Raw genomic sequence first — 144179 nt, 5'->3', positions numbered from 1 at the left:
GGAAAAAGGCAGCTATGTTTTTGCAATGCTGGATAACCCCTTTAATTTTTACATGGTTATACTTTTCCACTGTTCTCAGTCCCTGTTCACTATGAATAATATAGTAGAAAATACCCTTTATTATTCAGAAAGCATTGTCATCTGCTGAGGTTCCCTATGGGTAACATAATTGGTTGGGGGCCCACTGAGACTTACTCGCCCCCCCCCTTAGGCTGAACCCTTAGCTACGCCCCTGCCTAGTAGCCATAAAAGAAACAGATCACTGATATCAGGGAGATATTGACTGAAGCGGCCACTTAATCTGGTGGTTTTGGTGGTCTTGTTCATTTTCTAACCCCTTCCCTGGAGGGATATCCGGCTAGTCCCATATTTAGAGACTCGTATCTGAGGGTCCGCAGACCTTTTTGCATATTGATGTGCTATAGCTAGATTGACCTAAGCTTTTCTAATGTATATGTGCAGAATTTTTGAAAATTTTAATACGGAAACCTAAAAAAAATGTTTAGGAAAAAATATTTTTGGGGGGTATGGGGGTGGGGTTAAAATGATAACAAGCCCTGCGTGACCCCCAGACTTCCCTCCCTAACTTACACAACATTTTGGACGAGTATGGGAGGTTATCGGGCTATAAAATCAACAAGACTAAAACGGAAGCCTTGCCAATTAACCTTCCCCCTTCCCTGAATGAGACGTTACAGCACTCCTTCCCGTACAAATGGAAAAACAGTGCCCTTCGGTACCTGGGAACTAACATAACCTCCTCCTTTTCCACCCTGTTCAAAACTAACTTCCCACCACTCCTGCAGGAAGTGACGGCGCTCCTCTCTAAGTGGAACCCTCTCCCCTTATCCCTCCTGGGAAGGATAGCGGCCGTGAAAATGTCCATCCTCCCGAAGCTTCTTTATTTGTATGAAACCCTACCTGTCCCAATCTCCAAAAACTTCATGTCCTCTTTTCAGAAGGTACTCCTGAAGTTCATCTGGAGGAATGGGCGTCATAGAATTTCAGCTCAGATCGTTACAGCAAAAACAGAACATGGGGGTCTGGGAGTCCCAGATGTCCATAGGTATTACTTAGCAACTCACCTCCGCAGAGTCCCAGCGTGGACGTCTCTTTGGGCGTACACGAAATGGACGCAGATTGAAAAGCTGTGGCTGGCGCCCATTCACCCAGGGGTCTTAATCTGGAACCCCCTCCTAGATATCCCAGATAGAGATATGCTAGGCCCCATGCGACTGACTAGACAAATATGGGTGGAAGCTAGAGATAAATTTGCATTACAGTCTCGATTCTCCCCCCTGACCTCCTTCCTGTACACCCCCGCCATCCCTAATAGTATGGTGGCAGACGCAGTCGACCCGTGGCTACGTGCAAAAACCTTCCACTTTGCTGATATCATAGACCCCCTGAAGCGGACTATCTTACCTTTTCCTAAACTTCAGGATAGATATGGCCTACCCCTGAGGGCCCGTCACTTCTATGACGACCTCTGCCAATATGCAACTTCCCTGTGTGGAGACAGGCCTTTCTCTAAGCCTTCCCCCTTTGAGTGGTTGTGCAAACTAAACACGTCTACTAGTGGACTGATCACCAGTATACATAACTTACTAGCTTTCCCTCCTGATGACCCCTCCCGAGGCTGGAGCTACATGTCCAAATGGGAGACGTACCTGGGGAGGAGCATACCTTTCACACTGTGGCAAATTATATGGTCCCAAGCGGCGAAGGCCTCAACATGCGTCAGTTATAAGGAGAACCAATACAAACTCCTCATGCATTGGTATCATACTCCTGACTTACTGAACCGCTTGTTCCCGGCTACGTCTCCCCTATGCTGGAGATGCTCCCAAATGCCAGGCACGCTGATACATATATTCTGGGAATGTCCGCTAATACAACAATACTGGGGAGTAGTTAGAGACTTATTACACTCGGTCCTGCGCACACGACTTCCACTAGAGATCCTGACATACCTACTCAATGTTCCACCTAAACGGCTGAGAAAACCCGAAGCCAGACTCCTCTTGCACATCCTTACAGCGGCCAAATGCGCGATACCTGCTATGTGGAAGAACACGCAAGCCCCATCCCGAGATATGCTTATTCAGAGGATTAGGGATATCAGGCGGATGGAATACTTGACTGCTCTGAACGACAATAGGGTAGAAAAGTTTGAGAAAATATGGGAACCATGGGACACGACTCTGGGCATCCTAGCCTCTTCCTAGTGTTTTTTCCCCTGTCTCCCCCCCTGTCTATTGGTTTGTCTGTTTGTATGTTTGTCTGTATGTATGTCTGGTTCATTTTTTCAGTGTCTCTGTTCTAAAGTATGTAATATAACTACAGAGATCTGCCATGCCATTTCACTTTTAGCGAACAGGTGCTCTCTCCTGAGTACTGAGAGGAGAAGCAGTACTATGTACCCATTTACTAGGCCGCTCTTGTTCGTCCGTTACCTTATTGTCAATATTGAAAATTGGTACTCAATCTACACTGATATGTGCTTTTTGTAGATCTCTATACATTTCTCTGTGATTGATCCTTGTTATGTTGTTTCTTGGTAAGAAAAAATTTAAAAACTTAAATAAACAGTTTAAAAAAAAAAAAATGATAACAAGACGATGTTCTTTCACAAACTGTCTTAGTAATTTCTGCAAGAATATTGGGTGGTTTCTAGTCTTATGAACTTAAAGACCTATTAAGATCATTAATAAAAGTGCTTTGTGTAGTGGGTTTAATTAAAATCCCTAACACACCAGTAATTTATTAAGGGGCTGAAATCCACCTACAAAACCTTCTGCAAAAGAGAGACAATTAACATTCTCCTGCACAATATGATTCTTTAATATTCATTACATCGGGACTACTGTATTTCATAAAACCTGCACAACAAGATAACAAGACGAAAAGATGACAAGGAGCACGAAGGCTGCGGGTGATGACATCAGCCATTGTGGACAAAGTTTCTAGCCTTGTCCATTCTTTATGAAAAAAAGAAAAAATGAAGCACCTACATCCTATTTACATGGAAGACCAGTGCTAACTATTAATGCGGGAGATGTATTAACCTGGTTAGCAATTGTAAAGTATGAATCAATGTTATACAAAGCACATAAAGAAAATAAAATCTAATAAATAACTTGGCAGTGTTAAACATCACCACCTGCTGGCCACAAACACCACTACATTGTACATAATAAAATAATAATAATCAATAAGTCGTATTTTACTATCATGTTGTGCAGTAGTGTAAGGAATTATGTAAAAGAGGTATTCCTATCTGGATAACTGATCATTGGTGGTCTGACCACTAGGACTTCCACTGATTATGAGAAGGTAGGTGAAATAGTGCACCACGCATGCATGGCGGGTGCTCAATCCATTGATATTGGCCAGCACTGAGCTTGGCAATGCTCGGAAACTACACAGAGAATGACGGCAGTGCTGGTTGCACATTCATTGTGACCTCCATTCATTTCAGGTTAAAATTTCTCCCGGTTCGCGTGATTGCTGGAGGTCCTAGCAGTTGAACCCCTATCGATCAGCTTATCCTCTATCCCATAGAAATGGAAATACCACTTTAGCAACAATAAACAAAAAATTATCCAGTTGCCCATATAAGTGTTAGCACTGGATGGTGGCAAGGGCAGTAAGACAGATATACAAAGACAGTGAGCCCTGGCTGTTCCCGCCAACTGTTCCTGCCTACTTGCCACGGACAGCCCTAGATGGCTACGGATGACCATGAAGGCGGTCCCTGCTCTGTAACAGATTAAAACAAAACAACTGAATAATTCAACAGTCAGTCAACAGTCCGGGTCGGCAATGGCGGGCAGCAAAGGTACCAAATCGTCAGGTAAAGGAAAGGTCAAAAGTCGAGCAGAAAGGTCAAGACAGGTCAAAGAACGAGCAAAAGGATCAGGAGAACTACAAGTCACAGCAAGAATATGTTTAGCCTAGCAGGAACACTAATAGCCAGCACTGTCTGCTGGGCTTACACACTATTTATGGAGGATCAGGACATGGGAACATAGCCTCAAACTGTAAAGACTGGGAAGACCTGGAATAAAGGAGGTTGTAGCACCCCATCCCATCAGACCAATAATCATAAGGTATATACACATCGTATACAGTGTGACATCATCACATATATACTGCTGAGTGACATCACTAGTAGTATAGCTTCAGCACAGAGACCCAGAAGCTCTAACTCTATCATTATAAATTATTACCGCTCCTTTCTATATAATGTGTAGTGCCCCCGTCCGCTCGCTGATAACTCCAGACATGTTTAATAAAAGCTTCTTCTGCAGTTTCTTCTAAACACACTGGCTTGTTAAATGAAGCCCATTCTGCAGTGTATAATGTACACTCCGTTCAATCGTAAGGTAATGATGTGGAACAGCTGCTGTACACCGAACACCTCTAAAATACATTAATTCATGGTCCATACATCACATTCAAGCTGCTAGACTATAGATAATACACAAAAATATACACTCGTACACCTATACCGGTATGCAACATTAAATCCACTAAGTGTAATTTAAAAGTGACTCTTGGCAACAACGTATTAAGAATCAGCAGGAAGTCACAGCGAATATAGGAAGAACGGGAGTTCTCTGCAATCTTTAATGATGGTTCCGGATCAAGCTCTCCGATGCAGCAATATGATAATGATCTGGTCTTCTCTTTTCCTCAGCGCTATGTACACCATCTCAGCATCAGGGATTGTTCCCATATCCTATCTGACATAGGGACCTATTACACACATTGATGCACGATGTAAATGAGCACCGATCTGGTAGATTGGCACTCGTTAATGACACCTATTACCGGGTTCAAGCTGCGTGTATGGAAGGCTGCACGATCGATCACTGGATCATTAGTGCAGCCCATCACTTGCATCATGTCTGGCTGCTAAATAGGGATTTTACAGTAAGGTTAAACAAAGCGATCGATGATCGCTAGCGATATGGGTCTGTTCAGCTAATATTTACTCCATGTTGTAGGACCCATGTTGATGGCCTTTCTGAATATCTCTTCCTCGGATACATTATATATTAAATAATGGTAAAGTTAGTAATAAAGTATAAATATAAGAAATAATGGTGCTTGGTGAAGGCACACCCCATGGATAGATCGCTGTAAGAATAATGGGTGGATTTAAAAAAGGAACATAATTAGAGATCTATATGTTGTTTTATAATTCTTTATGAAATGGAGATTCTTGCCTGACGTATGTAAGGATTCCTTAAAAAAAAGGACACTGCTTGGAAATGATCTGTACCGAACAGGAAGTCTCAGCTTAGTTTTAAGCCTAATGGCGAGAATAAAAACTGCAGGATTAATTTATAATACGGATAGCATAATGGAAAATTACTGCTGTTGGTGCATATAAAACAATAAAGATGTTATCCTTACCTGTCTGTGCTCTCCTGGTGTTTTATTGCAGTGCCACTGGTGTCCCCGCTGACTACAAAGCCTCCACTTTCGAGGTAAACTGATCTTGGGATTTGCTGCCCGCTCAGCCAATCACTGGCCACTGCGCTGTTCCGTCTTAGTCAGTGATTGGCTGAGCGGGCTGTCACTCTGTAGTAAGTGAGGGACACCAGCAACACCTCAACAGGACACCAGGGAAGTGCGGAGAGGTAAGCATAGGATGTTTATAGTTTTATATGCACCAGCAGCAATATGTTAAAGGAGAAGTCCGGTGAAAATTTTTGTTAAAGAATTGTATTGTCACCCCAAAGTTATACAAATCCCCAATATACACTTATTTTCGGAAATGCTTATAAAGTGCTTTTTTCCCTGCACTTACTACTGCATCAAGGCCTCACTTCCTGGATAACATGGTGATGTCACGACCCGGTTCCCAGAGCTGTGCGGGCTGTGGCTGCTGGAGAGGATGATGGCAGAGGGATGCTCAGTGTCCCTCCAGTGCCTTGTGTCCCTCAGTGTTCCCTGCCATCATCCTCTCCAGCAGCCACTGCCCGCACAGCTCTGGGAGTCGGGTTGTGACATCACCATGTTATCCAGGAAGTGAAGCCTTGATGCAGTAGTAAGTGCAGGGAAAAAAGCACTTTATAAGCATTTCCTGTAATAAGTGTATATTGGTGATTTGTATAACTTTGGGGTAACAATCCAATACTTTAATAAAATTTTTCACCGGACTTGAATGCCTGACAACCCCTTTAACATAAAAACTTGATTTCAGTCTTAGAAAAACATGGCCACTTTCTCCCAGAAACAAAACGACTCTTGTCTCCAGTTCAGGTGTGGTTTGTAATTAAGCTCCATTCACTTCAATGGAGCTGAGTTGCAAAAGCCCACCCAAACTGGAGACAAGAGTCGTGTTGTCTCTGAAAGAAAGTGGCCATGTTTTTCTAACGCTGGATTACCCCTTTAAGGGGTTCTTATGACATACAAATAATCTCAATCATTTTTATGCTGTGAGATCTTGTGTTATATGTGGTGTTGAAGCCATGTGTGAAGGGAAACAGGGAGTTTAGCATCACCTGGGTCTACCATACCGAAGAATCCTTTGGTAGGCCTAGGAAGAGAACATTAGGTTCTGTGAGTATTGTTGGCCACAGAAAAACAGTATGTGAATTCAGACTCCTATGGACCTCATGGCTCCCCATTTTAGCTAGTTCTCATGGCACTGTTGGAACTTATGCCTACCAATATTTACCTCGCCTAGTTTTAGTGATAGGTCCCTATGTCATCCATGTCTCCAATAATGTCAGGTTACTATATAACTTTCACTCCCCTCTCTCCACTCCAGTACTGCCTTCTGATTCTGGCCACTGGATCGCAACAGAAATCCCACCTATCACCTACACATTTAGTAATATCCTTTGTTTGATATGGATGCTAACCTTTACTTTATTACTGCATTCTGCTTCTATGTCACCCCATGAATTTGTTGCCTGGTACCAGTTTTCCTAATCTTGGTTCTGACTCTTCCCTTTACATCACAGCTCATCCTGGTTTGTTGCATTCCGGCCACTTTCCTGGTGGCAACTCTTGTCTATGTTCCTAACAATGTTATTCAGCCTTCAGCCTACCAGCCAGTGACTATTCTGTGGTCCATGAATTGAGAAAATTCACACCTCTCTGTGGGTAAAGAATGGGAAGACTCCACATCCCAGTCCGACCAATGCCAAACTGATTGTAGATTATAGGGCCAACTTCTCTGGTAGGAGACCTTACATCTAACAGGTCTGGTGAATGGTCAGTCCACTCTGAAATAAGAGCAGAACATATGATAGCGTGTATAAATTATGGGAACTATGGCAGGTAGCTCTTCTTTGGGTACTATTACACGGAACGATAATAGTCCGAATTGGCCCGATTCGGCTGATTATCACTCCGTGTAATAAATGCAACGATCAGCCGATGACAACGATCATCGGCTGATCGTTGAAATACGTTACAACCTACTTTTGTCAGGCGCTGACTGTGCACCGCTGCGTGTAATAGCGGTGCACGGGCGGCGACAAATGATATACATTACCCATCCACGTTCCAGGGCTGCTCCTGCCGTCCGCTTCTCCCGGGGTCCCGCGCACGCTCTAGCTTCACAGCGGCCTGTCAGCTGATAGGCCGCTCAGCCAATCACAGGCCGCGGCGGTCCCGGCCTGTGATTGGCTGAGCGGCCTATCAGCTGACAGCAGGAGCAGCCCTGGAACGTGGATGGGTAATGTATGCCAGTTTAGCAAGGGCTGCAAGGACATCGGTAACGATGTCCTTGCAGCCCTTGTTAAATGATTATCGGGCCGTGTAATAGGCCCAGTAAACGAGCGACGATCTAGCAGATCGGCGCTCGTTTACAGGTATTATCGGGCCCTGCTCGTCCGTGTAATACCACCCTAAGTCTACAGTCCACACTGGAAAAGCAATACAGTGCATGGATGATCCCTCAAATGAATGGTTAGCCGATGGTTTCCCAATATTTCTGTATGTTGGCTATATGGCACAATCACAGTTACATTTACATTACATTTTGTTTGAATTTTATGTTGTTTGTTTTTTTGATACTACAAAATCATAAGTGATACGAAGAGTCCAATTATATGTAGAAGCATAGAGAAAAGCATTACAGGTACCAAGAACTCCCTCTGAGACATCTAATTGAAGTGTGAAGAGGAACAATTGGATTGCTATTTCAGCAGAATGGTCTTAGGTTTGTGATTTAATAGCATGTGGAGAATCACATCCTGCCCAGGGAAACCAGTCACTTTCTTTCCAACGTGTTTTTTTCTTTCTCCTTTTACAATCTCCACAACGGACAAAACGTCAAATGATTTATTGGTTACGCTGTTTGTCCATCTTGATTGTTGAGCCTTTTCTGTTATGACGGGACAGAGATTCTGTTGTCCTGCGTTTTTTTTTAATTTTTAAAACTGAAACAAAGAGGTTCATACACCAAATCGTGAAGGTTAGCCATGCATCGCTTGTTGATAAATGATTCATGGGACATTCATGGAAGCCTTAATTATTATATGCCAAACTTATGTAAAACTCGGCTCGTGATGTGTGCGCTGGATTTGAACAGGTAGGTGCCTGAAGTTGTTCATGCGTCCTATGCAATGCTATGCAAACTCTGCTCCAAGGTCTGGCCCTTCCCGTATCTTTGCTGTGAATGGCATAGACTGGCAAAAGTTTCAACATGACCACATTCACATTTGTAAGCTGTGATGACACTGAAAACTTTGTCCACATGACTTTTGTCAGGGCAAAAGTTGACATGTAACCAATAGAGATGAGCAAACCCGAGCGTACATCATTTGATGACTGGTGGCTGAAGAACTTGCATGCAGCCCTAGGGAGTTCTGGTAAACATGGTTACAGCCTATGGCAGTATCCATGTATTCCAGGCAGCCTTAGAACTGCATCCAACTTTTTAAAAGGGTTATCTGGGTAACAAAAACAATATTCTAAACAATCCCCCTTCCCAATACCACGCTACGTCTAATATACATGTATAACTTATCTTTAACCCTTTCCCTGTTTTGTTCTCATTCTTATTTGCTCTGGACAACTAAAATCTTCTACTCTTGGTCCTCTCTGACCATGCTCAGCAACCTCTTCCCCGCACCCTTTGTAGTCACAAAATATGTGATCTCCTCTCTGGGAGCTGGGTTATAGCAGTCTATTTGGTAACCTTTCCCCCAGGAAACATCATCTGCATCATCTCCTTGCACCTGTTCACTAGTGAAAGTGCTGCTTCCATAGACTTCCATGTGTCCCTGAGCCTAGGTTTCTGTAATATACAACGTTCTAGGTTTATCTCTGCTTGCCGTCAGTGAATGCAGACATATGTATCTGTCTTTGTTTCTCAGCTCTGCATATTGTGTTATAGATGTTCTTAGAGTCTAGAATGTTTTAATTCACAATCAGCGATATAAACGTACACCACCCACCCCCGATAAACAGATGCCCGTAAAGCAGCACATAGCTACACCACGCGCACATCAGCTAGTATGCAATACATGTTGGGGTGATGTGATGCAACATCAGGGAAAAAAACAGTCCTGTGTTTACTGTGCAATAGTAATGACAGCAGTGGGCAGGAAAAAAAGCTAAGGGCGGGAGTACGCACATGGACCAATCAGGGAAATGCATGATGGGAAATGTAGTTTTCTATCTTGGTTATAGATCGGCTTTAAGAAAAACTTGTAACTCAGGAAAGGCATCAGCTAGAAAGACAAGAGACGGCTCAAAATTCTCAGGGAGACTTTGTGAGTAAGAGCAGCTAGCATTTCATTTTTTCACTCTTAGGTGGATAACCTCTTTAAGCCATCAGTAATCAAATGCCGCACGCTCGGGTTTGGATGAACCAAGCAGGTTGGAGGTTTGTTAACCTCTAGAACCCAGTTATCTTAATAGCAAATAACCTACTTGGCATAACAAAGCGAGATGTATTTTGCATAAGAATATCCCAAAATCAACACCTATATTATGATTGTTCTTATCACTGTTATCATTATTTTTTTTTAGGGTTTTCTCATTAAGGCTTTTAAAGCTATGCTTACCTAGTAACCAATTGTTGTTGCGCTACTGCCTCTAAAATACAAGATAAATCAACTCTGCTAATAGTCCTGATTACAAATATGCAGACCTATGTGTCTCTATGGTTACAGACTACAAGCAAACCCTATGTAGTCTGATCCGGCTAATATCTTCCATCTGCCATCGTCCACTACTTTTTATAATTTTTATTAGAAATAGCTTTAGTTGTTTTTGCCTCCTAATAAATTGGAGGGAATGGCTATGTTCACACAACGTCAAAACAGAGAAAAGGCGGACAGTTTTGCTATGTAAGTGACTGCTATGCAATGCATTGAAGTCAATGGAAAGACGGACGTTCAATGCACACAAAGTATTGAATAACGGACGTTTTCGCAGAAGACAGCAAAATAACGATCATGATTATTATTTTCGGACGTCTTTTTCAAACAGCTGACTGCTTAATTACGTCTGTTATTTAAGACTCAAAATGACGGCCATCATTTTAAACTGAGCTGAAAAAAAGCTGTGTGAACATAGCCAATTGCTGAATCTGGAGGAGTGTCGCTTATGAGTGTTTGCACTTACGCTGAATCGTCAGATGAGCAGAAACTTTTATTGCAAAATGAGGTGTGAATGCCCAGCTCAGGGGTGTGAATAGGAGCTTCATAATCACACCCCCTGTATAAAATTCACGCCTCTTCAGCCTTCTTATCACACCCCACAGAGCCTAACATTCACACCCCTACCTCACTTCTAGATAGGGAGCCAACCTGGCTGTATAGTATTGCCCACTGATGAAGCAGCTGCAACTACGTTGACTTTCGCATACCAACTGCAATGTGTGGCCTTCAGTTGTGCCCCGGACCATGAGTGATAAGTGGTTCCAATAACAATGGGGTAAAAAGCTGATATTTAGACATAGTAAAATGGTTATTCCACCCAGATATAGATTAAACATCACTTAAATTCTCTACATCAGAGTCCCATTGAGAAACCTTCTCGGTACCCATGGCACTCAAATCTGAACCAAGGGGTTAATACAATGTATCCCAGGCATCAGCGCACAAACTTCTCAGAGTGTGAAGGGAATAATAACCCCCGAGGCGCTGGAGTTGTTTTCACGGGGTGAGTTCTGCTGTGACAGCAATCACTGCCGACTGAAGTCTTAATTAGTTGCACAGAGAAGAGTTGCGCTCAGATAAGTCTTAAGTTTGCTAATTACCAGGTAGCTGTGTAATTTCCCATCTCCCCCCATGAGGGCTATGGGATTCAGGGCTTTGCATTTAGCTGAGTCTCAAGGATACTACAGAAATATGGCGCTGTGTGAAATGTGGGAATTCTTTTACTGAAAAACTCCAGGCCCTGCCACCTACTGCAACAATCTGCAAGGAAAAACAGGTCCTGTGTGAATTCCCGCTATGACGGGCTCCTCGCAGCAGTGCAAAATAATTACTGTTAAACTTTATATCCGCACTCTGAAAACACCTCTTAACCTCATCTTTTACAATAATTACAAGATGAAAAAAAAATCAATTCTTGACCTCTTGACCCCACAGAGTCATTTTGTTAGTCTGGGAACGAAATTCGCCAATGACAAAGGCATTTACGTCCTTGCCAGCAATGTAGTTACAGAGGGAGCTAAAGCAATGATGACCCCACAGAACAGTATTCCCTGTGGACTGGGATGGTGCTTAACATCAGAGCAATCTGAATTTTCAGGTTAGGCTAGACTTCAGCTTTGAAGGGCCACTTCCATTGCAGACGCTTTGCATCATATCTCCTGGAAATGCAAAAATGTCTGATAGATGTGGGTTCCTTTGGAATCCACACTTATCTCCCAATTGTCCTAATCCTTCCTGAGCAGGGGCATAGCTAATGTCTCCTGGGCCCTGGTGCGAGAGGTCAACTTGGGCCCCCCCCCCTCCTTTTACGACCAAGTGATGCTACAGGTATATATATATATATATATATATATATATATATATATATATATATATATATATACACACACATACATACATACACGAAGACAGATATTACCAATAACACCAGCACATAGGAAGAGAAAATATTATCACCATACTGTTACTGACCAAATCCTGTATACCGAGACCAATAATACCAGTATATAGGAAGGATATATTACTGCTACACCACACCCACTACCATCACCACAATATTGTTACTGACCAAATCCATACTGAGCCCAATAAAACACAGCACCAGATAAAAGTAGCAAATATTACCACCACATACTGATTAATAGCATCACATACTCACTAACACCACTGCCGCTACTAAATAACACCACCACATACTTACACCACCGCTGCTTCTGACTAATACCACCACATACTGACTAACCCCACCGCTGCTACTGAATAATCCACTGTACACAGATCTCTATCACCTCATACAGTCATATAGAGGTAGCCCCAGCTCTACACAGGTTTTATACACTATATACATTACAGTGCAGTTATATCAAGTGACTCACAGGGGACGTCTTCTCTGATCAGAGTTGTTTTCATTTTCTTCTCCAACTCTCCTGGGCCATTATGAGAACTTCTCCACGAATCCACAGAATCTGCCAGACAGACATATTAAGCTCCTCACTCTGGCACCATTTTCATCTACAAACTGCACATCTGCTTCAGCCCCATTATGCCTTCATTTAGTAGATAGGCTGACTCTATGTTATTCCCCCTTAAAGTATATGCCCCCCCCTCTATGTAGCCTCCTTATAGGCCCCCTCTCCCCCTATGTAGTCCCCTTATAGATGGACCCCTCTCTCCCCCCTTTACTTATACCCTCTTATAGATGCCCCCCTTACTTATACCCCCTTATAGATGCCCCCCCTTCCTTATACCCCCTATAAATGCCCCCTTACTTATACCCCCTTCTAGATGGCCCCCTCTCCCTCCCTTATAGATGGCCCCCTCTCTTATAGATGGGCCTCTCCCCCTCCCTTATAGATGGCTTCCCTCTCCCCCCCCCTCCCTTATAAATGGCCCCCTCTCCCCCATCGATCGCTCCCTCCCTTATAGATGGCCCCGTCGATCGCCCCCCTCCCTTATAGATGGCCCCCCTCTCCCCCCATTATAGATGGCCACCCTCTCCCTCTTCTTATAGATTGGCCCCCTCTCCCCCCTTCTTATAGATTGGCCCCTTTCCCACCTTATTATAGATGTCTCCCCTCTCCCCCTTCTTATAGATGTCCCCCCACTCCCCCTTCTTATAGATGTCCCCCACTCCCCCTTCTTATAGATTTCCCCCCCTTTCCCCCCTTATTATAGATGGCCTCCCTCTCCCCCCTTATTATAGATTGCCCCCCTCTCCCCCATTCTTATAGATGGCCCCCCTTATTATAGATGGCTCCCCTCTCCCCCTTATTATAGATGGCCCCCTCTCCCCCATTCTTATAGATGGCCCCCCCTTTCCCCCCTTAATATAGATGGCCCCCCTCTCCCCCATTCTTATAGATGGCCCCCCCTTTGCCCCTTCTTATAGATGGCCCCCTCTTCCCCTCTCCCCTCCAGTGCACAGCAGATAAAAAAAAAAACTCGCCTGCCATCCGCTTCCTCGTCAAACCTCTCGCCTCCTGCTCTTCCTGTCCGCGGCTGATGTGTGGCTGACGGTGGTGTCCCGTCCTATCCCCAGTAGGCTAGAGAAAAAGAGAACAAAGCGCTCCATGTGCAGGACCAGTTGCAATGGGATGGACAGAATTCCAGTACCGGAGTAAAACCGGGTCCCCTCTCACCTGGCTAAGTTGTGCAAGATCGAGGCACAACTCTCCATGCGTATACTCAAGAAGGGAACCAGTGTGCAGCCTTCCTGCAAATCCACGCCAGGGCCGTAACAAGATGCAGACCTCCTCTCCAAATTCCAGCAGGATGAATACGCGCAGCTACTCCCAACAGATGATGTAAAAAAACTACTTTATTAAAATAATAAAAACATGTATAAAAGGCTCAGCATTACGCGTTTCTAGACCGGACTGGTCTCTTCATCAGATGCTTAGTTAATACAGTGGGAAGTAGCCATATTTAAATCCAACAAGAGCATTAACTAAGCATCTGATGAAGAGACCAGTCCGGTCTAGAAACGCGTAATGCTAAGCCTTTTATACATGTTTTTATTATTTTAATAAAGTAGTTTTTTTACATCATCTGTTGGGAGTAGCTGCGCCTATTCATCCTGCTGGAATTTGGAGAGGAGGTCTGCATCCCGTCCCATCCCCGGCAGCGCGTGCATCAGAGAGCTCCCCGTGCGTCAGGGCTGGGACTTCTGGCACAGGAGCGTCTCTGACGTGCTCTTCCTGTGCCGGAAGTCAGGGCCAGAGGCGGCACAGGGAGTTCACTGATGCGCGCGCTACCGGGAATAGGACGGGACACCCCCGGCAGCCGCACATTAGCCGCGGACAGCAAGAGCAGGACTCTTGTGACCGCAAGCAAAACAATGCTTGCGGTCACAAGAGAGTGCAGTGGCGAGAGAGGGCCTTGCGGGCCCCCCCTAATCGCGGGCCGGGTCGCAGCGGCGACCACTGCGACCCTGGTAGCTACACCACTGTTCCTGAGGTATCACTCACATAGAAATGAATTGCAAACAAACAAAAAGTGTAGAACAGTGAGCTAGTCTGTTTCTGAAATCCTGACATCTCTATTCAGTCCTCACCTGGGGAGGACAGGTGTGGATCCCAGATGTGGAACATCTATGAGGCATATGTGTCCATCCTCACCTTCTATAAAAACATAAATAGACTCAGGCCTGAAACCAGACTCCTAAAGTAATACAGACCCCCAGACCCCTATAAAGACTTCTTCCAGCCAAGACTCATCAGTGCAAAATTGATTGGTTGCTAGGGGCAACTGAGCCTGAATCTGATTGGTTGCTAGGGGCAACTGAGCCAGTTTTACTTTACACCATGTTTGCGTCTAAGTTGTTAACATTCACTTCCTTCCATACCCACTACAACTTCTAACCACAGACAATAAAGCATCCATGGTTTTATGGGGTTTACACCAAATCCTTATCCTCCCATCTACATGGTACAACAGCAAGATCCCTTAAACCAGGCAACATAATTGCACTATTCCAGTAACCCATGCCCGCTGTAGCCTGGGTTTTCTGTTCTTGGAAGAAGGGAATGAGGTCCAGTGTGGTGGTCTGCTGCTGAAGTCATCCACTTCAAGGCTCCTTTTCTGAATAACCGTGCTTGAACACAAAGTAATGTGCAGTCCCATGTAAAATGGCATTGTTGTAATTTACACTATATCTCCTGATCTATAGACTGCATGCAAAAACCGACAGACTCATGCACATTATGCTGCGTGACAGACAATGGTTACATTCTGTCTCCCTCAGCTGTATAATGAATGATCTGGCAGAGCACCAGAAATACTGGTGACACTATTGGCACAGCTGGCACAGGACCCAGTTTTAAAACGTGGCATACTCGCTTGTGCGTTTTAACTCTTCTTCTGCAACTCTTGCTTTCCATCCACCTCCCAAGGGGCTGATTTACAATGAACACACAAAAAACACAGAACAATACAACAGCTGACCGCAATGGCAAGATACAGACCCACTACAGATATGAAAATAATTAAAAGCAGCCCCCCCCCCAACTGCTTAAAAAAATTCCCACATAAATAATGGGGCTCGTGGTTACCATTTGTAAACAGTGTAAACCACCCCACCAACAATAAGATGGCCCCATGCCGGGGCAGACCCTACACTGTACTATGGCCTCTCCATGGCATGTAATACGCCTATGCTCTGGGCATGCAAGATCCATCTTATACCGGCACAAGTAATTACACCACCTGGGTGGGATAGGTGGAGTGCACGACCAAGTAGAGGGAGCCGCTCCACCCATCTGGAACACAGAAAAAAAATAAGGTCAGCTCTCCTAGAACACCATTCACACTAGGCAGGAGCATGTTGCTATGGCTGAAGTTGCAAAACACACAATTAACCCTTAGAAATTCAAAAATACAAAGATTTTGTGTAGACTTTGACGAAAAATGTAGAACAGTTACTTACATAAAAATTTGTGAGTTTTGCCCAAAAATTGAAAGCGTATTTCAGGCTGTTGTCTAAACTAGGCTTGGTTATATTGTCTATGAGAAGTACCGCCATGGCGAGCACTGCTACAGTGCCCAGTATCTTATGGAGTCATCATTTCATTGACTGTAACATTGTGCTACTCTGTACAGCAGGGATGGAGAACCTTTGACCCTCTGGCTTTCGCAAAACTACAATTCCCATCATGCCTGGACAGCCAAAGCTAAAGCTTTGGCTGTCCAGGCATGATGGGAATTGTAGTTTTGCAACAGCTAGAAGAAGGTTCCCCATCCCTGCTGTAGAGTATAGTAGCATGCAGGTAGGGAATTATAGTCACAAGAGTGGGGTTGCAAAGTCTTCTATCCAGGGTATAGAGGGAGGACATGTTTATGCCTATAATTATCATGGATCTTCAAAGGAGCATTCCTATCAGAGCATGTGACCCTCTATACACACGTTATAGGGGATAACATGCTGATTAGTGGGGGGCTGACCACTGGGATCACCACTAATCACAAGAATGGGGGAAAATGAATGGTGGACACTCCATGTGCACAGCCAACGCTGCATTCATTCTCTATGGAGCCACCAAACATTTTAAAGCACTGAACTCGGAAGTATTTGGTGATCCCACAGAGGATAGATGGAGCACTTCCCCTCGTTTCTCCAGATCGGTAGGGTTTCAGTGGTTAGACCCCAAACTATCAGCCTGTCATCCCCTCTCCTAAGGAAAAGGGATATAATGGGAATACTGTCGTTTTGCGAAAGCAAGGGGGCCAAAAGGTTCCCTACAGCAGGGATGGGGAACCTTTGGCCCTCCAGCTGTTGCAAAACTGCAATTCCCATTATGCCTGGACAGATTTAGCTTTGGCTTTCCAGGCATGATGAGAATTGCTTAGTGCAGGGGGATGTGCATGACAAAGACTCAGAAAGTACCAAGAGAGAATCCCTAGGTCATGCCCTAACCCTAAGGACCCTGCACTCAGCACAGTCACTTTTCCCTGCAGTGTTCCTCTAATCTACGATTATCTTATAATCAGCTGACATTTGTTAGACATGTATCTCAGGAGCATTATAGGGGATAGCTATATGCAGGTAAACCATTATGGGAGCAGTAGTAGAAATAAAAGTATTGCATGCCTTCACCTGGTGGCACAGTCCTCTACGTCCTAGAGCGAGGAGTACATGATGCACCCGCTAGGACTTGCAGCCAGCAGACCCCAATCTCCCAGAAATCTCATTAGTTTGCTGAGCAATCCTTTACCGTAATGAAAACAATAGCTTGCAGTAAGTACTAAATCAATCCTAATCCCATTCATTTTTTTTGCATAACTCCCGTCTTCAGCTTTATTTCTATGCTGAATAAATTAACCCACTTATTTACAAAAGGGGCTATGGTTCAGTTAACCTCTATCATGCTGGAATCATTCTATACTTTACACGGACGGTAACATTATATGACATGACCGTGTCACAATGATTTTATATTGTGCTGACAAAAAAATAATAGTAAGACGTGTGCGAGAAACAGGTGTCTTCCCAGACATGGCAAACAATCCTTACACCGTAGTAACAGCAACTCCACAACCGCCCAATTTGTGCTCAACACCTGGGCCGTAAGTGCGGTAATTAAGATTAGTAGCACAGTGCGAAGGGCTCCCGATAGTCCACGACTGTCATAAATAATACACTCAGCATAGAGGTCCGGCCGTGGAGCAGGTGTGTGACTGGTTACTGTGAAATGCCTCATAATATCGCCTTCTCCAAAGAACATAGCTCTTCTGTAAAAAGAGATTAACAGTCATGACAGAGAAAAGCTCCGTCCATACAAGTCCCGTGTGTTTCATGTTGACTTTTATTAGTGGTAACAAGAGCAAAGCAGGAAAAGGGGAAAACGGATTTTACTATATAAAACGGTAATGATTAGTTATGGGAAATATAGTCGAATTCAACTTATACAGGTCAAAGATTTGTAACGGAAACTGAACTTTATCACTTACAGCTATATTTGTACAAATTAGAAAAAATGGTCAGAACCTCTGACCTGCTTTACCACCACCTTGTCCACTATTACATGCATTTTAGAAGGCACCCTAGGAGGGTGTTATACTTCTTGTCCAACACAACGAGTGGGAAATGAAAGAAAATTATATGTGGTCTCAGGCCTTATCATTGACAAAAAATAATGTACCCATATAGAAATGTCGGATAGCCGCAAAACTTGGCATGCATGTTATGTCTCGGGTAGATATGTAAAGCATTACAGGTGTGGTCCGATTAGACACTGGGTATTTCCACAACAGGGTGCAAATATGCTTCCAAAGAAAAAAAGGTGTAGATCCAGCACATCCAAAAGAAAAAAAGAGATGTTAAAACATGAGACTTTAATTTATCTTTAGATTAAAAATGAGACCCTCTCTGGAGATTACCACTGCACCCGACACCCCATACAATACTTGTAAATATGATTCGCTGCCCTATAAAAAACATAGGCTCTCAGATGCTACTCTACAGTAGTGTACCTCTTGATAAGAGGTTGTCGCCGATAGGTGTGCCTCTATGATACACTTGAAGACGTTTTGCCCAGCTGATAGACACTAAGAAGGGGAATATCATTACCAAAAATGCCAATTGGCCATTTTCAAAGTTGACACTTCAGGAACACTTTTCCTTCCACCAGGCTCTATAGATTTTTTGTGTGTGTGTAATAGATCCCTTACTATTGTCATTTTTGTTGTTCTGCTCCTATATGGAGAACTGAAATTGTAGATATAAACAAGGCCTTACATCATAAATCAGTCCATGCCGAGTTTACTACAATACAATGTTGCAAAAATGTTGAGCTACATCAGTCTAGATAGGGTTAAAAAGTAAAAAAATGAAGCTCCGTGAAGTCATTACAAGCAAGCACAGAAGACTTGAGACAATGGTGAATCTTCCAAGATGAAAGATGACCCACGTGATAAGATGTCTACAGGAACATATCCATTCAGTTAATATTAGATATCCGGGAAGGCAATAAAATCCTGGATCATCATCCAAATAACTGCAGACGCTAGAACATCAGATAAAGTTAGTGCCATAAAAAAAGAGACCTGGCTAAAAATGGGATTTATGGAAAAGTAGAAAGTGGTAAACTATAGCTATCCAAGAGTAACAATAGAAGTGAATAGCTTTGTTCCTATATGCATTCTGCTCTTCAGGCTCCAGGCTTTAAAAGATAGATCCAGTCCTGGAAACCTTCTTCCAGTTGCCCAGGACTGGTTCCATCTTTTTCCAGCACACGGGGAGGAGTGTCAGGAAGCGGGGCAGAATTCAAAGTCCGCAGTCAGATGAGCAGAATCCAGTTAGGAACAAAGCGATTCAGTTTGTTACTACTGCACCCCCCCCCCATAGTTTATTTTAATTCCCTTTCAGAATGTCACCCTAATGTTTCTAGCATAGAGGTCGCACATTATAAAGGCCAGCTAATAATAATCAGTTCACAGGAGGAAAACATGAGGTGGACATTCTGAGAGGACATTCTGAGAGGACATCAAAAGAACTGCAGGGGGCGACATAGCCAGCATATAACAGCAATACACAGTCACAGGAGCATTTTAAAAATCATTCCAGTTTCAAAATGATGTTCGTATGATTTAGAAATGTAATGTTACAGAAATGTAAAATTTAATCAAACGACCTCTTTAAAATTATGATATGTTACTGCCCTTTGCATCAATCATTGTGACAAACATTCGATATCAGGGACTTCTTTTATATCACTATAGCAGACGTCTGCCAAATGGATAATAAAGAGCTGGCATGTACTTTAGTTCACTTTTGCTGTAAGTGGCTCCAAGTACAGGATAATCTCTTCTTAAGAGCTGTGTAGGTTTCTATTACACCGCTACAGCTATTCTCATCCCCCACTACTGAAAACCATTAAACTGATCATCACCTCTGTGAGCGATGCACCACACATGTGCCCGTCGTCTGCAGTATACAACCTGGCATACGCTCTATTCTATCCAGGCATGTGGAGTATGGAGTGATGAGTGATTTTTTTGTAGAAATCAATAGTCCAGGCGATTTTAAGAAACTTTGTAATTGGGTTTATTAGCCGAAAAATGAATTTTTATCATGAAAAAGCAGTTCTTCATTGTTCTCCTATGGAGAGAGGGAAAAGAGACACCAAAACAGGAAAACAAAGAGTTAATTAAAAGCTACATTACCCTATTGCAGAGAGTCTTGGATTGGGACCGCCAGGCAGGGCAGAAACAATGGGTCCGTCTAGAACAATCGTTCACAAATGTTCCACTTACCTCTCTTCCTTGGATTCACCTTTCGCACCTGGGGAAATTATCGACACACCCCTCCATTGGTCCAACGCTTGTGACATGCCAAAAGGTGTTTCCTAAAGAGGACATCTCCCCCCTCTTCTCGATTCTGGAACGATCTCCGTACCTGCTGCCGGCCGGGGACCTCTCCAAGATGGCGCCGTTCCCGGCTCGGCACTCATTTGTTTTCGGCTGCAGCAGCCGAAAGCAAACGATAGCCGATCTCATTGATCTTTGCTGTATAAGTATACAGCAAAGATCTCAATGAGAGATCAAAGTGTATATACTATAAGTCCCCCAGGGGGGCTTCTAGTATATGTGTAAAAAAAAAAAAAAAAGTATTGTTATAAGTAAAAAGCCCCCTCCCCTAATAAAAGTCTGAATCACCCCCCTTTTCCCAGGTTTTAAATAAAAGTAAATAAACAAATAAACATGTTTGCTATCGCCGCGTGCGTAATCGCCCGAACTATTAATCACATTCCTGATCTCGCACAGTAAATGGCGTCAGCGCAAAAAAATCCCAAAGTGCAAAATAGCGCATTTTTGGTCGCATCAAATACAGAAAAAATTTAATAAAAAGCGATCAAAAAGTCGTATATGCGCAATCAAGGTACCGTTAGAAAGTAAACATCATGGCGCAAAAAATGACACCTCATACAGCCCCATAGACCAAAGGATAAAAGTGCTATAAGCCTGGGAATAGAGTGATTTTAAGGGAACGTATATTTGTTAACAATGGTTTGAATTTTTTACCGGCCATGAGATATAAGAAAAGTTATACATGTTATATATCATTTTAATCGTAACGACTTGAGGAACATGCATAACCAGTCATACCCCTGGGCGAATGGCGTAAAAACACAGTCCCCCCAAATAAAAGAAATGCGTTTTTTTTTTTATTTCAATTTCACCACACTTTGAATTTTTTTCTGGTTTCGCAGTGTACTTTATGCAAAAATTCAGCGTGTCATTGCAAAGTACAATTAGTGACGCAAAAAATAAGGACTCATGTGGGTTTCTAGGTGGAAAAATGCAAGTGCTATGGCCTTTTAAACACAAGGAGGAAAAGCGAAAACGCAAAAACGAAAATTGGCCCCGTCCTTAAAGGGTTAAAGGAATAAAAATGGGTGTTTGTAAATACACTTAGGTCACTGTACTGTTCTGCTCTCCCACGGATTTGAACACTTCCTGGTTCCCTCTCTGAGCTATGGCTGTGCTATTACATTGCCCCACAATGCCCCTTGTTTGCATGCACAGTGGGGAAGAACTAACAATATTTCTGGAACACACCAGGAGCATGTGTTGGCAGACGCCCTAAGGTCAAAGACACCAAGTCATCAATACAAAGTAAAGCACAAGAGGAGTAAGTATATTTCTTTAAAGAAATGCTTGCACATTTGAAATGTTTCATTTCACGTTATGCATCAGTTTATACCTATTTATTTTAATGGAAAAACTCCTTTAAAGTCCATTTTTACATATACTAGTTACCTGTAGTGGTTACCTTGAATTAAAGGGGTCGTTCCACAATCAGACGTTACCCCCTATCGTCAGGATAGGGGACAACTATCTGATCATGGCTGTAATCTCGAGTGTCTCCTCAGAATAGGGAGGCAGGACATGCATGCACATCGCCACTCTATTCTCAATGGGAGCTACAAAAATATCGGAGGTTGTACCTGGCTATCTCCAGTAGCTCTCATAGAGAATAAATGAAATGAAGATACCCATGCATGTTCTGCTGCTCCATTCTGACAGGAGACTTGGGCCCCAGTTCTTGTGATTAGATAGTCGTGCCCTATCCTGAGAATAGGAGACAACTTGTAATCGTAGGACAACCACTTCACGAATGTTTGACCCTGCAACCTTCACTTTAAAGTGACTCTGTACCCACAATCTGCCCTCCCAAACTGCATGTACCGTCTGATAGCTGATTTTAATCCAAAATCTGTCCTGTGGTTCGTTCAGGAGGTGATGCAGTTATTGCCCTAAAAAACTACTTTTAAACTTGCAGCCCTGTGTCAAACTGGCGTAACCTAGAGTGTCTGTGCCCTAGACTTGCAACACCTCTCCATCTCTCCTCCCCGCCCTCCTCCTTATTAGGAAAATCCCCAGGCAGGATTTCTCCAATTTATCACTTGTCTGAACACTGCACATGTGCTGGATTGTTAAGGCACAAGTGCAGTATTTAGACAAGTGATGAATAGGATAAATTCTGCCCAGTGGCATTCCTAATGATAAAGAGGGAGGAAAGGAGGGATGGAGAGGCGTCACAGACCTAGGGCACAGACACTTTAGTCCACGGCAGTTTGACACAGGGCTGCAAGTTTAAAAGTTGTTTTTTCAGACAATAACTGCATCACCTGCTGAGCGGACCCAAGGACAGATCTTAGATTAGAAGCAGCTGTCCAAGTCACTTTAAAAGACTCTCTGATTACAGCAAGTTTACAGCTTCCTCCTAGGTTCTGACTCTTCTCATGTGGATGTGTCCATTGCTGTAATATGTGCTGTATGTGAGCTCTTTGTGTTCAGAAAGTCTACAGCTTTTTCTCTATACCTGTACACAGCCCATGCAATTCTCCCCTGCAGACTGCTTTGAATTAGTTTTCCTCTTTATCTACAGCTAGAGTAAGATGCCCTCCATGTATTCTCTCCTACCTAGTCCCATGCTGAGATACTGTGTATAATTACTCCCTCTACCCTGCTGCCATCTCTCACACTGAGAAGGGAGGGAGGAGTTAAAAACTATAACAGGAAGCAGACATATTTCTGAGATTTTCCTCACATTCAGGAGACAGATAGCCAAGTGATGTGCATACAATCTTCAGAAGCAAAACTGTACAATTTTTTTGAAGGCTCAGCAAGCTGCTTCATTTTGCATTTGCAACCAGAAAGTGAAAATTTTTTAAAAAGTTAAACGAAGTTTAACGAAGTTAAAAGTTAAACTGCCAGTATTATGAAGCTTCAGTTCCTGCTATGTGGTGCTTCCGGGTTTGGGGAGGGGACATCACAAGCCTACTCAGTATACAAGATAGACTGTAGATAGCTGATATAGCCTCGGCGCAGGACTTGCAAGACGTACTCTCCAGTAGTATTCATAAAATTGGTTTAATGAGCAACGCGTTTCGGCGACGTACTGCCGCCTTTATCAAGCTCCTACTCAGCCTACTCAGCCAACCAAGTGGGGACACCAAAAAGCATTCAACTCAAAAGCAGACATTTCTAAAATGGGGATGTGAGACAGACCAGTACGTTCTAACCTTCTTTATTTAAAAAGCTGATCCAAGATAGGAAAATTCACACAGCCCGGTTCTGGTACACTGGACACAAACAACTGCGTGAATGTATCCTTCAAAGGAATTAAACTAATTCCAACATATCCCCTTCTTCTATAACATAAACTAGAGAAGGGGTGCATTCAAATTATGGGATGGCCCGAACACAGTCAATATTTCAGTATGTAAAACAAGGCTACATAGTTGAAAAAGTTAATGAAGTTGCAATAGGTGGAGTCTGTTCACACAGACCTAAAGGCCAAACAAGGGGGAAATGTCTGCAGGTTGGGCAAAAAATTCTCTCTACATAGATTAATGATAACAGATTGGTACTAGTGATAGGTCCTCATAGCCACAATTCATCAGTGTCTCTACAATGAGGATGCAGGAGGCTCTCAGGCCGGCCAGCACTGAGGTTCCATGTGTCCAACTGGTCTTTTCTCCTCATGAACTCTGACCTCCCGTCTATCCCGGCTTCTTCTCCTTCTGAAAGCTGAAGCTTGTTCTCCTGGTCAGTTTTCTCTGTTTCTGAGCAAAATAATCTGCCCGAGCTGTACTGGCCCGGGACTCCAGAATGTAATTAACCTGAGGAAGACAAAAGAAGCAAAGAAAATGTAAAAAGATGCTAATACAATTGACAACTACCCTAACTATGGAATGTTTACACAGTAGGGGACCCTGAACGTTATTTCGTTTTGGAGGCTTTCAAGTACAGGGACCACCTTTAGGGTGTGTGTGTGGTCACCTATTATGGGGACACCACAGATCTTGATATTCGCTCGTGCAATCCTTTTTTTTTTTTTCAGTTTACCAAACTGATAAAAAAGTAGACGAACAATTACAAGCACATTTCTCAGTTTATTTCATTGATTAGTGTTACTTAGCAAATGGATGTTGTTATCTGGGCTCGATATGGTGGTTTTAATTGTACACCGAACAGAACACAGATGTGAACAAAACCTAATGTGTGTGGTAGCCTCCCAAGTCTCCAACAACAGATGACGTGAAGGGATTTCAAGCGACTCTGTACCAAAAAAATCTGCCCCCCCAAACCGCTTGTACCTTTGGATAGCTGCTTTTAATCCAAGATCTGTCCTAGGGACTGTGCGGCAGGTGATGCATTTATTGTCCTAAAAAACTACTTTAAAACTTGCAGCTCTTTGTCAAATTGGCGTGGCCTCCAGTCTCTATGCCCGAGGCCTGCGATGCCTCTTGGTCCCTCCTCTCCGCCCTCCTCATCATTAGGAATGGACCTGGGTAGGATCTCTCCTAATAATCACTTGTCTTAACACTGCAGATCCAGCACATGTGCAGTGTTCAGACAAGTGATGATTAGGAGAAATCCTGCCCAAGGGCGTTCCTAATGATGAGGGTGGGGAGGAGGAACAGAGAGGCAGTGCAGGCCTAGGGCATAGACACTCTAGGCCACGCCAATTTGACACAGGGCTGCAAGAATAAAAGTTGTTTTTAGGACAGTAACTGAACCACCTGCTGTATGGACCCCAGGACAGATCTTGTATTAAAAGCAGGTATCCGAAGGTACAAGCGGTTTTTTTTTTTTTGGGGGGGGGGGGGGGGGGGGGGCAGATTGTGGGTACAGAGTCGCTTTAAGGACAGGTAGTTGAGTTCCAATATGTCCAATCATTTTGCTCACTGGGCAAACAAGCCAACATCAGAGGGGTCTGGCCATAGCTTACTCCCCTCTCCTCATTACAGATTCATGCCCATTTATCCAAGCAGATTGTGTGAGCACATGCGCGTGCCAGGACTGATGGCCGTCAGCTGAATTGGTGTTCATCCAGTAGCTACTGACGTTAACCCTGGTCACGAATACTTAATTACTATGTTTGTGATAAAACAACTAAAGATTATTCAATGCTGTGCATTCATAATAGATACAGTATGGATCATCGGAGGCTTTGTCAATACAGTATCTTAATGCTATCATTCAAATGGCATAGTAAAGAATGCAGTTTAGAGGCCTAAATGTTAGTGTCGTTTCATGGTGTGCACAATAAGAAAGAGAAAACAGACCCGTAACACTACCACACATAATATCATCTATACCCCGTGCACTAAACACTAATTATACATGTGCTTACAAATTGTTGTAATAGTTTTACTAATCGATGTGTTGTGTCTATAGTGGACTGAAACATATTGCTCGGCATCCACATTGCACATGGGAAGTGGTTAAATTAACAAGGTATACTCATTATCGCTATATTCAGATTGAAATGGCAGCACTTAACTACACAGATAATGAAGTCTGCTTTATGCCGGCTATTAATATCTGTTCAGTGCATCTAAAAGCTGCAATTAACCATTCGATTAGATCCATTGCTAATTATGTAGAATTCAGTGTATACACATCATGTGTTTGGCTCACATTACCCGTTACCAGCCCGACACATTACGTATCATAGTCCTGCCGTCTCCCTACACTATGACATGATGTGTGTAATATAAATGCTGGCACAGTACCTACAACAGTGACCATGTCTCTCTACCTTCATCTACTGCATGGGTCTTCAAACTGCGGCCCTCCAGATGTTGCAAAACTACATTTCCCATCATGCCTGGACAGCCAAATCCAAAGCTTTAGCTGTCCAGGCATGATGGGAGTTGTAGTTTCACAACAGCTGGAGGGCCGCAGTTTGGAGACCCATGATCTACTGTGTCAGAAGGGCGTGCTGAAGGCCCACTAGCTGAATGGATACTGGGGTCCCACCTTTTTTTACGATTTACGTAGTTTGCGTACAATGCAAAGTATACGATCTACGGCTGCACAGTTCACACTACGTACGAACTTACGCCCGGATCGTATGCGGCGCCGTAAAAAATGAACCAGACCATTGTTTCGGGACGGAAATGCTGTAACTTACGGCCGTAGTGTAACATGCGGTCCCGTACGGAGTGGTGATTTCTTCTTTTTTGCCACTTTGATTTGCCGATCCAAAAGGATCTGTTGGGTGTCCGGGGCTAGCCGAAGATATCCCAGTAAATACTGCTGTCAGATCGCTCCGTACGTAGCCGGCGGCAACTTGCGTAAATTCCGGCCGGAGTTTTACACGTATATGTCCGGCCGCGAAAAATATGCGGCCGGACATATACGTAGTGTGAACATAGCCTGAATGTGTATCTTCTTCTGGAAGTCTTTGCTGCATGTACACCATGAGGTTGAGCTGCGGTTACAGCACCTGGATTATTAGCACACTGCACCCAAACATGTTGAGGCTTTGCACAGATGTAGCATGGCAACGTGTGGGTATTGCGACTCTGCCAGCCCGGGAGCGAGGACCCTTAGTCCCTTATCCTGGTCATGGTATGATCACACAGGTGCACATTTCAGCGACAGGCTGTGCACCAGTATCAGCATTGTATGGCCAATAAGTACCAGTAAACAAAGACTGCCATTCAATAACTAGAAGAATAAATGGTGCACATAATAAAAAATTGATATACAAAGAATATTAGAAATTGGCTAAATATTTTATTACACAATAAATAGGCAATTTTAATCTCCACCTATGGCTATAGCGATATACTATGCTGTTTCTCATATAACATGTCATTGCGTTTCATCCCATAAAGAAAATATGTGTACTGACACCTCAGCTCTCTAGCACCATTATATAGGCATTTTGCATTGTTGGTATAAACTACCGGACTGGTGTCAGTACATGGACTGTGTTAGCCTGTACTTGTTTTTATGGGTATGTCCATGATTGGCAAGTCATTCCTCTAAATACCTGCAAGTATTGTATGTTTGGTTACTCTGTTGTATTTAACAACCCAGAGCCAGAACTTGGCTAGAGACATGATGAATACAATGTTAGGAGTCTGGACATGAGCACAGATGATAACACCCACCTTTAAGACAATTTCATTAACAGTAGCGGCATCCGATTCAAAGTACAGATGTTTGTAGTCGTGGTTGTTGAGGTAGGTCAGCTTGAACATTGCATGGCCTGCAAAGAGAAGGAGTCATTCATAACCTGTGAGAAGTTACAGCTACCATCTAACCCGCATACAGGTCTAGTGTAACTAAGGCGAGGTTCATATGTTAAAGGAACATAAGATACAGAAAATGAACCAAGAAAAAAATAACAAACTATTCCAACTATTTCCTTTGATTCCTAATTTCCACCAGTATAAAGTATATTGGGGCCTCCCAAGTCTACACCTACAGATGATGTCAAAAATAAGCTGCCATCAGGACAGTCTGCCTGGGGTTTTTCTCCAAACTTCTGCCACCCTGAACCCCACCCCCTTAGAGAACACAGGAACGTCTGACTGTGGTGAACGTTTATGTGTATGGGGAAGCTGACATTTATTGAAGGTGTATAGGCTCCTTTACACAGACTGATTATCATTCCAAGTTCCTCTGGTAGAAATACACAAAGGCAAACTTGTAAAAAAAAGCGATCAATACAATACATACATATGGCTGCCAAATAAATTAAATAAAATTGTACAAAAAAATGGTACGACAATGTTACGTTGTGGTTAAGAGAAGCATCAATGCCTCTTCCACAGTAAATGTCTTTGGGTTTCCTGCAGATTCACTGGATGGATGTGAATTAACTCCTGGGAATCAAAGGTGTCCCTATGGTTCTAATGCAATGTCGGGTTACATCGCCACCGACCTGGAGCAAAAAGAACCAAACCAGCTACATGACGTATTACATATGTCTTTGGTGGTGAAATAGCGTTAAGATACACAGATAGTCAGACAGATATACAGACACAGTATAAATACAAACTTCATAGGGCTTTTTTAAGCACCAGTCACACGTGATCCACATATCCAAGGTAGAGCTCTTTAGAGGGTCATTTTTTTTACACTTAGCAATCTCGGAACGTGGTAGTTTTTATCATGGCGCTGTATAATTAAATATAATTACAAAGCATTCATCTTCCACCGCTTGCTGCCTAATGATTTAAAGAGGGGCACAAATATATAACTTCCTTAAATCATTTCACAAATTAAACTTTGCTTCATATATTCTTAGCTGCCTCCAGCGGAATCATTTGTTTCTGTAATTAGGAGGATGGAAGTGTTTAGAAGGGAGCAGAAATGCTGAATACCAGACTAACTAATATGGAGATTATTCACAGTGTACCTACCATAAATGCAAAGCAGGGTGGAAACGCCTTTCATAGGTGCAGAGGAAATACAGATGAGCAGCAATCAACAGATTTTACCAAACGTCCCCTAGAATTGACAGTCCTATGCACATAGATGTCTCCTTTTATCTCGTACAATTCACGTCATAGATATGATGACAAGCTGTCAGGGCACGCTAGGCTCTGTAGTTTTGCAACAGCTGGAGAGCCAGCAGTTGGATGCCAAAGCTTTACTCTATAGCTTACTATAAGTAACATGGTTCCTTTTCCGGCAGTTCTCAATATAAAGGGTTGTTTCACTAGACTACCGTACCTCTTTTCACATGCAAGCCATCAACAATTACTGTGGGACTGGCTACTGTAACCATATCGCAGGACTCTTCATATTTTCTCTGCGTTGTTTACTAAACGTGACATGTAACATAAAAATGAATGGTCAACCAGGTAATACATGGTAAACACAATCTCATAATTCCACTACCACCTGGGAGTCGGGTCGTGACATCACTATTTTATCCAGGAAGTGACATCACCATGTTATCCAGGAAGTGACATCACCATGTTTATCCAGGAAGTGAAGCCTTGATGCAGTAGTAAGTGCAGGGAAAAAAGCACTTTATAAGCATTTCCCATAATAAGTGTATATTGGTGATTTGTATAACTTTTGGGGGGGCAATACAATACTTTAATAGAAATTTTCTATTCTCCTTTAACAATCCAGCATCAACATAATTTTCGTTGTTCTGTTCTTATGACAGATATTTGAGCCTAAAGGCCCTATTAGGCTTCGTTCACAAGGAGTAAAACTGGCAGAATTCTCAGCCGCAGAAATCTGGCTGATCATTTTCATCCCCGACATAGATATCATCTTTCGAAAGAACCTGCGGTCCCCATACACATCAGATTGTTGGCTGGTTCCACCATATTTGGATGGCCTAATGTGCATGGCCAGTTTTGTTCTGTAACTCCAATTTGTTAAATTAGGGCCTAGTTGAAGTCTATCATGTCACTAAAGCCATTTCCCTCTTAACCTCATTGAATCTACACATCTTAACTGGAGTCCTTTGTTTCGCTGCTTTTCTAGCCATAGTACAATCACTGCCAGTGGATGACAACAGTACCCAATGCACTCCGCTACTCCAGGGTCCTGCAGAGATTAGTCCATCAAATTAAATGGTAGTTATAAAATCACTGCCTATTTTATCAGCAATTGTGACAGAGTGACAGTGGGAGTCACAATACTGTGTATCTCGTGTGTCAGGACTCAAGCCGGCTAACACATCCCATTATTCTAATAGGGACGAGCCGTGTCTTTTCTTGCAGACAATCTGGAAAGTTTACTGCTCACACAGATGATGATGAATAGGTGTAGAATGTATGAGCAGGTGGGAGAACAAGGGAGCAAGAGAAAGAGCAAAGAAGGCGAGTGCAAAACTGCTGCTAGCCTGTGATGGGCTAAAATAAATAGATACATAAAAAACTAAAAAAATAAAATAAAATAAAAAAAAAATTAACTGGTTCTACCAGAGAAGATGTGGAGAGACAAGAGGAAAAGAGAGCTGGATGGGACTTTTTCAAAAATAGGTCAATATAAGCATCATGTCCACATCAGTCTCTGTCTAATGTCACATCCCCTCATGGCTGTCCGCGACGTCCTGTCACTGTTGTCTGTGCCTGTCCCCAGCTGCACCCAAACACAATCATAAAGGCGCATCATTAACCTTCATATAGATAGCCAGGTGTAATGTGCCCCTCCAACTCTATTACGCTACATATTACGTGCTGACAAGATGTCATTAAATGCGACAAATTGTTATTAATATATAGTGTGCTGTGCTTCTCCATTGTGGGTGGGATAGAGTGATGGAGACAGCACGGTGAGATCTGTTAATGGGGCATGGATCGCCTCAACAAATGAAAAGTTGGGTCTGTCACCTAAATGTCAAAATTTTGATTCTTTGCGGAGGTGACTATGTCCTAAAACAAATCACTACTCATTGCCAATGTTGTCAATACTGCGGGTTCTAGGTCCTGGATTATTAGCGACACTACCCTTGACTTATGCTGCAAAATAAAAAATATCAGTGCTGCCTCCTTTGCTCTCAAGCACTATGGACCATATACTATATAAGGCTTACAAAAATAACTAAAAACTTCTGTTCAATCTCCAATACTGTGGTTCAAAGTGATAATGTCCTGTCTTCTGATACAAGAGGCTGGGAAAGTTAAAGGGGTTACCCCATGATTAAAACTCACACCTTCCAAACATAGTTAAAGGTACTGTATCTAGGATCCCTGTTTACAACTCCCACGGCTTGGCACTTTGTCCTAAATGGAGTGCAGTACGGACCTGCTGGAAGCTCCACACTTATGATGCAGTCCATGGAGCTTCCAGCAGGTCTCTACTACACTCGCTTTAGGAGTGCAGAGCCGCGGGAGTTTTGCACAGGGATCCGCCGTGCGCACAAAGTGGTAGGTACCTTTCAAGGTCAACTCTCAGAAATGTTCAGTAGTCCCATAAAGAATGACTAGAGCTTGTGCATATATGCTGCTGCTCTATTCACTGAATTGGCAAAAGACAACTGACCTCCAAGTCTTGTAAATGATGGAGGTCCCTGTGATTAGACCTCCACCGATCAGCTAGATATCCCCTATTCTGTGAATATGGGAAAGTTTTAAGCTTGAAATAACCAAGTGTTATGTCCATAAATACTTAAGATAATCCTGGGGTTGTACAGAAAAAAAGATCACCTTACAGTCCCTTACAGCTGGTCTATTCTGCCTGTTTTTAAGATGAGAGGTCAGAGCAGGACCTGCCGCTCAGCCAATCAAAGGCCATCATGGGATACTTATGCAGCCAGTAACAGGCTGGGTGGGTGAGTCCTGCTTACACCCCTTGTCTCAAATGCAGGCAGAATAGAGGAGCAAAAAGGAACTGGAAGGAGCTGCAGGGGACTGGGGGTAGGTAAGTACTGCTTTTTTTTCTACAGCACCAGAATAACATGAAGTTTTGATGGACAAAACTTAAAGGGGGGGGGGTAAAGATGGCAGAGATGGTTAAATTTTCAACTAGAAAGGTCCCCATACTTTTGTCGGCTGTAACTACCATGTAAAGTGTGTAAGGCTCTTCTGACTGATCACTGACAGATGATATCGTTGGAAATAGGGGTCAGGCATGACCATGTTCTTGGAGATATAAGCCACAGCTGCGCTGAACGCTTCTGTGTATGGGGAGGACGGGGGCCATATGGGAGAAATAACTGATGGCTAAAAGATCATCAGAATTTGAAGGTGTATGGCCACCTTAGGATTCCACTCCTGGGGGAAACCCTAATTCACATATCCAGAGTAGCTCCCAATATCAACATCTTGTATTTTAAATGAGATACTCTGTAGTGTAGTACCAGGAACCAAGAAACCTTATTACTCAGGTACTAGGAATAGGTCTTATAGAAGAGGCAGATTTAAACCATCTGGATCTCAAAAAAGGACAGGGGTACCACAATAAAAATGCAATACGCAGGCCATATCCACTTCAAAGTTTTCTTATCACATATAGTACATCCTCACAGTCTATTACAGCCCTCTTTGTTTCATCTAATAAACAGTGTGTGTTAGATAATCTCTCCTTGTCAGAGGAGGAAAGTGTGACAGAGCATGCTCAAACTCTCCGACAAGCAGAAATGAAGCAAAAGTAACTTCAATGGGCCCCATCACAAGATGTTATATGATTCAGGTAAACATAGGATTCAGGGTGTATTATATAAACTAGGGATCTCTACTTATCTCAGTAAATTCATTAAAAAAAAAGTAATTTAATTAATTTATATTGCACATACACTTCCTATGTTAAATAACCTTGAATATTATATTTTTCATTGCTACCCCCTGTAATGTTAGCAACACACAAAAAGGGTCAAGGATCAAATAGGGTCTCACGCCTTAAAATATATATGGAGGGCCCCTGAGGCGATACAGATGCAGCCGTTCCAAGAACACACGCTATATTTATTATTGCAATATATTTCCAGGCAGTGAATATAACAGCTGTTCGGTTTGATGCAACATGAAAGGATTCCAGTTTGCAAAAGGGCACCTCTTATATTTACACGACAGCAATGTGAGAGAAACATCTCAGTGTTCGGAGCATGGGATACGGCGGAAATGGGTCTGATGGCAGGTACCATGGTGTCACGTCAGTGACAGGGACATGCTGGGAAATCTACTGACCTTTTACATACAGCTAATTAAAAAGAAATTACAGAGTGTTCTCTGTTCACTGGTGAGACACCAGAACAGCGGCTTTTACACATGAATAGCTTGACTCCTTCTAAAGCAGATTTCCCCTTATCATTTTAACTCCATTGATGCCAGAATGCAAGAGTGTACACCGCTGCCCCTCAGTCTCCCCACAGTTAATACCAAGGCAGAACCCAGCGAGAGGTGGAGGGAAGAGATAACAGGAAGGTACAACGATGCTGTAAGATGTGATAAGCAAGAGGGCACCAGAGACAAAGGAAGGAAATTTAGAGAAGGAGATAGAGATACTTGTGAAACTGTGGCGTCTGAGTGACGAGAAGAATGAATGACTGAAAGGTGATCTTGAGAGGAAATGTTCTGTGGTTATAAAGAAGGATATGTCATAAACTACACTACACCATGGCTATTCATCAGCCACAAAGAAGGTGGGCCAGAAGGGCATCTTCACTTGTGAAAGGGTGTCTACATCTTCATTTTGTCTTAAAAATATATAAAGCCTATATAAAACGGATAGGGGGAGATTTATCAAACATGGTGTAAAGTGAAACTGGCCCAGTTGCCCCTAGCAACCAGATTCCATCTTTCATTCCTCACAGACTCTTTGGACAATGAAAGGTGGAATCTGATTGGTTGCTAGGGGCAACTGGGTCAGTTTCACTTTACACCATGTTTGAAAAATCTCTGCCATAGATTCAATTACTGTATTCTATAGATAGATAGATAGATAGATAGATAGATAGATAGAATGACAGAAGATTGCACCGCTATATTCACCCAGGTATACACAAACAATATTACACTACATAGACAAAAGTATTAGTGCCCAACTCTTGGTCATGGAATTCAGGTATTTCATTGTCACAGAGGGATAAAATCCAGCCCCTACCAATGCAGTCCGCCTTTACAAACATCTATGAAAGAATGGGTCGTTCTATAGAGCTCACTAATATCAGCGTGGTGCTGTAAGAGGAGCCACCATGATGTTCAATTCTTCTTAAAGGGATTGTGTGGTCTAGATTTTCTTCTACTGATTAAAGTCAGATACTAAAACTCGTTCTTTTATTCTAATCTTCTTCTTCTTTTTTTTTTTTTTTTTTACTATTTCACTTTTTGTTCATTGTTATAGGGGCTGCCATCTTGCCTGAGTGGTTCTTAACAACATTAATGACATGCTTTACAGCAAGCCTCATGGACATAGACGACAATAGACAGAGCCTGTCCCCTTGAGATGAATGTGAGAAATTACTGAGCACGCCTTTATCCACTGGTGTCACATTCTACTGCAATGCTGTACAGATCACTTTACAGCAGCCTCCTCTCATCACTACAGACACAACAGGAAGTCTCAGCTTAGTTTTAGCCCCAGTGGTGACCATGAAAACGGCAAGATCCCAGGATTATTTTATAATATTGATTAAAAAAAATTTGACAAAAATGCCACCATAAATTCTTTTAAAATATGTTTAACATAACATTTTTTAAACAAGTCATTTTCTGATGACACCTTCCCTTTAAATTTTCCATGATCAGTTCTGAGCAGTATTAAAAAGAGTGTTTATGATATGCAGCACTTCAGCTACAAAGTAGACACCACGTCAAGATACAGAGTGGGATGGCCTAGTGCTGAGTGAGCTACATAGTGGACGAGTCCAGGTTACACAAATGTCTAAAGAACACCTGACGGCATTGTGCTGGTTGTAATGTCTGGTTGAGGAATAATACTATGGGGTTGTAATTCAGGGGTTAGCCCTTAGTTCCAGTGATAGGAAGTATTAATGCTTTAGAATAACAAGACATTTTGGACAAGTGTTGCTTCCAAACAGGTTGGGTTTTGCCTGTTTTCCGTTTGAGCATGACTGTGCCCCAGTGCACAAAGCAAGGGCCATAAAGACATGGCTGAGTGAGTTTCATGTGGTTGAACCTGACTGGTCTGCACAGAGCTCTGACCTCCGCCCCATCCAACACCTTCTGAAGGAGCTAGAATGGACACTATGAGCCAGGCCCTGGTCCAAGATCACTGTGACCTCAGGAATACCAAATATATGTTTGCTTAAATAATGAACTAATGAAAGGAAATCTCACAGCAACTTACAGGCGTACTGTATCGAAAAAATATTTCTTTCAAATCAACTGTTGTCAGAAAGTCCCAGAGATTTGTCATTTACTTCCAGTACTTATCAGCTGCTGTATGTCCTGCAGAAAATGATGTTTTATTTCCGGTCTGACACAGTGCTCTCTGCTGCCACCCCTGTCTGTGACAGGAACTGTCCAGAGCAGTGGCAAATCCCCACAGAAAACCTCTCCTGCTCCTCAGACAGGAAATAATGTACCACTTCCTGCAGGACATATAGCAGCTGATAAGTACTGTAAGACTTGAGATTTTTTAATAGAGTTCATTTGAAAGAAATTTTATTTTGCTGGAGTACACCTTTTAAACTGGCAATATGCTTATGACAGATCTTTGTTTTTTAATAGCTGATCTTTTTAGGTCCCCCCAGACACTGGCATGCTTTGCCAAGAATACATGTTTTCAATTGTGAATAGGCAAATCCCAGATACAGTGGGGAAAAAAAGTATTTAGTCAGTCACCAATAGTGCAAGTTCTCCCACTTAAAAAGATGAGAGGCATCTGTAATTTACATCATAGGTAGACCTCAACTATGAGAGACAAAATGAGAAAACAAATCCCGAAAATCACATTGTCTGATTTTGTAAGAATTTATTTGCAAATTATGGTGGAAAATAAGTATTTGGTCAACTACAAACAATCAAGATTTCTGGCTCTCACAGACCTGTAACTTCTTCTTAAAGAGTCTCCTCTTTCCTCCACTCCTAATGGCACCTGTTTAAACTTGTTATCAGTATAAAAAGACACCTGTGCACACCCTCAAACAGTCAGACTCCAAACTCCACTATGGTGAAGACCAAAGAGCTGTCAAAGGACACCAGAAACAAAATTGTATCCCTGCACCAGGCTGGGAAGACTGAATCTGTAATAGGCAACCAGCTTGGAGTGAAGAAATCAACTGTGGGAGCAAAAATTATAAAATGGAAGACCACTGATAATCTCCCTTGATCTGGGGCTCCACGCAAAATCTCACCCCGTGGGGTCAAAATGATCACAAGAACGGTAAGCAAAAATCCCAGAACCACGCGGGGGGACCTAGTAACTGAACTGCAGAGAGCTGGGACCAATGTAACAAAGCCTACCATCAGTAACACACTACGCCGCCAGGGACTCAGATCCTGCAGTGCCAGACGTGTCCCACTGCTTAAGCCAGTACATCTTCAGGCCCGTCTGAAGTTTGCTAGAGAGCATTTGGATGATCCAGAAGAGTATTGGGAGAATGTCCTATGGTCTGATGAAACCAAAGTGGAACTGTTTGGTAGAAACACAACTTTTCGTGTTTGGAGAAAAAAAGAATACTGAGTTGCATCCATCAAACACCATACCTACTGTAAAGCATGAGGGTGGAAACATCATGCTTTGGGGCTGTTTCTCTGCAAAGGGGCCAGGACGACTGATCCGGGTACATGAAAGAATGAATGGGGCCATGTATCGTGAGATTTTGAGTGCAAACCTCCTTCCATCAGCAAGGGCATTGAAGATGAAACGTGGCTGGGTCTTTCAACATGACAATGATCCAAAGCACACCGCCAGGGCAACGAAGGAGTGGCTTCGTAAGAAGCATTTCAAGGTCCTGGAGTGGCCTAGCCAGTCTCCAAATCTCAACCCTATAGAAAACCTTTGGAGGGAGTTGAAAGTCCGTGTTGCCAAGCGACAGCCCCAAAACATCACTGCTCTAGAGGAGATCTGCATGGAGGAATGGGCCAACATACCAACAACAGTGTGTGCCAACTTTGTGAAAACTAAAAGAAAACGTTTGACCTCTGTCATTGCCAACAAAGGATATATAACAAAGTATTGAGATGAAATTTTGTTACTGACCAAATACTTATTTCCCACCATAATTTGCAAATAAATTCTTACAAAATCAGACAATGTGATTTTCTGGATCTGTTTTCTCATTTGGTCTCCCATAATTGAGGTCTACCTATGGTGACAATTACAGGCCTCTCTCATCTTTTTAAGTGGGAGAACTTGCACTATTGGTGACTGACTGATGGATCCAAACCAGCAAGGCTTTACTGAGGGCCGATCATGTCAGACTAATCTCATTGATTTCTTTGATTATGCCACAAAAGTGCTGGATGAAGGTGGTGCTGTGGATATCTGGACTTCAGCAAAGCTTTTGATACAGTTCCCCATAAAGAGTTGATAGAGAAGTTGGAGAAAATTGGACTAAATCCCTGGATAGTTCAGTGGATTTGTGGTTGGCTGAAGGATAGATATCAGAGGGTTGTTGTTAATGGTGCGTATTCCGAGCAGAGACTGGTCACAAGTGGTGTGCCACAAGGGTCTTTTCTGGGTCCTATTCTTTTTAATATGTTTGTAAGTGACATAGGAGAAGGGTTGGTAGGTAAAGTTTGTCTGTTTGCTGACGACACAAAAGTGTGCAATAGGGTGGATATTCCTGGAGGTGTCAGTAATATGGAAAATGATTTAGCTTTGCTAGATAAGTGGTCCAAACAGTGGAAATTGAAGTTCAACGTTTACAAATGTAAAATAATGCACTTGGGGAGGAGGAATCCTCTATCCGAGTATCACATCGGCAGTACTGTGTTGGAAATGACTTCAGAAGAGAAGGATTTAGGGGTAATGATTTCTGACAGCCTTAAAATGAGTCACCAATGCAACCAGGCGGTGGGGAAAGCAAATCGTATGCTGGGGTGTATAGCTAGAGGTATAACCAGTAGGAAGAGAGAGATTGTGATCCCGCTGTATAGAGCTCTGGTGAGGCCACATCTGGAATACTGTGTCCAGTTCTGGAGACCTCATCTAAAAAAGGACATTGATAAAATAGAATGGGTCCAAAGACGGGATACAAAAATGGTGGAGGGTGTCAGGCATAAACCATATCAGGAAAAACGTAAAGATTTGAATCTGTACCTTTAAGTATGTTAAGGGACTAAATAAGGTTTAAGAGGGGAGTGTTTTTAGTAAAAAACTGAGCTCAAGAACAAGAGGACACAGTGAGAGGTTAGTTGGGGGAAAGATCAGAAGCAATGTAAGAAAATATTATTTTACTGAAAGAGTAGTAGATACCTGGAACAAACTTCCAGCAGAGGTGGTTGGTAAATCTACAATAACAGAATTTAAACACGCCTGGGATAGACATATATCTATCCTAAGATAATAAGAAAGAAAATACTAAAAGGGCAGACTAGATGGACCCAGTGGTCTTTTTCTGCCGACAATCTTCTATGTTTCTATGACTAAATACTTTTTTCCCCCACTGTACCTCTAGAAGGTGGCTTTTCTTTCTTAAAACTACAATCACCTGATCCTCCCATGACATTGTTTATTGGTTCAGGATTCTTTAATAAAGTTTTTTTTGTGTGTCATCATTGTATATATAGGAGCTGTAGAAAGACAACTAAAAGAATATTTCTGATTAAAACCCATTGCAAAGTTGCTATTTTTTGAGGCAATGAAAACAAATTGGTGATGAATGCGGACAAAGCCTTTAAATGCAGCTAAAATCTCATTTTCAAGTTTGCTCCTAGGTTCTATTACAGCTGCATTGGTGGCCATAGCTTTGAAGCTGAATTCACATTTCAGCCCTTGGGTTTTGCTGAAGATTTGGAGCTCTGCTAGTTTCAATTTAGCAATTTGGCTTCCTTGTCCAGGATACCACAACACATTTTCTTTCTTCTCTATCATTATTTATTTGGACGTTCTCCAAGCATGCATGGTTACTCTAACATCGCCATCACATTGTCACCAACTTGGCCACCCCCAGTGTATTAACTGCTTGAACAGTCGCATCCTGAAAACTGATTAGCAAATATGGGGTTAATAGCGCTGATGGTACAGAGACAGAACAGTGCGACCACTCGGCCGCTTTCAATCTGCTGCTTTGTTATTGCTCCCGTAGTTTTGTCAGGGAAGCTATTTTCCGTCTGTGTATGATACACATCTGTGTAGCCATGCATCGCCTTGGTCTCACTGCGCGTTGAAATGTGTACATATATGAGTGTGTGCGTGTGCAATGACTGGCACAGAGACACTTCTGTGGCAAGAGACATCAATCAACCTGTCAAAATCAGTGACAGCTACCAACAGAAGGCCCAGGTTAGAGGTTAAAGAATAGAAGAAGAAATGAAAGGGTCCCTACAGGAAAAAGCTACTGAGCCCCCACCTTTGTGGCACAGACAGAGGCAGGAGCCCCAGAATCCACCATCTTAATCAATCTTCTTGCAACCTCCCTCTGATCAGTCGTGCGGAAATGCAGAGTAGTAAGTGGATTGGATAGGCCATGTAGGCTTCCCTCACCGTCTGTACACTACACAGTGATTGCTGCTTATCAGTAACATCCATTCTTTTTCCTTCACATCAAATAATATAAGACGCTATCCTTGTGAGGTGTGACAACTGTACATAGTATTCTACCCCAATAATAATGATGCAAAGAGGGGGTTGTCATCCAGCTTTCCACAAACCCTGAAGCCGATTCCTAGTTTGCCTGTATCATAGCTGTGAGTAAGGGCTATACATACAGTCTCTCCACTACAGTGCTCTTAACTGTAATACCACACACAGCCTGAAGACAGGGTTGGCGCTGTTTTTGCAAGAAAGTAGCTGTGCTTCTTCTAATCCGGGATAACCTCTTTAATGGCTGAGCAACTACTGAAGAAACAATTAATCGTTACACACAAGCAGCCTTACATGTTTTATTTCATATTCGTTGTTATAGTTGTTTATGCTGGCCATGCGTGATTCCGGGTAAAGAATGAACAATTATTCTGAAAATGTTCTGAGAATATTCTTTTCTGAGAAATAGTTTGTGAAAAAACAATGTTTGGTCAGACAAAATTTCCAACACGACAGACGATAGACTGTCATCCCTTGGCTTGTCAAATTTTAGCCAACAAACTACTGCTTTGGTTGAAATTGTCTACTTTTATCAGCTTTAAAGGGTACCTATCATATAAAGAAACTTCTGACATGTCATAGCGACATGTCAGAGGACTGTATCGATCGGGGTCAGATGCTGAGACCCACGCCGATAGTTAGAATGAAGGGGCAGCAGCACATGCTCTGCATCTCTAAAGAAGCAGTCAATGGAATTATAACGGAGCCCTATGGAACTTCCAGTACACATGAGGAAATTATAATGGAGCCTTATGGAACTTTCGTTTAAAGTCGACAGAATTATAACGGAGCCCTATGGGTCTTCCGGTGCAGGCGACGGAATTATAATGGAGCCCTATGGCACTTCCGTTACAGTGATTACTGGAAGTTCCATTATAATTCTGTCGACTGCTACTTTAGCAGTGAGATGGAGATGAAGAGACAGAGTGTGCGCTGCTGCGCTTATCTGCCCCTTCATTTGAGCGATCAGCACCTGCCCCTTTATTCTAACGACCGGCGGGAGTTTCAGCACCCGGACCCCGACCATTACAAACATGACATGTCAGAAGTTTCTTTAAATGATAGGTACCCTGTAATCTAAGGTGTATTGACACTTGTAAGATAAACATTTTACTAGACGCGTCTCTAAGACAACTAACGTCTGTCGGTGTAGGTGTTAGCAGTATAAACATACCTACATGCCGTACGTCTGGTAGTAGGATATGTTCTATTATAAAATATGTCGCATTTTTATTGGGGGCAATTTTTTTTTTCAATAGTTAACAGTTGTTTTACTTTAACACAATATTTAGCCCCTCAGGGGTCTTTTTGTTTGTGTAATTCATTGCAATGCTTATCTATCAGAAAGGCACTCTACTGGTACAACATACACAGGTTGTATCAGCAAATCAGTCATGGCAATTTCCTATGGACTTTAATGGAGCACATTATTATATTGAAAATATTAAAATTTTACATTGTGTGAACATGGCCTTAAAGGGTTTATCCAGCATTAGAAAAACATTGCCGCGTTCTACAGAGATGGCACCACTCTTGTCTCCAGTTAGGGTGTAAGTTTTGCAACTCTGCTCCATTAAAGTGAATGGAGCTTAATTCCAAACCACACCTGAACTGTAGACAAGAGTCGTGCTGTCTCTGGAAGAAAGTGGCCATGTTTTTCTATCGCTGGATAATCCCTTTAATAGGGTTTTCCCAAGATCACAACTTAAAGGGGTATTCCCCCCAAAATCTTTTTTGCATTAATACGCTGCCCACCCATAGCTTTCCATCTTTCCAATATCAATTTATTATGGATTCTGCACAGTTTTGCTGTTATCTAGATGCATTCACCCCCACCAAACGCAAAATCATGAAATCTCAGTCCAACCTGACACCACTCCCTGTTCCTGGCCCCCACCCTCCGTCATGTGTCATCACACACTGCGCCCCCACACTGTGCCGTGTTACGTTGCCCCCCCTGCAGGTCACCCCCCCCCCCCAATGGACCAATCAGACATAAGCATTGCATGATGGGAGATGTAGTTTTCTGGTCGGCGTCATGTTGGATATACTTCGGCTTTTAAAAAAAACTTGTAACTATGGAATGGAAGCAGCTAGAAAGACGGCTTAAAATTCTCAGGAGGACTTGGTGAGTCAGACCAGCTAAATTTGGAAACATTTTATTTTTTTATTTTTAGCTAGACAGAAACAGGGGGTAAGTGTCTGATTGGGGAGGGTCTAACTGCTGAAATCCCTAGCGATCCCATCAGAGTCCTGAGGGTCCCTCTTTAAATGGTCAGGTGATCGAATATGCACACTGAGTACTGTACTACCGTGGATAGATGATAAATTGTCATTTTGAGAGATCCCTTTTAAGCAGTGTACTGTATATATAAAATCTAAAATATAATAGTTTTGTCATTTTGCCTAAAGAACCCTTGGTACCTCTACAGAGACGGCCTGTCCATGTTACTTGTTGAGTGCACCTTGTCCAGGTACATTTGCTGTATATGTAGACTGTTTGCGGTATGTCTTGTGTCTGTATGATGGCGAGTAGTAGTATAAGTAGTAGAATAGCATTTTTCTATTATAGTTACACCCATGGGAGAGAGACAATGAGGGGCCTTTCATGACAATCATTATCTATAGCTGCAGTATATAGGGGGTTCCTTGGTATCTAATAGAGTATGTGCTAATCACTAATGAATAATACATTATAATGGTATTAAATAGTAATAGCTGGAAATGTATGTTCAGGTTCCTCTATGCACTCGGCTTTTTCCTCCATCTTTACCTGTCTCCAGCAGGGTGACAGTATAAATAGATTTAGGCCAAGATAAAAGCTTTGTCTGATCTGCCACAGAATATATATGGTTCACTTTCAGTCAGGTTTGAAGCCGCATTATATATCTGCATGGCCGCCGCTGCGGTGACGTAATTGAAAGGTCTCAGTAGCTGGGCTGTTAGATAAAACCTTTAACGCTAGGCCATCTTTTTTGGGAAATAAAGTCATTATGTAGCACTTTCAATTCCACTCTATTTCCAAGGCAGATAGCCCTGCCTGTCAGCTTCACAGAGGGAATCACTGAAAATGCTGATTGATTTACTCAGGAGAGAGAAACTCGTAGGGCACATAATAGTGTGAGTTTAGAAGGCTAATGTTTCAACACCAGTCATTCTGGGGTCGGTAGACTGATACAATCACATTATCGCCATATACTCTCAATGACTCCTATCCTCATACTGTCTCCCTGGACTATGACGAGATATAAGCTCTTTGATATTAAGGATGAGTAAATCCAGGAAAAACATGAATATATGCACAGCCCCTATTGTATGTGTATCTAAACACAAACCTTTAGAAGGGAGGATATCAGGACGCCATTCAATAGGATTTGGGCTTGCAAAGTAATATAGACACATTTTTCAAGGTTACAGAAAAATAAAAATACGGTTCAAACACATAATAGGAATGAGGACGTATGTCTGCGAGCGCCAATAACCTTGGGAGAGAAGGTGAGACCGATATGGTCGCCATATGAGCAGAATAGGAAGAAAAGGAAAAAAAAAAAAGTCCGATGAGAGAATGGAGCAGCCATCTCCTTACGGGCTGACACCTTCATTCTGACAGCCATACACTTGACCCTGCTCTGCCTGCGTGCATAGGTACAATTTATAATATCTTCCTGCACTAGATAGGCTGAGCTTGTGTTACCAGAGATAAAACACAGAAAAGAGGATATATTGCACAAGTCTCGGCTCTTATCTATTCGCAATCCTCTACTTCTTCCTCATAATTCATTCAAGGAGGACCCCAGGAATCATTTTTTTGATGTAAGCCATGCAGGGAGACATATATCACAGACTGATAAGAATCGCGCTTAAAACTTGTGGAGACAGTGTCCCCCTCCCCAGTAAGAAGAAACAGGGAGAAGCCAATGAAAGGAATAAGGTTAATGGGGCTTCCTGTAGAGTATGAGGAAAAAAGCCGTTCATGTGACCATGTCTTAAGAAAATTGGATCGATTATTCTAATTTTTAAGCTTTTTAAATACAAAACTTTTTAGTTTATATGTAAATGTTTAGAGGCCTCCTCAATCCTCATGACAACAGATGACAGGAGGAGGGGGATGCAGCTGCAGCTTCTCTCAATCTCTTTGTGTCTGGAAGACTGCATGCTGGGAGAAGAAGGTGTAGCAGAAAGAGAGGAGCCCAACACAGCATTTGCATCACAGCGGAGCCTTTACTACACCTGGGATTGAGCAGAGTAATCTCATGTTATCACAGGTGGAATTCCTGGCATCTGTATTCCATAATTCAGTTTACCAATGGTGGGCAGTGGTTGGCACTGTTGCCTTGCAGCACTGGGTATCTGAGTACAAATCCCACCGAGTCCCCTAAGTTTGTGCTATATAAATAAAGGAATTATTATTATTATTATTTTTTTAAAGGAGAAAACTGGGGATTTTAAAAATTTGTCAGCTGGCAAGGGGAGAACATAACGATTAATTACTACTTACCTCTCTTGTGCCTTTGCAGTGCTTACTCACCACTCCGGGACTCCCACTGGGCTCCGGAATCTCCTTCAGCTGCAAAGTCACGACTCTGATTGGCTACTGAGGCAATCCAGCAGCCGGGTCAGATATTTCCCCCCCCAAGTCGGAACATTGGAACTTGGGAGAAAATGTCTTCCTGAAGCCTGTGACACAGCACTTTGCAGGAACAGGGAGAGGTAAGTAGTGGTTGTTTATTATGTTCCCCCTGCCGATTGACAAGTTTTGACTTTTTTAAATGACCTAGCCAGTTCTCTATGTGTCATGACATGTAATGATGTATTTTTCTGTGATACATACTGACCCCCGATATCAGCCACTTACTTGGACTTTTCTCTTCTGCGAGGTCACATGCACAGAGCAAGTCTGAATCAATGGAGATTGGCTTCTGCTTAATCCAAAATTTTGTGCTGGCCTTCTGATTTGTCACCGGGTCAATCTCAACCTTCTCACCGGAGATCCCTGCAGAGAAAAAGTAAATGCAATTCATTTGTTACCACAGCCGGAGGAATGCGATGTGAAGCTGTGAGTTGACCAAGCCTGGAAGGTTACATAGAATCAGAAACGTTACTGCTCACTGGCTTCACGTATAAACCGCACACCATTCTCCATCAATACATTTCATTATGTCAAATGTCAACGTCTACTCAACGTGACATTCTTCAAAAAGTTACTAAAGGTCAAAAAGTTTACAAGAAATTTTTCTAGGGCTTTTTTTTTTTACTTTTTTTTTTTATTACAGAGCTACAAAACCATAGTCATCATGGCTGCTTGGAGCCATCATTCAATTGACTTTCAAACATTTGGAGGGAACTAAGCAACCTATTTATGGCAGCTAACAGGATTTATTCAGAAATCTGTGATGCTGGAAGATGCTGCAAGTGTAAATTTTGAGAACAAAAAATGTGCAAACGTTATTAAATGAGTACTCCGGCAAGTATTTATTTATTTTTTCTAATGAACTGGTACTAGAAAGTTGTGCAGATTTGTAAATAATTTCTATTTAAAAATCTCAAGCCCTCTGGTACTTATCAGCTGCTGTATGCCCTGCAGGAAGTGGTGTCATTCTTTCCAATCTGGCAGAGTGCTCTCTGTTGCCACCTCTCAGTAGCAAATCCCCATAGAAAACCTCTCCTACTCTGGACAGTTCCTCAGACAGAGGTTTCAGCACTGTGTCAGACTGGAAAGAATACACTTCCTGCAAGGCGTACAGCAGCTGATAAGTACTGGAAGGCTTGAGATTTTGAAATAGAAGTAATTTACAAATCTGTATAACTTTCTGGTACCAGAAAGTTTTGCTGAAGTACCCATGTATAATAAATATGCACCTTTAATAAATATTTCAGCATTCTTTAGCATAAGACTGGCATATAAAACTGTGGCATTATTGAATTACCTCCCGTGTCTTTTGCACACTTGTATGCTATCCTAATGGCAGTATAAATTAAATTTAGAGGATTAAAGTTTATCCTCTAAAGAAAGTTAGCGGGGATGATTTAAATAGGAGTGACATTGTTCAGCATTACAAAAGACTGATGACAGAAAACAATAATGATAATACATATGGGAATTTCATTGAATAGCAATGTAATGCTAACTTGTTCCCCTCTCCTATGAGAATCCATATTCCCCTATGTACACTGTAACATCCCTGGCCCATCAGGGCAGCGTCACTACCTCTAGAGTTGCCAAGAGCCAGTAATGCATGGCTGACCTCTCTGGCAGTGAAGCTGTTAAAGTCTTGTTCACTTGATGGTCTCAGTCAGGTTCCTCCACGGGTAAGAAAATAAGGCAAGATACCAAATTCCTCCAGATGTACAGATGATGCCGGAGGTTTGAACCTAGAGTGATTTTTCGACAGTAGCCGAATATAAACCAGCAGTGACACCTAAAGTGGCCGCTGATTTATAGCCACAGTGAGTTTGGGCCTGCGTCCCCATGAATATTAGCACTACAAATCTGGGCCCATTTAGCAGAGAGAGCCTGGTACATACATCACCGGCTCCTGCTCCTAGCCAAGGTCACCCTCAAAGCCATCAATCTTTCCAGCAAGGGGCAAGTGGGCCAGGCATGGAGTTGTGCAATGGGAGAAAGCAGCCGCTCCAGTCACTCTCATCTGCCTTTTTATCATGTAAAGAGCGTGCAAACCTCTATTATATTTATCTGCCGGATGGGCCCAGCATCGTCCATTTATTACTGCCTGTATCTACATGAGAAAGGACTCACATGTAAACACAGGGCAACACAGGTTCTTTGTCTATTGCACCAAATAGGCATACACTATACTTACACATTTACTATTATAGGATGAAGAATGTAATGCAATGGAAACCTGACTTATACCCTTCATACATGAGCAGAGACTTATCTAACTGCAGCTACTACGGTGAGTCCTGCTAGGTCTCCGTCCCCAAGACATAATAAGTTCATCTATAAATACACTCAGTCCTTCAGTCATCTTCTTTTGTCAGGCCCATTGATGTTCTAGCTATAAATGTGTATGATAGGGATTAGCGACAACCATACCTGTCATTATAGCTTCAACATAGGCTGTCTCCATGCTAGCTTTTTATAACCCAAATCTGCCATACTGGAAGGTAAAATGAGGACCATGGTTGTCACCCGGGATTCTTAAAAAGCACAACTACCATGTTTCTTCAAATATAAGATATGTTTTAATATTTTTCTTCTTCTTCTTAGGACAAAGGGCTAGGTCTTATTTTAAGAGATAACTGTATGCCCCTACACTGTAGCCCGCTCTATTTGGTAGTTAGCCACCATATTTTATGTCCCACTGTTGTTTCCCTATACCGCAAGTTCCTCTGTAGTTAGGCCTCCATACTGTATACTCCCCCCCCCCCCCTTTGTAGTTGTTCCCCTATGCTGTATACATCAACCCTCTGCAGGTAGTCCCCATACTGTACACCCCACCACCACCTCTCTAGTTCTTCTCCCATACTGTATGCATCCGCCATCTGCAGTAAGGCCCCACATACTGTATACCTCCCTCCTCTGTAGTTGCTCCCCCATATTGTATACATGCCCCTCTGCAGGTAGTCCCCCCTACTGTATACCTCCTTTTCTCCCTCTGTAGTTGGCCCCTATACTGTATACCCCCCTCCTCCCTTCTGTACTTGTTACCCCATACTGTATACATCTGCCCTCTGCAGGTATCCCCCATAATGCATACCCCCCTCCTCCCCTCTGTACTTGTTCCCCCATACTGTATACATCCTCCCTCTGCAGTTAGTCCCCCATACAGTATACCTCCCCCCCCCACTCAGTAGTTGGCCCATGTACCATCTGTCTTACCTCTCCTGCCTCCTCTGCAGCTTGTGTTCAGCAAGTGGGGGCGGAGCCTAAAAAGTTTGGCACTGATTGGCTGATGCTCAGCACCCAGTGTCAGGTATTGGTCGGCTGACTTAACTCGGGCTTATTTTAGGAGTAGGGCTTATATTTCAAGCTTACTCCAAATTACCTGCAAAATGAAGCTAGGTCTTATTTTCAGCAAAAACATGGTAATAGGATGGCTATAGCTGTGGTTGGTATTGCAGTTCAGGCCCATTCAAGTTATTGGTGGAGCTTGGACCCCTGGGATCACCACTGAAGGGGCCACATAAATCAACCCTTGAACGTTCACCCTGAAAAGTAGATCATCCTCATCTACCACTGTAACGTGGTAAACATGGAAGAGGTGACTGCTATGGACCCTTTGTCATGACTTGGAGTTTAATGGTGCGTTCACACCTACAGGATCTGCAGCTGATTTTCTGCAGCAGATTTCATTTAAATAACTGAACACAGCATCAAATCTGCTGCAGATCTGCTGCAGATCCTGTAGGTGTGAACGCACCCTAAGGGGGTGATGAAACTAATGATCTACTCTTGGCACAGGCCATTAAAGGGGTTTGTCCATGAAAGACACTCATCCCCTATCTGCAACATAATACATGTGTATCTGATCAATGGGAGTCCAATATCTGGGACCCTCAACAATCATTAAAATGAGGGTCCTGTGACATCCTCATCGAATGGCTGCTGCTCCTTTAAATTCTAGGGGCTGGGCAAAGGGGATGGAAAGTCTTTCTTGGACAAACCTCTTTGATGCTTTAATTCTGGATTACCAATCTGAAGGAACTCACTGTACCGTAAGACTTTACAAAGATTAGTTCTTGCTCTAGAGTCCTCCTGTGTTCATATTCATTATATGATTTCTTAGGGAACGGTGTCAAGACTCATTTTTAGAACTGTACTATCACCGGGAGGGGAGGGATGACTGCACTCCTGCCATATGCTTTGGTGCTCTGCGCTATAACCCATCCGCCATTAGCATTACCAGACAATAATCACAATGTAGAGACAAAACTTCTGGGAATTTCTTTGCACTTGAAATTTATCTTTAAAGTGTCACTGTCGTTTGTTTTTTTGTTTTTTTTTCAAAAATCAATAGTACAGGCGATTTTAAGAAACTTGAGTTTATGAGCCAAAAATGCATTTTTATCATGAAAAAGCAGTTTGAAGCTCTCCCCCTTGTCTTCATGGTTCTCTATGGAGAGGGGAGGGTGGAGGGAGATGAGGCACCAAAACAGAACAACAAAAAGTTAATTTACAGCTACATCACCGGGCTATCTCCGCTGAAGTTAGCACTAACCTCTGAATACCGGCTTTCATACAGCTCCCACTGTGTAATCCTTTGTTCTCTGCTTTTTGCTGGCGACTAATCTCCCTCCTCTCCCTTCCACTCTCCATAGGTTACACAGGGCTCCACTGATGTAAACTAGTTGAGATTTCATAATAATGAGCAGTGAAGGAGAGAGAAGAGGGGGGCTAGGGAAAGTCTTTTTGAATGCAGATAATGGCATATTTGCCTAATGAACCTAATGAAATTACAAAGTTCCTTAAAATCGCCTGTACTATTGATTTCTGTAAAAAAAAAAAAAAAAAATGAATCGGCAGTGACACTTTAACATTGACACATGTATGATGCTGTTTTGGACAACAAACCACTCGGACTGGTTTTAGATTGTGAGGGTGTTTTATACACTGACTTAGCTCACCTCTGTGATAGGACACCATCACCACCTCTGTGATAGGACAATATGGCTTCCTTGTCCAAAAGGTTGTTATGGCTAAAGCAAAGGATTACACAGGTCTGAGAAACTAGTTAAAGGGGGCCTTAGGGGCCATTTACCCAGAGTGATTATCTGACAGATTATCTGCCAAAGATTTGAAGCCAAAGCCAGGAAGGAATGGATTTGAAAAGAGGAGAAATCTCAGGCTTTCCTTTATGACCTGACCTCTGATCTCTTTCTGTGTAAATGGACCCTAAAGAAGAACCCATCATCACTTCCATGTTTCCTGAACCCCAAGTCATCTGGGTAATAATACTACCTCTTACAGTCTCACTTTACAGCAGATGGCAGGCAAAATCTTCTGGCTTCTGTGCTGCCGGCCACAGGTCCGCACATGGTCTCCCTTCTGCAGTGCAGTCCCTGGGAGTCTGTTCATTCTATATATTTTCCCCTTCACTCAACTTGTGCAGAAGAAGTGTGATCAATAAAGCAGCTGGCTGGGAATCAATAGCTCTCGGGTAGTAGATTTCCCAGATATAATTGTCTGCGCCGGGTGACAGACAGCCTATAGCAGCTGATACCTGAAGATATTTACAGCCTAAAGACACTGTTTAGCTAGAAATAGGTTTTCTACATTGTTGCAATTAGTAAGATAGTATCATGTCATCAATATCATGAGAACTGCTGGAAACGGACGGGATTTGTTTTTTCAGTAGATGGCTGTTGTGATTCCTAGCATGTGTTTACTTCGCGTTTACTTTGGCTGTGTTCATACACTGCCATAATGTTTCTGGGTTTGTTGTGATTTTCTGCAACTGTAGTCATTTTGCAAAAAAATATTTGTAAATGTGGTCACTGGAATGCTGTCTTGATGATTAGCTGATCACTACATATAACACTGGTCATACACACTGGGTAAATAGCAGCCAAACCTGCCAGATTTAGTAGAAGTGGCCAACCATCCAATGTGTATGGGGACTTAGGCAGGGCCGTATTACCAGCTGCTGCTTCCCTAGGCACTAAACCTGAAGCCACCCCATTTTCACTCACCAATTAGCATCATGATTTTCTAGTTTCTGAACATCATACTGATATCTGATCAGTCTTAGGCCGCGTTCCCACAGTTACTGTACGTCACCACATGCAGCCGAAACCAAACCCTCATGTGGTAACCAATAGGCCTATAGCCAATAACCTGGTAACAGCACATGACTACTGGGGAAGAAATGGGAGCGTGGTTCAGACCACATGCATGTTTCACGAGTCACATTTTCATCGGTTTTAACTGCTTAACCCCTTAGCGACCCATGACGTATCTGATACCTCATGGTGGCGTGGGGGGTGTTCAGAGCGAGGTCCCGCCGGGACCCCGCTCTGAATGGTGCTGACATGTGCAGCCGGGCATTGCCTCTATTAGCCGGCGCGGCACTTAGAGGCTTTGTACTGCATATCCCTTGTGTCTAGTTGGACGGATCTCCCCCCCCCCCCGCGATGTGATCGTGGGGGGGAGATCCGTTCTTCTGCCCGTGCCGGGCCTCAACTTCGGAATGATGCTGATCCCGGTTTGGCAATAGATTGCTATGGCCTGCAGCAGGCCATAACAATCTATGACCGATCTGATCGATCTTTGCTGTGTATATACACAGCATTGATCTCTATGAGAGATCAGTGCTGTCTATAAACAAGTCCCCCAGGGGGACTTCTAGTTACAGTAAAAATAAAAGTAAAAAAAATCCCCTCCCCTAATAAAAGTCCAAATCACCCCTTTTCCCATTTTATAAATAAACAAATAAATAAACATATTTAGTATCGCCGCGCGCGTAATCGCACGAACTATTAATGAATCACATGTAAATCACGGTAAACAACGCAAGTGCAAAAAAATTCCAAAGTGCAAAATTGCGCATTTTTGGTCGCATCAAATCCAGAAAAAATGTAATAAAAAGCGATCAAAAAGTCGTATATGTGCAATCAAGGTACCAATAGAAAGAAAACATCATGGTGCAAAAAATGACACCTTACACAGCCCCATAGACCAAAGGATAAAAGCGCTATAAGCCTGGGAATGGAACGATTTTAAGGAACATATATTTGTTAACAATGGTTTGAATTTTTTACAAGCCATCAGATAATATAAAAGTAATATCGTTGTAATCGTAACGACTTGAGGAACATGCATAACAAGTCAGTTTTACCATAGGGCGAACCGCGTAAATGCAAAACTCCCCGAAATCAAAACAAATTCCTTTTTTTTTCAATTTGACAGCGCAAATGATTTTTTTCCGGGTTTCGCAGCATATTTAATGGAAAATTAATGTCTGTCATTGCAAAGTATAATTGGTTTCGCAAAAAATAAGGGCTCATGTGGGCTTTGACCTTAAGGGGTTAAAAACAAAGAAATTTCAACAGTGAATCAATGATTAGAGCCGTCTGCATATTGTCTGAGGGGATTCTCACCACAGGATTGGTAGATTGGTTAGGTAATAGCTCCAGGCGTCACATTTACCACCGCCACACCAGACCGGACCAATACCGCCATACTGTGACTGGATAACACCGCCATACCAGACCTGACCAATACCACCATACTGTGACTGAATAACACCGCCACACCAGACCTGACCAACACCACCATACACCCCCCCCCCCCGCTCAAAAATACACTGGATTTACTGGAAAGTTTGAACGGGAGGTGGGAGCTGGCCTCAGTTCTATGCCTGTCACTCAAACACCCTGTATGCACTTTTACTCTTTAAAAGGCCCTATCACACAGAATGATTATCGGTGGATAATCGTTCCGTGTAATAGAGGACAATGACCAGCCGACATGAATGATCGGCTGATCGTTGCAGACGTTTGCAATCTGCTGCCGTCGAACAGTCCAAGAGGAGCGGCGGCAGCAGACCGCTGCTATGTGCTCACCCACATGTAATAGCGGCGTCAGATAGTGGCGAACAAGGAGCAAACGAGTGCTGACAGCACTCGTTTATTCCTCATAGTCGCCCCGTGCAATAGGGGCTTAAAGTGTCACTGTCGTTAAAATTTGTTTTGCAGAAATCAATAGTTCAGGTGATATTAAGAAACTTTGTAATTGGGTTTATTAGCTGAAAATTTTATTTTTATCATAAAAAAGCAGTTTGAAGCTCCCCCCCTGTCTTCATGGTTTCCCTATGGAGAGAGAGAAACAAGGCACAAAAACAGGACAACAAAGAGTTAATTTACAGCAACATCACTGGCTCTCTCCTCTGACAGTCACCACTGACCTCTCTGACATCTAAATTGCACTGTGAATAGCTTCCCCGCTGAGCAATCCTTTGTTCTCAGCACTCAGCTGCCCGCTAATCTCGCTCCTTTCCCCTCCCCCCTCCCCTCTCCATAGCTCAGACAGGATCCCACTGATAAAAAAAACAGTCGAGATTTCCTGATTCTGAGCAGTAGATGACAGAAAGGAGAGGAGGGGGGGGGGACCTGGAAAAAGTCTTTTTAAATGCTGATAATGTCATATTTGCCTAATAAACCCAATTACAAAGTTTCTTAAAATCGCCTGGACTATTGATTTCTGAAAAAACAAACAAAAACAAAACGACAGTGACACTTTCAGACATTGCTGCTAAACATAAGATCAAAAAATAAGACATTAAGAAAAATATATATCAAATAGGCACAAATATACATGCTATAAGCAAAAGACTGCTGTCTTTAGAAATAGAAATAAAGATATATGTGCTGCCTATAACCTGAATACAAAATGGAAATGAATCTATATGTGCAAATAATAGAAGACAACTAACACAAATGAGCAAAACAGCCAAGCTAGCAACATGTCCTATAAAAACAGAAGCCACGAAAAATCAGACTATGATTACTTACATTTCTTTTTTCATACAAAAAAGTAGGAAAAAAAACATTATCCATTGTCATGTAATACTATCCCTTCCTATCAGAGCAGCGAGAGGACAAATATTCTGTACAAATTCTGTACTTTTTCTGTATTTTATTTCATATTCTGTAAGTTGAGAATTTGGATTTTTTTTTATAAATTCCCATTTCCATAAGGTTGTCAGCTAAACTCATCGATTTAGTTGAACTAGTTGACCATCAAATACATATAGGGTCCATTCAACATTCCCCTGATGACAAACGTCAGGGGAGCTATGCTGTTGGGTAGTTGGATTTCAAAGATGTCTGACCATGGCTCGCTCTATTCACCTCATTCACCAAAGGCAGATGAGTTTATTTTCAGTAGTATTTTTAGTATTATATACTTAAAGTGACACTGTCACCCCCTTAGTGCATTCTGACATCTCTACACAGGTGTAAAGGGTAAATTTAGTGTTTTTCATATCTTATTTCATATCATACGTCATGGTGCTTGTTCAAGTAAAAAGTGTCCTTTTATCAACTGCAGATTGTATTAAGTGGGCTTGGCCTCGCGGCACTAGCGCCACATAACCCCGCCCACAACGGCACGGTTGGCCCCGCCCCCTTGACGCCCATTGGTTGTCCAACGTAAAGGGGGTGGAGTCTAGACCTTTCGGCCAGCCTGTTCCAATGGCCGGCGAGGGGGCGGGGCCAATTGTGCCGTTGTGGGCGGGGTTATGTGGCGCTAGTCCCGCGAGGCCACGCCCACTTAATACAATCTGCAGATGATAAAAGGACACTTTTTACTTGAACAAGCACCATGACATATGATATGAAATAAGGTATGAAAAACACTAAATTTACCCTTTACACCTGTGTAGAGATGTCAAAATGAACAAAGGGGGTGACAGTGTCACTTTAAAGAGAAAAAATAGTCATGGCTGTACATCCCAGTGCTTATGACTTTAATCAAGACAACAACCACACCACAGGAAGGAATGGTGGACGCCGCGGCGGGCTGCGCCATTTTGAGGTTAGGGACCCACACTTGATCAGGAACCTTGAGGTGGTGAGTGGGCTTATGCCTTTTGATCAAAATGTAACTAACTCTTGATGTTAGTTGTAGAGAAGCAAATGGTGAGTTATAAGTATTGGGGTGTGCAGCCATGTCTATTTTTTCTCCCCATTTAGCGTTTGTAGTATTGTACTGTATTACAGAATACAAATAAAGCTATAGATAAAGTAGTGCCTGTGCTGCTTACTCTCAGATGACATTTTAGCCCTGATGAATGCCCACATGCTGCATCTCTAATCCTCCATAATATACAGCTACCATGGTTTACACTGAAACTCTTGATACAGGTCTCAAGAGATACAAAGAAGACAGTGACTTCTGGTCTACACCAAAGTAGCTGTAGATTGCAGGGAATCAGAGATGCTGCCATGCGGTCCTCTAGCTGGCCTTACTAACTGGGAGATAACATGATAAATAAGCACCATAGGTTATTGTCAGGCATAAGAAAGAAATTGCCTTTAAAGAGCCCCTCCCGGCAAAAACGACACTATGCCTATGATAGTTATGTGCAGTAACCCTGTGCTCTTAAGTAAGGTCAATTAAAAAAAACTATTCCAAGACTATAGCAAATCTCTGATACCTTCTCTACTGTGCTGGGTTCTGGGTTCTAGGGAGGTACTTTTTCTTGTTCCTTCAGGTGTATATATATTTTTTTTCAATAGAGCATTGCCTGTCAGACTCCATTCACCAACTGGATCTCTTCCAATAAGAAACAGAATCTGCTCAGAGCTGTGTAAAACTCATCTCAAATAGCCAGCAAGTAACTTGCTCTGTATTGATAAATGGAAAAACTCTAACATGACTGTCTACCGCTAAACAACTCTGATATGGATGATATCCCTAGTCATGTTTTTGTCCTTGTAATGACCTAATGTCAATGCACCCACCATGGCATGCCAAAAAGGGCCCACATGGTCACTCAACCGTGCCCTAATATCCCCCTATTATAGGGACTTAAAGCACCTGCACCTGTACAGGCTATGGCAGTAATGACTGAGGTCTTGGAAGACCAAGTGCATAACCTGTTTGTAGGTGGAATTGTCCTTTAACTTAAATTGTCAAGATGGTGCTTAAGTGTTGTACTGGAAAATAAATGTGTCCTTACCTAGTTGGACATCTGTGGTGAATCTCAGCCTATGGATCATGCTGACCTTGAATGACTTGTAGTGATGACTGCTCAGCATATCCTGCACAGTGGCAATGTCAATCTGTGTTTCTTCTTCTTGGGGCTCTTCTCCTCTCGAACCTATATGAAAATGAGAAATCATGTTTTTCTTACTGTAAAGTAGAAACAACATATGTCGCAATATCATTTTTAGATTCTTAATGTGGTATTTCCATCTCAACTACTATAACTAAACTTGAACTTAACGTAAATATTTTTCTAATACAATCATTTAGCAAACGTGATTCCTTCTCCTGATATGCTGCTCTTTTTCTCCCATTGTTGACAGCTTTTTATATATTATTGGGAGCACACCCACACACTGAACGTAGAAGTGTAAAGTAGTAAATAGTTCAACATTTTCAACACAACATAAGCACAAACATATATAAAATTTTCTTGCTAAAGTAATCATTGTTATGAATGCTGTTTTGGATCCCATTACTGGCTTTTAGGAACTGTGTCTATAATATACTTGCACTGTATTGGCTTTAAGTGGGGTTCCCAAGGTCTTCCTATACGACACAGCATCTAACAGCTTTGGAAATACCTCCCACATGGCAAACTATGTCAAATGAACTAAAACCATTGAGGAAAATACTCCCGAAAGACCTGTATCCAATAGTAATAAAAATTCAGCAAGGTCTTTCTGCACCAGAAGGGGTTAATCTCAGTTTCCTCCACTCCCAAATGATTTAGGCACTGTGGGATTTTAACAACTTTTTCCCATAAAGCTGCCACTGGCCCCATTATCGACCTCATATATCGTTCTTTACCAACACCCTGTTTTTTCTTGAAGCTATTAGTTATAATGAAGGTAACCGTTCATTAAGCCAAAACGTCAATTACTTGGAGAATAACACTACAAAACGCCAGACGTTCCCTGCCTTTTTATGATATTTTGGATCACAACCAATTTGAAAATGAAGGTTTCTGACGGATTTTGTTTAAATATAGCCCCCGTAATGCCAGCGTTGGGAGCCGGGAAATAATCAGTCAGATGCTTTTAAATAAAGTGCTGCATAAAATATGGCAGAAACATTGATTTAGCCTCTTTCGGAGACAGCGTGACACCCTGCCTGCTGCACCGGCTAATGCAGGACCTAAAAGCCACAATCTCTGGATTTCCGAGGCAGATTAATGAAGACGTCATTGTTTTCTTTAAATGGAAGTGCTATGAGAGCAAATAAACTTGCCTTTATGTATGGAATTAATATTATTTATTCAGAAAATGCTTCAACGCTGCACCGGTGCCGGACGGGAAAGGATTCATAATTCCCAGCATAATGATTAAGTATAGAGGTAAAAGACAACAAATATTGCAAACGGCAATAATGTGCCTCAGCGTAATAACAAGAAGATTCAATCTGCTTGGGCTCCACAGGTTACAAGCACAAGGGTAAGAGCCGCCTCTATACACTACTGGTTTAATTGTCATAGAAAGCAATGCAATTTGTCCTAGAATGCCATTAACCTAGCACTGCTGAATCCACAGACAATTGGATCTGAACTGAGAAATCTTTTCGAGATACCTTTTAACAAAATTGACTTCTTAAAGGGACTGAATCACACCAATCTGTATCTTATTGGAACACATGTAGATGACAGATTTGGATCCCCCCACTCAAGATCCATTCATCACATGACTGGTCATACATTTCACGGGCCGAAATGTGATCACTAGGCCATCTTCTGTATAACAAGATCTTGTCTTCATGGGACAACCCTTTCAGCAGAGCTTAGGGTATGTGCATACTTTGAAAATTTGACGAAAAGTCTGTTGCGGAAACCACCGCTCGGGCCCGCACGCATCAAAGACTCCATTCTATGCACGAGTGGATTCCGTTGTCCATCCATCGAATGTGCGAGCGCAAATTTTCCGGGAAATTCCCGAAGTGTGCACATACCCTTAGATGGTAAATAGGGGTCTGATCTTTCCCCCTGCAGAGTAATATTCTCTTCATGATCAATACACCGCATGATCTATATACAAATTGGTTTGGATCAGAGATGAGCCAACCTGTGGCTGAAGTACTTGCAAGGTGTCCTGGAAAACATGGATACAGCCTATGGCCTATGGCTGTATCTATGTTGTCCAGTGAGCTGTAGGGCTGCATCCAACTTCTACAGCCACCGTAATCAAATGCAGGGCGTTCCGGTTCAGACAAAACAAAGCGTGCTTGAGGTTCGCTCATCTCAAGTTTGGATCTAACTAGGAAATAATCTTAACTACCCTTACTGCTCCAAAGCAGGCTTTCATGCAGAGGTCCACCTTAGAAAATGTTTTACGGCTTGTATAATGATGTTCGAGGTAACTTTATATATCTTGCAATGATCCTGGGTCAAATCCTATGGTAACCAGAGCTCTCTTGGTTGTCAATGGAACAGTGGACAAATGCTGTTGTCAGACACACCCTCATAAGGTACCCAACATTTCTAGAAAACTAGGACGTCAGAAATTTTAATTGGTGATGATCAGTGCAATGAAGTGGCAGAAGAACTCTGTGCCCTTTCATCTCTAGTGATAGGCCACCTCTCTTTGGACAGGTGGAATTAGCGGAGCATTGACTTGCAGACTTTCTACGAGCTCATAAACCACTCTGCAGCTGGTCATTAACATAGCACTTTTACCTCTTTAGTTTTGTGATCAGCCGGTGTGGCGTAACCTAGTACTCCGATCAAAACATCTATCATACTATCTATACCAGAGTGCGGCTGTTAACATTTTCTATATCAGATTACTGAACGGTACTAGGTTTATGGACAACATTTCTAGAGACATGGGTCTATGAAGACAATACGCCAGCCAAGAATGCTAAAAGATTTTCGTTCATCTTTCCACATTGTGCAAGTATACTGAAGTGATAACACTTGGTTATCTTTTCCTGCGTTCCAAGTAATTGTCAATGGTTTGTAAATGAGCTATTCTGCTCTACGTCCATGGTTTTGACTACTGGCATGTCTAACTATGTATGCTTCATGTCTTTGAACTTGACTACTGAGTGTGAGTACATGAAGCTGGAAAATGACCCTAAGCCTGTTCGTATGTTCAACTGTTAGTTTGTTGTAACCCTGTTGAACACTATATGTCAGGTCATTGCTACTTCTTGATTTATTATATAAGCCCATCATCCTACTCCCATTCTGTGCTGATTAGCGTCCATTCTAGTGACAGTTACCAACAGGTGACTACTCCCATAGCGGACAAATTGAAGATCCCAACAAATAAAGTCATACCAACATCAGAGGGATAAGGGCAGATCTCCTAAGGCCGTATTATTTGGCCCCAGAACCTGGGGGAAGCGAGTGCTGACCTGTCAGCTCAGTGCTCGCTTCCCCCTCATTCCCTGCTCGATGCACTATGTAATTATATGCACAGACAGCGAGCGGGAACCAGCAGGTGGCCATTGAAGTCAGTCGGTGCACAAATCGGACTCTTTCAACATGTTGAAAGACCACAATCCGCCGACATCAGGTATATCAGGTGATCGTGGCCTTATAATATGCGCTATTACACTAAACAATTATCGCCTGAAGGATCGGTAATCAGAAAAGTAGGGATGACAATCATTTAGTGTAATAGGGACTTTATACTATATATATATATATATATATATATATATATATATAGGCATCAAAGCAGTTTTGTTGAAGTCATTATCTCTCTACACAGCACAAGGGATGGTAATTCCAGCTAAATGTATAGAGAGAGGAGCCACAGGATCCTGAAATTGTGGACCTAAGACTATAGTTATTGGCAATCCCTTTGTAAAGAATGTGCTGAATCTAACATTTCAAGAGTCAGATAGCACAAGCTCATGAGTTACGATGGTGATAAATGACCTGGACATTACATGACCTTCCATACCTGAAATATACACTACTGCCTCTGTACTCGACGTATTCCAGATTCCGTAAAGAACAGACATTCTACAGTCAGAAAACATGATGCCTTATTATTTTAATGTACTAGTATTTTGCTTAATGAAAATTCTTAATTGTAATTCAATTAATTACATACACAGTCCCCAGTTAAAGCTTCCAATAAGACATTGGCTTTTCTAACAGGTCTAAAGGCACTTAACCAATTTTAATATATTAAGACCAATTTCCCTTGAATACTAATTAGTTCTTAATGATAAGATGAGGAGGGGAGCATCATAGAACGCAAGCGGCGGGATATAAAATTCAATTAGCCGTGGAAAGGACGCTCGTCTGCACAACTTGTATTTTAGAGGGTGGAAAGGGCCGGATTCTGAGCTTGTAAATCTCCGGCATATTTGGGGGAAGAGGACAGAACCTATATAAAGATGTGGGGGCGGACAATGCAAGCTGCATAATACATAATCTGCTTTGTGCTTAATGATACGGATACACTGTTCTTGCATACACAAAGTGTTATCTTCGCTCCTTCTACTGCTGTACATAGCAGCATGGGAAATACAAGGAAACACAATTAAAAGGGATATACCCATCTTGAAATGTTATGGCATATATCTAGGATACACCCAAATGTTAGTTGGGGGCCATCTTGGGCTCTAAACAGGGCTGTGTTGCAGATGTTGCAGTAGATAGATGGGAAGCTACAGTGCTTGGAAACACTGTGAAGGAGCTGAAGTGCTTAGCTAGCTCCTCTATTCTAAAGGTAGTCAATAGTCCTGTGCTCCTGAGGATAAGCCTGTGGATAAGCTCCTGTGGATTACCTGTGGATAAGCCACAAGTAAACAGCTCTGGCAACGGCTTATTTCGCAGAGAACAAATGAGTCGGACAGTGATTTTCCATCACACTGAAACCCTATCTCCACCAACATCACCTGACAGTGTAGTGTCACTAGAGCTCCACACACTTTATACTGATGGCCAAACCCGTCCAGCCATAAGGAGTCCTAAAAAACATGGATAAAGCTATAGGCTATGTGGCCAAAGCCAGACACTTTTCTGAAGTTTGCTCAACACTAACCACAAGTAGTGGGTACAGCGACAAATGTATTTGTGGGGTATAGGCTGCTAAAGGCTCTTTTGTTGGTGATGGCTTATTTTCAAAAGAACAAAATGATCAGGCACTTGAAATCAAACATGCCAGATCTACACAGTAGATGTTTAGCCTGTCTCAACAATTGCTACTGTGTCAGCAACCTTCTTTTTTTCTATTACTTCACATTGCTCATTAACCTAATATTAAAATTAAAGGCAAAATGAGCTAAATAGGTCAAAACTGTAAAGTGTTAATCCAACTGAATAGCGGATGGGGCCAATAAAACTTGCACTAAAATGTAATGTATTCTGTTTCCATCTGTTCATGACCCCCTCATCAGTTATCTAGAGATTCTCATTTCAGCAGTGCCGGAGTCAGAACCCTCTACGAAGATCCGTCATGAGCACGATAACCAGGACCTTATTCTTATATACAGAGGGAGTCAATCAATCACAGGTTATGGGCAAATTCTCCTAGCAAAAAGATCTGAAAAGCACAAATAAGTAAAGAATCAAGTATGTGAGAGTGGATTGTCTGCTCGGAGGTTGAACGCCAGGGCGCAAATACTTACTGTTCTCTCTGACCAGGCAGAACTCCAGGGAATTCTGACTTTCCAGTGTACTGTCCAGATCCACAGGAACATTAGGCTGGTTCTGCTTCTCTAGTCGATACTGAGGGCCTACAACATAAAAAACATAATTGGAGTTAAAGAAATAAAAGATTTCTAAGGTAATAAATAGATGTAAAGTGTTCCTGGCCCTGTAGGCTGTAGATAGGCTCCCCATAGACATCCCTACCCTGCTTCTCCTACCAACATGGGCAATGTTATTTCTACAGAAGGTAGATAACCCCTGGTGAAGGGGGGGGACAATGTGCCAATGTTCTGGCTGCTTTACTCATAGAAAACAATTGATCAGGTAAAGTAAAAAAAATAATATAAATATATATATATTTTTTTTACTATACAGTACTATGCTCTCCAAGTTCTCCTCGTCTTGGTTCCTAAATTGACACCAATAGTGAAGAACAACATAAGAAACCCGATAGAGATAGCTGGATAACAAAGGTGTTATCCAGGATTATAAAAAACATAGCTGTTTTTTTTTCCAGAAATAGCACCCCCTTGTCCTTAGGTTGTGTTTGGTACTGCAGCTCAGTTTCATTGAAGTGAATGGAGCAGAGTTGCAATACCACACACAACCTGAAGACAGATAACCCCTTTTAAAGAGTTACATTATTATTATATTATATTATATATATTAAAACTATATTAATTTTATTATTTTTTCTTCATCATGTCAGTTTCTGACACAGGTTTCACATCTTATCTCCACCTTAGCCTGGCACAATGAACACATCAGTTTACGGACTTTCCGGAGTTGAGTGCAGGATTTTAAAACAAACTGGTAAATTTGCATTGACAAATCTGATACTTTATCACTGCTGGGTAACAATGACTTGCAGTCACTCATGTGTGCACTGCATCAAAGCCTGAACTATGTCACCTGAATGAAGCAGCAGCATGGCATGTGACAATGTGCCACCTCATGCCGTACCACCTTCACTCATTCAGCTACAGGCCGTATGTATAAAGCTGTGCTTGAATGCCAGACCTGCTCTATCTGTCTCAATTCACTTCACGCCATCTGTTGTATGCATAATATATGACCACAAACCAGATTTTTATTATATATTGTAAACATCATTGGATTTATATGGTTTTTATTAACCACAGTACTTCCAATTTATGTATTGCTGAATGCACTCACTATAGTCGCAGTGACGGAGATGACTACAAGAGGGGAATCATTTATATTTCCCACCACTATATTGGTTCTGTCTGTTCTCTAAGAATTTTTTTTTTATAAATATATGCATATATACACATAACCCTAAAATGTATTAACTAGTTATTGAGCAAGCATTCCCCCTACAATGGGGGAGCTATTTGGTCATGCACTTACATAGCAATTCCTAAACATGAAGTCTCCCAGCAGCTGGGATATCGCAGTGGAAGAATGTTCTCCAAACTGGACAAATGCTCAAATTCTTGACTTACTGTGTAAAGTCCTTAGTTTTTAGTAACCTCTTATAGTTCGGTTTCCAAAAAAGCCGTGAGAAAAGATGTAAGGCCAAACTCTCACTTAGGAAATGAACATTGAAGCAGCCTAGGATCTTAGGCAGCCAGAGCGGAGCATACATGTACCCTGCTTTTCTAGAGATACAAATTTTCCAACAGCACCACCACAGAAAAATTAAAGCATTGCACTATGCTAGGTAAAATGAACAGAATGTCAGGCCATAGCTTCTTCTGGTTAAAGGAGAAGTCCGGCGAAAATTTTGTGTTGCCCCCAAAAGTTATACAAATCCCCAATAAACACTTATTACAGGAAATGCTTATAGTGAACGGGAAGTGCTTTTTTCCCGGCACTTACTACTGCATCAAGGCTTCATTTCCTGCATAAAATGATGATGTCACGACCGACTCCCAGAGCTGTGCGGGCTGTGGCTGCTGGAGAGGATGAGCGCAGGGGGACACAGGGCACTGGAGGGACACTGAGCATCCCTCTGCCATCATCCTCTCCAGCAGCCACAGCCCGCACAGCTCTGGGAGACGGGTCGTGACATCACCATTTTATCCAGGAAGTGAAGCCTTCATGCAGTAGTAAGTGCAGGGAAAAAAAGCACTTTAAAAACATTTCCCGTTTATATTGGTGATTTGTATAACTTTTGAGGGGCAACACAATACTTTCATAAAAAAATCTTGCCGGACTTCTCCTTTAACCGATAGGGGTCCCACATAAGGGACTAAGCCCATCTAACTCCCTAAGGCTGGGTTCACACTACGTATATTTGAGGCTGTATTTTTGAGGCTGTATAGCAACCAAAACCAGGAGTGGATTAAAAACACAGAAAGGATCTGTTCACATAATGTAGAAATTGAGTGGATGGCCGCCATATAATGCCAAATATTTGCTGTTATTTTAAAACAACGGCTGTTATATTGAAATAATGGCAGTTATTTACTGTTATATGGCGGCCATCCACTCAATTTCAACATTGTGTGGACAGATCCTTTCTGTGTTTTCAATCCACTCCTGGTTTTGGTTGCTATGAGGACCTGACTTGCGGACCAAATACTGCCTGAAATGTACGTAATGTGAACATAGCCTAATAGTGTATTTGAAACCTTGACAAATATATATTCATTGGTTATTAAAAACAGAACTTAAATGGGTTGACATTTCCAGGAAATTGTATTGGTTAATTATCCTATCAATATCAGATGACCCCACTAATCAGCTGTTTCCTGACCTATGATTCTGGCTTATGGTGCGTTTACACAGGAAGATTTATCTGACAGATTTTGGAAGCCAAAGCCAGGAATGGATTTAAAAAAAGGAGAAGTCTCAGTCTTTGCTTTATGACCCGGTCCCTGTTTAAGATCTGTTCCTGGCTTTGGCTTCAAAAATCTGTCAGATAAATCTGCCTGTGTAAACACACCATTACACTTACAACAGAGGAGGAATAAGACAGCACTTTACATTGTGTAATGGTCATTTAGGGTTTATGCAGCTCAGTTCTCATTTACCTCAATAGGAACTGATCTGCAGCAATCTGACAATGCCACTACACAATGTACGGTGCTGCCTGATTCCTGCTGTGTTCCAGTGTGTATGTTAGGGCCCTATTATCGTTAGCATAATCGTTAACGATAAACAATCCAAACAACCGCTATTGAGAAAGACCTGAAATCGTTCACCCAATTACATGGAACGATAATGATTGTTCTTGTGGTCGTCTTGTCGTCGTTATTGCGTTCGTCACTACTGCAAACGACGTCTTATTCAATGCGAACAATTTGCGAACGAGCAATGATAAAAACAGGTCCAGGTCTTATTAAACGATCAACGATTTCTCGTTCAGTCGTTAATCGTTAACTGCTATTTAAACAAACAATTATCGTTTAGATTTGAACAATTTAACGATAATCTGAACGATAATCGTCCCGTGGAATAGGGCCCTTAGTGACAGAGTTCTGGGCAGCAGGGATGCTGGGTGTCAGCACCCCACCACTCTGGTATCGATGAGCTATTTTGAGAATTTTGCCCTGAAAACCACTTTAAATTTGAAACAAGACTTTTTACTTTGGCCTTTCCTTTGCATCGCCGGGGGATGTGATCATCAATTCATTCTGACCCTCACATGGTGTCTCTATTGTACAGCCCCTCTTAAAGGCCCTTTTACTGGTCCCAACTCTCAGCAGACAACTGAGAAGGTGGTTGTTAGTTGGTGATCGCATCTTTTGTGTGGCCAATAAAATCCATATTATTGGTCAGACATCGCCCTGGGTAATGATGAGGTTAATAGACGTACAAATAAAAGAAAAAGATATCGTGGTGCAGCCCAGACACTGGATTAATGGAGCCCTGTTAGGGTTCTGTGAATGAGCATCGATCACAGAGATTCGAGTTCATCCCCTTGAGTCCGTCACCTCACTCCATTCATAAGACACGGGTGTTATCTGCTTGTACTGGACATATAAAAACAAGCACTTATAAAGTAAGCCCAGACGGAAGAGGTTAAACGTCTTGCAGCCTCCAGGGAGTTCCTACTTTACAGCATTTATTGCTAGAGCTGAACTGGGGTCTCCCTGTGACATCATGCAGAGGACCGCAGGCCTCCTGTACCCTTTACAGAGACCTTAAAAATGTCAGCGGCCTGAGAGGAAACAAGTTTGTTTATGTGGCAGCGGGAGGCGTTTATGTGAGGCAGTAATACGGCCGTCAGGAGAGAGGCAGGCGCAATGATTGATCTACTGCACAAGCACGCCTTGTTCTGGGTCACAAGCAGATTTAACTATGGGCTAGCACGGTCAAGGTCCGAACTGCTGGCCGGCTATCGTCAAAGAGCACATACTGTACTGCGACCAACAATACTATTAAATTATTGCTCTATAGTCCAGACACATATACAATAGCGGGGCAATTCATCTCCCAATACTACTAAAAAAAAATAAAATTATAATTTTTGCAACTTTAGGCATAAAGTGACACAACTCAGTCTGGAGTACAGTCATGTATACACGAGTTATCTGGAGGCTTCTGGGCCCCTCTGCAGACTCTGAACTGGTCCCCAATCTAGAATGTGCAGTTCATAATACTGCTGTGTAATGTGGCAGAGGGGCTGTAGGACCCCCTGACACTGCTAACTCTGCACCCACTACAGCGATTGTAAAGCCTGAGGTCACTGGCAGCTGTAGAGTTAATGATTGTGCTATGCATCTAATAAGGCCGTTGCCCTGTATTATCATTGCAGAGGTAAGTCAGGAACTTTACTTTGTTTTTAGTTTCATACCATTAATAAATTGCAATGACAGGCTAAATATTTGCATAAAGTACATTGTGAAACCAGAAAAAAATTAAATGTGTGGTGAAATTGAAAAAAAAAAAACCCACTTTTTTTTTAATTTGGGGAGGTTTTGTGTTTACGCCGTTTGCCCTATCGTAAAACTGACTTGTTATATAAGTTTTTACGATTACAACCATATGTAACATGTATAACTTTTATTTTATTTTATGGCTTTTAAAAAATTAAAAACCTTTTTTTAAAAATATATGTTCCTTAAAATCGCTCTATTCCCAGGCTTATAACGCTTTTATCCTTTGGTCTATGGGGCTGTGTGCGGTGTCATTTTTTGCGCCATGATTTGTACTTTCTTTCGGTACCTTGATTGTGCATATATGACTTTTTGATCGCTTTTTATTACAATTTTTCTGGATTTTATGCAACCAAAAATGCGCAATTTTACACTTTGGAATTTTTGGGCGCTTACGCCGTTTACCGTGCGAGATCAGGAATTAAATAAATTAACGACCTCAGGGTGTATATTTACAAATCTGTATAACCTTCTGGCACCAGTTTTTATTTTTCACCTGAGTACCCCTTTAATCCTTTGACTGCTGTGGTCTACTGTGACATGAAGGAAGGAGGCTCCTCCCTTCAAATCAGACCACTGAGTTTCCTGGTGGGACCATACTTGGCTTTATGTTTTGGTGAGTATTTTTTTCTAAATAATTCTGCTCAGGCTGCTGTAGACATAGACCCTAGACCTAGACCCTATACTCACCTTCCCCTCTTCACCACTACTTCTCACCGGGCAGGGTTTACTGCACAACTATCCTGGCTGGTGTCAGTGTCGGCATGAGGAATCTCCCACAGGGATGGCATACTGCTGTAGCCACTGACTTACTGAACTTGAATCTACACCAGGAAGTTCTGCGCAAAAAGACGGACTATGTAAGAACAGTGGAAGATGGGTATAGTGTTTTCTACTTTACAGTAACCTGTGTAGAAAAATACTCCCAGGAATACTCCTTACACAATAGACATGTGTCAGCTGAATCTACTGATTAATACGGGATCGACAGCCAATCTAATCTATATAGCAGCCTCCTGACTTTATAAGTTTAAATGAAATAGTAACCCTTTATACATTGGAACAACAGGAGCTCAAGGAGATCAGCATTGGAGAACTAAAGGAGAACTGCTGAGCTCAATTTGCTGAAAATAAAATCCAAGAAAATCCCTTTTCTGTTAAAACTTATGAGAATAAAGAAATGTAGATACTGCCCTTCATGGGTTATCAGGTTCGCTTTTCTCTTTTGCAAAGAAACAAACCACTGTGTTGAAAGTAGGATTGGCGTATGCAGCGATAAAACAAAAGCGCAGGTTAAAGGAACAATCATGGTCAAAAATAGAAAAAGAAAGGTAAAAAGAAGAAGCCTCCAACCGATGAAAGTGGGGTGTCTGAGCTATAAATACCTGTGGCCGGCTGTCAGGAATCACGCAGGAAAATCCAGGCCGTCACTTCTTGTTTGGAGGAAAAAAGTTATCCTTTCAGTCAAGGATTAAAAAAGGGAAGAAAAGGCCCAGTGTAACTTTTATCTGAGATAGTGATGTCTGTAAACTCTATCTCTCTTTTCTGCTGACAAGCGGCGGCTGAGATAAGATTGGAAGCGAGGCTCCCTTTGCTGGGATAAATAAATAATCAATAGTCATCTAAATGGAAATGAGGAACGGTGCCCCCCCCCCCCTCACACCACCACCTTCTGATAACAGGACCCCTTATCAAGGATCCAATTTTTCAGGCCTGGGCCTTATCAACATCACTCAGCTCTAAGGTAATGTGCTAGAGGGAAGGGGGGAAAAATCCTGCTGCTAAATTGAAGCAATTGAATGAGATCAGTTTAGTGAGGTGTTGGTTACCCGCAGTTCAAATGTTTAGAAATGCAATTTTGCTCCCATTATGTAGCAGTGGAGGTGAGAGATATGCAGGGAAATGCTTGGGGCATTAATGTGACAGCGACTTAACTCTGGCGAGGCCGGGGCAGCGCTCCTGATTTCAGAGGTACAATACCTGGATGATAACTTACAGTGCCTGCTACCCTATGGCCCATAGACACCACAGAGACAAAGCAATGTGGAAAATTATAAGAAAAAGAAGAACTAGTAAAAAAAAATGTTTTATCACTTTTTTTTTCTTGAAACAGCAACTGGTCATCAAAAAACAACAAAAAAGTATCCAGCCCTTTATATAGGAATGATTAACAGTGAAATAGTTTGTCCCCATTTTAAAGCAAAGGTACCATTACTTAAAACTATTTTTTTTTTACATTACCCTGTTAGTGCTGGTGCGGGGATCCCGGTGGCAAGGTCCTTTTTTCAAAACACCACCCGGTTTCCGCGTTTTATTGCTGTGCACCAGCCTGGCTCTATGCACTGGAGGTGGGCCTGGCACCCCCAGTATGACAGTCTTCCCCTTTGCTGATGCAGCTCCATTAAAATAAAGCAGGACCATGTCACCAAGAGGAGGGGATATTGTCATGCTGGGGGCACCGGACCCACCTCCAGTATATACACCCGTGCCAGTGCACAACATGAAAATGGCAAAAAAAAAAAAAAAAAAAAAAGGGAGATCAAGATCAAGGTAGGCAAGTATGCTCTTCTTTTTTATTTTGAAGAAAAAAAAAAAAAAAAAAAAAAAAAAATATATATATATATATATATATATATATGTGTGTGTATATATATATATACATACATATATATATATATATATATACACACACACACATATATACATATATATACATATATATATTATTTTTTTCTCTCTCTTAAAAGGCTATATTAAAGGACAAGTGCCATGAAAAACTTTTTCCCAGAAATTGAAGCACATTACAAAGTTATATAACTCTGTAATATGCTTCAATCACCTATCTGCCTCCCTTCCCTGTCTTTTCCCCCCTCCACCACCCACCAGGAAGTGTCCTGACTCACACAGACCTGATTATTATCGTCACCGTCACCAGGCAGCTCCTTCTTGTGAGGATGAGTCATCAGCAGAAGGGATGGTCTAGGTCCTGTTACACCAGCCTCCCCTCCCCAGTCCAAGTGATGGCTTGCAGTTGTTCAGCCATTGGGAGCTGAGCAAGCTGAGTCACCTGACAAGGCAGGGGAGGGGGGGGGGGCTGCTGTAACAGGAGAAGGAGCTGAGAGAGGAGCTTGGTGACGGTGACGACAGTAATTAGGTCTGTGTGAGTTTCTTACACTTCCTGGTGGGGGGTGGAGGGGGGAAAAGACAGGGAAGGGAGGCAGATAGGTGATTGAAGCATATTACAGAGTTATATAACTTTGTAATGTGCTTCAATTACTGAGAAAAGGTTTTTCATGGCACTTGTCCTTTAATCTTTGTCCATTACACTTGTGCCACTGGAATATTTACACTTTAGTGTTTATTTAAATTTTTTTACCATGACAGGTGGTTATATCTACACCAGCACACTGGCTGGTCAGAATACACCATTTATGTGATATTACAGAATTATGGCGAGTCCAACTGTAAGAGATTCTATGATTTTTAATATATGCAAAGTGACAACAGTGATATTTACTATATGAACCCTGCTGCGATCCGTTTCTTTTAGTCCCCTGAGGAAGTTAGTGGTGGACTAACAATACACATGAGGCAGGAAGGGTGCGGGTCTCTATCCTCACATCTACCATAAAATTTTTCATTTGCATCTTTCCACTTATTTGATTCACTGCATCATTTGAGAAAATGTTTTTTTTATTATTATTATTTGTAGGTATCTTATAGGGCTTCTATATTTTAACAGATTAACCTTATCGCTGTTTTTAATAGTGTGTCCACTGTAAGGCTAGTTCCGTTTAAAATGACAGCCGTTATTTTGAGTCTAAAATAACGGACGTTTTTCGAAGCCTGGCATCCCCTTATTGCACTTATTGACGGGTGTTTGCACATTATCTAAGTTTGGGTTACTAATTGCCGTTTGGTTGTGGCTTAAAGGACACCTGTCAACCCCCGTGCCGGGGTGACAGGCTCCCGACCCCCTGTTAGATCCCCCTATTAGATCCCCCTATACTTACGTGATCCCACCGGGTCCCGCATCCTGAGCCGGTCGGGTCACGGAGATATCAGCGCCCGAAGCTTGGCGCACGCTGACAGCAGTCAGATGCCCATAGAGAATGAATGGGGAGTCCGACGCTCTGTCATTCTCTATGGTCATCGGACTCATCTCTCAGCGCGCATGCCGGGCTTTGGGCGCTGATATCTCCGTGACCCTACCGGCTCAGGAAGCGGGACCACGTGAGTATAGAGGGATCTAACAGGGGGTCGGGAGCCTGTCACCCCGGAACGGGGGGTGACAGGTCCTCTTTAATTGAAAAATCCATTGAATTTAATAGTAAAAACGGTGACAATAGAAGAACTGTGTGTGAAAAACTATTACAAAACGTCCGCTATTTGCAAAAAATGTCTGAAAATCTGTCTGTTCATTATTTTGACGTCTGCGGCAAAACGTCTGTTTTTCAATGCATTGTGTGCATAGGACGTCCGTCTTCGCATTGACTTCAATGCAATTGCATTGAAGTCAATTAAATTGCTGCAAAAACTGACGTTTTTTTAAACAGCGAAATCGGATGTTTTCTCTCCATTTTTGACATTGTGTGAACATAGCCTATGGCTATGTTCCCACGGCGTATCAGACCGGCCGTTCCGTGACCCCAGCTGGGTCGCTGAACGGCCGGTCTGTGCCCGGATCATCGCGGCCGGTACTTAAGTACGGGGCCGCGGAGCTCTGATGCAGGCGCATCAGCACGCGCCCGCATCAGAGCTTCCCATAGCACGCAGTGAAGCAAGTGGCCGGAGCTGCTCGCTTCACTGTGTGAACTGAGAGGTCTTTCAGTGAATTCCGGCCACAGAAAACTGACCTGTCAGTTTTTTCCGGCGCTGTATGGGATCCCGGCCGGAGCGCATACAATGTGTGTACGCTCTGGCCGGGATCCCATTGCATATAAGGCTTTGTTACACACCGCAAAACTACGGCCGTAGTTCTGCGGCAAGAACTAGGGCTGTAATTTTACGCAGTGTGAACATAGCCTAAAAGTGCAATACTATTTTTTTTTTTTTTTTATCCTCAGGCTTTTTTTTTTTTTTTTTTATAGATTTCTCATGTTTTGCCCAGGGTAGGCTTTACACTCTTAATGACTGATTACATTATTTCAGTGCCTGCCTACTGGTTTTAATATGTTTACATCTGCGTCAGTGGCTTAGATGGAGTCCGCCATAACCAAAATACGAGACATAAAATGGTCAAACAATAGACACCAGATGATGTTGGGCACTCTTTAAGTGTGTTAACAAAAGGCCTTCTCTCCCTCTGTATCAGGTCTGTCATGTACTATGTTTTAGGTCTGTATTTTTAACCCCTTATCAGATGATGAAAAAATTAATTATAATTAATGATAAAGTAATCCATTCTCCATCAGCTTCACAAAGTTTAAAGGAGCAGCAGTGAGCATGCCCGACCACCTCTCCATTCAAACATAGGACACACCTTGTTCTAGTGATCAGTGGGGGTCCAGTGGTCAGATACTCATCACCTAATCTGAGTATTGTTGGTGGGAAGACCCCTTTAACACTCCCAAGTAAAAACGTCTTAGCGCTTTTAAAGGCTGTGACATGTCTTAGAAAGTTTCTTCATATTGCAAATTATTAAAAAAATGTTATTTCCTTTTCTATTCTTAGAGCCAAAGCTAAAGATTCGGCCTTTCCAGCTGGATGTTTATAAAGATAGAATACCTAACATCAATCAATAGAAACATGCAGACATACAGTGAATGCTTACAAAAGGCTGGGACATGTCCGTAACATATGAAATCCTTTAAAAAGCACACATTCTCCTCAGAATTTTATAGTTTGAATACAGGATGCATCAAATATAAAAAATCATTTGTTACCAAAAGGGAGAAAATACAAATAAAGAAAAAAAAATACTTCAAGTGTAGAATGAGAACAATAGAGACATAAGTATGGAACTAAATACAGACAAAACAATCTATATCTATAACTAGACCCACAAGAGGATTTGCATATTCATTTGAGAAAATATACTTTATATATATATATATTTTTTTTCAGGATATGGAAACCCGTGTGTGTCCATGAGAAGCACCTATTTCTGCCCATTATATCACTTGTATATTACTTTTTTTTTTTACTTGTACCACCCTCCATAAGCTCTCTAATTTTCAGTTGTCCCTGAGCTAGTGGGCATAGAATGGATTCTACAATGTCTCCCATACACTGCACACACTAAGTAGGGGAGACTCTGCTCTACTATATCTCTACAGCACACCATCAGAAGCAGTAGCAGCATAGAGGACATAGAGAAGTGCAGCTGAGATCTAACCCTAACTAGAATTCCCTGTGCCTCAGTCTACAGCTGTTCCCTTGCCTTCCCACTCTGACCAAATCCACCTCAAGAAAGATTTTTGCAATTTACTAATGGATGATGAATCTGGGAGGAAGGGGCAGAAAAGGAGTCTGGTGAGTAGAGAAAGGCAGGTTTCTCTGATAAGATACATTACAGTTTCTAAGGGCCCTATTCCACGGGACGATTATTGTTCGAAAAATCATTAGGTCGTCCGTAATTGAACAATAAACATTTTGTGTAATAGCAGACAACGATTAAACATTCAATGAGAAACTGTTGGTCTCTTGATAGAATTTAGACCTATTTTTATCGATGATTATTTGCAAATCTTTCAGTGTAGTTGTTTGGTTGTTTGCAGTAGCGATGACAGGACGACTGCAAGAGCAATCATAAGTAATGATCATCATTCCGTGTAATTGGGTGAACGATTTCAGGTTGTTCGCCATAGCAATCGCATGAGATCGTTTATCGCTAATCATCGAAAAATCACTTTGTAGAATAGGACCCTTAGTCTTAGAAGGAGAAGAAAAATACATTGAATGTCACCAGGAAAATACAGAAGACTTTTAAAAGAAATTTAGAAGACTTAGATGATATTCCAACATTTATCTCAAATATTCACTGGATAGGTGATAAATGTTGGATATTCCTCCCCATCGCCATAGAACGTGCTCTCTAGAACTCTATAAAAGACACAGAAACAAAGGGTGCTCATTCACATCGATGTAACATTTATTATCTCCTATCTGTGAAGGAATTATCGACTTGACTACTGCTTTAAATATAAGACCATCTTCATAAGAGGGGCTACAACTCCCAATAGCCCTTTCAATCAACTATCTTAGCGATGAAGATATAGAGAGTCAGAGACCTATTCACTATACAGCTAGTCAGCCAATATATATATATATATATATACGGTATATATTTCAGTTAGTGCTACCTCATTTAGCTGTTCCTTTATATGTATATATTCCTGGAATCCTTTCCTTAGTTGGAAACTACATCTGCCTCTGTGCTCTTAATGGGGTCACTTCCTGTATAATGCTGCTTGATGGGGTCACTTCCTGTATGATGCTGCTTGATGGGGTCACTTCCTGTATGATGCTGCTTAGTGGGGTCACTTCCTGTATGATGCTGCTTGATGGGGTCACTTCCTGTATGATGCTGCTTGATGGGGTCACTTCCTGTATGATGCTGCTTGATGGGGTCACTTCCTGTATGATGCTGCTTGATGGGGTCACTTCCTGTATGATGCTGCTTGATGGGGTCACTTCCTGTATGACGCTGCTTGATGGGGTCACTTCCTGTATGACGCTGCTTGATGGGGTCACTTCCTGTATGATGCTGCTACATATCTTGTTACAAGCAGCAACTGCTATTACAGCTACTAAGGATGAGTATACATTGTCAGTATCATACACTTGTCTACATTGTCCTTCCAGCAGACAGAGAGGCATCGGCTTTAGCTGACCATCTATTCTGGACCGATGCATCAAGGGATTGAAAGCAAATATGAAGGGGACAATTTGTATAATTATAGAGCCCCAAATGAATGTTTAAAGGGGTTGTCTTTTTCTTTTAAATCAACTGGTATCACAAAGTTATATAGATTTGTAATTTACGTCTATAAAAAAATCTCATGTCTTCCCATACTTATTAGCTACTGTATGTCCTGCAGGAAATGTTGTTTTATTTTCAGTCTGACACAGTCCTCTCTGCTGACATCTCTGGCCGAGACAGGAACTCTGTCTCGGTTTTCTATGAATCCCCATAAAAAAACAACTTCTGTTCTGGACAGTTCTAGAGATGAGCCAACCGGGTTCGGGTTCGAGTCGATCCGAACTCGAACGTTCGGTATTTGATTAGCGGTGGCTGCTGAACTTGGATAAAGCTCTAAGGTTGTCTGGAAAACATGGATACAGCCAATGACTATATCCATGTTTTCCACATAGCCTTAGGGCATTATCCAACTTCAGCAGCCACCGCTAATCAAATGCATGCTTGAGGTTCGCTCATCTCTAGACAGTTCCTGCCTCGGCCAGAGATGTCAGCAGAGAGCACTGTGTCAGACTGAAAATAAAACAACATTTCCTGCAGGACATACAGCAGCAAGTATGAGAAAATTTTTTAATGGAAGTAAATTACAAATCTATATAACTTTCTGATACCAATTGATTTGAAAGAAAAAGATTTTCGCTGGACAACCCCTTTAAGTTTTGAATGCTATATATAAAGAGCTATGCTAATAATCTTATAGAGGTAAACTCTTCAGACTTTGCAGATCTCAAGTGTATGTTTGACATGAACATTGCAGTCAAGTGGCTGATTCTACATGACAAGCCAGATGGAAGGGGAGAGATTTTCCTTAAAATATGAATTGGTAAATGGTTTGATAAGTATATCTGTGGCCTACAGGGGCATAAAGATGGACAGTGACATCAGGGATGACTTCTGATATAGAGGAAAGCATGAGGAAGAGACTTAGAAAAAAATCTGTTAAGTGCATTATAGGTGTCAATTACATATCGTCTATCGAGAACCTGCTGATGTGTCATTTTGTTAAGTGCATGAGGTTCAATGATTGAGGGATTACTTGTTGCCATTTCAGGATGAAGAGATTACATAAAGGGGATACAGGATAAGTAGACATAGAAACGATTACACTGTACAGATGGCAGTGTCAGCAGTGGAGAATGACAAGTATAGGAATGCCTCCAGCAATGATGTCAGGCTGTGTAAATCAGGGGGTGCAACACCTTTGTGGTCCGAGATCCACACTGTCAAAGTGTTCTACTTTAAGAGGTCACAATAAAACTCAAGCTGACTAAAATGCTGACTTGTGGCTTTACTGCAGGATGACGCAGATCTGTCAAAATGTATTTTGATATGGTAATAATGTCCCCTGCTGAGGCCCCCATACAGTAATAATGTCCCCTGCTGTTCCCCCATACAGTAATAATGTCCCCAGCTGTGCCCAATACAGTAATAATGTCCCCTGCTGTGCCACCTGTATAGTAATAATGTCCCCTGCTGTGCTCCCCATATAGTAATAATGTCCCCTCCTGTGCCCTCAATATAGTAATAATGTCCCCTGCTGTGCCCTCCATATAGTAATAATGTCCCCTGCAGTGCCCCCCATACAGTGATAACAAACCCATGCTGTGCCCCCATATTTTCCAGAACTCCCTGGGGCTGCATCCAATTTTGTCAGCCACCGGTATTCAAATACTGAACCTTGAGCATGCTCATCTATAGTGGTCACCAACCTCTGACTTGTGAGCTCCTATGAAACTACAACAAAGGCAAACTACATTTCCCGTCCGAATGTTTTTTTGTTTTTTATACATAAGCCCTTATATGCAACAAAATCACAGACTACAGCTGTGAAACAGTTAAAGCCAATTTTATTAATTCAGAAGCATTTGTGCTCCAGACGCCGGCCATCTGATCTCTGGTATCACCGACTCTCCCATTTCCTGCCTCGCTGAGATAATATGCTTACTCAACGGTGCAGACAATTTTTTGGCTATTTTGTGTCACTTTAGACAATTTAAGATGCAAAGTCTGACAGCTGTGACACGACTTATAAACAGATGTTTTCATTTATGCTGAAAGGTATTAGGCGTTCGACGGCTGCGTCTTAATAACTCGTCTTGACCTGTGGAAAATTCAGGTCACCCCGGAGAAATGTTGGCAAGGGAACTTGTGTAACAATTAAACCCGGAGAGCAGTTTGTACTTAAAAGGATTAAGTATTCCTGGGCCAGTGAGTCTACAGATTGTGGCCGCCTCGAGATGTGAAATAAGGTGCTGGTTCTATGAGATACTTACGGTATACTTCCCATAGCAAATTGTATGGGACTGGGTGCAGCTCGAACAACTGATATCTGACGGTAATCTACAAGAAAGTTCAGAGGTACCAGAATTCTGGTGAAGTGTTGTAAATATATTGTGTTATAATTATAATGTACGTAGACAGAGTTATAATCTGCATTGCATATGGGGCTGCATTCAGCAATTCTGCAAGTTTCACAGCAGAAATCCTACAGGACTCCTTAGCTGGATTAAGCATGATGTAGTCATTTGCTTTCTGGGCAAGTACAGTAATTTGGTTTAAAACTACAATATAGTTATAATAGCTCAATTAAAAGTGCCCATATAGATTGGACTAAGGGCCCTATTACATGGAGCGATAATCTGCCAAATGTGGCTTTAAAATAATCGACCGCCGACCGTGCGTCGCTGCGTGTAGAGGTACACGGCCGACAGCTGATCACACTAACACACACACACACCTAGCTGCATGATAATCAAGCCATGTATGGGCTCAGTAAGCAAGTGCATATCTAGCAGATCAGCGTTTGCTTACGGTGTCGGGACATGTAATACGACTAACCAAAGCAGTGGATAAAAATTTTCTTAAATGACTATTTGAAAAAGAGCTGAATTGTGAATGCAGCTCTGGAACATGAAAGTCTGTTAAAAGGTTATAGGTCATGTTCACAAAACATCTTTTGGCAAAATAACAGCTGTTGTTTCATAATGACGGCCGTAAATAATAATCGTGAACATTATTGATGGCTGTCATTGAAGAATAATGGATGTTATTTTACATAAAAAGACGTTGTGTGAACATAGAAGTTGTATCCACATTTTCCATACATTATGCCAATATTTTAAAAGGAATCTACCCTGAAAGCAGCCAGAACCCACCCTACCCTGGGATACAGCGTGGGATAGTTACCCCCTGCCTGGTAGTCCCTCTAGGAGAGGGTAATTATCACCATGCTATATCCCAGGGTAGGGTGGGTTCTGACCACTTTCAGGTCTCCTTTAACCATAAAAATGGACCTCTAGGGTTACATAGTACACATTGAAATCAAGTCTGCAAGAGCCTATTAATGTGAGTCCCCAAGAACAAAGGATGCTCTCCATAACACCTAACAAACAGAGCGCCTTGAATGGTGACCTTACGTATCCTCAGTAACGTCCACTGCCCTATACAAGGAAATGGAAAAACCTATCAATCTAAAAAGAAAGATCTTTTTTAGAAGCTCATTTCCTCCTCCATGTATATGGTCATTTATCTGCAATCAGTAACCGGCAGGGAAAACTTCTCTATTCGTTTTGCCAAGTATAATATACGGTTACCTAAAACTTTTTTTTTTAAGAAACTTGTAAGCAAAGAAAAACTATGTAAGAAAAGTAATTCTTTGTGACATAATGACCAGGCATTGTAACAACGCTCCAAGGAAAACACACAAGCCATAGACGGATGCAGTGGGGATGGTGATGACGGGTACCAGTGTTTATACAGTATCACATAGGTACTTATCTGGTGGGAACTGGCGTATAAGGAATACTTCATAATATAAGTATTATGAAGAAAACGGAATTATATTGTTGGCAAGCGTCAGTGTTATACAGGAAGTCATTTCTAATTACTTAGTTTCTGTTCACAATAGTGTCATGGCTTCCGTCTATATTAGAGCTATGATACATTGGATACAATGAAGTACTGACTGAAGTACAGCCCCTACTCACTTACAATGGGGTCCAGGATTCTAGTATTTTTGGTGGCACAAATAGCGTTGCAGACTATAATATCCTTACCATAAAAACTGCAGTATTCCAAATGGACTGGCAGTAACACCGGTGTAAGCAAAGTCTAAGAAGATCCGGCATATTATGAACAGACTTGTTGATGGATCATTTGGATGTGGCTCATGTGGATCATTTACCTATTTACACCAAGATTCTGCAACCATTTTTACTCTCATGAATACAACAACCATGGTCCATTTATTTAATATTAGCATTTATGAAAGATATAGCAGGGAACTGAAACTCAGGACCCCCCTGAATAAGCCAGAACAAGGAGTTATCCAGTAAAAGAGGCTCAAGGCATTGTACAGATGACCATTCAGATGAATGACTGCCGTGTAAGTTCTCTTTTACAGGGGCAATGTATGACAAGGAGCAACGCCAAAGGGTTAAAGAAGTTGAACCAGTAGCGATCAACCGTTTCCACTTCATAAGATAAGCACTTCAATTAACCCTTTGAGGAACAAGACCATTTTTGTTTTTGCACTTTCGTTTTTTTTCCTCCTTGCATCCACATGAGTCCTTGTTTGTTGCAACACCAATTGTGCTTTGCAAAGACACACTTAATTTTTCCATAAACTATGCTGTAAAGGCGAACTAAATTATTTGCATATTGTGAAAAAAAATATTATAATTTTTTTTTTATCCATTTTGGGGGGGGAGGGGGGTGTCTGTGTTTATGCCCTTCACCCTGTGGTAAAACTGGCATGTTGTTTATGTTCCTCAAGTCAGTACTATAAAAACGATATGCAACTTGTATAACTCGTTGTATAACGATATGCAACTATTTTATTTGATGGCTTTTAAAGAATTAAAACATTTTTGTTTTGTTTGTTTTTTTAAACTAAATGTTCTTAAAATTGCTCTATTCTGATCCTTACAACGCTTTTATTTTTGGTCTATGGGGCTGTTTTTTTGGTGTCATTATTTGTGCCATGATCTGTTCTTTCTATCGGTACCTTGCTTGCATATATGCGACTTTTTGATCACTTTTTATTACAATTTTTCTGCATTTGATGTGACTAAAAGTCAGCAATTTTGCCCTTTCGCTTTTTTTGTGTTTACACTGTTTACCATGTGAGATCAGGAATTTTTTTAATGACACTTTTTTGTTGTTTTTTTTTTTACACACTGTTATTTGAAGTCCCCCTGTGGGATTTCTATGATAATTGTACTAATATCTTTAAGATTAATGCAATATATACATACTGCATTGATCTATGAGATCAGTGCTCCATTACTATGGGCTGCTGGAGCCCATAGGAATTGAGCCAGACATTCATTTGGCTGACATCTGTATCCTTTGATTTCTCTATGAACACATGCACATGCACGCTTAACGGAAAGTCAAGAGGCACCGTATATATATTAGATAGCAGTGAAATTGGTGGGTTTGACTGAAAAATGTCTAATGCGTATAAAAGGCCAAAAAAGCAGTAACATAGTAGAATAGCCCCTACAATGATTGGCTGCACAGCTATAAAACTCCCCTGACTCACACTGCCAGTCTCTACTATGTGCTGTGTGAAAATTCATTATGTGTCCTACGAGATGCAGTTTTACGCAGATGTCCCCACTTCCTGTTTGTAAAAGTTAACAGGGATCAAATTATCACAAGGAGAAAGGTGGAAGCTAAATGTTATAGAAATACACAGATATGTGATTTAGGGTCACTGATTTATCACTTGCTGCACTTAGGACTCAACAGATGTTAGAAAGTTACATAGACTTGTATATGACTTCTATTTAAAAATTTCAAGTCTTCCAATACTTCAGCTGCTGTATGCCCTACAGAAAGTGGTCTATTTTTCCCATTCTGACACAGTGCTCTCTGCTGCCATCTCTGTCTATGTAAGGAACTGTCCACAGCAGGGGAGGTTTTCTATGGGATTTTCTTACTGCTATGAAAAGTCCCTGACATTAAGAGAGCACCATGTCAGACTGAACAGAAAACTCCACTTCCTGCCGGGCATACAGCAGCTGATACATACTGGAAGACTTGAGATTGTAATTTACAAATCTGTATAACCTTTTGAAACTAGTTGTTTAAAAAAAAATTTTTTTTCCTTCAAAGTACCCCTTTAATAATAGCATATATAGGCAAGAAAAATATTCTGAGAGTGTTTCATAACTCCCAGAAGAGAGTGTTTCATAACTATACAATCTCTATTAAAGGATTATCAGTAGTATGCCCTAACATAGGCAATAATGTACAGTAATACATAGGTATTCCTCTAATAACTGAGAGCAACCACTTTGTGCAGTGAATGCTCTGCGGGATGAACCTGCAGCTATACACTTCCATTACAATCACAGGATTCCATAAATGTCTTGTCTTCCCATGTCACCCTGGTGCTCTTTACATTAGCAATAAGTGGACACCAGCAGCAGGACTGGCCTTGTATTTATGCAGCTGGCCTCTGAAGTAGTTAGAACTCGCCTCGACCTTGAGAAAGACTCAAGAACGAGGCAGCGGGTTCCTGGGCGGTGATTAATTGACCTGGTCTCACTTTCCTGCGAGCAGCAGCAGAGAGAGATAATTCACAGATACACCAGATAAAGGCTAAGCCTAAAAAAAAAAAAAAAGAGTGTGCACAAAAGACAAGACAGAGAAAAGGCAAAAAGAAGGAGAAGAAATCGGGGAGAAGCGGCCCAGCAGACCATTTGCGGCAGCTAACGACTTGTTCATTATGAGTGATGATGGATAAAGACTTCTCACGCTGCGATGGGATGGAGATTTATATGCATAGTTCTGTCTCCCAACTTGGGAGAGAGATCATCATCATTTAATTCTATCTCAGCGGTCAGAGATGGGCGTCCAGAGGAGCCGGGTTCCACGGCGTGCTGTCAGCTGGCACAATCTGAGCGCGTGCAGCTGGAACATCTGGAGCAGGCTGCCCACAGCCTGGGTTGAACAATAGACTCTGGAGCGCAGCCAAATTGCTTGCAGACGTTGGCAGCAGAATGAGGCTCCTGTCCCCTCTCCATCTCGCTCTCTCTTTATGAGGATCTGATCTCTCCCAGGCTCTCTTATCTCTCCCTGGGAATACGGCCTTGAGATTGCTCTCCCGTGTCCTTCACCACCTTATCTCTCACCACTTTTATTAAAAACTTGCTCCCCCTTTACTCTCGCCTGTCGATAGCTTGTTAAATCTTGTGATGGATGGGACACTGGTTGTTGGGAAAGGACCAGGGTTTGGGAACAATTTCAACTTTAATATATTCATGGACCGGCTAAAGAATGCGTCCATTTTGGAGACGGTGAGCAGGTGAAAAAGGATGAATCAAGGCAGAGTGCTAATATTAACCCTCTATGGGTCTAATGACTCCATTGTATTACAGATTCTTACTATTCCGTATACTTTTAGCTTCTAGATTGTATTCTTACTGTTAAAGAAATCTTCAATTTTGCGCAGAGGATGTTCCAACAGGTGGATAGGAAGAAATCTTCTAAAAACCCATAGCTAATAAGAAATATCTAATTAAGTATGGTAAAATCACAGCCAGGAAGGCAGGAATAAGCTGCCCGGCACTGCCCCTATATCTTGGTTCAGGCAGCATGAAAGAGATAACTATGGCTTAAGGCTATGTTCACACAACGTACGGACAACGGTCATTGTACTGAAAAATGGCCGTTGCTGCGCTAAAATAAGCATTACAATCGATGCACAACAGTGGACATAATTGAAAAGTCAATTATTTTAACAGCCATATCAAACAATGGGAGTTTTTCAATACACTATGTGAACAATGACCATTCTTAGCGTTGACTTCAATGCAACACATTTCACTATAAAAAAGAATGGAAGTTGTTTTAACTGAAAACAATGGCTGTTCTTTTCATAAAATGTTGTGTGAACATAGCCTAAATGTGTATAGACAGCTTTAAAATATGCATGACACTTAAAGAGGAACTATCAGCAGGTTAGACGAACCTAACCCTGCTGAAAGCTCCATAGTGGGCACGGGGAACTGAGGATGAAGGTATGTCTCTTAACTTTATCCTCAGTACTGTACCCATGCTGTTAGTTGTTCTCGGTAAGGAGTTAGGAGCACTGGTGGCATGGCTACCGCCCCTCCAAGCCCTGCCTCCAGTCGCCCCCCCTCGAATGATCACAATGGAGGGGGGGGGGTGCACATGAATGTGCTGGGTGTGGTAAGAGACATACCTTCATCTTCAGCACCCATGCCTACTACGGAGCAATCAGTAGGTTACTTAAAAATTTAAGCCATAACCTCACCTGAATTCCTCTGTGAGCCTTTCCTTTTTCTCAAAGCTTTCTCCAAGATCTCCTTCATTGTCACACTCGTACTGTCCACCTGGATCAGGGAGAATCCCTGGGCTGCATTTCTGTTTCAGAGGAGATATGGAAAGGAATATACCAGTGGTTACAAACTGGTAACCATCTATAATACATTAAGAGACTTGTAGTGTAGTATTGGTAAGGCTCCTTGCACATTACGCTAGGGAGATTTGACCTATGGTGTTTAAAAGGAATATGAGAACTTGGCACAATAGAGAGGATGACATAGTGGAGGGTGAATTCTCCTGAACGTATTGTGCAAGAGGTCCAGGTTATTCACAATCAAAGTATCAATCAATCGCTTAATGGACCCTGCTTGAATAATTGTACAGTAAAAGGAAAGTTTTGGCCCCAGCGCCAAGCCTGGAAAACGGATGGATTCTGAACCATTGGTACAACTATTTCTTTGAATACCAAATAACACATACAAAGATTGCAAAAAGAGTAAAGTGGGGGCACAGGGATCCAATAGAGTGGTATATGGTGAAAAACAAGCTGCATAACAACCACTGTAAAGATCACAGTTACCCTGAGTGGTTGTGCCAGTGTATATATTATGTATAGTATAAATGGAAGAGAAAATAACCCAATGGCCAACAATGGAGCTTCACTCTACAGGGACTAAAGAAAAGACTCTCTGATGAAGTTACACATTCCCCTAGGTGTAAAGAAATACAAAATATAACAATTCTCTAATACAGTTCTACTATTACACAAACTGCTGAACATAAGGAGCTAAGGGAGTTGTATATAAAAACTGAGCAAGATGCATTTACAGATGGTCCTGTAAAGATCTCAGGACTCAACAGGGAGAAGAAGGGCAAGTGAGTAAGGGAGAAGAAAGAGCAGAGGGGTGGACACTCCTAGCTGGTCTGATTGTGTAGATCTGGAAGTAATATACTTAAGCAGGTTGGAACTCCATGTAAATTGCTTCTGAGGTCATGTTCACACAACGTAAGTTCCGCAGTTGCAACGGCTGTGATTAGTACGGAACTTACACTGTGCTGAAGGCTGAGGGAATCCTGGCTGGAGCGTATACACATAGTATACACTCCGGCCGGGATCCCTAGCGACGCCACGAGAAACTGACATGTCAGTGCACACTGTAGAGCAAGCGGCCGCACACTCCATTGTGTGCAGTGGAGAGTTTAGATGTGGGCACGCACGGATGCGCCCACATCAGAACTCAGCGGCGCTAAAGATCATCTGGTCAGTACTGCAGTACCGTCCGGGATGATCTTTTCTGAGACTGGCCACTCCGTGACCGGTCCCATACAGCGTCTGAACATAGCCTAAAGCTGTATACCACTCTAAAAGCAAACTGGTTATGGTTATGGATCATGAATATGTTAAATGAAGAGTAACACTGCATGCAACTGAAAGTAATGTAAACTATACAAAGCTATGCAAATGTTAACACAGATCAGTGCATGTTCTTAAAGGTCAAGTGCATCTTTGTACACATTTCTTTAATTCTCTGAATGCATACAATATGAATGATAAAACAGCTCTGTTTAATTAAAAAAAAAAAAAATTATATATATTTATAGGGCTTCTATGTGTCTCTACAGTAACGGACAACAAACTCACTCTGTGTAGTCTGATCCTGCAGTCTGTTTCCTTATATCCATCTTCTACTTCTAGCTGACCAATTACATGTAGACTAGTACCAAGTAGGGGACAGATGTAAGAAAGTATAAAAGTGCAGGATTATAGCGCAAAGATTTTGCACTATAAAATTATCTTTTTAAATTATTATTAACTATTGTAAGGTTTGTTTTTTTGTTTTTTTATAAATTCACACCAATAAAAACTGTGAGGGAATAAAAAATGTTATGAAGGCGGACATATTTTTAAATACATATATTGTAATTTACCACATTTCTTCACATCCTTAATGGCACATTCATATAACTTCTAATTTTATCCTAAACCTTAAATTTCACAACCAGATGAACAATATTCCAAACACCTAAATCATGACTGGAGCAGTGCCCCATAGACCATGCCAGTGCAGTCTGAGTGGTAACATAATAAAACCTTTTCTACAGCACTGCCATTTACTCGGGTGGTCTTGGACGACAACTTGGACTGTGAGTAATGGTGTATAACTTTTTTTTATGCTCATTCAGGAAGACCGGTCCAGAGCAAATCACTCCCATTCATGCTGGATAACTATATTGTGGATATATTATTAACAACGTCAATGAATTTTGTGAACTGTGGCTACAAAATAATAAAAAAATAAAAATAAAAATAATAATAATAATAATAATAATAATAATAATAATAATAATAATAATAATAATATAGTCTTGCTCATAATAGGGAGGAGGGATGATTTAGACAGCTTAAAACTAGAAAAAGCTCCAAAAATTTAGATACACTTCTCATAACTTCCTATAAATTATTTAGGGCAAAGAAAGGGAACACTGTCTTTATGGAGGGAAAGATTTCTAATATAACATATAAATCTGGGATTGTTATTTCTTTTATTTTCTGTTATTCTCCGGTGCACGTCCCGCTCTGCCAATCAGTGTGCTGTGTCGGGGCAGAACACTGATTGGCTGAGCGGGACGTGCACCCAAGAAACCCGAAGCAAGCCAGATCGCAGAACAGGTAATGTATAAGCTCCAGCCGGCTGGGGGTTAACAGGGCGGTCTCCCGACATACTTGCAGCGGGATATATATATATATATATATATATATATATATATATATATTTTAATCTGCAAAGGTAATTCTGTATGCTGATGAACACCTATATAACACAACCAATAACTCTGAATAGAATAATGCTAAGTGAAATTGGGCCCGATGTCACAATATGTATTTCTGCCTTCTGGGTTAAAAACACAAGGCAGGCAATTGATGATGGATTGCGCAGGATACATATAAAGGATGGGATACTGTGTTCTTTCATTAGACTGTGCTTTTGTTACTGAGCGCACAGAACGGCTGTAGGACCTTGCAATTTGTATCCTACTGCTCTACCTGTGGACGCCTCATCCAACCTGCCATGTATAAAGCTGGCGGTGATAAGTGAAACCTCCTCCTGTCTTTAATGATAGCGATCATTCTCAACTAACGGGTCTCTCCATCTTCCTTTATGGCCACGGCCTGTTTCAGCCGGGGCAGGGAGGGAGAAGATGGAAAGGGGGGTGATGTCGGGGGAGGAGAGGATGTGTTGCTGTTTCTCTGACATGCCTTGCAGGCCCAATTCTGATATTATAAATGAACTTGAGAGTGTGATGCAGATAGGGAGTACAGAAAGCACTCTACCATGGAACACCTTATTACCAATTTCCACCCTTCTATCCATCCCGGAGACCACTTTTCTTGCTTTATTGTCAAACTGCATGCAAACAATCCAATCACCCTTTAATTCTGCAACTATCATAAGGCGGATGACAAAACAATGTAGCTATAAAGAGTATACGTCATGCAACATCCAAAGGGTCTCACGGTTAACAATCCTATAGCAACCATTAAAAACACCTACCCAAAAAGGTCCAGCAAATCAGACCTGGATCATTTAGGGACCGTATAGAAGTTGCCAGCCTTGGTTATGCCTGTTCGCTCAGCTGGAGCACAAATGAGACACAGATGTATTTCAGCTCTTGGCATAAAAGAGACAGCTAATGGCTTTATTTCATGGCCTGTCTTCCCAGTTGGGCACAGGTACTCAGGGTGTGAACTAGCTGCCCCCTCCCCCTCCCTACTCTCTAACAGTTATTGATTGCCCTTGCGGATAGCCGCTGCTGATTCCTAGCAATCCGCTTCCAGCCAAGGACTGCTGGGTATTCAGAGCAAGATGTGGCCAGCGCTCTGTTTGCATTGGCAGCGGCTGGTGTGGGCAACATGTCTGCAAACACTAGCGGCTCTCTTAGGTCTCAGAAGAGAAGACAGGCATGCAGTGCGCGCTCAGGAGGTCTCCGCCAAATCAACCGTTAGACAGGCCAGGGCATGAGAGTCCGCGATCATTTCAAGAATTTAGGCACGGTTTCTTAGCGTCTGATGTCATTACCAAAATACCTCATTAAATCTAAAGCTGTCAAAACAATTTCTATATATGACAAAGAGCATTGAGATGTGCAGTCAGATGCATGCCATTCAGGAAGCCACAGTTCATGACACTCTAAAGATCAAGCACATTGCTCTATTGTTACACTATTTAGCTTTGAAATTGACATATATTGCAGGCAACTATAGAAGCGGCTCAAGATGCGACCAATGGCCATTCTGCAATTGTCATTTTAAAAGGCTGCTACCAAAGGGGATGCATGCTACATAAATGGATGTAATCACTGTATTGTTTTATTAAGCTGAAAACAAAGTGGGCTTCATTTATTGCTACCCAAAAAAAGAGAGCTTGTTGCCCACAGCAGCCAATCGGAGAGCCACTATTAATTCTTAAAGCGGCTAGCTAAAATTATAGAAAAAGGTTTGATGGTTTTCCAGAATCCTGCTCCACACAGATAAAGGGCAAATACACCAAAACAGCTGTCTGTGGATGAATGCCTGGCTTTGGTAAACCCCTGTCATGTTGCAATACTCACAACGGAGTAAGATTTTGACGCAAAAGGGGCCAACCTGATAGTTCCCTATTTTTGTCCAAATACCTGCAACCGACTGGGACTTAAGGGGCTACATATAAGGGTGGTTTGGTGATCTCGCCACTGGGACGCACTCCTCCCTATTCCCATGTTTTGAGACTCGCAACCGAGGCCCTGAGATCCCTTTCTTGCATATTCAAATTTTATAGGGGGCAATGTATCAATGGAGACTCTTGAATGAGCACTTCATTGGATATTTTTTTTGCTGATCTTCCTGAGCGCAGTGATTGTTGTGTTCTGTTGGTTTTTCAGCAACAGCACCACCCCTGTCCATGGGTAATTTTTGATACTTGGAGGATAGCATGTGTGCATACTTTTCCCCATGCAGCACTGCCTGAAAACAGGGGCCCTTTACAATGGACAGACACTAAGGGTCCTATTTTACATGATAAGCAATTAACGATCGCAAACAGGATAGTTTATTGTTAACCTGAAATCATTCACCACATTAAACAGAATGATAGTCGTTAGTTACCATCATTACAATGTTCGTTGTTACGATTGTTTACTCTGACTCCCAATAAAAGAAGGAACGATTAGTCAACGAATGAGAAATTACAGCGAAAGATTACCGATAATTATAGGGTGAGATCTAAATGAACAATCAACGACACACGAACGATTTTTTAATCGTTGCCTGCAATCACACAGAACGATTATCGTTTAAATTTAAACAATATAACGATTTTCCACATGATAACCGTCCTGTGTAATAGGGCCCTAACTCTACACAAGTGCCAATGATATGGTCCAGCACTCATTTAAGGAGTCTGTGTAGGAAGTGGACATACCTCTTTTATTCATTTTATTCTCCCATGACAGGAGCAGAAAAATTGTTATGACAACACATTGGATTTGTTGCATGATGGACAAAAAAATGGCAGCACATGCCGCGCTCTTCTTACCCCATAGAACTTGCAATGCAACCTCCACAACACAACAGAGTAGAATTCAAAAATGAGTAGGAGAACAACGCAAAGTTTATTTAAACTATATGGGGAATGCCAGTTTCCCCCCCCCCCCTCAGTCTGATTTTAGAGTAAACATAGGCTGGACCCTGGCCGTTCTACATACGATTTTCCTCCTTGCATAACTATGTAGCTGGACAAACTGAACGTCCATGTCAGTAATGGAGTCTGGACCATTAGCTGTCAGAGGAGCTGTTCAGGTTTAGTTGGCTGTGAAATCTCATCCTATGAAAACACTATTACCCTACGATGAACAAAGGACCTTGGGTGGGCTAGTGATCAACCTTTGTATCTTCAGTAAATTGCTTCAACAAGCATGTTAAAAAGAGGTGTAAGGTCCAGTGTGGGTAAATTGATCTGCTAACGTTTAGGCAGAGATTATCCTAATAATCCTCACATCTACTGACATCAAAGAGTACAGAAAGCTAATGACCGGCTCACATTACAGCTGGGATATCACATATTACACTTCAAGGAAGGCAGAACTGGACGTGTGACACAGGGATTTCTAGTCCCTGTAAACAATTCTTGAACAAACAAAACACTATCATGAAACAATACAAAATATAATATAGAATACATGTAGTAGCTAGCTGTACCAAGAAAGCTTTACATGCAACAGAAAATATGATTTGCATCTGTGACATCTATTATTGTATTATCACTTGTTACCTGAACCTAAACCAGTGTTCTCCAGCTTTTTGAACCAAATATTCCCTGCATTCAGACATGCCATGGTGTCTACGGGGGACCCATTGCAGGACAATGACTGGTAGGCACTATGAAAGCAACTGGAGGGAGGTTTGACTGAGAGGAGAGGAGCCAAGGAGAGAAGCAAAACTTACTCCAAATGACAGTAAGGCCCCGTTCTTCAGCGCGGACAGGGCAGGAGCGCGCGCCTCCCATAGAGTCCCATTATGAGCGGGAGGCTAACGGCATTCCGCGGCGGACAATTCCGTCGCGGAATTCCGCTACCTTTGCTCAGTGGGAACGGAGCCTAATGCTTTATAAAAATGTAGACATAGTACTGTCTAGCTATCTGTTCTTGTAAATCACGGACATATAGTATCGTTTCCTTGTTTCTCCCTGTAAATAGTGTAGGCACAGATAGTACTGCTTCTCTGTCTCTCCTTGATATAAGTTATATAGACAGTGATAGTACTGCCTCCCAATCTCTCCCTGTAAATAATGTCCGCACAGATAGTACTTCTTTTCTGTCTCTACTTGTGAATAATATAGAAAGGGATAGTGCTGTCTCCCCATCTCTCTCTGTAAATGATATAGACATGGATAGAACAATTTCCTTGTTTCTTCCTGTAAATAATGTAGGCACAGATAGTACTGCTTCCCTGTCTCTAAATGTTATAGATACTGATAGTACTACCATCCTATCTCGCAAGGTAAATGATATAGACACAGATATTACTGCTTGTCTGTCTCTCCTTGTGAATAATATAGAAAGAGATAGTACTGTCTTCCCATGTTTCCCTGTAAATCATATAAACATAGATAGCACCATTTCCTTGTTTCTCCCTTTAAATAATGTAAGCACACAGATTACTGCTTCCCTGTCTCTACTTGTAAATGTTATAGATACTGATAGTATTGCCATTCCATCTGTCTCTGTAGATTATATAAACATAGATAGTACTAGCTTCCAGTGTTTCTAGTCATATTAAATCCTTCTATGTTATTCCTTACAGAAAGAAAACCAATGGGGAAGCCAGAGAGGAATAGGCTTCAGCATAAGACATAAAACCTAAGTACCAACGTAAGTAAAAAGGTGAACAGCGAGAGCAGGGACTATGCATGTGAATAAAGCCTAGAAGACTCTCTAACATGCTTATAGCATCACAGCTGTCAAAAACATTGGATGCAACTTTCTAGCTTGGATATCTCAAGTTTTACTTTATAGCTCATACTATCAGACCATTTATGTTATGTTTTACCTATTTTATGCCATAATCATATACTTACATCCTTACAAACAGTGACTGCTTAGCTGCCAGGTTAGGGGATGAATACTTCTCCACAAGAGCCAGGGTGCTGAAACCAAACTTGTGAATGGGCTCATTGGAGTCAAGAGGTGGAAAGTCTGTGTCTACCTCTCCGTCATCCTCGGCGATATGCAGGCAGAACGAGTCCACATTGTCGCTGCAAATGAACAAAATAAAGGAAAAGAGTTAATAACGACTCAAGATGCATACTTATACAAAAAAGGCTGATTTACATCCAATATGGCAACCATTAAATCATCCCATGGGGCTTTTCTAGGCTTCAGAAAGGCAAATCTGTCTAATTATACTATAATATACCCCCTGTTCCAAAAGGCAAAAGCATTCACATTGGTTCCTAACTACTAGCCTTTCCCAAACAGATAGAAGGAAAAGAAGGTTTTAAGGCGTCGAACAAAGGATAAAAAAAAAAAAAAAAATTATATATATATTTAATTATAATTATATAAATTTCTGAACCAGAAACAGCAAACAATGGCTGTAACTGGTGCTGTCTTTAGTGATATCCCTCACTCTGAGACGTGAGTAGTCGAAATAAACAACCTGAAAACTGACCCTGTCAGCTCTACATGACATCATGCCAGATGTAGGGATAAATATGCACCCCCCACCACCACCACCATAAAGTAGAAGGCATGGTCACAAAGTGCCTCAGGCGCCAACCACAAGTGGTCATAAAAGCAGCAGTACAAACTCTCTTTGCGTGCGTGTGTGAGACAATAGGGACACGATGGTAATGTGGATAAAATCTGCTGCGCTGGAGAGACAGAGCTATAACTCAGCGCTGCCGAGTGTCGAGGGAAACATCCGCTGCTAAACATTCCATGGAAATGCTTCATCCAAATAAAAGGAGAGAGGTTCAAAAGGTTTCATTAAAATGATATATGCTGCGCTCAGCGTCTCAATCATATATGCTGCGGAAACAATGTGCTTCAGAGACTCGCTACAGACAGCCTGCCCCAAAAATCTCCGCCTGACACATCTTACAATCACACTCATCCCACGTATTAGAAGATCAATGGCAGACGCCACTTCCAGCGGTAGTAGTAAGTTGTGTAAAATGAAAATTTGCTATAGGCTATGCAAAAAATGCCATTTATACAGTGGCGACCATTGCAGGACAAAGCAAAGGTCTAGTGATTGCTACTGTGCACAATTTACTATTATAGAGCTGTCGGCCTTAGAAAGTTTTACATTTGAAGTTCTCTTAAAGGGGTTGTCCAGCGAAAATCTTTTTTTATTTCAAATGAACTGCTGTCACAAAGTTATATAGATTTGTAATTCACTTCTATTAGAAAATATCAAGTCTTTCTGTACTTATTAGCTGCTGTATGTCATGCAGGAAATGTTGTTTTATTTTCATTCAGACACAGTGCTCTCTGCTGAGATCTCTGGCCGAGACAGGAACTATCCAGAGCAGGAGAGATTTTCTATGGGAATTGCTATTGCGGGGGGTTTCAGAGGACGGACCACCCCCAATCTCTTACGTGTCCCCTATCCTGTGGTTAAAAAAAAAAGTAAATTTTGCCTGGACAACCTCTTTAAGTATTCAGTGTAATGATTTATAATCATGATCAAATTGTTTTACAAATGCAAAGGAAATTTTTAAAAAAGTTATTCTAATTTGTGTTATGATGAAGAGAAATTGTTAATATTTTCAGAATTTAAAGGGGGGGTTCATGCAAATACTAGTTATAGAATCTTGTTAATATACATTACTTACTAACCATTGGGAGGTACTGACCTGTGGGAGTTTAAAGTGTACCTGTCATTTAATTTTAAGAAACTTTGTAATTGGGTTTATTAGCCAATCATGAGAAAGCAGTTTGAAGCTCTCCCCCCTGTCTTGATTGTTCTCTATGGAGAGGGGAGGGGTGGAGGGACATGAGGCACCAAAACAGGACAACAAAGAGTTAATTTACAGCTACATCACTGGGCTCTGAATACTGGCTTTCACACCGCTTCCCACTGTGTAATCCTTCGTTCTTTGCTCTCTGCTGCCGATTAATCTCCCTCCTCCCCCCTCCCCTCTCCATAGAGCAGACAGGGGCACGTCTAATGTAAACAAGACATGATTTCCTGATAATGAGCAGTGAATGAAAGGAAGGAGGGGGGGGGGGGGGGAAGGCTGGGAAAAGTCTTTTTGAATCCAGATACAGGCATATTTGCCTAATAAACCCAATTGAAAAAAGTTTCTTAAAATCGCCTGTACTATTAATTTCTGCAAAATAAATAAAAATACGACAGTGACACTTTATCTGATCACTAGAAGAAAGAGGCCAAGGACTAGTAAAACAAAATGGCTTCTTTGTATTTTTGGTTTTCAAGTAGGAGCTATCTAGATTCTGCAAAGGACCGTTATTTACTAGACCGGGGCTGTGAAATAATTTCAGCTCCATAGTACTCTGCATGTAGATATAGGTTCATGGATATTTTGGCTGCTTGGCAGGACAGGCATCACTAACATCCATGTCCTTCGTACTATATCACACATGCGGATGACAACATTAGAGGTGGAGCATAAAATCACACATACTGTAGCACAATCACTCCAACATTTTAACACAAGAAGACACAAAAGGGCTTTTGATCATCATCCCTTTAGATTAGACATGGTAAAGAGGCTGCTGTCCCTTTAAGTTGCAACGGATGCTAACATGTTTTGCACATGGTTGCCTTTTATTTTCTAATCTAAAGCCTAAAACGCGCCATTGGTAGTAAACCCTGTGGCAGGCAGCGCTAATATTCATTGCACATAGCCAGGGACCTCTACTCACAGCGGCGCTCAGACTCCCCCTTTTAGATTCTCGAGTTTTAATTGCATGATTGATGTGGAAATTAATTAATCTCAAAGTGCATGCTAATTGTTTAATTGCTCGCTTGATCTATATGGATCATTTTCGGGAATTAAAAGTAGCTGATTTACTCTGGCTATTGATTGAATGTGGCACTGAGTTATTTTGCTTGCTACCTGATTTGAAATTCCCTCAATTAATTCCCAAAACCTTTTGCTTCGGAGGCGGCAGGGTGAGTTTGCCCCTTCTGGCTGATCTATACTAACTTGTCATGCTTAAGAGATATTTATTATTAGATCCGGCAAGTAATAATGACACATTAATATTAGCAGAGGCTGTACATTTCTGCAGAATGGATTGCCAACGTGGAATTAAAACCGATATATTTGTCAGTATCAATTTTCTAAAATTCTATGGTGACCTGGGTGCATTAATGAATGGCATTCCCTGCTCGCGCAGCCGGCTCGCCAGTAGTCATTGTCAAGGGAAAAAAGCTCGGCTTTAACTTGCACAACCCTCCGCCGATGTAATTAATGAAAGCAGAATAACAGCTTTTATTTCATTTACTTGTTGTTCTTTTGAAGGGGGAAAAATGTACTGCGGTACAGCGTTTCTCCTAAAAACACTCCAAGACACGAGGATCTCATGCCAACTAAAAAAGGGAGCCCAAGCAAGTGTTGGTAAAGCAGCTAAAAAGCTGGCCATACCAGTTGCATATGAAAGTCAGCCATCCATTGTTCCTCCTCAATACTTATTCAGAATATGACGGGATAGTGATCAGAAATGAAGGGGTTTTTTTTGTGTGGCCACTACATAATCAGTCAAAGTTGTATTGTTCTGTCTGTTAAAGTGTCACTGTCGTTTAATTAATTAATTTATTTATTTTTTTGCAGAAATCAATAGTACAGGTGATTTTAAGAAACTTTGTAATTGGGTTTATTAGCCGAAAAATGCATTTTTATCATGAAAAAGAGGTTTGAACCTCTCCTTCCTGTCTTCATGGTTCTCTATGGAGAGGGGAGGGGTGGAGGGAGATGAGGCACCAAAACAGGACAACAAAGAGTTAATTTACAGCTACATCACTGGGCTATCTCCTCTGACAGTCAGCACTGACCACTCTGGCCTCTGAATACCGCTTTCACACAGCTCTTACTGTGTAATCCTTTGTTCTCTGCTGCCGACTAATCTCCCTTCTTCCTCCTCCCCCCTCCCCTCTCCATAGAACAGACAAGCCTCGACTGATGTAAACTAGTCAAGATTTCCTGATAATGAGCAGTGGATGAGAGAGAGGGGGGGGGGGGGCTGGGGAAAGTCTTTTTAAATGCAGTTAATGGCATATTTGCTTAATAAACCCAATTACAAAGTTTGTTAAAATTGTCTGTACTATTGATTTCTGCACACAAAAAAAAAAACAAAACAAAAAAACGACAGTGACACTTTAAGATAAATAGCGGGGCGGGGGGGATTATTAAAGGGCCATTAAAGGGAACCTGTCATCACTTTCATGCTGCCTGAACCACAAGTCCCCAGTGGCTTCTTCTCGATCCACGATCCCCAATTGATACATCTCTCCCTATACCCACACAGGGAAAGATCTGTCAATCAAGACTGATGAGGCAAGAAGTAGCCACCAGGGACAACCTCTATGACTTGTGTTTTGGGCAGCATAAAAATGAGGATTGGTTCCTTTTAAATAGGTTGTTACATCCTACTAAATGTTCTATTTGCTGCAGTAACATCCCCCCCCCCCTTACCAGCACCCAAGACACATACACGTCCCTACATACAGAGTCTGCCAAAAAGCTGCATTATAGTTTGGCCTCCGCTGATCCAGAATACCTTTGATTATCCGTCCTCCTAATGGGAGTATAAATGCAGTGATGAAACCTGTACATTTGATGGCCTTACAAGTGCACACCAGACTTCCCTACAACTATTTTATGACCAATTTAATTTATGTTAAGACATAAAATAGCTGGTTACTTCAGTTTTGGCTCCCGTCCTTCCGTGGTGTACTGCCAACAGATGAGACCAATGAGATCATGGACCTTGGCATTGGCTATAGTCACCACTGTCATGGGCAGCATCTTGTCCTGGCTAGTTTGCATTGACAGATACACATCTATCTTCTTGGTGGCAGTAGTTCCCACATGGCCCTAGAAAGAGATAAAAACACAAAAGATTACTGTATGAATTAAAATGTTACCAAAATACACACAAATAACTATAAAAGGTCTCCATACACAAGGCCAAACCAGTCAAGCACAGTAGGGTGGTCTGTCTGAGCATGAGGGTCTTCCGACTCACGGGAGAAAAGGATCGGGCATGTTGACTTTCACCAGTCAGTCCTGTTGTTTTTGGGGTGATAAACTGGTGCCAGAGAAGTCTGGTAGTGGCTTTTCCCTTCTCTTCATACAAAAACACACAAATGCTCATATGTAAGAGACTGGGAGACATAGTTGAGCAGGCTGCTATATAGTCTTGTGGGTACACATCCAGGATAACTTGTCTTTTAGTCATGTAAACTTCTGCTCAGTCTTGGTTAAGCAGTCACGTGGGCGGTCCTACCCAGTGACTGACAGCTCTCCCTCTATACACACAACTGTCACTGATTAGGACCACTCACATGACTATTTAGCCCAGAATGAGCAGAGAAATTGAATGAAAAATTGACAAGTTATCCCAAAAAGTTTCACACAAAACTATAAATCAAGCTGCTCAAAAAAGTGACAAGATTTTGCAACCATTGGGAATGGACTCTCTAGTTTCCACATGCAGAAACATCATAGTTACAGCACGATAAGGCTCATGGGCCTAGCTTAAAATTATATAAAATAAATAAAAAAATATACTAATAAACTGCACCAACTCCTATATAGGACATCAACATACTAAATAGTCTATTTTGCCAGTATGGCAGGGCTACCAAAAGTAGTGGATGCATAAATACATATGAAGGTGACCAGCCATTTAGGAGCTTTATAAAGTTACGTTAACACCCCACTGACAAGTGTAAGAGTAGCCATATTGGTTGCTACAGAAACAACACAGGAGTAGAATTAAATAATAAATAAACTTAAAAAAAAAAAGTTTTGGTGTTATCATATGAGACGAGGAGAGTGATGAATGGGTTAAAGAGCCGGCTCAGACTGTCATGCGGCACAGCAGGATTTGTGCGCAGCACTATATTCTTACTACTTGGTGGCGGTGACTTTATTTGCTCGTACTCGGATGACTATCGGCACTGCCAGCTCTGTGTTTTGCACTCGTCGCCTTTGTTTCGTGCCGTTATTTATGTCCGAAGATGATATCACGCTGTGAAATAAAGTGCAAGTCTCTTTTTTCCCCTCTCTTTTACGGGCTTGTAAATAAACTTGCATCGGGAGTAAGCGGGTTCATTAGGGATCTGTACATTAAACCAAAGGAAAACAGCCACATAAAAATTGATTTGTTGCTCATCTACATGGCCAAACCAGGCTGCGCCTTTTAACTCTTTCATGGAATAAATGGCGGCAGGCGGCCTAACGAGCCTCGCATTAATTCCCGCTAATGATCCTTGTGCTAAAGGCAGAAATATTTACAAGCTCGGAACAACATTTACGTATTCCTGCATAGTTTTACATGAATATTAGGTGTTATGGATTACACAGAACTACACTAACAGGCTTGATTAATCGAGTACAGATTATATGGTTATAGCCAGGGAGCAGTGAAGCTGTCAGTCATTAAAGCAGTTGTAACAATCCATGCCCGGGCTATGTTTTATAAGAACATTAAAGGGGTATTCCCACCTTGATATGCCATAAAGGACTAATTGATGAGGGGCCTGATATGTAGAATTGGATCGCCTGACTTGTGTCGTGAGGCAGCCACCAAAGTAGTGAATGCAAAAAGCCATGCACATGTGTGACCACTGTTCCAATATACCACCTCACTACTGGGGGAAGGGCACTGTCCCACTTAGGTAGGTGCTGCATACAGGGCTGCTTAATAGTGTCCCTGCTCCTGCACTTAGGTTCTCTGGTACCCTATGCTTCTATATGTATGTACATACTATAAATTGCAGGAGTCCCTGCTCCTATACATTGATACCCGTTTCACATTCAGGTTGCTTGGGGCAACCAGAACCAACCATTTTATAAGGCAAGTACTGTGCCCCCTATCCCAGATGGTGAATGTACAGTATACAGTAGTGAGTTAACTCTACTTTCGCCAGGCTTGGTGGTTGGGGGGGGATAAAAACCTGCCTTGCCCCCAGGCCCTAACTACCCACATCACAGCCCACTATTAAGGCAAACACAGCCAACTATGATCAAATTCTAAAAAGAACAAAAGAACAACAACAAAACCTCACTAGTATCAGATATTAGGTTGCCTCCTATCATTCTGTGAGAAAAGTCATAGCTATATCTGGTATAGCAGGAGATAACAAATTTAGTTGCCAATGTGTTTCTTTCATACATTTCCATTTATCTTGGGTCCTAATGGGCAAATCTTTTTTATTACTAGAGATGAGCACGACTGGAGTTGAATGGTTCGCCATTTAAATACTGGTGGCTGACAAAGTTGAATGCAGCCCTAGGGAGTCCAGGAAAACATGGATACAGCTACTGTATCTATATTTTTCCAGCTTCCTAGGGCTGCATCCAACTTCTTTAGCCAATGGTATTCATATGCCAAACGATCTGCTATTATGCAACATAACAATAACAATGTAAGAGAATATGCCCCTATACAAAGAGGTAGAATTTTTATTTTATTATTCAGAGGTGACAACTGTGATGGCAGTCATTGAGTATCACCCATCTTTCCCAGAGGTAAGCGTCTCCCTACATAATCTGGTAGGGAAAAAAAACTTTTTTCCATGTAATATATCTGTTGTAGAAACTTTTCCATTTTCAGCTGTTCATTAAAACTGTCTTGAACATCCACAAAGGGAATCGCCTCGAAAATTCATGTGCACACTGGGTAATGCGAGAGCGGGGAAGGGGGGCATAGATCCATCGGGCACCCCCCTCCCATGGAAATTCTGGACGTGTGGCAGGATTTAATGAAAGTCCACCGGGGAATGTGTTCTTCTTCTCCATTACCGGCTGATGGGTCTTGTGGAAAGGTTACGGTGTAGTCATTAACATGCTCCTAAATTATACAGCAAATTTGGAGCACTCTTGAAATGACCTCTAAGACAATTTAATTCTAGACTTGCTGGGAAAGTGCTCGGCTAATGTGACACGGCTCCGACTGCTGAGGTACGACTGCGAGAAGCACTTTCAGGGGACGTATGTATAAATATACATAAACGTGTGTACTTGAGTGTAAAGGTGGGTAATAAAATCGCAGTGGCAGACACAATATTAAACACTACTTGACAAACTATACAATTGTAATGTTTTGTCCGGGGCTATTTACACATCTATTTCTGTGGGTCATTACAAATCCTCTGCCCTCCCTTTCACACCACAGAGGGTAAAGCTTACAATGTATTATGGACGAGACTCCCAGAATCCTCCGCTCTACTGGATGTTAATGCAGACGCACAAGGTCTGCCTGGGTTACCGGAAGATTTTAGTAAAAAAATCTTATCAGGGACGTGCGATTTCCAGGCAGATCCAATCATTTGTTATCAATTAGAATTCTGTATGGTGGATTGGATGGAGGAAGGGAGGGGAACCCAGCGTCGCTCACTACCACGGCTATTATTTAATTATGGGGCCAGATGGTTTAAGGCTCCGCTAGGCAGAATCTGCCGTGAGAAATACTTTATCTCCATTGCAATCATCACTACAACATCAGCTCCAGGGCTGAACTAACGCTCATGTTTTATTCCAGACGCTCGTGGTGTAGAAGTTAATTACGTATAAAAGGAGATTGCATTTCCAAATATTACACTGTTCTCTTATCAGCTTCTACAGTCCAGAGGCATACGGGGAGCAGCAAAAGAAAAGTCGTCAGCGTGGCTGGAACACGTGAAGGCGGCCGTAGACACTGGGCCAAGAATCAACGGAAACGCATGTTCTCGACCATGACGAATGATCGATGTGATAATCTCAACAGCAAGCCATCATTTTAGCCTGCCCTGTTACCATATCCTGGTACAGACAGAGAGGGCAGCAGAGAGCATTGTGTCAGACTGGAAAGAATGTACCACCTCCTGTGGCGCATACAGCAGCTGATAAGTACTGGAAGGCTTAAGTTGTTTTAATAGAAGTTATTTACAAATCTGCATAACTTTCTGACACCAGTTGATTTATAAACATTTCTGTTTCACCGGAGTACCCCTTTATCTATGACTGAAAGCTACAGCTGTCAATCATGGCAGAGAGGGGAGGCCTGGGAAACTCTCAATACCGAAAGCTTTAGGCATTTCACCAGAAAAGCTCCCCTCCTAAGCACTTGCTATATTAGCAGCCAGGATTTCAAGCAATGTATTCTATCAGTTACGTTCAAAGTGAAAATTTATATTTTTATATATATATATATATATATATATATATATATATATATATATATATATATATATATATATATATATATATATCTAAATTTATATTTTTATATATATATATCTATCTATCATAGATACAATTAATGTAGTCTTTGACCTCCACTAGAGGGAGCTAGGGAACTTGCTGTATACTGTTTTCATATTGAAATCCATCTTGATAAAAAATCCAGAAAAAAATAAAATAAAATAAAAAAAAAAAAAAACTGTATGCAGTCAGTTTTTCAGCTCCCATATGCAACAGTCAGAATTGTATCATTCAACTCTATGATTTGGAGCTTTGCTTTAGAAAATATGCAAGATAAATTACAAAGAATTCTGGACCAACAAATATACAGTGGTGCCTTGGATTACGAGCATAATTCGTTCTGGGACGGCGCTTGTAATCCAAATCCACTCTTAAACCAATGCAAATTTTCCCATAAGAAATTATAGAAATGCAGACAATTGGTTTCACACCCCAAATATAATGATTTTATATTCTGAATAACATGTAAAACATATGAAACAAATATCTATAAAAAGCTGAATATGTGATATTATAAGTTACTGTACAGTATAGCAATTAGCATGTGGAGTATAATGTACAGTAACTGCATAAACCTGGAAACCAGCCACAGTTTGTACAGCAGATAGAGGATAGAACTGCAGATAATGCAGGGAGCATGAAGGAATGAGCAGTACAGATGTGCGCACATACATGCAGCAATCTCTGTCCGGGGAGAGAAAGGTTACAGCTATGGAGAGATTACCTCCACCGTCCTGTCCCCTGATGTAAGCCCCAGCCTGAAGTGAATCTGCTATGATTTGGAAGGTGAGGAAGACTTCCTGGGTCAGAGTACAGTGCTGTAGACCTGTAGAACCCGCTATACAGACCATGCCCCTCCCCCGGTCTCGCTCCCACCCAGTACAGGGAGCTCTTAAACCAAAACAATGCTCTTAAACAAAGTCACAATTTTGAAAAACTGTGAGCTCTTAAAACAGAATGCTCTTAAACCAAGTTACTCTTAAACCAAGGTACCACTGTAATATTGTTAAAAGATTAATGCTCATTTAAAAGGAAAACAATTCAATAGTGAAGAAGATATATCATTGACTTGTTATATAAATACAATTGCCTTCACTTTTTGTTTGCCTGCTATGTAGCTGGGTTCAGTAGTGAGATGCTAATAAGTGACAGCCGACAAGCCATAATAAAATAAATGTCACTTCTTCACTTGTTCCCTCTCATTCCGCTTTTCGTTATAATTTAGTACGAGCGATTCCAGCATTTACAGATTCTCTAATGACATAAATTGGCTCAGATGTGGCTGTGATGTGTTAAATAAATATCCGAGCCTTGCATCTGATTGTGTTAATGAACTGATGGAGTGGAGGACTTTCTCGATGGGGTATGGAGGTACAGGTGCTGCCGAAACTGGAATCCCATTCCAGCTGTCAGACGGAAAGACCGGCCTCTTCATTAAACTCCTGTAATGCCAGAGCGAGATACCAAGACATGGCGCACATGGGGCTTAGAAAAACACCAGCTTAGTGTGACACCTGGTGCCAACACCATACTATTAGTGATCACATTGCTTTCATATAGCATTCTGGATGGTTTGGGATTTTCCACATATTATTAATATTCTCAGTTTTCTCTGAAAGACTCAACATGCATGAAAATTGAGAAATATCAAGTTTTTAGTAGCAGGAAGGGAAGGTAGGGAAGCCGAAAAAAGCTGAGAGTTACTTAGACTGCATAGCTCTTATAGTTCTTTACACGGAATGATTAGGCTAGGTTCACACCGCGTTTTTTGGGGGGGAAAAACGGATGAAAAACGGATAGAAAAAACGGATGCATTAGTGTGCATCCGTTTTGATCCATTTTTCTATTGACTGCCATTGTAAAAAAAAACGGATCAAAATGGATCCATTTTTTTACGGACACAAAAGTAGTGTCAGCTACGTTTTTGTGTCCGTCAAAAAAACAGATCCGTTTTGATCCGTTTTTTTACAATGGAATTCAATGGAAAAACAGATCAAAACGGATGGACACAAATGCATCCGTTTTTTGCAAAAAACGGATGAAAAAAACGGATTGCAAAAATGCAGTGTGAACCCAGCCTTATTGTTAGAATTTTCGCGTTAACAATCACATTTGAGCGATAATCTTTCATGTAAACACTGCGTACGATCAAGCGACGAACGATAAATCGTTCATCGTGATTTTTTAACGTGTTCTCAAATCATCATTGGTCGTTCACTGAAAATAGTCTTTCAACGATTCACCCTGTGTGTGAGATAGGCTTAAGCGATCTTAAAACGATCGCAATAACGATTTTTTCAAACGATTTAATATTCCATCTAAACACTACTGATCATTATAAAAAACACATCGTTACTTTGAACTTGTTAATCGTTTGATGCGCAAAATATTGCTCCGTGTAAAGGGACCATTAGGGTCCTACCACATGAAGTGATTTTTAACGATTAACGACTAACAGTAAACGATCGCAGAAGAGATTGTTTATCTTTAACCTGAAATCGTTTACTATACACAGAACGATTAGTATGATCGTTACTATGATCGTTTACTCCATCTGATCCCAGCAAAACAATGAACAATGTGCAATTACACTGAACGACTAGTGAACAAATGCGGAACTACAGCAAACGAATGTGGAATTACAGAGAAGAATTAGAGAACGATTAATTCAGATTCAGATCTAAATGAACAACACACGAGCGATTTTTCGATCGTTGCCTGCAATTACACAGAACGATTATCGTTTAAATTCAAAAAATTTTCGCACGATTCTCGTCCTGTGTAATAGGGCCCTTACTACTACACTGTTTGTGCAACTCCTATTAACATCTATGGGAGTTACAGAAACTGCATAATGGACAAGTTCCCTCGAGCACTGCAATACATGCAAACCTCCAGCAGCCCTTTGTTGAGAGACATGCTAGAAGTAGGGATGGTCCGAACCTGCCGAGGTTTGGGTTCGTATGAACCCGAACGCTCGGCAGCAGACTCCCGCTATCTGCCCGCTCTGTGGAGCGGGCGGATCCAGCGGGAGTAATGCCTGCAAAACTGGGATACAGCCTATGGCTATGGCTGTATCCCAGTTTTCCAGGTGGTCCTCCCGCTGGATCCGCCCGCTCCACGGAGCGGGCAGACAGCGGGAGTCATTACCAAGGGTTCGGGTTCGCACGAACCCGAACCGAACTCGGTTCGGACCATCCCTAGATAGAAGCACTGGAATTGGGGACGTCTCGGTAGCAGCTCCATATGCATTAAAAGATTGTAGAAAATGTCTATATACCTTCAGTAAGACAGTTATCTCTTCTGTCCTCCGCATACACATGGATGTTTGGCATGGTGGAAATTTTCTGTGTTCCCTATGGACTGCTTTGGCAGTAACATATCCCTCTGAGAACAAAGAGGTCCATCAGTTGGTGGAGAGTCAGTCCACTATACACCTTCTACTGACGAATAATTCCTGCCACGAGCAGATGTTTTTTACAAATTGCAGAAAACCGACAATTGAGCTGTTGTTGGCAAGCTAACCACCTCCGGTAGCTGCACACAGGCTGGGGGTGCTAGGAGGGAGCTGGGGTCTAAAGACAAGTGCAGATCCCAGAGGTGGGACCTGCATATATTAGACATGTATGGAATATCCTGTGGCTATATTATACACATCTAGATGAGAGCACCCTTTTCACTTTCCATGGGATTTCCATAGATAGCCAACTGTACAACACTATCTTTACAAGTCTCAAAAAGAATGAATGAAGTGGCAGTAGAGAATTCACGCTGCTGCTTCATTCACTCAGGTAACAAAAGGTCTTCCATTCGTGTGATCAGCGGGCTCTCAGCAGGAAGAAAACTCCTTTAAGTCCTGAAAGGTGTCACCCTCAAGACAAGAGATCATCAAAAAGAGTAGACCCCCCCCCAATGATTAGCAATAAAGGGGATTGGCCCACTCCTAATGCTCCTAGCGGTATACCAGGCAGAGGATTTCACAGCTAACAGCATGGGAATTGCAGCGAGAATTAGGGTAAGGGACATACCTTCATCCTCTCCGCCTCATGCCCACTAAGGAGCTATCAGTAGATTAGATCTGGCTAACCTGCTGACTGTTCCCCTTTAAAGAGTGGAAGGCAGTAAGGCTCCCATGCACTTTATGCAAGTCTGGTAAACCCGCCACTGGTGGCAGGTTCAGTTGTCAGTGTCGGTGTATGGGGGCCTCCCGACTCACCACTGACAGATCTTCCCTTTTAAGGTGTACTTTAAATGTCTTCATGTACTCTGAATTCACTAAAAAAAAAAAAAAAAAATTGTCCATTGCGAAAAAATAAATAAAATAAAAGCTGAGCACAGATATAGTAATATTGTTGACTGAATCAGATGACTTTGGTAGCAATGTCAGATGATCTACAGAGCACGAAGGCAATCTGACAGCCGACATCATCAGACAGAAAGATCAGGCATGTTTTGTCATCACTTTCATGGTACTTGAACCACGAGTCATCTGGGCGCTGCCGGCAGCTTCTGCCTGCCCTGCCAGCCTTTATTGCCAGCTTTCTTTCTATACAGGTATAGGGTGTCGGAATGGTTCAGGTGGCATGAAGATGATGACAAAATGGTGACCCTTAAACCTTCAGGACATGGGTAGCTACTTATGAATAGGATACATACATACAGCAGAAACACAAGGTAGCATTCATTTTATTTTACTATATGTACTGTAAATAGTCACAATTTTTTTTTTTTTTTAAAGCATCCCGGGGACAGAGTCCCAGTCAGCAGTTTAGATCTCTCCGTTAGGAGAAAGGCTTGCTTTTCCCTAACAATAAGGTGAAACATTGTGCATTAATATGCTGGGATCCGATGTGTTAATTTGATGTAACTTTTTTTTTCCCTTTCGCCTTGACAATGTGTCATTAATTTGTTCGTGGGCCGTGCTCGCTCTGGAGCGGTGACAGACTCAAATGTTGGGTTTCTTTATCCTGATCGTTTTTTTTCGGCACGCCCCAGCCTGCTGCTTTCCTATGGACTGCTGTTAATTTGTAATGAACTGGCATTCAGGAGGGCGCCTTGATTTTTAATTCCGACTGTGTCAGATCCTTCAGGAAAATTACAAGTTTCTCTCGTTGCAATTACTGCCAAGCTCCACTGATGAGAGGTTTACGAAAACTGCGCCTTTGTGAAGCAGGGTGGATGTAATCGCCTGAAACGGGTTTATCTCGACAGAAAAACAGAATGCGGGGTTTTTCTCCTTTATTTAAAAGGCATCTCTTAACCCTTGGAAACTTACAAGCCCCCCTCCTCCCCGGTAAAAATCTCAATTTTGCTGTCAGCTTAATTAGTGAGTACTGTAGAATAAGAGTGGTAAATAGCTTGACATTAGCATAACATGCCACAAATACTGTAATGTGCAAAATAGAAAGAGCTGCTGAACAAAGGAGGTGCAGCTCAAAGGGCTATGCACCCTATAGTCATAACCGCTAGACGAGTCCCTCTTATCACAATGCGTTCAATCATAAAATTATTGAGGTTCATTGATATCGGAGAAATAACAATTGTTTGCGCCTACAGCTCTCAAGAGGGGGAAAAAAGAGCTGCACAACAGAACGTTATTAGAGAACATGGCAGAGAGCGACATTTGACCCAGATCAAATCCTATGCGCCAGATCTAGGACAAAGTAAGGATTCAACTAGATCATGGTGTTGGCAGGCCTGGTGGGCTAGAGGCATTAAAAGAAAGTAATTTACTGAGAGTAAGGCTGTGCTCACAAGACATAGTCATATAGTGTCATACATTAGCCACTGGCCACAATGTGGAAAAAAAAAACATGCAGAGTATGATATATATTTCTCATAAGGACATAAGGCTATAAGGACAATCTTTTGACCACTACGGTCTTGGAACACTTGCAGCCCAGATTCATTCATACAGTCCTGAACGTGTGAATGGGGCCATAGAGACATGTCAAAAGTTCGGATCGGTCAGAGTCTGGGTGCTCAAACCCCTATTGATCGCCAGAATGAACAGAGAGAACAAAAAAAAAAAGAGCTCAGTAAAGTGTCTTTCTCTCCATCTTCTCCCTGCCCATTCTGATGTCTCTCCATGCCCATTCTAGGAATCTGATGTCTCTTCCTGCCCATTCTAAGGATCTGATGTCTCTCCATGCCCATTCTAGGAATCTGATGTCTCTTCCTGCCCATTGTAAGGATCTGATGTCTCTCCCTGCCCATTCTAGGAATCTGATGTCTCTTCCTGCCCATTCTAAGGATCTGATGTCTCTCCCTGCCCATTCTAGGGATCTGATGTCTCTTCCTGCCCATTCTAGGAATCTGATGTCTCTTCCTGCCCATTCTAAGGATCTGATGTCTCTCCCTGCCCATTCTAGGGATCTGATGTCTCTTCCTGCCCATTCTAGGGATCTGATGTCTGTCTCTGCCCATTCTAGGGATCTGATGGGTCTCTCTGCCCATTCTAGGGATCTGATGTCTGTCCCTGCCCATTCTAGGGATCTGATGTGTCTCTCTGCCCATTCTAGGGATCTGATGTCTGTCTCTGCCCATTCTAGGGATCTGATTTGTCTCTCTGCCCATTCTAGGGATCTGTGTCTCTCTGCCCATTCTAGGGATCTGATGTGTCTCTCTGCCCATTCTAGGGATCTAATGTTTCTCCCTGCCCATTCAAGGGATTCAATGTGTCTCCCTGCCCATTCTAGGGATTTGATGCGTCTCCCTGCCCATTCTAGGGATCTAATGTTTCTCCCTGCCCATTCTAGGGATCCAATGTGTCTCCCTGCCCATTCTAAGGATCTAATATGTCTCCCTGCCCATTCTAGGGATCTGATGCGTCTCTCTGCCCATTCTAGGGATCTGTTGTGTCTCTCTGCCCATTCTAGGGATCTGATGTGTCTCTCTGCCCATTCTAGGGATCTAATGTCTCTTCCTGCCCATTCTAGGGATCTGATGTCTCTCCCTGCCCATTCTAGGGATCTGATGGGTCTCCTTGCCCATTCTAGGGATCTAATGTGTCTCCCTGCCTATTCTAGGGATTTGATGCGTCTCCCTGCCCATTCTAGGGATTTGATGCGTCTCCCTGCCCATTCTAGGGATCTAATGTTTCTCCCTGCCCATTCTAGGGATCCAATGTGTCTCCCTGCCCATTCTAAGGATCTAATATGTCTCCCTGCACATTCTAGGGATCTGATGTGTCTCTCTGCCCATTCTAGGGATCTAAGCTCCCTGCTCGTGTCTCCCTGCCCATTCTAGGGATCTAATGTGTCTCCCTGTCCATTCTAGGGATCGGACGTGTCTCCCTGCCCATTCTAGGGATTTGATGTATCTCCCTGTCCATTCTAGGGATCTAGGGATGTCTAGGGATCTAATATGTCTCCCTGCCCATTCTAGGGATCTGATGTCTCTTCCTGCCCATTCTAGGCATCTAATGTGTCTCCCTGCCCATTCTAGGCATCTAATGTGTCTCCCTGCCCATTCTAGGGATCTAATGTGTCTCCCTGCCCATTCTAGGGATCTAATGTTTCTCCCTGCCCATTCAAGGGATTCAATGTGTCTCCCTGCCCATTCTAGGGATTTGATGCGTCTCCCTGCCCATTCTAGGGATCTAATGTTTCTCCCTGCCCATTCTAGGGATCCAATGTGTCTCCCTGCCCATTCTAAGGATCTAATGTGTCTCCCTGCCCATTCTAGGGATCTGATGTGTCTCTCTGCCCATTCTAGTGATCTAAGCTCCCTGCTCTTGTCTCCCTGCCCATTCTAGGGATCTAATGTGTCTCTCTGTCCATTCTAGGGATATAATGTGTCTCTCTGCCCATTCTAGGGATCTAATGTGTCTCCCTGTCCATTCTAGGGATCTGACGTGTCTCCCTGCCCATTCTAGGGATTTGATGTATCTCCCTGTCCATTCTAGGGATCTAGGGATGTCTAGGGATCTAATATGTCTCCCTGCCCATTCTAGGGATCTGATGTCTCTTCCTGCCCATTCTAGGGATCTAATGTGTCTCCCTGCCCACTCTAGGGATCTTATGTGTCTCTCTGCCCATTCTAGGGATCTAATGCGTCTCCCTGCCCATTCTAGGGATCTGATGTCTCTTCCTGCCCATTCTAGGGATCTGATGTCTCTCTCTGCCCATTCTATGGATCTAATGTGTCTCCCTGCCCATTCTAGGGATTTGATGTGTCTCCTTGCCCATTCTAGGGATCTAAAGTTTCTCCCTGCCCATTCTAGGGATCCAATGTGTCTCCCTGCCCATTCTAGGGATCTAATATGTCTCCCTGCCCATTCTAGGGATCTGATGTGTGTCTCTGCCCATTCTAGGGATCTAAGCTCCCTGCCCGTGTCTCCCTGCCTATTCTAGGGATCTAATGTGTCTCCCTGCCCATTCTAGGGATCTAATGTTTCTCCCTGTCAATTCTAGGGATCTAATATGTCTCCCTGCCCATTCTAGGGATTTGATGTGTCTCCCTGCCCATTCTAGGGATCTAATGTGTCTCTCTGCCCATTCTAGGGATCTAATGTGTCTCCCTGCCCATTCTAGGGATCTGACGTGTCTCCCTGCCCATTCTAGGGATCTGACGTGTCTCCCTGCCAATTCTAGGGATTTGATGTATCTCCCTGTCCATTCTAGGGATCTGATGTCTAGGAATCTAGGGATGTCTAGGGATCTAATATGTCTCCCTGCCCATTCTAGGGATCTAATGTGTCTCCCTGCCCATTCTAGGGATTTGATGACATGTAAAAGTTATGATAAATGACAGTTATCAATATGAAAAATGGAAATATTCCTTGTCTATGGTAACATAAAAGCCTTAAGATCTGTATGCTGAAATGATGGAAGGACCTGTTGACATCTGCATTCTAAATTCCCATTTTCTGTCCCTTTAGAGAAGCAGAAAGCCTGAATTCAAGCAGTGACGGATCCATTGCACAACAAACACCATTATAATTCAGGTTCTGTCAAGGGGTTCCTCACTTTACTGTGGGGAAAAAATGCTTCAAGCTGTGCTATTCTTTGTATCCAATGTGACAGAATCTGCAACAGAGGCTCCAAAGCAGATGTGTGAAGAGAAGTTTGATGTGTGATGACTGTATAGTGGTGCTGGCTCGACATGATCAGGACAGGATTTTAGGCTCCGGATGAGAATGTTTTAATTTGCTAACAGTAAGTTTGTGTAGTCTTTTTTTTTTTTTTTGCTGCAAACTAAACAAGAATCAGATCCAGGATAACTCTGCACAATGACCACTCCAGGAAAGCGCCAGAGATACAGCTATTATTATTTAGTCTCTGAAGGAACTGGTTATTGCATAGAGTTATTCTGCATCTGATCTAGGGGTAAAACCCCGAAAATGCACTTATCTGAATGAATAAAGCTCTATTATCTATATGTAGTCTTAGTGCGAGTGATTGAATACACAGAATATAGTTGCTTTTTGTCTTCTCCCAGTATTTTCCTTGTATGGTGGTTACTTATCTCTGCCAGAAGAAAAGGATCCTCTTCTCTCCCCTGCACTCATCTATCAGGGAAGAGTCAGGAGGCCCCAACACCTGGTTGGTTACCCCTTCAAAGTTAGAAGGCCAATATATACACATATTTTGTTTGTGGGCCTTAAAGAGGACATTAGCAAAGTCAAAAAATTATGTTATATTAGTTTAAATCCATAGATGCTGTAGACAAATTGTAATTGTTGCATTTAAGTGGTTTTTGGACTTTTGTTGCCCCCCTCCCTCCATACATTTATGCCTGTATTTGTGCCTTTAAGTCAATTGCATATGTGTTGCAAGATATTGTTCAGCTTAATGAGTTCATCTGTATGGAATTTATTTACTCTGTACTAGATGCAAGGCTCCTATGTTTCAAGTCTGTAAGGATCACCCTTCATTTTATTTGAACTATCGTTTTTAGGAACTAAAAAAAATGAGCGTTTAGACAGTACTATATATTATACAGAAAAATCGTTTTGCGATCGTGCGCCCGGCCCGCCCGCCCCCGCTCAACCGCAGCCCCCTGCGCCGCCCCGATTGCCACCCCTGTCGCTCCAATTGCCACCCCCGCCGCTCCGATCGCCCCCCCCCCCCCCCCCGCTCCGATCGCCTCGGCCACGAGCATACGTTACCTGCTCCGCGTAGCAGGTCTTCAAATCCCGACTCCCCTCTTCAGCACATTGATTGGCTGAAGAGATGAGCCGGGAATTTCAAACGGCTCCTCTTCAGCACTGATCGGCTGAAGGAGAGCCGTTTGAAATTCCCGGCTCATCCCTTCAGCCAATCAATGCACGGCAGCACTGATTGGCTGAGGAGGAGCCGTTTGAAATTCCCGTCTCCTTTTCGGCCAATCAGTGCTGCCTTGCAATCGGAGTGGCGGCGGCGATCGGGGCGGCGACGGCGGGGGTGGCGATCGAGCCGGCGCAGGGCTGCGAGCGGCCAGACTATCGCGGGCGACGACTCTTTATACGGAACGATCGGCAATTTTTTTGCGAACTAGGAACGACGATTTATGAACATGTTAAAAGATCAAAATGAACGATTTCTCACTCGTCGTGAGATCGTTTACTGCGTTTACACGTACGATTATCTTTCGTATTCGATCGTTATCGTGCAAATTCGCACGATAATCGTTTCGTGTAAACCCAGCATAAGGGTCCATTTACACAGAAAGATTATCTGACAGATTGTCTGCCAAAGATTTGAAGCCAAAACCAGGAATGGATTTGAAAAGAGGAGAAATCTCAGGCTTTGCTTTATGACTTGATCTTTGTTAATAGTCTGTTTCTGCCTTTGGCTTCAAATCTTTGGCAGATAATCTGTCTGTTCAAATGGACCCTAAATTCACACCAATCTGACAGTTAACAATTGTCAGACAAACTATAAATCCTCAGGAACGGAAAGACAGCTCGCTTTAAAAAGTGTGCAATTAGGGCACCCTAATGGTACTTTTACACGGAGCGATAATTCGCCCGATCGCGCGATTAACGATTTTGAATGAACAATGTTTTTTTTTTATAACGATCAGCGTTTAGACGGAACGATCATACGGAAAATTCGCTATGCGATCGTTTAAGCCTATCTCACACATAGGTGAAATCGCTGAAAGAATGTTTACACTGAACGATCTGCGAATTTTTTGCGAACGATCAACGATGATTTGAGAACATGTTGAAAGATCAAAATGAACGATTTTTTGCTAGTCGTTTGATCGTTCGCTGCGTTTACACGTACGATTATCGTTCGAATTCGATCGTTATCGTGCAAAAACGAACGATCAATCGTTCCGTGTAAAAGGACCATAAGCTATGGCAGTAGCATCTCATTTTCTGGGGGGTTGGCTACAGGGTCTCCTAAAGGGATGAATTTACAATCAGACATTTTCTTTTATTAGCATGTAAAGAAAACAAAAAAAAACAAGGAGGTATATGGAAGTGGAGACTTTCCAGCAACAAATCTGCTACGTTTGACTATGCCTTCATGGTGACTACAATGGTTACCATCCAGTTGTTCCAACAAATTACTAACATATTTTGGAAATGGGTTGGGGGCAAAAGGAGTAAAAAATTGGAGGAAAATAATAACACCTGCAGCAATATCCGGTATTACTCCTGCAGAAGATTCACCCCCCCACCACCACCATGTAGCCCCTTTAAGAAGTTGACAAGCGTTCTAAAATGGTCTCGTTCCCCCTATATCTTTGGAAAGCTGCAAGCTCCATCTGGCAGTTTTTCACTCGATGACAGAACAGCATGGTTCATTTTTCCCCCTGACCGAACTATCTCCTCGTACAGTCATCGCCAATATTTAAAAGTGTAATAAAGAATTATTAGCCGCATTAATGTAATATCCAGGTAACACCTTATACATATTTTATTGGTGTTTTTTTTTTTTCTTCAAGGGGTGGGGGGTGACGGAAAATGATTCTTAATTTTCCCGTTGTCCTGCTCTATTAAAGCTCATTATAATTCCTCTTGTTATAAGAGCTTTTTAAAACCATTACCTGCAGGGAAGTTAAAGACAGAACTATTAAAAGGTTACTTTAATGTGAATAATGGCCTCCCTGATATACTCCAGTTAATTACTATTGGAAACTGGTTCTATTTTAATTTAGGGCTGAACGTCTAATGAAGGATATGCTAGCCTAGCAATAATGACAACAAAAAAATTATTCATGGTCAACAGACCCATTACCGCTGTCTCGTATAAAGAGATAATATCCTTTCCTGGTTCCGCATAACTGCGTTCCACAATCAAAAATGACATTTTTTTCGCCATTTCTCCTCATGTCTGTCAAATTAGAAAGGAAAGAACTGATTGATATCGCAGACTTTTGGATTGTACAAATTGATTTCCAATGGCACGATGAAGGCTGTTCGGAAATGGGAAGTAGGCAGAAGGGACAAGCTGCCCTATAGAGCTGTAGCGGGCATGATTTGGGTTGGCTTTTATTGATTTTCTCTCTTATTTTTTTTTTAAACCTAAACTCATTAGACACCGGTACATAGGCAGTATGCTTTTTAATGAGCTCTCAATTTTTAATATTATTCTCGTAAAGCAAAAAAAAAAAAAAAAAAATTAAAAGAAATTTTCAAATTGCCGTCTGCCCATTATCTGAATTTATACTTTTAAATATTTAACCTGCAATTGAATTTCTAAAGAGCTAAATGATAATATACTTGTACATCTGCATTAGCGGCTCTGGGCGATTTATATGGTCCTATCCTTTATGTATTTCATAGATCCAGAGCCCCGGAGTAAGGGCTGCGCACGTCGGCGGCAATTAAGAGGTTAATAAAGAAGAATTTCTGGAGGGTAATTGTGCAGAACGTTAACGGCCGCTAGTAGAATACATAATAATGAAGATTAGGAGTATTTGGGTCAGAAATGGCAGATTTTCCGCAGTTTTTACAGCTCGAATCAATCTGCATTTTTCACCTTTCTACTGATGCGATGCTATGCTACATCGCTTTGAATTTTGTATTTTATGGTTTTTGAAAGCGCTACAGGAAAAATGACCAATTAAAGTTGAATACTGCAGCTCATAAATAAAGCGCCTGGCATTTTTATCCGGGGTATATAGGTAAAAAATGGATGCTCCGTGCCCTTATCGGAATAAGACACATTCCCAGTAGCAAACCCGACTAAGTATAACTGGATAATTATCAGCGGGGTCATCTAGATCAGAATTGTTTTGTTAAGGGTCATCATGTCTTTAGAAAATGTATGTTCTCCTGCTGTTTTGAGTCATAGACATAAGACTTGAGTCAACAGATCACACTGTATTGTCACGGCCATCGGAACATCAGATAGGTGGGTCCAAAAGTTCTTTATATTTTTTTTCTTTTTACCTCCATATTATTAAAGTGAATCACCGGCATAGAATGGAGTCTATGGCATAGGCGGAGATATACGCTCGTCCGCGAGCGGGGGCGAGCTGCGGAATCGCATTGATTTCTCAATGTGCACATACCCTTACACCACGTCTTTGAGAAGACCATCCTTTTATTCATACCAGATTCTAAATTACATATTTTCAGTCTACCATACATTATACATGGAGGCCTTTGTCCTCGAGAAGACAACTCCCATAGAAGTCCCCTCAAAGAGGTTTCACTGTACCGGCATGTTTGACCAAACTACTTATATATAGGCAGCACTGACTGATGTGAGATAAACTGGAATCTCTTTGGTCTTGTGGAGGTCCAACAAGAAGAAGTATTGGGAATGAAAACGTACTGTATTCCGACACATCCAGTACTGGCTGCAAGGGGTAAAAAGTTAAAAGCCAGGATGCAATACTAGATAGTGAAATGTGATGTAAGCAATCTCTTTGTGTTTTTTCAATATATGATATGTAGACGTGGACGTCTCCTGGTCCATGTCCAGAACATGTGGCTTCTTGTTGCACTATTTGTTTTTTTTTTTTACACAGGTACCAACAAAGTCCTAGCACAGAGGCACTAGAGTAATTCTCTAGTATCAAGTATTTGGAAATTTGTCCCCAAAGTAAATGTGAACCCTGACCTTGAACTTATTGGTTAAACCTTGAAGGGTTGAGTCCAACCTATTGCATATGCATCTCCAGATTGAGGGTTCCTCCTGTGAATATGCCACAGTCCTAGATGGAACTGCCCCTTTAAATAAATCTTTTTTTTTTTCCAGTAAGAATCAGAACCCATCTAAGCTGCATTTAAAGCGACTCTTTACCCACAATTAGCCCCATCCTAACCACTTGTACCTTCGGATAGCTGTTTTTAATCCAAGATCTGTCCTGGGGTCCGTTCGGCAGGTGATGCAGTTATTGTCCTAAAAAAATACTTTTAAACTTATAGCCCTGTGTCAAATTGGCATGGCCTAGAGTGTCTGTGCCCAGGCATGCACCGCCTCTCTGTCCCTCCTCCCCACCCTCTTCACCATTAGGAATGCCCCTGGACAGGTTTTTTTCTATTCATCACTTGTCTGAAAACTGCACAGGTGCCTTAATGGTCCAACACATGTGCAGTGTTCTTACAGGTGATGAATAGGAGAAAACCTGCCTGGGGCATTCCTACTGATGAAGAGGATGGGGAGGAGGGACGGAGGGCTGGTGCAAGTCTAATGCACAGACACTCTAGGCCACGCCAATTTAACACAGGGCTGCAAGTTTAAAAGCTGTTTTTTAGGACAATAAATGCATCACCTACCGAGCGGACCCCGGGATAAATCTTGGATTAAAAGCAGCTATAAGAAGGTACAAGCGGTTTGTGGGGGGCAGATTGTGGGTACAGAGTCGCTTTAAAGACCCTTTTAAACAAGATGATTTTTGCCCAGGAGTGTTGCTAGAAATGCTCCTTCGACGGATACTCAGCTTGTGTTAAAGTGACACCGATCAGCTGACGGGTGAGAAAATGCCCAATCATCGGCTGATCTCGACTTTTGTGTTGGCTTTAAAATCTATAGCTATCAGCCGCACATCTCCCTGTATCAATAGGGAATGTACAGCCAATAGTAATATATTTAAATGGCTACACGAACGATACAGTAATTGTTTGTGTGGCCCAGCTGCTTGATTAGTTGCGCCCTCTAAAAAGAACTGCAAACGAGTGCCAATGTTGCTGATGGGAATGTCTAATGCAGCTTTTACACGGAACGATTATCGCGCGAATTTGCACGACAACGTTCGAATTCGAATGATAATCGCACGTGTACACGCAGCAAACGATCAAGCGACAAGCGAGAAATTGTTCATTTTGATCTTTAAACATGTTCACAAATAGTCATTGGTCGTTCGTAAAAAAAATTCACAGATCGTTCCGTGTAAACAGTCGTTCACTGATTTAGCCTATGTGCGAGATACGCTTAAGCGATCGCAAAACGATTTTTCCGTACGATATATCATTCCGTCTAAACGCTGATCGTTATAAAAAAAAATTGTTACTTCGAAAACTTTAATCGTACGATGGGGCGAATTATCGCTCTGTGTAAACGCAGCATAAAAGGGACCCATAGGCATCTATTTAGTCAACTAGTACTGAAACAAATTAAAGAGATTAGGGGTAAACAGAGATATACTTATCAGAAATTGCTATATAGGAAAAAGTATGCAAATTTCACACAAGTGACATATACAGTAGTATATATTTTAAATGGCTACACGAACGATACAGTAATTGTTTGTGTGGCCCGGCTGCTCGATTAGTTGCGCCCTCTAAAGGCACTGCAAACGAGTGCCAATGTTGCTGATCGAAATGTCTAAAAGGGACCCATAGGCATCTATCCAGTCAACCAGTACTGACACACATTAAAGGGGTAGTGCGGCGGTAAAGAATTATTGACAGAACACCACACATTACAAAGTTATACAACTTTGTAATGTATGTTATGTCTGTGAATGGCCCCCTTCCCCGTGTCCCACCACCCCCACCCGTGTACCCGCAAGTGTGGTGCGCTATACATACCTGTCACATGCTGACTCGTCCCCGATCTTCAGTCTGCGATGTCGTCTTCGGACGGCCGGGCCGAATCCCTCCGAGCGTCCTGAGTGCCGGCCCCCCTCTTCAGCGTCATCGGCTGCTCAGCTGCGATTGGCTGAGCATACTGTGCTCAGCCAATCGCGGCTGAGCAGCCGATGACGCAGCCGTGTCATCGGCTGCTCAGCCGCGATTGGCTGAACCAAACTGTGCTCAGCCAATCGCGGCTAAGCATCTGATGACGCTGAAGAGGGCGGCCGGCACTCAGGACGCTCGGAGGGATTCGGCCCGGCCGTCCAAAGGCGACATCGCAGACTGAAGATCGGAGACGAGTCGGCACGTGACAGGTATGTATAGCGCACCACACTTGCGGGTACACGGGGAAGGGGGCCATTCACAGACATAACATACATTACAAAGTTGTATAACTTTGTAATGTGTGTTATTCTGTCAATAATTCTTTACCGCCGCACTATCCCTTTAACCCCTTAACGACATCGGGCGTAAATTTACGCCCTGATGCCGGTAAGGACGTTCAGAGCGGGGCCGCGCGGCGCCCGCGCTCTGAACCGCGGCGGTCCCGGGTGCCGCTTGTAGCCCGGGACCGTAGGTATTAGCGGGCACGGTCCGATCGCCGTGCCCGCTAATACAGTAATCAGATGCAGCTGTCAAACATGACAGCTGCATCCGATTACCGGATTCAGCCGTTCCCTGGTGTCTAGTGGCGAAGATCGCTCCCCCGGGATGTTATCCCGGAGGAGCGATCTCCGTTTCTGAAGCCGGCCGGGGACCGCTCCAAGATGGTGCCGTCCCCGGCTCGGCACTCGTTTACTTCCGGCTGCAGCAGCCGGAAGTAAACGAGTGCCTATCTCATGGATCTCTGCAGCATATCTATGCTGCAGAGATCTCTATGAGAGATCAAAGCACTCATACTAGAAGTCCCCCAGGGGGGCTTCTAGTATAAGTGTTAAAGTAAAAAAAAAAAAGTGTTGTTAATAGTAAAAAGCCCCCTCCCCTAATAAAAGTCTGAATCACCCCCCTTTTCCCAGGTTATAAATAAAAGTAAATAAATAAACAAACATGTTTGCTATCGCCGCGTGCGTAATCGCCCAAACTATTAATTAATCACATTCCTGATCTCGCACGGTAAACGGCGTCAGCGCAAAAAAATCCCAAAGTGCAAAATTGCGCATTTTTGGTCGCATCAAATCCAGAAAAATTGTAATAAAAAGCGATCAAAAAGTCATATATGCACAATCAAGGTACCGATAGAAAGATCACATCATGGCGCAAAAAATGACACCTCACACAGCCCCATAGACCAAAGGATAAAAGCGCTATAAGCCTGGGAATGGAGCGATTTTAAGTGACGTATATTTGTTGACAATGGTTTAAATTTTTTACAGGCCATCAGATACAATATAAGTTATACATGTTACATATCGTTTTAATCGTAACGACTTGAGGAACATATATAACAAGTTTTAGCCCAGGGCGAATGGCGTAAAAACACATTTCCCCCAAATAAACAAAATGCTTTTTTTTTTTTCAATTTCACCACACTTTGAATTTTTTCCTGGTTTCGCACTGTACTTTATGCAAAAATTCAGCCTGTCATTGCAAAGTACAATTAGTGACGCAAAAAATAAGGGCTCATGTGGGTTTCTAGGTGGAAAAATGCAAGTGCTATGGCCTTTTAAGCACAAGGAGGAAAAAACTAAAACGCAAAAATTTTCGAAATTGGCTCTGTCCTTAAGGGGTTAAAGAGATTAGGGGTAAACAGAGATATACTTATCAGGAAATGCTACATAGGAAAAAGTATGCAAATTTCACACAAGAAAGTGACAGTACCCACTGCTGATTAAATCAGTTCCCTGCTCTGTACCAATAAGGGTAGAGAACCCGGAAAAAGCTGTCTATAAATGGGTTATTCTCCCTAAGAGACTGGTTTGTTCATTTTCTTGCTTGTGCAGGACATTCAATTTGCTGTGAACCCCCCCCCCCCCCCATATATACTTTTTTTTTTATAAGTTAGTGTGATATTTGTTTTTACACACATTTGTTCTTACATCCATGGAATAATTCTGACAACTGGGCACACATTTATTACAACCGGAGCCATTTTAATGACGTGCCCAATGCTCCCTAAGCATTTTTGGAACATGTGGGATAATTCTATGAAGACCAGGACGGTCACCAAGTATCCTTGGGACAGGAAGGCTTTATAAACAGTTCAGTAAGGTCTGAACTCATGGGTCATATTGTGAATTCTGATCCTATATGGAAACCTTAATATATACAAGAAGCATCCTAAGGTCGGAGCACGACTTGTCCTGGAAAACAATTGGGTTAACAGATCATTAGAGTCTAATAAGGATACAGTTGTGTAATAAATTAAATACAGGAACATCAATGGGAAAGACTTAGTAAATCTGCAGAGTGTGACAGGTAAGAAACTGCTGATGTGTAGAGTTAGAGAAGCGCTGGTTCTGCAGAATGAGTTTAGGGTTGGGGTTGTCAATCACTGCTCCTTGCCACTCACATGGAGCCAGAACAATGAAGTAACCAGCAGACACTGCAATCCGTGTTATCGGACTTCCCAGCCTTCCATGGAGATAACATGTAACTTAGTATGGCTATAAGGCTGCCATTTTCCTTCATGGGTCATTTCTAGGCAGATTTTTTTTCTGCCTTACTGGTTCACGTCACCATTTCTGGCCCTATTTAATATTACATAGGCTTGTACAACAAAGTTTGTAAACAGATTATATAGCGGGTCAAGAAGATACCATTATATGGAGATATTATTGAGATATTGTTCTAGCCCAGTTACTAAAGAGCGGAAACCTGACAGAGAAAGGGTCTGTCCATGTCCACAGTGCCACCCCTGTCCATGGCTAAGCCTGGAATTGAATCTCAGTCATGTGAATGGGGCCAAGCTACAATACTAAATAAAGAAAAAAAACTGGTGCGGTTTTGGCTGGGGCTGGTGTTAGTCTACAATTTTTTGCATGCAAAAATTCAGTCAGAGGTTTGTATTATTTGCCAGCCATTAAGGTAAAAACATGGATGTCTTAAGTCGATTGGCATAGATGAATAAGATGGGGGTCTGGGACACCAGAATTTTTTTTTCTAATATGCTGGTATTGTACCCAGTACATACTCGAAAGGTTGTAGAGAGATCACTGCATAATCTGTATAACTGATCATAGTATAAAGATCCCTACCCTCCGCATGAGATTCCAGACAGGCATGTAATACCACATTCTTCCTGAAGTGGCCGCTGTGGAGTAACTGTATATTTTACTGCAGCCAATCACCAGGATGATCAGATTGCAGGGCTGACTTTACCTTAGAGGGAATCAGCTCTATATTATGCTTAGACAGGGGCCTATGGGGGATAAAAGGGAGATGCAATAACAGTGTCTTAGCTGATGTCTGATTACAAAGCTATAAAATCATGCTTTCTGTCAAAGCTCACCTCATAGACGCCACTCTGACCTCCAGCATGACTCATAGACGTCTCCTTATTTGTGTATATCGTAACCTCGTAATTTACTTTACTTAAAAATCTCAAGCCTTTCAGTACTTATCAGCCACTGTATGTCCTGCAGTAAGTGGAGCTTTCTTTCCAGTCTGACACACTGCTCTCTGCTGCCACCTCTGTCCATGATGTGAACTGCCCAGAGCAGTAGAAAAATCCCCATAGAAAACCTCTCCGGCTCTGCACAGTTCCTGTCACCGACAGAGGTGGCAGCATAGAGCACTGTGTCAGACAAAGTAATACAGCACTTCCTGAGGGACATACAGCAGCTGATAAGTAATGGAAAATTTTGATTTTTAAATAGAAGTAAACTATAAATTGATACAACTTTGACAATAGTTGATTTAAAAGAATTTTACAATTTTTCCACCAGAGTACCCCTTTAAGCCCACTGGGGCGGTAAAAAGCTGAGTGGACTCATAGCCCCATTCTGAGGGGCTGAGATGCAGCAGCGTTTCATAGTAGATGTTTGTAATAAGGAAGCCTATTTCTGTTTCATACTGCCCCTGGTTTGTGTGCCATACGACTGATGACAGATTCCCTTTAAGAATGGCCAAGAAAGGATAACAGCGAGGCAAAAGACTATGTGAAATCAAACAGCAGACAGTGGGACTGGACATCCTATTTTACATATATTTTGTCAAACTGGTCACCGTGATCTAGAGACCCCCTGTATTCCTATTAGCCCCCCTCTAAAGAGTTAAACCTATCATTAAGATTTTTCAGAACGGCCTGTCACTTATTATAAATTTAATGAAGAGTATGGGATGGGGGCACAATAGCCACAAAGAGCAGTAGAGACCGCGGCGTTAATAGCAATGTCTCATTCACGTCTTCTAAATGGCTCTGCGTATCCCTAATTATCTGAATGGTGCTCAATGTAAGAGCAGCAGGCAAAAAATGGTATTTAAGGACTGCACATCCCAAAATGCTGCTAAAAGCCATTAACCAGCGAGTGTTAATTGGAGCCATATTCATATTCATTTGCACTCCGGGCCCTGATAAAATATTTCCCAAGGTGCGCTTTAAAAGGAGTCTTAATTTAAGGAACTGCTACAATCAACACTTATGAAAATTAACAGCTGAGTAATTAGCGCTCATGAATTATGCCACAGAGCACGCTCACAGGCATGGCGGTGTCTGAGCTGATGAACCGCCGGCTGGGGCTGCCCTGGGTCCCCGCAAACATGGGACAGGATTAACCCCTCGCACCCGGGGAAAAGGGAGGGATCGCTGGATAATGTCAATGAGTTTTCTCACAAGCTAATGGGTCACTGGCTACAAAAGACTTCACAATGAGTGCACTTCATGTCACGCATCATGTGGTTTATACCGCATCATTCCGAAACATGGCTCCAGCTTAACTGTGTGTATCCCAGAGCTGGGCTATAGCAGCATGCATCACCTTGTAGGAAAGCCTGGTGTATCTACACCCACTAAGTGGACCCAACCCTTCATTCCTGTTATAGTAAGTGCACATGACTAGGCTTTATGATAAGGTATGTTGTGACCCCCCACCAATCACAAGACTGAAAGGGTCACAATATTGCTTCCCCTTTAACAGACAAGGACGGCCTAAGGCCCTATTACACAGGCCAACTGTGACGAGCAAGCAAGCACCAACCTGTCAGATCAGCGCTCCCCAGGTGAGCAGGTAAGGGTGGGGGGGGGGTAGAGTGTACAGGGGGGTGCAGGAGTTGTTCACCGTTTTTTCAACACGGTGAAAGACAAGGACCAGCTGATATGTCGGCTGATCGTTGCCTTTTAACAGTAGCCATTACACCAAGCGAGTATCAGGGCCTTTAGTGTAAAGAGAGTATATTAAGACTACAGCTAATCTATCCACAGAAAGGGATTGCTGGGGATCCAAACTCTATCACCCCACAATCATGTGAATGGGGGTTATTTGACCCCCTGTGTAAATAGAGAAGTTGTAAAACATATACACTGCTGCACCAATCACTTGCTATGGGGATTGCTATAAATAGCTAAGCCCTCTATTCTGCAATTTAGATCAGTGAACTCCACTATTCACACATAGGGAACAAGGGACCCCTATTCTTATAAGCATTTGGGGTCCCAGCTATAAAATCCCACTGATCACATACGTTATACCACTCCTATGGTATTTTGGGGAAACTCCTTTAATATCTGCTGGAGAATGAGAAAGGACCTTCCTGACACTCCTGATAAGTCACACCATAAAAAGGGTCTCTTCATCTCTTCAATAGTGATTCTGTACATTTGTCGTCGGCCCTTTAGATTTCCTATAGCCATACCAGGTCATTCATCATACACTACCTTGGATGATGCCTTGATGCGTGTGCTCTGTATTCCCGTTTATCCATTGTGTGATGTTACAGCTATCGCATTTAGTTGGTTAGCTGGTTACCCTTTCCCTATAACACGTTATTATTAATCATGTGACTGCATTGTTACAACCGCGTGTAATCTTACTTTATCACATTTTCACTTTATTATCTGAAGGAAGGGCTGCTATTCGACGATTTGATGAATTGTTACTATAAAATGTTAACCCTCTGCCCTGTGATGTCACCTTTTCTTTGGAAAATTGTCACCTTTGATGCACATAAAAACAGGCACCAACCCTGCTGAAATGCCACTTGGCGCACAATCTCCACTGTTTTCAGATTCCTCAGAGACTCACTGAGCCGACTGTGCTCAACCGTTCAGGAGGTCAGGGTTAGCACGTACACGGTGAGTGTCTGAGGCTGCTGATGAACACAGGGAACAGTATCAAATAACACCTACAGTCTAACCTATTACCTTCATATACTGGATAGTTGTGTAGGCATAATATAAAATTCATTGCTTTCGGCCATTTCAGGCTGACTGTAGCATTGGCTGTAAGTACACTTCCAGTTCTGAAAACATGTATGATATACCATATGGCTGATAAACAAATGTACACAACGACTTCCTAACTTTTTGTTCTGCACCCCATCACAGAGCAAGTGCAACTTAATCACTGGAAGGAAATTTAAAAATATGATCATGTGGGTTTGAGGTATAATACAAATAAATCAAATGTATAGCTCCCCATTGACTATGACTATAGGGTGCAAGGACATAACAATGTATACTTGTATGTATACCGGTCCCCGTTCCCCTGTGGCGCCGCTCTCTGTCTCATTAACAGCAAGCTGAAGTCATTTTCAGCCAGGTTCCGCATAAGTCACGGCCCGGCTCCTTCAGCTGCAATGTCACGGACTGGCTGATGGATTGTACGCTCAGCCCATACCCTAATCACTGATTGGCTGAGCAGGCAGTCCATCATCTGCTCCATGACGTTGCAGCTAGATGCAAGACATCGGTGGAAGTTGGCTAATTGTATGGAAGCACTACAGGGGCACGGGGACTGGTAAGAACACTTTTTTATTTTCTTTCTTATCCTATTATGTTCCCCTATCCCCCGGCCTACCTGTCATTTGTTAGTTTCATGGGATTCTCCTTTAAAATGAGGTCCTCGGCAGTGACCCGAGGAGAGAAGCGCTCTGCCGTGCGTTTCTCCCAGCTCTATTTGATGATTGGCGAGGATCTGGAAATCCAGACCCCAACTAATCAAAGCTTCTCTATAACATAGCACAAGTTTCTTTTCCAAATAACAGCAACACTTTAAATTGACCCAGGCTTATGCTCTGTAATTGATTAACCACAATTCATTTTAATAGAGAGTGCAGCCTAGACCAATGCGGCCTCCTTGCTGGGTCTGAACACCAACTGGTGGAAAAGTAATACTGGGGACACAGAAGGAGAAGCAGCGCCCAGAGGACATGCAGGTTGCTCACCTTGCCATCAAACTTGGAGTATTCATTGAAGGGATTGTTTAGCTGTAGTGGGCACTGCTCTAGGCGCACAGACAGTATGGACGGCTTCCCACTGCGTGGTACTTTTTCCTTAAAGTTTTTCTTTTCAAACAATGAACTCAACTCCTCAGCTGCAAAAAAAAAAAAAAAAATAAATAAAAATTAAAAAAAAAAAAAAAAAAAAAAATCTTGCACCTTTACCTGCTCTGGAAACAAAAAAAATGAAGGACAGTAATACAGCTGCAGTTACAGAAATCAACAATAATTTAGCTCTGCTGCCTCCTACCCTGATCTTTAGTCATAGACTAACGGCAATGATTCCATACATACATGTATCACAGTTAGTATGTAACCACCAGAGCAAATATATGGACATCTGGTGAACACCCCCCCCCCCCTTTTTTTTTTTTTTTGTTGTTGTTGTTGTTGTGCATGGTGATTTAAAAAAAATATATATATATATTTTATTAGGCACAATTTCAGTTAACATCATATGTACATCAGAAAATAAAAAAAATTATGGGCACGGTCACTAAAAAACAACAACCAAAAAACATTTGATAACTTATAGGAGACATGTGAAAAGTTGAAATCAGGCGGAATTCCGCTTGTCTCAGTGTGTTATTGCCAGTCTATGGAAGAGAGCGCACACTCCTCCGTTGCCACCGCTCTCCTCTCAAAGAAGTGACATGTAACTTCTGTGACTGGAGATTGGCGGCAGCGGAGGAGCACGCGCTCTCCCTTAAATGGGCTATGGCACACAGAGACAGGCGGGATTCCGCGGCAGAGAGTTTCGCCTGATTTACTCAGTGTTAACATACCCTTAGGGTCTTAATGTTAAGACGACTACAACCCATCAGAATAAGCAGGGGAGAAGTCTGCACTCAGTATGCACTGCTCATAATGTCTATAGGGCCGTCTAGTTCACATAAACTACTCAGACCTTGATCGATAAAAACTTTTGATAAGTCTCTGTGACATGTCAAAAGATTTTTTATGGTGACAGATTTAATTATCTATATATAGGAGGTTGCATTCAAACGTACCGCATCCACAGCGGATTTAACATTGCAAGATCCGCTGCAGAATGTCTAGGGTCTCTGCGTTGAAAATCTGCTGCGAGAATGCAGCATCTCTGTCTTATTAACTAATTGTCTGCCGCAAGTCGGGCGCTTCAAGAGGCTCATACATTACCTGCACACGCTCCGGCTTCTCCAGCTGCTGGGTCACTGACAGCGCTCAGCCAATCAGTACATTGCGGCGGGACTGACTGAGATCTCCACATGAGATCTGGAGTAAAATCAACACCAACAGGGTTGCTTGCAGATTTGGTTGGATTCACACTACATTTTTGCAATCCGTTTTTTTTCATCCATTTTTTGCAAAAAAAGGATGGAAAAAACGGATGCATATGTGTGCATCTGTTTTGATCCGTTTTTCCATTGAATTACATTATTAAAAAAGGATCCGTTTTTCACAAAAAACGTAGTGTGAACCCAGCCTAACGTAACAGATTTTGACATCCATTAAAGTTAAAGGGGTATTCACATCATAATTAGTTATACTTGTAAAGCTCCTCAAGTTAAATATTTTTTGCAAATACATTAATTTAGCAAACTTGTCTCCTTCCTCTAATATGCTGACGTTTCCCCACCATTGCTGACAGCTCGTTGTCTAGGTTATTGACCACTACTCCGCTCTAAAAGCAGTGATCTGATTGATCTATATATGGCTTTAGTTCATATAGCTATAATGTAAATGTATGGAGATATAGGGGAAGTTTTATGAAACCCCCACCAGTGACGTACGCTACAGAGAATACGCAGATACTTACCTTCTCCTTGGCATACACCTGCCATAACCCCTGCACACTTAATGGGTAGGCGGGCATCGCAAGGCAGGGGGGAAGCGTGGCCTCACAAGCATAAATGAATCAGGTGTGGTAATTGGGGGCGAGGCTTAATTTAAGACCTCGTCCCATAGTGCATATATAGTGCATAATGTATATATATATTATACAGTATATATATATGCTATCGCTCTATAAAGCTTTTATATATATATATATATATATATATATATATATATATATATATATATATATATATATATATACACACACACACACACACACATACATACATCCACACTGCTTTTAGAACAGAGTGGTGGTCGGTAACTTAGCCAACGAGCTGTCAACATTAGGAGGGAAAGAGCAGCCTATCAGGGGGAGTCAAGTTGGCTAAATGATTGTATTTGCAAATATTTGCAAACTTGATGAGCTGAGATGGGAATATCCCTTTAATGTGGAAATTCTCCAAATAATCTGTGAATGATCCTAAATGTAAATAGAGTGAAAAGTCTGCGCCGCAGGTCAAGTTTTTTGCTTATAAAATTTCCAGTGATGCAAATCACATTTACCCTGCTGCTACTGAATTATCGGGTGGATTTTCTGTGCACAGATCCCGGCACAAAATCTGCAATGAATCTGTTATGAATCACATTCTTTCTACACATGTTCCTAGCTGTCAGAAGGACGTGTTACCTGAATGACTGGTGTTCCGATCCTTCCACTGCACATTCTTGCATTTGATCTGGTTCTGCCTCTCTTTCCGAAGACGTTCTAATTTCTGGGCTGAAAAGCAGAATGAGGAAAAAAGAAAAAAAAAAATAGACAAAAATTACTTTGTCAATGAAACTTTCCCGGGAGGAGAGATCACAATTAATTCCAATTTCATGAATATTTCATAATGCATGTATAGAAATACGGTGAAGAGGGGACGGAGGGGGGAGGAAGAGGATGGGTGGGGGTGCATTTCGGAAAGGCAAAAGAGAAGGCATAAAATTTTTAAGGCTGACACAAAGTTCAGAAAATACCAACAAAAACAGGAAAATGTTCTTGATTTATAATTGAAATTAGGGGACATAAAACATTAATACAGACCATAAAGATAGTATTAACATAGAAGGGAATCGTAAAATGTGAAAACTTGGGTGATTAATAGGACAGTTCGTTATATAAATCATTAATAACGGTCTTAAAGGAATTTTAATGTACAAATGAAGTCCCGTGAATGTTACCGAGTGTGCATAAAATTACTGATATGAATTACGTGCCCCCGTTTCAAAAATTAAAGATAAATGAACTCGGGCTCAACTATTAAAGTTTTAAATGTAAAATCCTTTATCTGAAAATCAGGAAAAATTATAAAATGTCAGGGCTATATAAATTAGCAGCGTTTTTCTATGGTAGGACGGAACGGTTTATAGGTAATAAAGGAGGTGATTTGTATCCCCGGCAACATTAGTCAAATGTGTAGGGGAAGCCAGATACCAAGGAAGAAATATTTTTATTTTATATGTTTTTCTTTTTCTTTTTTTTTCTCCTTCCCTTAAAGATGCAGAACGGAATAATGATGCATTGCTTGGAATTTAAAGGAACAATCCGGGAAACAAACCATGGATGGACGGTGTTGATATCTAAAATACTTTCTGTCGCAAAGGGGGGGGGGGGGGGGGGTGACGCAGGTAATTTATTATTCTCCCATAAATAGGGTTTAGATTCATAGGATAATATACCACAAGTGTCCAACTCGCTACCCTCAAGCTGTTGCAAAACTACAATTCCCATCCTATCTGGATGGCCAAAACCGACAGGATGGGAATTGTAGTTTTGCAACAGCTGCAAATGTAAAAAGCCACATCAGAATAAAAAAAAATGCAGTGCACATTAATAATGGTTATGACTATTATAAAATACAACTGAACCAACAAAAAACAAGCCTTTATATAACTGACAGAAAAATAAAACAGCTATTACAAGAAGAATTTTTTTTTTTTTAACCATGAAATGTACAATTAGGGTCTATTTAAGTGTACAAATCTGCTAAAGACCCTGTAACAGGGCAAATACATAATTTGTTCTGGGACTGTGCTTTGTGACAATCTGGGGGTTACTCACTTGCTGGGATCGCCTTCTCCTGGGCCTGAGACGGTTGGCACATCACAAATTGCAGTCCAGTCAGTGCTGTATGCTTTATACTGACCTCAGTCAGCTTTATTTATCCGTTCAAAAAACACAAGACATAGGCAACACTGCCAATAAAATAAAACCTAGGCCGTCTAGCCACTGACTAACACCACAGCTTCCCTAGCTGTCACTTATGAGCCTAATGCTCAATATCACCAGCTCCACTGGTCTTACCCAGACTTCTTGTCTGCAGCTCCCACAGGCCTAGCACTGCCTGTGTTCTCCCACACTGGGAGTCTTCACCTGAGAGCCATCACCTGGGCAGCTCTGGAGTCTCTAATAGATCCACCAGGTGGTTTCAGAGCCTCATTAGCTCTAGGGCTGGAGTGGAGTATCTGGAACAGGAGCTCCACCAGAACTCCAATTCCCACTCCAGAGGCATAGAACTGCCTCTTACAGTCCCACCATGCCACATATCCTCCCCCCCTGACAAAGGCCATAGGACTTGTCACTTTATTAACACCCCCTCCTGGGTCAAAGGTCCTACATTGGGGTAAGATGTGACACCATTCATGCCTCATTTTCTTTTTCTGGGGACACACATCACACTTTTCATGAGGTTTTTGTTTTCCCCGCATTTTCCATAACACAGAACCACCGTACCCCACTTTCTCACTTTGCCGTTCATTTCTTTCATGACCACGTCCATAAGTGGAGACATGCATCGGACGGCTGTACTGAGAACCAGTCTCATCATGCACACAGTCCTTATTCTCAGCAGGCACACAGTCCTTATTCTCATTCACAATTTGGTTTCCCTTATTGGTAACATCCAGGTTGTTACCCTCGGCAACATGAAACCTCTCACTTCCAGCTACATTGGATGGGACTGTATGAGTGACACTCAGCTCAGACCTTGCCTGATAGGTCTCAGTACCTCTCACTCCAGACAGGGCAACATACAGACTGCAGCCACTTTCAGTCTCCAAAGTGACAGTTTTCACACCAGCTCCTTCATGCACATCTGTGTTTTGAGGACTCAGTTCCTCCAAAGTTACCTCTTCACCATTTATATGAGCCTCAGCAACTTCCAGACTCCCTGTAAGAGGTAATGTGTGAGCCAACACAAGCTCTTCAGTCGGACCTTCTCTGGCCACCATCTCATCACTTGCTACTTGAGGCGTGTTCACATTAGCCACAGGAACAGCTTCTGGGACCTGACAAAGAAGGGACTCTATAACCATAAGTGGCGACTGTTCTACTACTGTGTGACCATCACTAACATCACTGGATGCGCCTACTGTGTGGCCACCACTCAGGTCTATCTGGCTCTGCCGTGTAACACAGTCATCCACACCGGGCTTACTGTCATAAACATAGGGGGCGCTCTCAGTCAAGCCACATGCATACGGCTTCCTACCAGGCCAAGCACACCTGGCTATCTTCATGCAACATTTCTGTCTACAACCATGTTCACACTGGTCACTTTTTACCCTTTTCTTTCTGTGATACTTGTTGGACAGCAGGCTAGCACAGCGGTGATGGAAAACCTTATTATAGCAGAACTTCTTGACTTGCTCACTGTAAGGACGCAGTGCAGGTGTGAGAATACACAACACATTTTCACTATGTTTCCGCATCTCATGCATTCTCACTGCACCACGCTGGGAAAAACGCACCCCACAAACCCAGCATACATACCGCTTACTGCCACAGTCACTTCTCACATGCTGTTTGACTTTGTAGGTGACTCTCCTGGTATTATACAAACCGATACGCTTGTCAACAGTCTTCTCACCCTCCTTGTTATCTGCAGCAGATATCTGGTTGTCACTAGCAACCACATTGGCCTCACTTGACTCAGTAAAGGCCACCAAACTCTCTGTATTGCTTTCAACCACAGCACATGCATCCCATGCAATACTCTGGTCCTTACATACCATGACCTCTAGGGGCAGCACTGCACCTTCATCACATGCAATCCTCTGGTCATTATACACCATGACCTCTAGGGGCAGCACAGCACATTCATCACATGCAATCTTCTCGTCATTACACATCATGACCTTTAGGGGCACACTAGAGCAAATCCCCTCTGCTGCTTTTTCTGCTTTAGAGGTTAGTTCACACTCTGCATTCATTGGAACTAACGCTGTAGCACACCCATCATTTACCTGCTTAGGTTGTGGGACATAGTTATGGGTTAAATGCATGTTAGGCAGCAAATCTGACATGACCTTACTGCTATCACATAACTGCGGGGTGACCTTACTGCTATCACATAACTGCTGGGTGACATTTTCAATACACATTGCATGCAATACATTATCATTAATTTCATCTGACTTTTCAAGTCCATGTTCAGACTGTGCAATAATCTCATCAGACATCAGGATGGTCTTGTCAGCCACAGGATTCTTCTCCTCACTTGGTAGCATTGCTGAACATTTGGACTTATTTTGGTCACAGTTCACACAGTAAGACAGTGAGGCTCCACCCACTGGTAACTCTGGGACTTTTGGATATGGTTCTCCTGGCTCCTCCCCCTTAGGCAGTAGTACAGTACACTTTACTGGGGACTCTCCCTCCCACAACTGCCAGAAATAAGGAAAGTCTCTGCCAAGTATGAACTCCACCTGAAGCTCCGCGCAGACCTCCAGCACATGATTTACTGTCCCATAACAGGTTTTAAAGTCAATTAGAATAGTCTTACCATACGGCTCTGGTCGACTCTTCACAAACAGTATAATATCCGGGTGGACCCTGGACACCTCCTGGCGACAATCCAGGTCAACCAGCAGTGGGATTCCACCCACCAGCAATTCACAGGTTTTTGGTTTAAATTTCTCTGATCTCCTGACCAGAGGACAATAAGATGCACAGACCCCCTCTCCCATGCACCTCCAACATGGCTCCCTCTGCTCAGTGACGGCCACTTGCTGGTGTGGTTGGTTGCTCCTAGCAACAACATCATGGCGCCTCTGCAAAAGTGACTTTTTAACACTTGGGCACTGGGCAAAAGCACATCCAATTACACAACAGTCCATTCTCATACAGCTCAAGCCTGGCTCTGGCTGGTTGGCTTTCGGGACGGCACCCTCACGCTTTTTATCTGGGGAATCAGACCAGGATGCACCTGGGACCTTGGTACAGCAACCACTTGGCTTGGACCCCTGTGCTTTCTGGTTAGTAGCCCCCTGCAGTGCGGGTATTTGGACACCAGCTCTGTGTAGCAGTACATGCACTTTGTACAGACGCTCGCTTATCCAATGTCCTTTGCAGTTGGGCCTCAACAGCCTCCCGCTCTGCTTCAAACTGCTCAAGGTTATGACCCATCTGTTTGGCCATGTCTTCACGGCGCTGTATGTCCCATATACGTCTGACATAGTCCTCTGCTAGACCCATGGCAACTATATTCTTTATGCAGCAGAAACACCAGCTTCAAACATAAGCAATACTGGCCTTATCCAGACAAGACAGTCTCTGTAGGTCTCTCTCCACAGCAACACAGTCTCTGTATGTCTCTCTCCACAGGGACACAATCTCTCATAAGGCTTCCGGCCCTTTAAAACCAGCAGAAACACAGTCTCTGTATGTCTCTCTTGCTCCACAGAGACACAGCCTCTTATAAGGCTTCTGGCCCTTTAAATCCAGCCACAAACTTCATGTGCCATTTTCTTGCCCACAGCAATCCTCCACCATATGTGACAATCTGGGGGTTACTCACTTGCTGGGATCGCCTTCTCCTGGGCCTGAGACGGTTGGCACATCACAAATTGCAGTCCAGTCAGTGCTGTATGCTTTATACTGACCTCAGTCAGCTTTATTTATCCGTTCAAAAAACACAAGACATAGGCAACACTGCCAATAAAATAAAACCTAGGCCGTCTAGCCACTGACTAACACCACAGCTTCCCTAGCTGTCACTTATGAGCCTAATGCTCAATATCACCAGCTCCACTGGTCTTACCCAGACTTCTTGTCTGCAGCTCCCACAGGCCTAGCACTGCCTGTGTTCTCCCACACTGGGAGTCTTCACCTGAGAGCCATCACCTGGGCAGCTCTGGAGTCTCTAATAGATCCACCAGGTGGTTTCAGAGCCTCATTAGCTCTAGGGCTGGAGTGGAGTATCTGGAACAGGAGCTCCACCAGAACTCCAATTCCCACTCCAGAGGCATAGAACTGCCTCTTAGGCCCCCTTCACACGTCCGTGTCAGTTTTTACTGTCAGGAAATCCTGATCAGGAGGCCTTAAATGTCATCAGGATAGTATCAGGATTTCCTGACAGTAATCCGTTTTTACCATCAGGAAACCATCAGGAAAAACCTTCAGGATTTCCTGATGAGAAAAAAAAAAAATAGGACATGTATTTCTGCAAACTGGATGGTCACAGCTTGCAGAATTACAACTCCCATCATGCTTGGCTGACAGGTCATGATGGAAGTTGTACTTCTGCAGTCTGTGGTCACCCAGGTTGCAGTACATGATGGGAGTTGTACCTCTGCAGCCTGTGGCCATCCAGGTTGCAGAAGTACAACTCCCATCATGACCTGTCAGCAAGGCATGATGGGAGTTGTACGTCTGCAACCTGGATGGCCACAGACTGCAGAACTACAACTCCCATCATGCCCTGTCAGCAAGGCATGATGGGAGTTGTACTTCTGCAACCTTGATGGCCACAGACTGCAGAACTACAACTCCCATCATGGCCTGCCAGCAGAGCCATGATGGGAATTGTACTTCTGCAACCTGGATGGCCACAGGCTGCAGAACTACAACTCCCATCATGGCCTGCCAGCAGAGCCATGATGGGAGTTGTACTTCTGCAACCTGGATGGCCACAGGCTGCAGAACTACAACTCCCATCATGGCATGCCAGCAGAGCCATGATGGGAGTTGTACTTCTGCAACCTGGATGGCCACAGGCTGCAGAACTACAACTCCCATCATGACATGCCAGCACAGCATGGTGGGAGTAGTAGTCCTAAGGGGTAATCTCACCTGTCCTGGATCCTGCTCTGTCGGGGCCGCGAGGTTGGGGTCCGGGTCAGAGTGCAGTGCTGAGGTCCGGGCGGCGGTCGGAGGTGTGGAGCATCCGGCGAGCGGCCCGGTGGTGAGTTCCCGGGGGGGGGGGAGGGGGGGGGAGGTGCGGAGCATCCGGCGAGCGGCCCGGTGGTGAGTTCCCGGGGGGGGGGGGGGGAGGTGCGGAGCAACCGGCGAGCGGCCCGGTGGTGAGTTCCCGGCGGCGGCGGGGGGGCGGCGGCGACTAGCGGGTACTGGGGGTTAGGCGGCGGGGGGGATCTGCACCGCACTCTGGCCGGCCAGCCCTGTAGTGCCGGGCAGAGGGTGCGGTGCGGGGGGGATGGAGGTGTGCGGGTGATCGGACGGCGGCCGGGGCTGGCTCTCTACCAGTCCGGAATCGCGGGCACTTTCCTGATATACATCAGGAAAATGCCCGTGATTCCGGCGCTCCCATAGACTTCTATGGGGGCGTCCGTGCCGGATTTCCGGACGAAAATAGGACAGGATCTAAAAAATCCGGTCCTATTTTCCGGAACGGACACCCTTCCGGAAAAATCCGGAAGGGTGTCCGTGTCTAATGTTAGTCTATGAGTCCGGAAATCCGTCCGGATTTCCTGATAGGAAATCCGGACAGATTTTCCGGACGTGTGAAGGGGGCCTTACAGTCCCACCATGCCACAGCTTATAATCCAAATCAACTCTTAACCCAAAGCAAATTTTCCCATTAAAAATCACTGATATGCAGACAATTGGTTCCACACCCCAAAAATAATGATTTTTTTTTTTATTCTGAATAACATGTAAAACAAATGAAACAAACAATGATAAACAGCTGAATATGTGATATTATTATAGATGAGCGAACCGGGTTCGGGTTCGAGTTGATCCGAACTCGAACATTCGGCATTTGATTAGCTGGGGCTGCTGAACTTGGATAAAGCTCTAAGGTTGTCTGGAAAACATGGATACAGCCAATGACTATATCCATGATTTCCACATAGCCTTAGGGCTTTATCCAAGTTCAGCAGCCACCGCTAATCAAATGCCGAAAGTTCGGGTTCGGATCGACTTGAGCATGCTCCAGGTTCGCTCATCTCTATTTATTATAAGTTACTGTACAGTATAGCAATCAGCATGTGGTGTATAATGTATAGTAACTGCATAAACCTGATAACACAGCAGCAGTTTGTAGATACAGGATGGAACTGCAGATCCCCATAATGCAATAGCGTAGTACAACAGACTAGAATAGAGAAGTGAGTCTGAGTGCAGGCACATTATAGCAGGAATGGAGAGGATGGGAAACACAAGGGCTGGCAGAGACTGCAGGGAATATGAAGGAATGAGCAGGACAGATGTGGGCCCATAAATGCAGCACTCTCTGTCCGGGAAGAGAGGGGTTACAGCTATGAAGAGATTACCCCCACAGTCCTGTCCCCTGATGTAAGCCCCAGCCTGAAGTGGATCTGCTATGATTTGGAAGATGAGGGAGACTTCCCGGGTCAGAGTACAGGGCTGTAGACCCCGCTATGCAGACCATGCCCCTCCCACATTCCCCCTCCCGCCCAGTACAGGGAGCTCTTAAACCAAAGCAATGCTCTTAAACCAAGTTACAATTTTGAAAGACTGTGAGCTCTTCTTGCAAAACACTCTTAATCCAAGTTACTCTTAAACCAAGGTACCACTGTATATATATTGTGTATTGCTGTAATCATAATATCTTAGAATCATAAAGACCATTGGTCATTCCTTCCCAAAAAAGTTAGAAGTTATGTGTACCACAAAATAGTGTTATTGAGGAAAAACAACTCATCCAACAAAAAACAAGCCCAACTATTTTTTTTACCTTCACACCAAAAAAAGACAACCTTAAAGCCCTTAAAGTGGTATTTCCCCCAAACATAACTTTTCATACGTTGCTGCCCATGCTGAGACTAACAATTCCTTTGATACTTAATATTTTCTATTCAGTCTCCTTCCCCCAGTTCTGAGCTGCCGCTCTGTGCTGAAGACACAAAAAATCATGTGTGAGCTTTTCTCTCCCTTCCCCCTCCTTCCCTTTCCTTCCGAGTCCCTATCTGCAACTTTGTAGCTTCTTTGTAATGCTGGGAGGGTAAACTGTGGTCAAGCTGCTGATGAACTCACTGTGATTATCCCTCCTGGCATTACAAAGTTGCAGGTAGGGCCATATTTACATCAGCCATCTCGGAAGGGAGAAGGAGGAGGGGACTGTGCTTGTAATCCAAATCAACTCTTAAACCAAAGCACTCCTGGTTTTGGTTGAAAAAATACTGAGTGAATACAATACAGAGTACTGTGTGTGAACACAGCCTTGAAGTGTTGAGTATTCAGACCCGTACAGATCATGAGGACAAGCAGGAAGTGAAAAGATCGCTTCGCACAGTCTTCTCCTGATTGCTACTGGTCTAAACACTCAGAACCAGACCAATCAAAACTTTGAACATGTCTCTAGGACTTGTCAAAAGTTTTTCAAAACAGTGACACTTTAACCCATAAAAATCTTCCACATTTGAAGACTGTCTGCACTACGTTTGTACATAAAGTTTTACTACATCTGGGTCTATGTGCACACAGTAATAAAATTACTTTTTAGGCCATGTTGACACAACGTATGTTTTGCATAAATCATGGCCGTTGTTGCAATTTGCAACAATGACTGTGATTTATACAAAACATACGTTGTATGTAAATGAAAGGAATCCCGTCCGGAGCGTATAAACATAGTATGTGCTCCAGCCGGGATTTCATCTGGCCGCACGAAAAACTGACATGTCAGTTTTCTGCGGCCGCTATTCATTGAATAGCGGCTGCACAGAACCTGTCAGTGCACACAATTCACCAGAAATGAAGATCATCCAGCCGATACTGTAGTACCGGCCGGGAAGATCTTCAGTAACTCTGGCCGTTCTGTGATCTGGCAGGGTCACAGAACGGCCGGTGTTGTACACAGTGTGAAACGCTGCCTTAGGCTATGTTCACACTTTGTAAGAGTCCGGCCGTTCCACGACCCGGCCGGGTCAAGGAACGGCCGGTCTCTGCTAAGATCATCCCGGCCCGTACTTAAGTACCGGCCGGATGATTTTTATGGCCGCAGTGTTCTGATGCTGGCGCATAAGCGTGCGCCCGCATCAGAACTCCCCATAGTACACAATGAAGCAAGCGGCCGGAGCTGCTCGCTTCATTGTGTGAACTGACAGGGTTTTCACTGAATTGCGGGCGCAAAAAAATGACAGTCAGGGATCCCATAGAGGAAGAGGCAATGTTCCACGCTGCATAAAGTACGGCCGTTGTTGCTTTACGTCGTTTAACGTAGTGTCAACATAGCCTTAGAGTGCATTTACATGTACGCATTTCCAGTGGATTTCACACTGCGAGTTATTTATTTATTTTTAAATGAAGTTAACTTCATTAAGGTTACAAACCCACTTGCCGGATCTGCAGCGAGTCTCCTTGCTGCGTTTTTGCAGCGAGACTCGCTGCAGATCCTGGCCCTATACTTTCAATAGCAGAGAAACTCGCAGCAGGGATGTACATCAGCACAAAATAAATATACCGAGACAGAATTATGTATGCCCCCCCCCCCCCCCCGAATCTGTTTGGGGCTCAGTATCCGGCTGTCAGTCATGTCTGTACATGCATCATACAGACAACCCAATGCTTTCAATAAGCCCATATCAAAAGATCTTACTAAATACCCTTTATTAGTTCTAACCCGCTAGTAGGATGGGTTTTTACTGTAGTAAAGTGACAGAGGCTATGCATCACCCACAAGACTAAATGAGCAAGGATAAATTATAAAAAATACCGTACATAGTAAAAACATTTTTTTACACATACCAATGGATTTTTGACTGCATTTTTTTTTTTTTTAATTCTGAAGACCCCCTTTAGTAGCTGCTTCTTTGGTAGCAATAAGCCAAAGTCATTGGAGACACATAGCTAGGATGTGCCAGCAATGTCTTTAATGAGAAAACACCTTTGAAGTTGTCAAGGCGGGGAAAAACATGGCTACTTTCTTCCAGAAACAGCATATCTTTTGGGTGGGGGTTTTGCAGTTCAGTTCCACTGAAGTGAATGGAGCTCAACTGCAATACCTCACACAACCTGAGAACAAAGGTGGTGCTGTTTTTAAAGAAAAAAAAGCAATTGTGCTTTATCTAATCTTGGATAACCCCTTTAATTTCTCTTGTGGTCATGTGGTTACAAATATGAACAGTTACTGCCATGTTCTGTACAGAGAAAGCCAAATTGCTGTACTTTTTTTTACAGTATATTTTTTTTTACTTTTGTGTACAGTATAAGTAAGTGTACTCACTGTATATACTATACCAGTTCCCAATGTACCTCATAGAGCTAAAATCAGGCTCCCCTCCTCCAGGCTGGGTTTTCCTGCTGTGTGGTGAGTCTGTCCATAAGATGGCTGACATGGAGGAGCATGTGATCATGCCCTGAACCCCAGTGTCCTCTATAGACATATACAAGCTCAGTGGTAAACATTGGGGGTGGGGCACAGTAATCCATGTCGGCCATCTTATGGACAGACTTAAAGGAGAAGTCAAGTGAAAGTTTTTATCAAAGTATTGTATTGCCCCCAAAAAGTTATACAAATCAACAATATACACTTATTACAGGAAATGCACATAAAGTGCTTTTTTCCCTGCACTTACTACTGCATCAAGGCTTCACTTCCTGGATAAAATGGTGATGTCACGACCCAATTCCCAGAGCTGTGAGGGCTGTGGCTGCTGGAGAGGATGACGGCAGGGGGACACTGAGGGACACAGGGCACTGGAGGGACACTGAGCATCCCTCTGCCGTCATCCTCTCCAGCAGCCACAGCCCGCACAGCTCTGGGAGTTGGGTCGTGACATCACCATTTTATCCAGGAAGTGAAGCCTTGATGCAGTAGTAAGTGCAGGGAAAAAACACTTTATGTGCATTTCCCGAAATAAGTGTATATTGGTGATTTGTATAACTTTTGGGGGGCAATACAATACTTTAATAAAAATTTTCGCCGGACTTCTCCTTTAACACAAAGGAGCCTGGAGGAGGGGAATCTGATTTTAGCTCTAAGAGGTACAAAGGGAGCTGCTGTAGTCCTGCACACAGAGTGTCAAAATTCCTCATTAGGGAATAAACTGCTAATATTGCAGAAACGGTGTCCAGAATAAAGGTAAAAAAAACATTCCCTTATCCTAAGTTCCCCTGTGCGCTATAGGGATATATCAGCAGGTTACACTATTCTTTCTCTTTAACACAACATATAAATAATTAAGACTTTTTACCTGTGTTAGATCTCCTTCTTATACCAAAATCCCAGCTAGAAGTTATGTCCACAGATTGAGAGTATATGTATCCCTGGGTTTCTCCATTCCCTTGTGTCTGTGTGATATTCTCCCCAGATACTGATGATGGGTAAAGTTTCTCCAAGTCCACATCATGGTCAATGAGAACCATCTCACACATCCCCGTGTCATCGCTAGTAACATGTGACTGGCGGATATGGGCCAAGATAATCAAAGGATTGTCCAGGAAAGCCATTGTCTCCTCCCGTGCTGCACGGGTTCCTTACAGACGTATCCAGTAATCCATAACCGCAGATTCCTATAAGGCAGATACAACAAACGATTAATACAGAAAGTATACAGTTTACTACATAGCGTAGAATCACTTATGTGCTTACAATACTTGAAGGGGCCATCTCATTCTAGACAATGGTGGCATAGACTTCTATTGACTGTAGTGGCTGGAATCACAATCCAAGATATTTCCTACCACTGTCTGAAATGAGACAACCCTTTAATATAATGGCTGCCATGACAGATCTCCTGTTAAACGCTGCCATAGGCAGGCTGTAATAGGATGGCACCAGTTTGACATTTCACTATAATACAAAGGAAATCCATTGGTATTAGAGTCAAGCAAATCTCAAGCATGCCCAGATTTCTCTAAACCAGAGTGTGCAACAATTGATTAGCGGTGGCTGCAGTCCTAAGTAGTCCTGGAAGACAAGAACACAGCCTATGGCATAAATGCAAACTCCCCCCAAATATATTGTAAGTTCTCTGTACATTTTATCGTAAAATGAAGGATGCAATTAATAAGTAAAATTGGTCCCACAAAAAACAAGCCCTCATATGGGTCTGTCAATGGAAAAATAAAAAGTTCTGGTTCTTGGGAGGTAAAAATTAAAACTGAGAAATATAAATTGGTTGCATCCTTACATGGGACTGGTCCATTTCCTTGGGGGATATCCAGAGAGCAGGAAAGCTCCACTTTCCTCTGTCTGCACTGATACTGGGGGGGCATATTGTGGAAGCTGTGGACATTTCGAGGAGGTGTGATTGTCCGAAAGCTGCCCGATATCACATGCGTAATATCGGGCAGCTATTGGTCACTGCCTGCAGCATGCTCTCACCATCCTCTCTACTGTGGAAGTATCAGCACAAACGGGCAGACAGAGGAAATGGTGCATCTGAGAGCAGAAAAGGTAGGGCCTTCCCCTTTAAACTCCTTATAGTCTTCTGTTGGCGCATTTAAAAAAAAAAAAATTAATTCCCACTCCTGGCGCATAGGTACGGGGCTTGGAACCACAGCCGGCTGTAGTCAACCTGTCCCATCCTCCTCCCTGCTACTCGATTGATATCCTGAGTTCTGAGAACTTCATAGAAAGTCCAGCACTTAAGCTGCACATACAAAACACACGTGGTAGTACCTGATGCATTGACTATAATTATATTACCTGTAAAATACTAGGGAGATCCTCAAAACATGACCTGTTGGGGGGTCTTCAGGACCAGAATTGGGTCACACTGGTTTAGGTCATGTTTGCACTGTCTATTAGACAGTATTAGTAAATCTGGACCAATGAGGCCTAAGAGCACCCGGAGGTACTTTCAATGTCTCCAATGTTGGGTATAGAAGAAATCTGATCAGGTCAGAAAAATCAGTGACCCCATTAAAGGAAATAGTTCCCTTTAATAATGCATTATTTAGCTGCGACCCACAGTGATCACATTGTTAAATGGCTTGGACAGGAGGCTTCTCTGCCTCAGTCATAATGCAGGAGGCCGTCCCTAAGAAGAGGACAGGGTGGTAACATCCCATTCTTAGGAGATCAAAAAGTGGAACACTAACCTGAAAAGATATTTTTGTAGATCGAGGACCTGTACTGAACACAATCAAAAGACAGTGGGTAGGCGATAAGGGGTTAAAACATATAATATCAGACTACAAAACTACGAACTTCAACATAAGGGAAAAAAGTTCCACTGGCCAATACCGTCCCATGAAGCCTAATTCATACAAATGCCATCTCATTCATTCACCATCCAGTCCACGTTGCATTTCCTTTCCCATGGCTCAAGTTAGTGCGAACGTATGATAGACACACAAATCCTAAATTAAAGTAGACAAACGCGCCCAGCTTGCATGCCGCCTTCTATCAATACGGCAAAATGCTAATTTCCTAATTAACAACCTAATTAGGTAATTATGGCGTTGCAGAAGGATGCCGCAATGAAATATGACAACATGGTCACCTCTTTATATGGCACCTGTGGGGCCTTTTCAGCTGTTACCCGCAAAGCCTGCGGTATCAATCGGAGAGCAGATGTCAAAAAGACCTTGGCATTTCTCAGCCTGGTAGATGACTGAGTGTTTTAGACAGGAATGGCTTAACTCTTTCATGGCCAAAAGGTAGGTAAAGACACACTCTGAATTCCTAACACCTTCCAGAGAGAGGAAAAAAAAAAAGCAGATGTTTAGGAGAGGGGATTTATCAGCTACATTGGTGCTTTGCATCTATTCTGTTCTATGGAAACTGTGCGTAAAAATCTTATTAAAAAAAAAAAAAAAAAGGAGGCTGCGTTCACAGTGCGTTTTTGCCGTCCATTTAAAAAATCTGTCAAATGAAAAAAAAAAAAAAAAAAAAAAAATGAATAAAAATACGGATGCGTTAAAAAAAAAAAAAAAAAAGGGGATTAAAACGCAGCATTTTTTTTTAGCATACACAAAAAAAAAGTTAAACGGACAGCAAAATCGCAGTGTGAACCCAGCCTAAGTTTTGTTTTACAATTCTTATTTTACTTAAAATAATGAAAAATCTGTTTGCATACTAGTCCTAAAAGGCGTACTCCGGGTATGTAAAACTTTTTAGACATTGCTCCCCTTTCACAGAATTTAATAAAAAAACATGTTATTCTTACCTCACCACTTCCAAGACGAACTTGCAACAGCCCGTTCAGCCAATCATTGGCCGCTCTGCTGTCCTGCCTCATTCATTCATTGGCTGGGTGAATCAAAACCATCAATCGGCTCTACTATAATTGATTATATTAACCCCATAAAAAACACTTTTTGATTTAGTGGTTAAGGGTTTTTTTTTTCTCTACTCAGGTTCCACAAGCCATAAAAATGAACAAAACCAGACTATACTAGAGCATGTATCTAGATTGACCATGTGCTTTTTTTTTTTTTTTTTTTGAGGATGGACAGTTTATATGCAGTTAAAGCTGACATGCTACCTTTATAGTGTGGATCACAATTAGGGATGAGTGAAAATTCGGCCGAGCCCAAACCTGATCGCTCTGCTTTTGTATCCCGTTACCTGAAAAAGATGGATGCATTGTTTTTGCATGGCTATATTCTGACCACTGTAACTGTAAAAAAAAAATTCACAACATTTTTAGTCCCATAGTGGGCTCACTTGATCACTTCAGTTCAACAGTAAGAAATGGCAATGAACTGTCAAGCTGCTCAGGTACTGTAATTGGAGTCTTATCAATCAGCAGCTATAAAACCCTTCAGTAGGCCCTCGGCTCCCATTAAAACAAACTGCTCCCCACAGGGCCCATCAGCCCCTAGAAATGACAGGGACGTAGCTTCTAACTACCTAGATCAAGGATGAGGAACCTTCAGCATTCCAGCTGTTAAAAAACTACAATTCCCATCATACCTGGATAACCAAAAATATGGACTTCCCAGGTACAATGGGAATTGTAGTTTTGCAACAGCTGGGGGTACATAGGTTCACCACAGATCTAGATACCGCGGCTGGGTATGGAGCTGGCTCAGATCCTGCCCCCTGCTAGTGTTGGGCGTACTTGTAGGGTTATTCCAACTAAAGTTTTGTAGCATATCCACAGACTATGTCATTAAAGGGGTTGTCCAGGCGCAGAGTTCTGGTACCAGGTGGCGTTTTGAAAAGATGACCACGCTACCGGGATTCCCGAGCTGACACCAATAAGGTACTGGGGGGAAAAAAAAAATTCATTTTCATAATCATGATGGTACTTCGCTTTAATCCCTTAATAGCCACAATACGTCTTTGGTCAGTGGGTAAAAGTAGCCTGGCACTGATCTCCTGTGCAGAATATCACAGGTTATTGGGTGTTGCATGACAGCAGGGCCCCTAGTCTATAAAGAGCAGTAAACCCTTGGATCCTTGTAGTTTAACTACTTAGATGCTGTGGTCAAATTGTCATTGTGGCATTTAAGTGGTTTGTGGACTTACGCCACCTCATCAGAACCAGGGTGATGAAACTGGTGGGATGCAGATTATTTTCTATAGCAGCAGGGGCCCAATGTATGCCATATATTTGTGCCTTCTTTGTTTCGCTTCCAGCAAGGTCAGTTAGGTCACATTATATTATATTATATTAACATACCAGTAGTACAGGGTATTATATTAGCAACCGGAAGATTGCATTTAACTAACTATAATATTATTTCATTGTTTTCCCCACATGGTGAACAGCAAAGTAAACATGAATAAAACTACACCAGATTAGATGTGTTTTATTACTTTGCTTCTGAAAAAAAGGAAATAAAGCAATCAGAAAGTCATATGTACCTAAAGATGGTCTCAATAGAAAGTACAATTTGTCCCATAAAAAAGCCCTCATATAGGTATGTTGACTAACAAATGACAGGGTTATGGCACTTCGAAGGCGGCAATAATAAAAAAAAAAAAAAATAATTGCTTGGTCATGAAGGTCATCCTAGACAACCTGTATAATTTGTATCATCTGAATGTGTCCTTTAGTAATGTTACCATAGATCAAAAAGAGCACCATATCAGGTATTTCACATATTCAGCAGTGTAATGCTGGCTTCCTGTCACATTCTGGCAGACACCATAGGGCTCTACAGCAGTCAGAACTATGACACCTCCGCCCTTGTTGACAGTAAACTGAACTGCACTAAAGAAACCAGAAGTACAACTACCTTCACTCTCGCACCAACTAAAAGATAGATAGCGCATAGAGCAGATACTGCAGCCGCTGCTATCACTGCAGCCATGTCCATGTATGACATCTATATACAGCATTTACAGAAGGGCTAGACAATCCCAGACACAATGGCCAGGTAACCAACATGCCGAAAAATCTACTAGGAGCTTTTTGGGTTGTTTTCTATAGAATCCTGCCTGCTATCTCTTTCAATGGGTGGCCTTGCACGCCTCCGCTCTCTACGCTTCTTCACTCAAAGAATTGACATGTCAATTCCTTGAGCGGAGGCGCGTGAGGCCAACCATTGAAAGAGATAGCAGGTGGGATTTGGAGCAAAGTCCACGGGCGGGGGTTCCGAGCGGAATTATGGTGCCGATTACGTAGAGTGAACAGGCCCTAATTGTCTGTCATTGTCTGAAAACAAGGAAGGCACACCACAGATAGTACTGCTTACCTATAAAGGTTGTATGTACAGATCATACTGTCTCCCAGTCTACAACAGTAAATGATGTAGCTACAGATAGTACTGCCTCCCTGTCTCTTACAGCAAATAGACACAGAGGGCCACATGTATCGCCCTGCGAACGGCTGATTTTCAGCAGAAAGTGACGATTTGCGTATTTTTTTATACGCAAATGGCCGATTTGCGAATAAAATATTCGCAAATCGGCACTTTCCGCCGAGTACGCCAGGGGGCGGAAAGGGGGCGTGTAGTGGGCGCGATTTACCATCCGTTCCACCCAAATATACGCCAGTCCTCAGCTGGCGTAGGTTTTCGGCAGTGCGCATGGGATTTATGTAGAGGCAGTCCGCCTCTACATAAATCTCCGTAGCGCCGGAGCCGCGGGGGCATTTTTAAGTCCGGCGTAAAAACCGCCGGACTTAATAAATGCCCCCCAGATAGTACTGCCTCCCTGTCTCTTACAGCAAATAGACACAGATAGTACTGCCTCTCTGTCTCTTATGGCTCCATTCCATGGAAACATTATCTATAGATAGATGGTATTGCTTCCCTGTCTCACAGTCAATGATGTAGATACAGAAAGCACTGCCTCCCTGCGTCTTACAGTGAATGATGTAGACACAGATAGTGCTGCCTCCTTGTCTCTCACAGTCAATGATATAGATACAGAAAGTTGTGCCTCCCTGTGTCCTACAGTGAATGATGTAGACACAGATAATACTACCTCCCTGCCTCATAGCGATTGAAGTGCAGATATTATTCTCTCCTGTCTCTTACCCCCCAGAGGCTTTTTAGGCTAATAGTATTGTCTCCTATCCATAGACCATCTGTTACACTAATAAAATAGATAACCGAAAGAAATGTTGTTAATATAATTACAGTTTTGTAAAAACTACAATTCCCATCATACCTGGACAGCCAAAGCCATGTCTTTGGTTGTCCGGGCATACTGGAAATTGTAGTTTAGCAACAGCTGGAGTGCCGAAGGTTCCGCATCCCTGCCCTATGATGTAATTAAAGGGGTAAAGCCCCTATTACACGGGGCGACTGTGAGGAGCAAACAAGCGCTGTCCACGGAGCGACGGCAGCAGATCGCTGCTATATGAGTCGTTTGTCTTTCAACATGTTGAAAGGCAAACGACTACAACGATCAGCCGACATCGTTCATGTCGGCTGATCGTTGTGTTCGATAATCCTTCAGTGTAATAGGGCCTTAAAGGGGTTGTCCAGAGCTACAAAAACATGGCCACTTTCTTTCAGAGACAACAGGACTCTTGTCTCCAGTTCAGGTGTGGTTTACAATTAAGCTCCATTCACTTTAATAAAAACTGAGCAGCAAAACCCCGTGCGAGCTGGAGACAAGAGTGGGGCTGTCTCTGGAAGAAAGTGGCCATGTTTTTGTAGCACTGGATAACCCCTTTAACCCCTAGGCAATCTGGGACGTACCTGTACGTCCTGGAAGTCTGTCCCCAGACCACCCTGGGCGTACCGGTACGTCCTGAGCTATGAAGCGTGCTCCGGAGCGGAGCGCGCTTCATAGCAGGTGGGAGTCCCCTGTCACTTACCGATCGGGACCCCCGCAGTGTGACTGCGGGGATCCCGATCGGTAAAACGGACCGCCGGAGGTCTCTCACCCGCCTCCTTGCGGTCTGATCGGCGCTCTGTTCTCTGAGTCTGCACAGGCAAACTCAATGAGCAGAGCGTCGATAACACTGATCCATGCTATGCCTATGGCATAGCAGTGATCAGTGTGTAAAATAAAAGTATTGTATGTCCCCAAAGGGACCTAAAATGTATAAAAAAAAATAAAAATTTAAAAACACCAACACACTGCCCCCAAACCCCTCCCCCAATAAAAGTCTAAATCACCCCCATTACCCATTATATAAATAAAACATATAAAAATAAACATATAATATACCGTAGCGTGCGTAATTGTCCGATCTATTAAAATATAAGAAGCGTGATTGCTAACGGTGAACGGTGTACACGAAAAGAGGGAAAAAAGTGCGCGGATTACAGATTTTATGTTACATTATATATAAAAAAAAATAAAATAAAAGTGATCAAAACGTCCGATCTTCACAAATATGGTATTAATAAAAACTAGAGATCATGGCGGAAAAAATGACACCCCATACAGCCCCGTAGGTGAAAAAATAAAACCGTTATAAGCGTCACAATAGGCCTCTTTTATTAATATTTAATTGCCAAAAAAAAGGATTTCATAAAAAAAAACTATATAACATTAGAGAATCTGTGTAACCTGCATATGGTTGTGTTCGGGCTGAC

General features: G+C 42.4%; 1 protein-coding gene across 1 annotated transcript; it reads right to left on the bottom strand.

Moving 5' to 3' along the window:
- Window positions 1-23651: 23651 nt before the first annotated feature.
- MAPKAP1 (MAPK associated protein 1) lies at window positions 23652-136792 on the bottom strand. The gene is made up of 11 exons (XM_069985802.1): window positions 136478-136792; window positions 124725-124814; window positions 122162-122310; window positions 94331-94503; window positions 89515-89691; window positions 81891-82000; window positions 60814-60921; window positions 55208-55348; window positions 44419-44556; window positions 27551-27648; window positions 23652-24262 (listed from the first exon to the last, which is right to left on the bottom strand). The coding sequence occupies exons 1-11, from the start codon at window positions 136731-136733 to the stop codon at window positions 24143-24145; spliced, it is 1560 nt and encodes a 519-aa protein (XP_069841903.1). The 5' UTR covers window positions 136734-136792; the 3' UTR covers window positions 23652-24142.
- Window positions 136793-144179: the final 7387 nt, after the last annotated feature.

This window comes from Dendropsophus ebraccatus, chromosome 10 (genome assembly GCF_027789765.1).
Source record: "Dendropsophus ebraccatus isolate aDenEbr1 chromosome 10, aDenEbr1.pat, whole genome shotgun sequence".
Lineage (NCBI taxonomy): Eukaryota > Metazoa > Chordata > Amphibia > Anura > Hylidae > Dendropsophus > Dendropsophus ebraccatus.
Note: the sequence above shows the minus strand (reverse complement) of the source record. Positions and strands in the feature narration are given on the sequence as shown.

Bases quoted from the DNA above. Each gene is read 5' to 3' on its own strand.
- MAPKAP1 (XM_069985802.1), bottom strand. From the start codon at position 136,733: ATGGCTTTCCTGGACAATCCTTTGATTATCTTGGCCCATATCCGCCAG. The intron at 82,001-89,514 runs GTAAGTATATGA...CCTCTGAAACAG, and splicing joins CAGTCACTGTTTGTAAGGAT to AAATGCAGCCCAGGGATTCT. The intron at 55,349-60,813 runs GTAAGTATTTGC...ATTTTCATATAG, and splicing joins CTGCCTGGTCAGAGAGAACA to GTTCGAGAGGAGAAGAGCCC.